Source organism: Dasypus novemcinctus, chromosome 30 (assembly GCF_030445035.2).
Source record: "Dasypus novemcinctus isolate mDasNov1 chromosome 30, mDasNov1.1.hap2, whole genome shotgun sequence".
Lineage (NCBI taxonomy): Eukaryota > Metazoa > Chordata > Mammalia > Cingulata > Dasypodidae > Dasypus > Dasypus novemcinctus.
In genome coordinates this window covers 29,889,484-30,023,302 of record NC_080702.1, presented here as the reverse complement: position 1 = coordinate 30,023,302, position 133,819 = coordinate 29,889,484, and the positions used below count along the sequence as shown (strand labels likewise).

At 61.1% G+C, this 133,819-nt stretch overlaps 8 protein-coding genes and 2 long non-coding RNA genes across 19 annotated transcripts in view; 6 read left to right on the top strand and 4 right to left on the bottom strand.

The window, feature by feature from the left end:
* The window catches only part of NDUFB7 (NADH:ubiquinone oxidoreductase subunit B7), a 3,934-nt gene extending 699 nt beyond the window's left edge, over nt 1-3,235 (top strand). Inside the window, exons 2-3 of the mRNA XM_058290530.2 lie at nt 2,579-2,747; nt 3,049-3,235. Of these exons, the coding sequence (XP_058146513.1) occupies nt 2,579-2,747; nt 3,049-3,181 (302 nt within the window). The 3' untranslated portion in view covers nt 3,182-3,235. The remainder of the gene's footprint in view (nt 1-2,578; nt 2,748-3,048) is intronic.
* A 67-nt stretch (nt 3,236-3,302) lies between these two features.
* TECR (trans-2,3-enoyl-CoA reductase) lies at nt 3,303-19,490 on the bottom strand. Of its 2 annotated transcripts, XM_058290529.2 has the most exons (13): nt 19,341-19,490; nt 5,893-5,943; nt 5,296-5,347; nt 4,963-5,007; nt 4,781-4,884; nt 4,594-4,709; nt 4,419-4,524; nt 4,205-4,277; nt 4,076-4,119; nt 3,933-3,990; nt 3,773-3,861; nt 3,598-3,643; nt 3,303-3,531 (listed from the first exon to the last, which is right to left on the bottom strand). In XM_058290529.2, the coding sequence occupies exons 1-13, from the start codon at nt 19,353-19,355 to the stop codon at nt 3,404-3,406; spliced, it is 927 nt and encodes a 308-aa protein (XP_058146512.1). In that variant the 5' UTR covers nt 19,356-19,490; the 3' UTR covers nt 3,303-3,403. The 2 variants fall into 2 exon arrangements, with proteins under 2 accessions (XP_058146512.1, XP_058146511.1); XM_058290528.2 differs by having other exon boundaries at nt 3,303-3,643.
* LOC131276922 (uncharacterized) lies at nt 7,667-20,165 on the top strand. Its single transcript, XR_009184144.2, has 4 exons — nt 7,667-7,741; nt 12,166-12,280; nt 17,564-17,700; nt 18,686-20,165. It is a non-coding gene; the product is annotated as an uncharacterized lncRNA (long non-coding RNA).
* Nucleotides 20,166-26,500: 6,335 nt separating this feature from the next.
* DNAJB1 (DnaJ heat shock protein family (Hsp40) member B1) lies at nt 26,501-29,683 on the top strand. Of its 2 annotated transcripts, XR_009184084.2 has the most exons (5): nt 26,501-26,772; nt 27,489-28,069; nt 28,314-28,529; nt 29,015-29,139; nt 29,401-29,683. XR_009184084.2 is itself a non-coding variant. In XM_058290159.2 (4 exons), exons 1-4 carry the CDS (start codon nt 26,562-26,564, stop codon nt 29,042-29,044), a joined length of 1,038 nt encoding a protein of 345 aa, XP_058146142.1. In that variant the 5' UTR covers nt 26,501-26,561; the 3' UTR covers nt 29,045-29,683. The 2 variants fall into 2 exon arrangements, 1 of the variants encoding a protein (XP_058146142.1); XM_058290159.2 differs by having other exon boundaries at nt 29,015-29,683.
* A 3,388-nt stretch (nt 29,684-33,071) lies between these two features.
* LOC131276719 (uncharacterized) lies at nt 33,072-35,911 on the bottom strand. The gene is made up of 2 exons (XR_011647795.1): nt 35,780-35,911; nt 33,072-33,806 (listed from the first exon to the last, which is right to left on the bottom strand). It is a non-coding gene; the product is annotated as an uncharacterized lncRNA (long non-coding RNA).
* GIPC1 (GIPC PDZ domain containing family member 1) lies at nt 34,855-49,276 on the top strand. Of its 2 annotated transcripts, none has more exons than XM_058290560.2 (9): nt 34,855-34,938; nt 36,927-36,982; nt 38,569-38,654; nt 41,764-42,083; nt 47,031-47,216; nt 47,296-47,476; nt 48,081-48,193; nt 48,353-48,434; nt 48,520-49,276. In XM_058290560.2, exons 4-9 carry the CDS (start codon nt 41,796-41,798, stop codon nt 48,669-48,671), a joined length of 1,002 nt encoding a protein of 333 aa, XP_058146543.1. In that variant the 5' UTR covers nt 34,855-34,938; nt 36,927-36,982; nt 38,569-38,654; nt 41,764-41,795; the 3' UTR covers nt 48,672-49,276. The 2 variants fall into 2 exon arrangements, with proteins under 2 accessions (XP_058146543.1, XP_071068866.1); XM_071212765.1 differs by lacking the exon at nt 34,855-34,938 and adding an exon at nt 35,915-36,123.
* Nucleotides 49,277-51,820: 2,544 nt separating this feature from the next.
* PTGER1 (prostaglandin E receptor 1) lies at nt 51,821-54,816 on the top strand. The gene is made up of 2 exons (XM_004453382.3): nt 51,821-53,330; nt 53,872-54,816. Exons 1-2 carry the CDS (start codon nt 52,389-52,391, stop codon nt 54,136-54,138), a joined length of 1,209 nt encoding a protein of 402 aa, XP_004453439.2. The 5' UTR covers nt 51,821-52,388; the 3' UTR covers nt 54,139-54,816.
* Nucleotides 54,751-99,114, bottom strand: PKN1 (protein kinase N1). Of its 3 annotated transcripts, XM_071212764.1 has the most exons (23): nt 98,753-99,114; nt 88,845-89,140; nt 80,942-81,242; nt 78,494-78,645; nt 75,384-75,519; nt 71,179-71,324; nt 69,674-69,887; nt 68,869-69,054; nt 66,726-66,835; nt 66,490-66,633; nt 62,518-62,593; nt 62,279-62,423; nt 62,081-62,183; nt 59,316-59,398; nt 59,151-59,226; nt 58,973-59,064; nt 57,724-57,900; nt 57,556-57,618; nt 57,381-57,457; nt 56,637-56,779; nt 56,279-56,386; nt 56,108-56,188; nt 54,751-55,035 (listed from the first exon to the last, which is right to left on the bottom strand). In XM_071212764.1, exons 4-23 carry the CDS (start codon nt 78,524-78,526, stop codon nt 54,832-54,834), a joined length of 2,397 nt encoding a protein of 798 aa, XP_071068865.1. In that variant the 5' UTR covers nt 78,527-78,645; nt 80,942-81,242; nt 88,845-89,140; nt 98,753-99,114; the 3' UTR covers nt 54,751-54,831. The 3 variants fall into 3 exon arrangements, with proteins under 3 accessions (XP_071068865.1, XP_058146278.1, XP_058146277.1); XM_058290295.2 differs by lacking the exons at nt 88,845-89,140; nt 98,753-99,114 and adding an exon at nt 87,266-87,399; XM_058290294.2 differs by lacking the exons at nt 88,845-89,140; nt 98,753-99,114 and adding an exon at nt 81,822-81,869.
* DDX39A (DExD-box helicase 39A) lies at nt 98,831-105,946 on the top strand. 5 transcript variants are annotated; one of them, XM_058290297.1, is made up of 11 exons: nt 98,831-98,917; nt 102,523-102,735; nt 102,843-102,970; nt 103,722-103,814; nt 104,014-104,197; nt 104,637-104,755; nt 104,927-105,058; nt 105,124-105,233; nt 105,308-105,452; nt 105,534-105,681; nt 105,796-105,946. In XM_058290297.1, exons 2-11 carry the CDS (start codon nt 102,531-102,533, stop codon nt 105,810-105,812), a joined length of 1,281 nt encoding a protein of 426 aa, XP_058146280.1. In that variant the 5' UTR covers nt 98,831-98,917; nt 102,523-102,530; the 3' UTR covers nt 105,813-105,946. The 5 variants fall into 5 exon arrangements, with proteins under 5 accessions (XP_058146280.1, XP_058146282.1, XP_058146281.1 ...); XM_058290299.1 differs by having other exon boundaries at nt 98,841-98,917; nt 102,527-102,735; XM_058290298.1 differs by having other exon boundaries at nt 98,845-98,956; nt 102,527-102,735.
* An 84-nt stretch (nt 105,947-106,030) lies between these two features.
* ADGRE5 (adhesion G protein-coupled receptor E5) lies at nt 106,031-122,625 on the bottom strand. Its single transcript, XM_058290315.2, has 20 exons — nt 122,277-122,625; nt 118,221-118,271; nt 117,940-118,062; nt 117,306-117,461; nt 114,543-114,674; nt 113,888-114,034; nt 113,351-113,497; nt 113,201-113,244; nt 113,022-113,099; nt 111,477-111,654; nt 111,295-111,402; nt 110,721-110,944; nt 108,939-109,118; nt 108,212-108,403; nt 107,387-107,613; nt 107,239-107,305; nt 107,063-107,154; nt 106,802-106,970; nt 106,617-106,715; nt 106,031-106,531 (listed from the first exon to the last, which is right to left on the bottom strand). The coding sequence occupies exons 1-20, from the start codon at nt 122,623-122,625 to the stop codon at nt 106,502-106,504; spliced, it is 2,793 nt and encodes a 930-aa protein (XP_058146298.1). The 3' UTR covers nt 106,031-106,501.
* Nucleotides 122,626-133,819: the final 11,194 nt, after the last annotated feature.

The following is a 133,819-nucleotide window of genomic DNA, read 5'->3' as shown; positions in this document are numbered from 1 at the left end:
GGCCGTGGAGCCAGCCGGGTCTTGGAGGCAGCAGCTGGCCTGCCAGGGGGAGCTGCGGGGAGGGCTTTGTGGAGTTGACCAGGCAGAGAGGGGCCTCGGGGACAGAGCCGGGGCAGGGGAGGGCCGTGAGTCAGGTGGTGGGGGCTGCTGGGCGGAGGGTGAGCCGGAGACTGGGAGACCTCTCAGTGGAGGGCAGAGAGGTTAGCGCATTGGAGAGCGCACGGGGAGGCGATGGAAGCACCCCTCTTGTGTCCTCCGGCCTCACCAGGTCCTCCCGTCCACCCACGTTCCACGGGCCCCTCCACCCTGTTCCGAAAACACCTGCGACCCCCTGCCCCTGTCTCTTACGGGGCCAAACCGTGAGCCTGGTTCAGCCCCGCTCTCTCCTCCTTGGCACCTGCGCCCGTGCAGCTGGGAGTTGCTGACTGGTCTGGGGCTGCTCCCTCGGTGGGCCCTGCGTGCCTCCCCGCCTTCCATGTCTCGTTGCTGGGTCCTTCCCTGCCCCTCCCTGAACCTCCGTCCGTCGCTCAGGCTTCAGCACCTCCTGCCCGCCCCCTCAGCCCCTGCCTGCCCTTTTATTGAGAAGATAGAAGCAGCCAAAAAAGAGCTCTCCTGGGCACCTGCCTTCTCAGGTGTTAATGGGTGCACTGTCATTCCTACCACTTTTTTTTTTTTACCTGAAGAAACCGAAAAGGTATGATATTTTATTGTGTTATTACACCATAGCATTAGGAGTATTTTATGTTTTTTACACTTTTTTTAAATTAAAGTTAATAGATCACAAAGGACGTTACATTAAAAAACATGAGGTTCCCATATAACCCACTCCCCACCCCCATCATTTTTGTAAATTGTATTTTTTTAAGATAACATACATCACAGAAAATGTTACATTAAAAAACATAAGAGGTCCCCATATACCCCCCCCCCCCCACTCCTCCCACATCAACAACCTCCCCCATCATTGTGGCACACTCATCACACTCGGAGAACACGTTTTGGAGCACTGCTGCACCACATGGATAATAGTTTACATTGTAGTTTACACTCTTCCCCCAGTCCATTCAGTGGGTTATGGCAGGGTATATAAAGTCCAGCATCTGTCCCTTCAATATCATTTAGAACAACTCCAAGTCCCAAAAATGCCCCCACATCACATCTCTTCTTCCCTCTCCCTGCCCTCAGCAGCTACCATGGCCACTTTCTCCTCATCAGTGCTACAGTTTCTTCCATTACTAATCACAACAGTTCCATAGTAGAATATCAGTAAGTCCACTCCAATCCATACTCTCTTCTTCCATCCTGTGGACCCTGGGGTGGTGATGTCCTCTCCACCTCTAGATCAAGAGGGGGCTTATATCCCACGTGGATGCTGGATGCCCTTCTTCTGTTTGCACTTGTAGGCACTCTTGGTTCCCTGGTGTGGTGTTCCTACCACTTTAAAATCCCCTCCTGTGCCACCTCCCCCCCCCCCCCAGCGACTGCCCCATGCCTCAACAGGCACAGCCACACACCAACAGGCCTTCCGTCCAGCCACTGCCCAGGCTCAGCATCCCTCAGCCTGGCTCTCAGTCCTCACTTCTTGGCCGCCACCTCCTGGAGGCCCGCTCACCTGTGCCAGAACCCCACTTCCTGCTTCTCCACTCACTCCCACTCCCCGAGGTTCTCTGCTAGTCCCCGTGCTCCTGAGGGACCATCTCCAGCCCAGCCTCCACCAGGGCAGGCCGCTCATCTCTCCTCTTCCCTGCTGTGCCCCAGCGTTGGCATGGAAACCGGACAGGGTGGCAGGTACACTGGTGCTCAGAGAGGGGTGTGGGGTCCAAGAGATGGGGTTCAAGGCCTTGGAGGAGAAAGGTCAGCGTGATTTGGGGGAGAGCCCCAGGAAGCCAGTGCTAACCGTTGGGGAGAAAAGCAGGGCAGCTGAGGGATGGGAGGAAACCCTGGGAGGCACTGCGGGAAGAGGTATGCAGCAGGAAGGAAATGGGGGGCCCTGGTGAGAGCCGTGTCAGGTCGTGGAGGGGTGGGGTGAGATGAGGACCTGGAGACGCTAGAGTCGCTGGAAACGCACTGGGACGCAGAAGGAAGAGAGGGGCGAGGCGGCCGGGGCAGGCTGTAGCAGAGACAGGGAGGCGTTTTGATGCTGGTGGGAAGGAGCTAGAACCAGGAGCCGATGGGAGAGGCCCTGAGGACGCAGGAGGCCGGAGAAGGGGCGCAGGCTGGGGCGCGGGTCCCCGGGTTGTGGACTGTGCCCCCCGCGCCGCGTCAGGACCTCGGGCTCGGCCTCGAGGCATCCTCTGGATGAGCTCAGTGAAGGCGCGGGGCACCCGGAGCCAGGGCTGCGAGCCCGTTCTGTGCGTGAGGAGGCTGGGGGGCCGGGGCACTGGAGGCGAGGGCGTCAGGAGCTGGTGAAGCCACCCGGGGTGGTGGGGAGGGCCCCACTCCCTGCCCGGGCCTCCGCCCAGCTTTGCCCACCCTCCAGATACTCCAGCCATCGGGGGGTGGCGGGAATTCGCTGCGGGCTGCGCCGGCGTGCGGGTGGGGGCGGCCCGCGCTGACCACGCCCGCCCGCGCCCCGCAGTGATGGTGGCCACGCAGCAGGAGATGGTGGACGCGCAGCTGATGCTGAACCAGCGCGACTACTGCGCGCATCACCTCATCCAGCTGCTCAAGTGCAAGCGCGACCACTTCCCCAACTTCCTGGCCTGCAAGCACCAGGAGCACGAGTGGCACCACTGCGAGCACCTCGAGTGAGTGCCACCCCACCCCCCCGGCTCCCGCACCCGCCGCCCTCCCTCGCCCCAGCCCTCCCTCGCCCCCAGCCCTCCCTCGCCCCCAGCCCTCCCTCGCCCCCAGCCCTCGGTAGACGTGGCTCCAGAGGCCAGAGAGTGCCCAGGCCCCACTGCGGTCCGCAAGAGGAATTCCACAGACGGGCTTGGGGGGTGGGAGAGGAATGGGGGCGTTGACGGCCCGCCCACCCTGCCGGTGTCCAGTGGCCCCCCCAGGGCCGTGGCACCCCCGCTCAGGCCACCCCTCTCGCCCTGCCCCCAGCTACGTGCAGCGCATGAAGGAGTTTGAGCGGGAGCGGCGCCTGCTGCAGCGGAAGAAACGGCGGGAACAGAAGGAGGCCGAGCTGGCCAGAGGCCAGGGGCACGACGAAGTGGCCCCGGAGGTGGCCCTGTGAGGCCCTGCCCACCTCGCGGGGGGCCCATCCGGGAAATAAAGCCTCCGGACCCTGCCCCAAGTCTGCGTCTGTGCCGCGACCCCCACCCCCCCCAAGGCAGCACTCGGAGCCTGGGCCCGGCTGGGTGGGGCAAGCAGGTTTTATTGCAGGAGCTGGGAAAGCGGGGCCCCCACTCCCCCCCAGGACAACGTGGACCCGCGGGCCGGGCCGGGCGCGGGCGGCTCAGAGCAGGAAGGGCACGATGGGCGAGCGCAGCGGCGGGTAGTCGCGGAACTCCTTCAGGTAGCTGCGGTGCTTGCCTTTGGCCCAGATGGTCATCTGGGTGAAGCCCACCAGGGAGAAGAGGGCCACTGAGGACGGCACGGGTGTCAGGAGGGGGGCCGGCCAGCGGGCCAGGCGGGGGGACAGCCACTCACCTGGGAGGCACTGCGTCATGATGGCGAAACCGATCCAGGAGCCCACCTGCGGGGCGGGGGCAGGGCTGGGCGCGGGACAGCCAGCCACGTCCCCCAACCGGCAGACGAGGGGCCGCAGGTGTCCGGCCCGCCCCCCGGGAGCCAGGGCCCGGCAGGGGCGCAGGGCAGCCCTCACCTCGTAGGTATAGTTGGGGCAGGACACGAGCAGGAAGAGCCAGGTGAAGGGGTTCTTGGTGGGGTACGGGATCTTCCTGGTCTTGGACCCTGAGGGGGGGGGGGGGTGAGGAACCCTGGGCCGCCCCGCCTCCCCCCCACCCAGCCGGGCAGGCACTCACCCGCCGGCCGCAGGTTCCGCAGGGCCATGTGGATGGAGAAGTTGCCGAGCTGGCAGATCTGCGGGGGACAGGTCAGGCGGGAGCCCCCTCACCCCCCTCACCCCCCTCACCCCCGGCCCGTCAGCCCGCCCTGCGCCTCTTACCACGAAGATGGCCAGCGCCAGCTTAACCTGCTGCGCTCCGTAGGCTGCGGAGGAAGCAAGAGGCCCCTGAGGGGGGGCCGGCGGGGCCGCGGGAGGCGCGGGCACGCGAGGTGGGGGAGTGCCACTCACAGGGAGGCGTGTACAGCGGGTGGTTGATGTAATAGGCCATCCACGCGGCGAAGCCCCAGTAGTAGGTGCAGTTCTAGAGGAGCGAGGAGGCGGGCGGTGGGGGGAGGCGGGCGGTGGGGGGCCGCGGGGGGGCCGCGGGGGTAGATGGGGCGGTGGGGGGGCCGCGGGGGGCCGCGGGGGTAGATGGGGCGGCGGGGGCCCGCGGGGGGCTCACCTTGAAGATGTTGCGCAGCGGCATGGTGCCGTGGGAGAAGCGGTGCACGAAGAGCGTCTCCAGCAGGCGCTTGACGTAGTGGAATGAGTGGCAGATGCAGGCGAGGCTGCGGGGACCGGGGTTCAGCTCGGCCCCGCCCCCGCCCCGCCGCCTCCCCCCCCAGCCCCGCACTCACTGCACCACCGAGTGCCGGCTGCACGTGAAGTCGTATTTGTGGCCGTAGATGAAGGGCACGCGGAAGTAGAAGAGCAGATAGATGAAGAGGGGCCCCGCGTACTCGGTCAGGAAGACCTGGGGGGGGGCGCGAGGTGAGCCCCGCCCCCCGCGGGCCGGGGCGGGGGCGGGGCGGGGGCGGGGCTCACCGTCACCCAGCTGATCTGGGCGCCCAGGTCCCGGAAGTAGAGGGTGGCGGTGGTGCCCACGGGCAGCTTCTGCAGGACATCCTCGTCCTTCAGGGACTTGCCCTCTGCAGAGGCGGGCGGGGGCTCAGCGCGGCCCAGGGCCCCTCGGCCCCCCTCCCCGGGCCCAGGCGCCGCCTACTCACTGGGGTCCAGGCGGAGGGACTGCCGGGCGGGGTACCACTGCGGGTCTGCGGGAGAGCACGGCCGTCACGCCCCGTCCCCGCCCGCGCGTCCTGGCGCGCAGGGACCCTGCCGCCTCCGCCTCCCCGAGCGCGCGGCCCCAGGCGGGCACCGGAGCAGGGCGGAGGCGCGAGCCCGCCCTTCCCCGCGCCCGGCCAGGGTGCTCCCGCGGCGGCCACGCGGGGGCGCACCCGCCCGGGCGCTGCCGGCTCCCGCGCCCTAGGGGCCTCCGGGGGCTCCCACCGCCAGGCCCGGCCCCGGGGGCGTGGGGCGGCGCGGCGGCGCCCTGGACTCACGGGACTTGGTGAAAAGATTCTTGATCTCAGCGATGGTGGCGTGGGGCTCCACCTGGGGGGGCGGGGCACAGGCCGCGGGACGTCAGCTGGGGCGAGGGGACCCGGGCTGCTGCTCATAGGAGAGGCTGGGGAAGGGTGGGGTCCAGGGCGGCTCCACTGGTCAGAGCCTGGGCAGGGGCGCCGCTGGACCGCCCTCCCGGCAAGGGCAGCGTGAGCAGGCTGAGCGGAGCTTGCCCCCGGCCTCTCCTCCACCCCCCCACCCCACCCCAGAAGGCCTCAGGCCCACCCAGACCCAGGGCAGTCCCCGCCTGGCCTGGCCTCAGCAGGGGCAGGGTTCCCACCCCGCACCCCTCCCGGGCCCCAAGGCCCGAAAAGGCCCACCGAGGAGGCTGCCGGCCCCCTCCCCCCGCCAGGACGCAGGTGCCTACCACTCCTGGGGGCACCTCCCCCCAGCGCCCGCCCGGCACCCACCCACCCACCGAGGAGCAAAGGAGGCGCAGCGTCAGGGCCCCGGGGAGTCCCTCGGGGTCCCCTCCGGGGCAGAGCCGCTGGAAGGGGTCCGCCGCCCTGCCCTGCCCGGCCGTGGCCTGGCCCTACCTTGTCCAGGAAGCACAGCTTCTCGCGGGTCTTGGCGTCCAGAATCTCCACCTCAAAGAAGAGAACGGCCTTTTTGGGTTTCTTGGCTGCCTTTGGGGGCGCGGGCCCGGGGAGGCTGTTGAGGCCCACGATCAGGCCCGGGCTGGCCTCTCGGGCCACCAAGTTCATGTCCATGGCGCCTGCGCCGGCCACCGCGCTGCTCTGCGCCCCCGCGCCCCGCAGCCAGCCCGCCGGCCCCCACCGGACGCCCCACTCGGGCGGCTGCAGGCCGCGGCCCAGGGCCTGATCAAATTCTGCCGCGGCGCTGGAAAGCTGCCCACGCCGGCCCTGGCACGGCCGCTTCCCTGCCAGGCGTAACCCGAGTGCCACCGCCGCCGGCTAAATATAAAACCAGCCCCGACTGCCCCCTCCCCACGGCCCACCACACGCCCCTCTGCGGGGTCCCCGGGGAGCCCCCTGGGGCCGGGTCAGCAAAAGCCCAGAGGGCAGGGCGGTGCCCGGGGCCAAGCATGGGGGTGCTGCCCTGCCCCCACTGCCGGCGGGGGCTGGGAGGGGAAGGGGAGGTGGGAGGCCAGTGGGCAGCCCCTGTGGGCGCAGGGCTGGGGACGTCCCTGGGCTTGGGGACATCCCAGCGTCTTGAGAATCCGCGAGAGAACTCCTCGGTTCCCCCTGCTGAGCTGTGAGGGATGCCCTGGATTACTGTCCCTGTGCGCTGCTGTTCCCAGGGAGGTGACAGATTCCGCAGTAATTGGTGTGGAGAGCCTCGCTCTCGGTGGTTTCAGACCAGCGCCCTCCCGCCACCCACTCCCCGGGACCACCCCGGCCTTGTCCAGCCCACCCTCTCCAGGTCCCCCAAAGCCCAGCACACAGCCAGGGCCCACCAGCACCCTCCGGCCACCGGCTCCCCGGGCCCACGGCGAGGCGGCAGCCCGAGAGGCAGATCAGGACGGTGGAGAAGGCAAGAGGGTGACCCAGCAGCACCCAGGGCGCGGGGCTCGGGCGGGGGCCCCCGAGGGCACACCCAGCCACACCTGGAGCCCCCAAGCCACCTCAAGGGGCTGCACTCACGCCCCCGACGCTGCGGGCACGCACACACACTTGCACATGTGTGTGCACACCAGCGTGGGGATGGCCATGGGGGGCTGAGCCCCCACCTGACCACAAAGGAGCTGGCAGCCCTGGCGGAAGGGCTGCGTCAGAGGCTGTGAGGGTCGCCCGTCCCCGGACCAGCTCGATGGCTGCCCCCGTCAGGGCGGGCGCAGGGGCCCTGGGTGTTCCTGGCAGGAAGGCCGCTCTGGCATGGGGGCCGTCTGCCCCTGTGACACGCCTGCCCGCACCGGAGGGGGGGGGCCTGGGTGCTGCCGCCAACGGGGACCACAGCTGGGCGGGTGCTGACGTCAGCTCTGGGCTCAGCCCCCCCCTCTCCCCCCCCTGCCTGGGGACAGGGCTCGACGAGGGGGCAGGGCGCGGCCAAGCTGGCAGCAGAGGGCCAGAAGGGAGGCGCGGCAGGCCCCGGGGGCCCGTGGGGGAGGCAGGGGCGCCGTGCAGGGTGCCGGCAGGCCGGGTGCTGCAGGTGTATTAATAGCCGCTGCCCGGCGGCCCGGCCCAGGACGGCAGAGCCACCGGGGGGCGAAGGCGGCCTCGAGTTCCTGTAGGATCACGCAGCAGCTTAAAATACCCGGGCCGCTCCCCGCCGGGCGGCTGCCGGGGGCAGGCCAAAGCCTACCCGGCCCTGCCCGGGCACCGGACCAGGCGCGGGAGGGAGGGCGGGCCGGCAGAGCGCCGCCGTCGAGGGCCAGGCCCAGGCAGGAGCCGGGGCTCGCCAGGGCAGCGGCGCAGCCGCCCACAGGTAAGCCCCCGGCAAGAGCCGCCCCCTGCCTGCCCCCAGTCCCCAACCCGTGGCCATCTTCTCCCGGAGAGCCCAGAGGTCCCGGGCGCCGGGACGTCTCCGCGTCTGCCCTTATTTCAAAACTAGCAGTTAAGAAGAAAAAAAACCCCCTCGAGACAGCGCATCTAACTTGGGGACCCCGTCCCTCGGCGTCCTGCCCCCGCTCATCCCTCCACACCCCCACCCCACGCCCCGGGAGCCCTGGCCGCCCACCCCAAATGCCTGCCTCGGTGCACCCAGGACGCGGGTGGGGACAGGGAGCTGCGGAGACGGGGCCAGGGGCCGCGGCAGCCCAGCGGTCCCCCACAAGCCCGCCCTGCAGAGAAGCGCTGGCCCCGGGGGGCCCGGGGTGGGCGAGAGCGCCCCCGGTGGGTGAGGGAGGCAGGCGGGGCGCTGGCGGGGGGGTGTGGCCCGCAGCCCCCGCGGACGACGGGCAGGCAGGCGCCGAGGAGGGGGTGGGCGCCCCGGCCGTGGGGAGGAATTCTCTCGCGGAGGCCCGAGATCCCGGGTCCCGCCAGGAGCAGCCCGTGGCAGCACGAGGTCGGCCCGGCCGGCGTGGGCTGCAGGGCCGCGCGGAGGGTGGCACCCGAGTCGCTCTGGAGCAGCCGGCCAGCGCCTCCCCCCACGCGTCTCATGATGCTGCTGGGGTCACCGGCGGGACGGGGCCAGCAGAGAGGGGCACCCACTGGCCCAGCATGGGTTCCAGGCAAAGCCACCTGACTACCCCCTCTGGCAGTTGCGGAGACGGAGTGGCAGGGCGGACACGCCACCTGAAGGGGCGCAGGCTGTCCCTCGCCTGGAAGGGCCCACCCCCAATGCCCCCTGCCCCACCCCCGGCCCTCGAGTCCTCTCCACGAGGCCCTTCCTGGCCACCTGGGTAAAGTAACCACCGCGCCCCACTCAGGGCAGGTCCTGGGTCGTCTGTTCTCTGCCCTTCCCCCAGCACGCGACTGAGCTCAGGGCGACCCCAGTGCCCCCTTCCCACCTCGGCCCTCGGCCCCTCCTTCACTGCCCCCTGCGAAGCCCACCCAGACCCCAGGGCAGAGGCAGCCACAGGGACCGTCCCCCGGGGCCTCCGCCTGCCGGGTCGGGTGACGTGGGCCGGGGGCCCCTGCAAAGCCTGCTAGCAGCTGGCACACCAAGGCAAAGGCTCAGTCCACCAGGGCCGGAGCTCCACGACGGGCAGCCGGGCCGCCCTCTTTCCCGGGCACCCTAACACAGCTGGGGGTCTACGCCTGCGGGTTCCCCAGCGAGGCAGGCCAGCTCAGGGCCGCGGGGGGCTGCCGTCAAAGCTACATTCACGCCCCAAGACCCTGAGGCCAAAAGGACTCACCTACCTCCCGGCAGTGCAGCCTTGGACAAATGGCACCCCCTCTCTGAGCCTGTGAAGGTCTCACCTCCAGGAGGCTGCCCCCATCCACCACTCCAAAGTCACTGTAAGATGGGTGCCGGAACTCCCCCTCTAGAACAAATCCCACAAAGGATGACAAAGGCCATCTGCAGGACCCCGAGGTCAGAAAGTTGGGGAAACCGTGACCGCCCTCTGCTGGCTGACCCGAGCGAAAGCCAGGACGAGAGCGCCCAGCTCTGCGCAGCCACGGCAGGCCCACCCAGGAGGCCCCGTCCTCTGAGGACGCGCCAGAGGCGGGGGTCCCTGGGGGGCGCCCTCCCCGGCTCTGCGCTGACTGGCACCCACGCATCCGCCCCGTCCTCCCCGCCCCTGGGTCTCAAGCCTGCCCCAGGTCGTGGGACGCTGCGGCGGGCAGGCCGGGCCCAGCCTTCGTGGGCCGTGCCCTCACTGGGTGCTGAGGAAGAGGAGAAGCCGTCTGCAGTGGAGCGTCAGGCAGGCCTCCCTGAGCAAGGACAACTAGGGGACAAGCCGGGCGTGCACCTGGGGAGAGAGCATTCCAGGCAGGGGCCGGCGGGGCAAGGCCCTGCGGCAGGCACGGGCCGGGGTGCGCAAGGGACCCAGGAGTGGAGCCGGGAGCGCGGGGGCAGCGCGTGCAGGGCCGGGGGTCTGCGGTGGGAGCCAGGCAGGGGTCTGGGCGGAGGAGGGATGGGCCGGGACGCAAGCGCTCGCCGGCGCCCTCTGGCGGCCGCGAGGGGAACAGACGGGGTGAGGGCGGGGCCAGGACGGCGGCGGCCCCGTCTGTGATGGGCTGGGCCATGGGGGCAGGACCCCGTGGAGGCGGAGGGTGGGGGGCAGCACCCCGTGGAGGTGGAGGGCGGGGGGCAGCACCCCATGGAGGCGGAGGGCAGGGGGGCAGGACCCCGTGGAGGCGGAGGGCGGGCGGCAGGGGCGGCGGGCGGCTTGGGCTTAAGGGCCAGGAGGTTCCCAGCCTGAGCCCGGGAAGGAGCAGCCGGAGTGCGGGCAGCGAAGCCCCCGAAGCCCGCCGAGCCAGGGGCCTGGGGAGGTGCCCCGGGCCTCAGTTTCCCCATCCCGTACTCCCAGCCGGCCGGAGGCTCCCGGGCCTCCCTGCTGCAGCGCCCACCCTCGAGGCCCCACGGCCTCCCCGCCGGGTCCCACCTGCCGGGCTCCGCACCTCCTGGAGAGCTCAGGCCTCAGGAAGGCCCGCCTGGGTTCCGGGTCACCCTCGCCACCGCCCCTCGAGCCACCGCAGCGCCCCAGAGGCCTCCCCTTCGCCCCACAGGGTTCGAGGAGGCAAGAAGGCCGAGGCCCACGGTGGGGGCAGGGGGCAGGCCAGTAACTCTGGAGCCCAAAGGGGCGCTCCCACAAGACGGGCCGCCCGCCCCCACCCCCACCCGGACCTCTGGGGTCTGCACCCTGAGCGTGCACACACCCGGCAGATCCCCACAGGGCAGCCCCCGAGGCCTGCCTGCGAGGGCAGTGGGGCCCCCTGCGGGCAGCAGCTCTGGGAGCCCCCGGGCACCTGGCGGGGGGTGCACACCCTGCTCAGCAACCCGGGGCCCCCAGGCGCGGCCGCGGGGGCGGGTGGCTGTCCCCAGCCCCGGGGCGCAGCTCCGGCCCGCCACGCATCGAGGCACTGGGGCCCGCACCCCCCTCTCGGCTCCCTTTCCAGAAATTCCGAGTCACGCTGCTCAGGCCAGTCTGGCTGAAGTGACCGTGGCCGGGCTCGGCTGCCAGGACGCACACCCAGGCTGCACCTGCTCGGCAGAAGCGCCTCCCGCGCCCGCCGCCGCGCCCGTGACCTCGCTTCTGCGCCGAGCCCGGGGGGCAGCTGCGACGGCTCCCCGAGGGGTCCCGCGGGAGCGGCGCGGCGCCCTGACCCGCTCGGGCTGCTGCCCCCACGGCCCCCCGCCTCTCCTGCCTCCCGGCCCGGCCCCCTGTGCCCCAGAGAGGCGCCGCGGGGGCCTGGTGCTCCCCGGCCGGTGGCCGGGCCTCCCTGGACCAGCTCTCCAGTCAGACCCCGGGCCTCGGGCAGGGGGCGGCCGCTTGCTGTGCCCCCACGGCCCCGCACGGGGCACAGAGGCCTGCCCCGCCTGGGCCGCCGGGATCCCAGCCCTCCCCCAGCGCGAACCTCAAGGGCTGGGACCCGACGGGCAGCCCAGCAAGCAGGCTCGGAAGCGGGGCCGGGGCAGCTGGAGCTGGCGTGACGCCGCCGCCGCCGCCACCGCAGGGAAGACGAGGGTGACGGCTCCAGGACTGGGCACTGGCCCGCCCGGCGGACGCGCCGGCCCCTCTAGGGCGGGGACGCGGGCCTCGGTTTTGAGAGGCGCCTCCAGGGCCGGTGCGGGGCACGCGGTGTGGCCGGTCTGTCCCCCGGGCAGGGATGCTCGGATGCTCCAGGGCTTTTCCCTGTGGTACCTGGACCCCGGTGGCCAGGCGGGCAGTTCCCGGGTGTACGGCAGCCGGCCCCACCGCGAGGGACGCCACCTGCCCGTCAGACGCCCCCGAGGCGCTTCTGAAACAGACCAAGGCCTGGGGCCCCCACCAATGAAGAGATTTCAAATGCCCCCCGAGGCTGTGAGGGAGGCACCTGCCCCTCGGGCTGCCCACCTTACAGAGGCCCCTGCCCTTGGGGTGGAGCCCCAAAACCTCATCACGCTGACTCGGCCGCCCCCACCCCACCCAGGCACCCCCCTGGCCCCGGCCCCCCTTTCTCCCTCCCCCTGCTGACAGTCGCCGGCCAAGGTTCTGAGCTGTGCATCTGCCTCCACCATCTGGCTCCTCGCTCTCGCTGGCCGCTGGTCTGGCGCCGTCACCCCAGTTTAGGGACGAGGAGGCGGAGACTGGGGGGGCACAGTGCACCGTCCAAGGGCAGAGCCGCAAGCACGGGGAGGGGGCAGGACCCCGCCTGCTGGCCGCTCCGACTGCCCCTGCGCTGGTGTGGCCTGGCCCCAGGCCCAGAGCCCCGCACCCCCCGCCGGCGGCCACACCTGCGTCTCTCTCCCATCTCGGGCAGGAAGCTGGACGAGACCCGTGAGCCCCCGGGACCCGCTGCACGGAGGAGGGCGAGGAGGCACCCACCAGGCTGCGCCCGCCCGCGCCCTTCACTTCCGGCCCAGTCGGGGCGGCAGGTCAGTCCCCTCCCGCGCCGCCGGCCTCCCACCCACACACACCACCGCAGGCCGGAGGCGTGGCCCCCCACAAAGCACCGCCTTCCGACGGCCGGGCCCCTTGTGCCGGGAAGGAAACTGAGGCTCGGCCGCTCACACAGAGACCGGCTGGGCACCTCCTCTGTGCCAGGCCATGCCGGGTTCTGGGGCTCCAGGCACAGCGGTGGAGACCCCTGCCGGCGGGGCAGAGAAATGATAAAACAGAAAGATAAAGTACATTAGAAGGGGACACGGTGCTGCGGAGAAGCAAGGGAGGGGCTTAAGCCGAGCCCTGAGGGGGTGAAGGACAGCTGTCAGGTACCTGTGGAAGACACCAGGCAAGGGAGCAGCCCGTGCAAAGGCCCTGAGGCAGCGGCAACCTCGGTGCGCCCGAGGGGGCCCATGTGCCTGGAGGGGAAAGTGGGGGAAGGCAAGGGCAGCAGGGAGGTGACCGGCGGGTTGTGCCTGATGGGCCGCGGGGAGGACGTGGGGTGGGTGGGAGCCATGGAGGGCTGTGGGCAGAGGGACGTGGGTTCTGAAAGGCTCCCTCCCAACTGTCAGGGAGTAAGCGGACTGTCAGGGAGTAAGCGTGGGAGCGGGGGGCCCAGGAAGAGGCGACACGGGAAATCCCGTCGCCATCGTGACAGCTTTAGAGCAGGGACAGGCAAACTGCAGCCTTGGGGCCATCTCTGGGTCCCCACCTATTTCTGCACGGCCCACCCACCAAGAACGGTTTACACACGTTTAACAACTAGGAAAAAATCTGAAGACTAGTATCTCACGGCATGAGAAGGACATGAACTTCAAACTTCGGTGCCCAGCGGAGAGGTTTTACTGGGGCTGACAGCCGAGTGCAGACGCTGCGCCCCCCGCAAGCCAAGGTGGTAACCGGCCGCTGGGCCCTGGCCCGAGGCTGGCGGTGGCAGGAAGGTGACAAGAAGTGGCTGATGCCAGGCGGGTCCCGAGGGCCGAGCTGCAGGACCTGCTGGCTCTGGCCGTGAGGGGCGAGAGGCGGGCGGCGTCGGATCCGGGGCCCGGGTGCCCGGGTGCCTGCGAGGCCGGCGCGGCGCCAGACTGGCTGGGAGGGCGCAGGTTTGGCAGGCGAGCTCCAGAACTCAGGGTCAGGTCCACCACGCTTGAAACACCCCAACAGCCTGAGAAACGGCTGCTCCACCCGAGAACGCTGGCGGCCCCGGCACTGTGTCCCCTCGTTTCAACCAGCTTCCTCTGCTCGGGGAGCCCCCTGCCCCGACGAGGCAGGCCCCCCCGGAAGCGGGCAAGGCTCCCCACGGGCCCCCCCGCAGCCTGGACTGGGGGCGCCCTGCTCACTAAAAAGGAGCAAAACAACCCAGAAGGGCCCGGAAGCGCCCAGAAGCGGCCCTGGAGAGGGTCCAGGGGAGTGTGAATGGCCAGCGGGCGCTGCGTGTGTAAGAGCCAGTTCCAGCGGGGACAGGCACCGGCCGCTGGGGCCACTGAGCGGGCTGGGAAATGCCCAGGCCCATCCCTAGGTCGCCGGATGGCTGGGGGGCCACTGCCCACTTGGTGACGGTGGGGAACAGCTCCACTGCACACGTGGGGGCGGGCACCCAGAACTGGAAGGAAACTGCCCTCTGAAAGCTCGTCTCGGAGGCACAACCGACAAAAAAGAGGCTCCTCTGTGGCTCTCCCGGAGGCCTCAGAGTCCTCCCGACTCCGCCTGTCCTCCCTCTCCACGCCCCCCGCAGCACGTAGGAATCCCCCGGCAGGCCTCGTCCCCGGGCCTCCAGGCCGCTGCGCACTCTGCTCCCCATGCCCTGAACACTGATCCCCTCCCTCTCGTCCTTCAAGCCTCAGCTTACATGGAAAGACCTGCAGGGCGGAGGCTGGGCTCTGGAATGTGGAGGGAAGAAGACTAAGTTGACACAAGTCAGCGGATGGACTAGGGGTGGGCTTGGAAAACAGGTACGAGGAGTCCTCCTGAGCCAGCAGAACCTGCCAGCAGCCTGTCTGGTGAGGGCGGCCCGTCTGGTGAGGGCAGGCAGGTGCAGCACAGCAGCTCCCTGTCTCTGCACCTGCCTCGGCAGGGTTCAAGGGCGAGGCCCGATCAGATAATGCGGGCAGCCTGAGGGGGCAGGCACCGGGGCTCCTGGGACCGGCGCGGGGGAGACGACGCTTTCACTGGGCAGACGGCGCCTTCAGCATGGAGGGGCCGTGCCACATGCTGGGAACGCGGCAGGAACGAGAAGGAAAGACGCCCTGTCCTCAGGAGTGCATGGACTGACCTTCAAGTGCCAGATGGACGCACGGCCACGGCCGCAACAGAGGCTGCGAGGACCCACGGAGCCAGGGTGCCCGGAGCAAGGGGAGAGGGCTGGGCAGCCCCTGGGGGTGGAGCTGGCTGCAAAAGGACGGGAAGGGAGCTGGGAAGGGCCTCGCAGCTGAGGGACCGGCAGGTGCTCGGGGCACGAGCGAGGGTGAGAGAAGCTGCGTGGCGGCCAGTTCTGCGGCCATGGAGCCAGGATGAGAAAAGCAGGGGACAGATGGTGCCAGGACGCTCCAAACCACGCGTCTGACCCCAGGCCGCGCCGCTCTAGTTGAGAAGACAGCCCGGAGGCTAAGGACCTTGCACGGGGCTCACGCCCAGAGGTGGCAGTTAGGGAACCCCAGCTCTGAGCCGAGGGCCGCGGGGCGGGTTTCAAAGTCGGCCCGCCCAGAGGGGTATGGCTGGGTGGCCCTGGGAAGGTCCTGCTCTGTGGGAGGACAGAGGCTGGCCCGAGGTGCCTCCTCGAGGGCTGGGGATCCTGGCTGAGGACAGCAGCAGGAGCTGGCGTGGCAGCACCCCAAGCCTGAGGCCTGCGCCCCGACACGCGGCCCGCGTCCAAGCTCACCGCTTCCCACCTCCCAGGGCCGGCGGTTCCAGTGGAGCTCTCGGTCGTTGGCCCGCCCGACCTCGGGCCCGGGAGACCCCCGCCAGCTGTCCACGCTGACCCACGGCACCCGCCCATGCGCCCGGCCCTGCAGGTGGCCGCGGGGATCCGGGCGGGACAGCTTGGCCCCCTGCCACCTCGGGGCAGTGTCAGCAGGGAGGTCCTCCACACGGGAGGACAGGCGGAACCAGGACCGGGGCCCAGCCCCGCTGCACTCCCGCGCTGTGCCTTCTCCCGGCTGCGTTTCCTGGGCTGGGAGGCGAGAGCAGGGCCCGGCCGGGGACCGCCCTCCTCGGCACTCTGCCTCGGGCGGGCGGGCTGGCGGAGGCGCGTCACACAGCCCCCGGTGGGCCAGCCCCTCAGCGCCCCTGCAAGAGGGTCACCAAGAGCAGCCACCTCCCGGGGCTCGGGGAGGACCGATCACCATCGAGGGCCCCTGAGGCTGCGGCTGTTACTCAGCAACAGAAAAGCAACCCAGGAAGAGGGGATCCCAACCAGCGACCGCCTGTCGGCAGGGGCCCAAGCCACCCCGAAAGCATTTTGGGAGACCCCGCAGGGAGATCGAGCAATCCCCACGGGGCACCCGACTTAACGTGCGGGAGTCAGAGAGACCTATGCGCCAAAATGGGGGCCCAGCGCCCAGAAAAACCCCAAAAGCCCCTCCCCTTCGACTCCAAAAGGTCAGAAGCATCCAGAAGAAAAAAGTACAGAAAACAGTGGCAAGTAGGAAGATCTGATCTCCTGCCTCCCCCTCTCCCCAGGCAGCAGCTCCTTTGAATTACCATGTGAGTCTCACACGTGCGTGTTTTTTACCTCTTATTATAATTTTAACCTTTTATCGCGTACGCAGCCATAACCGGTCCACAGGAGTCGCATGTGGCGCGTTGTTTACAATTTATAGAATCCTCTGCAGCTAGCTTTTTTCCCCTTGACATGTTGTGGAGCGTTTCATTACTGAAGAACTGGGCAGATCAAAGCAGTTTGTTTCACACAATGGAATCGGACACAGCGGTTTTGGAATGGATGAACCACGGCTCCCTGTAGCAATTCCCCATTTATGCACAGCCTTTGCCATATTTCTAGCAGGTTCATAGTGATCGTTAAAACTTTTCTTTGTTTTCACACTGAAATGAGCTCTGCTCCAAGGGGAGGCTACGCAAGGCTCTGAGAGGTGAAGCAACTTGCCCTGTGTCACACATCTGGGCAGTGGGAGAGCCCGGATCCAGCCCCAGGCCTGGGCCAAAGCCCACTCCCCCCTCACCATTACATCCTTTCTCCTGAGGTTTCACCTTCCTACCCAGTTCTCTGACTCCAAACAACTGCCTTCTGGCCAGAACTCTTCTCCCAGAACTTTCCCATGTGTATTCCCGTGGAGGAAGCTGAAGGCAGCCACTTGCTTCATGCAAGGATTCTGTGCAAGGTGGGCTCAAAAGGCCCGCTGGTCTTGCCTAAAGGCTGCCCAGGAATTAACAGGCTCATTTACAAGATGCAACGGCAGCTTTTCCATCTGCTATTGGGATCGGTACTTTGAGACTCAGCTGCAGAGTCTCAAAACACCACTTACAAAAAAAAAAAAAAAACCAGCTCGGCTGAGTATCTGTCAAGACAAGCAATCCTATGGGAGGTCCCGGCTTCAGTTCCCAGTGCCTCCTAAAAAAACAAAAACAAACAACGAGGAAAACAAATGAAAAAACCAACTCAGGGAAGCCAATGTGGCTCAGTGGTTGAGCACTGGCTTCCCACAGAGGAGGTCCTGGGTTCAATGCCCAGCCTCCAGGACCTGAAAAATAACAATTAAAAAAAAAAAAAAGATAAGCAGTTCTCCTATTGCCCTTGCTCTGACCCCCAAACAATTCCAAGACCTGCTCTGGCCTGGAAAGAAGGCAGCTCTGGCAGAAGCCGGAGGGGTGACCGAGCCACTTCGTCTCAAGCCACTGAAAGGTAGACTTTACCTCCCAGGTCAGAGAAGTCTGCCTGGCAGTGATATGAAACGGTTATCAAAAGAGCAATGTTTCATTCCCCCAGCTGGAACGCTGCCCTGACATCAGCCCTCGGCCGGGTATTAAGTCACCCCGCCTGCGCAGAGCAAGTCCTCGCACCTCTGTGACGCTGCTTCTCTCACTAGTAAACTGGACTTCCTAATCCAAAGTCTCCAAAAAAAGTCTCTGGAGAGGGGCTAACATCTCCGTGGGCTGGGAGGTTGCTTGGAGGTGGCAGGAAATGGATTTAGTCCCAAACAGAAATATCGTCTTGGATGTGGATAACTGAAACCTTCGCTAAATGCAGAGGAAAACCTCTCTGCTATTTTTGTTGATCGGCAACAAATGCCTTGAGTAAAATTAATCTGCTTGTTATACAGGCTCAGCTCCAAGGAATAAACTCCGAAACCATCACCTCGGTGAGCACTTGGCCAGATATTAGCAGAGAATGACAGCAAAGAAGAACACGGGAAGGAAAAAGAAAAAAGTATTCTCTTCTCCAAGGTCACTCTGAGCGGTGAGTTTGAGGCTCCCCCTTCCTTCTGGGAGGGAAAAAGCTTGAATGAAGTACAGCATGTTCTGAAATCCAAGCCACGGTCCCTGGGCTCTTCACCAGTTTCTGCGTGTCAAAGCGCCAACCCCAAGAGACCTCGGAGACCTTCTTTCTGTGACTCCTGACTGGCAAAGCCAAAGTGACTTTGTTTTGCAAAATTCCGCATGGCTCTTCTGTCCTGCATCTTTCAAACTCAACGTGGCTTTGTCTCTAGAGTTACATGATGGATTTGAGCAGGAAGTCTATATTAGAAGAAGCTTATTCTAGAATCACAAGGTTGAATGGGGCATGTGAGTCTATTTGATCCTAACTCCTTATTCTTTGTACCCTGTCAAAAAAATGACAGGATTTCTGGGTTCCAGGGTTCAAAGGAATCTGGGTAAATTACTAAAATAATAGTAATAAAAGTAAAGGGAGCAAGGAAAGAGAGTGATATTCAGCTTGTTAACCAAGAAGGGAGGAGGTGTAGCTCAGTGGGTGGAGAGCCTGCCTCGCACGTAGGAGGTCCCGGGTTCAATCCCCCCTTCCTCCTAAAATAATAATAACCATAGAACCAGGAAATCTCCCCACCTGCAAGTTTCCATTTGGGGGCAGACACAGCACAGAGGATTCTGAACATTTATGGTCCGAAGGTGCTCTCTCTGTTCTGTATTGACTAGCTGGGGGCCTCTGGGCAAGTAGCTGCCTCTGAGACTGTTCACCTAGAAAAACGATAACTTTCAAAAATAATGATACAAGTCTCTGACCTCCCAGAAACAAAACAAAAACCATCTCCCTACCACAACGATAAGCATTTTAAAAACTATCCTTATTAACCTTTTTTTAAGCAAACGATGACTTTTAAGATGCACTTGCGTTAACCTCCGTAATTTTTCTTTTTAATGACATAGTTACTTAAAAGTCGGCGACAACTAAATAACTAAAGTGTTCGTATTATATTGTCGACCAGGTCGATACGCTCACGAGAAGACTTCGTTTTAAGAGAAGAGACCGAAGCTAGGAGTCAGAAGACTCAGGCTTCCAAAGCGGCTGTCCCCTGGTGACAAGCAGGGGCTGGCTAAGCTGACCTCCGAGGTTGCCAGAAAGTAAGATCGGCTTTGCAGCTCGGCTGCAGCCAGCCCTGGAACTGCACCGCCTCGGCTTCTCAGGGACGTCCGGAGACGAGGGAAGGGGTCCAAAGGTCGTGCAGACTGCAAAGCCCCTTGCTAAGCCCGAGGCGGCGGCATGGTGCAAGGTTTGCGCAACCGTCGCCCTAGGATGAGGGACTGGGGACAGGAGTCCCGCGCCCTTCGCTCCTCCCCTGCCAGAACGTGCAACTCAGCACGCTGGGGGAGCTGCGCGGGTCGCCCGGGCCCAGCAGAGACCCCCCCCCCAAGCTACGAGCACCCCCAGAACAACCTGGGTTGCAGGATTAGCACGACCTCCCCCGCGCATGCGCACCGCGACTAACACGCGGCCCAGGGGCGCCCACTGCGCCTGCGCCCTCCGGCTTGGGCCCCCTTCGGGGCGCAGGGCCAGGGAAGGGAGTCCCGCGCCCCCGCGAAGAAGAAAAAGAGCAGGGGTATCCGGGGATGGCGCCCAGCACCCCGGTCCTCGTTCCTTACCTCATAGTGCTTCATGGCTCCCTCGCCCGGGGGCTGATGCGCCTGCTACCCTCCTGCGCGCGACACAGACAAGGCCGCCTCCCGCGCTCGCGACCACCGCGCGAGACTAACCGCGGCTCGGCGCCGGCCCCGCCTCTCCATGCCGCGCGCGCGCCCCGCCGGCCAATCATCGCGCGGAGAGCGCGCCACTGACCCCGCCCCTGTGGGCGGGTCTGAGAGAGGACAGGACGCTCGCGCCACGAGGAGAACCAATCAGCTCGCCAAGAGGCTGCCCAGTTGTCCCGCCCCTCGGCCCCGTCGCCGTGGAAACCAAGGGAAGCGAGGGTCAGGGAGAGTCGGGGGGCGGGAGCAAGAAGTTGAGTGACAGAGAGGGCGGCGTCCACCAGGCGGGCGGCGGGGCCGAGGTGGGCGGCCCCGGAGGACTGGGGAGCAGCCGGGGAGGGTTGGGGTCCCTGGAGGGCGAGGCCTCAAAGGCGGGGGTAACCCTTATCTGTCATGAATGGAGGGAGGGAAGGAAAGGCGAAATGGGGAAGGGGTGGTCAAGAGCCCCTCTGGAACGCCCCCAAACCTGCAAGAGACTCCGGCCCATTCTGGGGATATTTTGACCGCCCTTTTCCGTGCAGTCTCTGCCCCGCCATCCTCGGCCCACATTTGTCTCCCCCTATGCTGTCCCATGTGGTCACCGCTGGCCACTGCTGGCCACCACCGGCCCTTGAAATGTGACAGGTCCAAATTGGGATGTGCTGTAAATGCAAAGTCCACGCTGGCTTGCCCAGGTTTAGACGAGAAGAAAATCAAATGCCTCTTGAATAACTTTTTATTTTATTTTTTAAGATTGATTTATTTATTTTCTCTCCCCTTCCCCCCCGCCCCAGTTATCTGTTCTCTGTGTCTATCTCCTGCCTGTTCTTTGTCCGCTTCTGTTGTTGTCAGCGGCACGGGAATCTGTGTTTCTTTTTGTTGCGTCATCTTGTTGTGTCAGCTCTCCGTGCATGTGGCGCCATTCCTGGACAGGCCACACTTTCTTTCGCGCTGGGTGGCTCTCCTTATGGGGCGCACTCCTTGCACATGGGGCTCCCCTATGCGGGGGGCACCCCTGCGTTGCAGGGCACTCCTTGTGCACATCAGCACTGCATGTGGACCAGCTCCACACGGGTCAGGAGGCCCGGAGTTTGAACCGCGGACCTCCCATGTGGTAGACGGATGCCCTAACCACTGGGCCAAGTCCACTTCCCGACTTTTTATTTTGATCACATGTTGAAAGTATGTTTGGGATAAACTGAAAAGATACTGATTTCCCCTGTTGCTTTTTTTTTCCTTTCTTTTAGGGGGAACTGGGGGAATTGAACCCCGGACCTCGTACATGCAAAGCAGGTACTCAACCACTGGCCTACACCCACTCAGCTCTTTTTACTTTTTTTTTTAATGCACTGACTAGGACATTGAGAATCACAGATATGAATCATAAGTCGTGAGTCACGGTGAGGTAGAGCACGCTATCACTCACACATCCACGTCCAGATACACAAACAGGACAGGTTGAGGGCCAGGCACTGCCTGCCCCCTCCCTGGCCTTTTCTCATCTCTCCTTGCTCCTTGTTCCAGACCCTGCCCCGGAACCTGGTAACAAACCCCCTCTGTTTCTCATCAAATGTTGAACCCTTCTGGAAATTCCAAAGGTAGATCCCTGATTCACGGAGGAACAGGGCGGGGAGAGGGTGTGGGAGCGCCTGACACTGAGTCATTCCAGGTTCAGTTCTGGAAACTTCTTCCGAAGCCATAGCCTTTGGGAAAGCCCTGTCTCTGGAATGAAGGCAGTCAAAGGCCTGCGTGCGGTCTCCAGAATCACCCATCTAATTCACTGTGTCTACGGGAGCCAAACCGATGAACGTGTAAAGGAGTTTGCTAACCGCGCTTTCCAGAGCACAGACCTTTTCATGTTGGCAGTTTGGGGGGCCCTTGGCAACTCCGATGGGGACAGGTACGGTTATTCAGTCAGGGGCTGCCAAATTAGTATTCTACTAAGTTGAATTACTCGAGGTACCTAGTTGTGAGTGGCCGGGGACCCGGCCCTGCAGGTCTCACCCCAGCCTCGAGAGTGGAATTCCTCCACACTGTTTGTCATTGCAGACCGGCAGGGACCCCTCGCTGTCCCCACGTGGTTTTCAGAGAGCAGGCCGTTTGCAGAAATCCGATGCCGGCCACTCTGTCCAAGCCACCCGTGACCCTGTAGGGAGGCTCCAGTGGTCCCTGCGTGTGGGGACAGCTGCTTCCGCGTGCTCAACATCGCCAGCACAGAGACGGGTCCGTGGATACATTTGGTATTGGCACGCCCCTAAAAGTTGTCCCTAAAGGGGGGACCTGAGCCCGGGCAGTTTCGAAGGTTGAATCATTGGGACGTCCAAGAGCTCTTGGGTTTGTCTTGGTGTGTGTGTGTGTCCCCCCAAGCTCCTTTGTAGTCCCCAAGTGCTGATAAGGTAGGATTTTGATTTTCCTGAAAGGCGGTGTGGCTTGTGTTGGGGTGTGTGATCCAGCTAGTTCAGAGTTGTACGAAGAAGGCAAGAACGGACTAGCCGGGACTGGTTAGCAGCTTTGTGCTGTGTCAGGAACCTGGGAAAGAAGTTTCACAAGCTCCTTCCTGTCTTGCCTTTTTTTTTTTTTTAACTCCATAGGATATGTGTTGTCTTATTTTGTTTTAATATTTATTGTGGTAACACCTGTATGACACAAATGTTCCCATTTTAGCCATTTTTTCCAATTGAATTCAGTGGCCTTTATTCGGCTCTCAGCATTGTGCTATCTTCACCACTATCCATTACCTAAGCCTTTTCATCGCCCCAAACAGAAACTGCACCTATTAAGCAATAACTGTCCCATTTTCTCTCTCTCCCCACGGTCCCTGGTAACCTAATCTACTTCTGTCTCTACAGATTGCCTTATTCTAGATACTTCCTGTCAATGAAATCACATAATATTTGTCCTTTTGGCTTATTTCACTAAATCTTCAAGATTTAGCCTGTTGCCTCATGCATCAGAACTTCATTCTTTTTTACAGCCAAGGAGTAGCCCACTGTAGTATATACCACATTTAGCTTATCCATTCGTCCGTGATGGACACTCAGGTGGCTTCCACCTTTGGGCTATCGTGAATAATGTTTGTTTGTTTGGGGTTGTTTTGGTTTTATATATACAGGACAAATTTAAACGTCCAAACTCAAACATTTCCTTCAAATGATACATTTTTGGAAAGCAATGCTCCAGGAAAGGATTGAACCCGCAGTCTTTGCATGTCTCCCACACATACTGTGTTGTAAGTATCACGCACTAATCGATTGCACCACTGGAAGCTTTGGATTGCAATTGAGATAAAATTTAAATGGAGTAAAAGTTACCCTCTGCGGTGTATGCTCCTGAACCTATGCAGTCGCATACCTACCACCACCAGCAAAATATAGACGAACCTCTCCACCACCCCATAATATTTCTTGGTGTCCCTTTGTAGCCTACCCCAGCCCTGGCAGCCGATGACCTGCTTTCTGTCACTTTAGTCCTGCGTTTTCCAGAAAGGCCTATAAATGGAACCACACAGCAGGCAGCCTTTTGAGTCTGGCTTCTTTCACTTCACACTGGGCCTCTAAGGTTTTTCTGTATTGCATTGGGTAACCGTAGCTTTTTTACATTTCTTGCTTTTTTTCCGTTCCTTTTTATGGCCGAGTCCTCTTCCATCGTACCAATGATCCATTGGACCCACTGAAGGACATTTCGGTTATTTTCAGCTTTGGGTGATTACAAAGCCACAGTGAATGTTCATGGAAGGTGTCTGTGTGAACAAAGGTTTTTATTTCACTTGGGTGTTTCACAGGGTGGGATTAGCCGATGCATGGCCAACTTGCCCCTGCATGGCAGGGCACTCCTTGCATGCATCAGCACTGTGCATGGGCCAGCTCCACACGGGTCAGGAGGCCCTGGGTTTGAACCCTGGACCTCCCATGTGGTAGGTGGACACGCTATCCGTTGAGTCACGTCCGCTTCCCCCAACTTGCCTTTGAAAGTCTTTAGGATGAAAAGATGAACAGTTGAGGCATGCAGTAATGCAGTTTTCGTTTTTAATAATTAGAGCTTTATCGTTACCTGCATCACCTTCTGCACTTCAGCGTTTCACTCCCTGGGTGAACTTGGGCAGGTCCCGTGGCTGCTCAGGGCCTCAGTTTCCCCACCTGGAGAAGGGGGATAACACAGTTGTCCTACCTCAAAGGACTTTTCTGCGGAGCGACTGAGTTCACGCGCATCGAGGATTCAGAATAGGCCTGGCACACAACACAGCACTAGCTGTTAGTGAAATGTTCTTTATCTGACTTCTCTCAAGCCGTGCACCTAGCACTCAGAGAGGCACCACCTACCCTGATCCCCATTTTACAGAGGCGTGACCCGAAGCGCCCAGACATCAGGCAAGTTGTCCAAGAGCACGCAGGCAATAAATGATTATAAATAGGGGGTCAGGGATTTGCACAGAGGCAGAATGACTCCCAGCCGGCCTGCTTAGCTGCTCCGAGGCCAAAACCCAAGATCTGCTGAGGTTTCCACACAGGCCACTTTCCCAGGAACATTCTGAAATGCCCATTCAGTGTGCAGGTCTGCTTTTTTTTTCTTTCTCTAAAGAGTTAAAATCTCTGGAACCTGTACCGGGCTTAGTTCCCAGGTTTAAGGAAATACAGGGCCACTCCTTGCCAGATGTTTTCTCACCCTCCCATGTGTGGCAAGAACCGTTTGTAAAACCAGAGCCATGTTAATACCTTTGAAGGCCAAACATCTAAAAGGTGGTGCCACCACTGTTGTAAATTTACACTATAAAATCCTATAGTGTAAGTGCGAAGAAACCCACAGACGTCTGTTTTGTTTTCCCACGATGATGACGTGCCTGCTAGTATGCTATTAGCTATATCCCTAATTCTTTTTTTTAAGATTTTTATTTTTCATTTTTTTTAAAGATTTTTTTTATTTATTTCCCCTCCCCCCCCCAGTTGTCTGTTCTCTGTGTCCATTTGCTGTATGTTCTTCTGTGACTGCTTCTCTCCTTAGCAGCAGCACTGGGAATCTGTGTTTCTGTGTTTCTTTTTGTTGCGTCATCTTGCTGTGTCAGCTCTCCGTGTGTGTGGCGCCATTCCTGGGCAGGCTGCACTTTCTTCCACGCTGGGCGGCTCTCCTTATGGGGTGCACTCCTTGCACGTGGGGCTCCCCTACACGGGGACACCCCTGCATGGCACGGCACTCCATGCGCGCATCAGCACTGCACATGGGCAGCTCCACACGGGTCAAGGAGGCCCGGGGTTTGAACCGCGGACCTCCCATGTGGTAGGCGGACGCCCTAACCACTGGGCCAAGTCCGCTTCCCTATATCCCTAACTTTTAAAATTAATTCTCTCCCCCCCACAAAGCCCTTGCCGACACACTCTTTTGGGGGACAGTGAGTGGGCAGGAAGGTCCGGACAGCAAGGGAAGGCCACAGGTCTTCTTTCTTGGGGGACCCAGCCTGTGCCAGGATGGACATCTCAGGAAGATTTGCTGGGGCGCTGCCCGGGGAGGGGGGTGCTCAGCAGCTCACCCGGAACAAGATGACTCGCCCTTTCACGGCTTCCCTTGTGCCAAGCCTGTCCTAAGTACTTTACCAATATCGACTCTTGGAAACTTCAAAAAAAGCCCTAAACGGGGGCTGCAGCTGCTGTCCCCATTGTACAAATGGGGAAACCAAGGCCAGGAATGGTCAAGGAACCAGCCCAAGGTTCACGCAACCAGGAAGTGCTGGAACCAGAAATCAAACCTGGCAGCCCAGCTCCAGAGCCCTGACCTTCCCGGACCCCGTGCCCCCTGCCCCTTCTTCCCTCTGCCCGTCTAAGGCAGTCCCCCCTCTCTGCACCACCCTTCCCCAGCAAACCTGTGCATGATCACAGGGACCCCAAACTCAGAGCCTTGCACAGATGAGGAAGCAGAGGCTCTGAGGGCTGGTTCCCTCCTCCCCCAAATCATAAAGGTAAGTAATAGGAGAAGAAAAATAAGCAGGCTCAAAAAAAGCAACCAGGGACAGTTATTTTTTTTCCTCTATTTTTTTTTTAATATTACATTAAAAAAATTAAGAGGTCCCATAGACCCCCCCACCCCCCTCACCCCATTCCTCTCACATCAACAACCTCTTTCATCATCATGGGACATACACCGCACCTGGTGAATACATTTTGGAGCACTGCTGCACCACTTGGATAATGGTTTACATTGTAGTCTACACTCTCCCCCAGTCAACCCAGTGGGCCATGGCAGGACATACAATGTCCAGCGTCTGTCCCTGCAGTACCACCCAGGACAACTCCAGTCTTGGAAACACCTCCACATCACATCTCTTCTTCCCTCTCAGGGACAGTCAGAAAGCGTGCATGTTAACTTCATAAGCAGAGGTCACAGAGGTGAGGAGGAAAGCCAGGGCGAGATCATTTCAGATTTCAGTGGCAGATGCTCTTGAGAAATTGGGACACGTGGAAGGCATGAAGAGAGGAGCTGGGAGACCTCTCCGGAGAGGTGAGCTCAGCACCTGGGAATAAGCACTGCCACCCGCCCCCTCACCATACTGGTGAAGACAGGGACAGGCCTGGCATGCACGACTGCATCTTCCCCATTCCCGGAAAAAGCGGACGCGTGGGTACTTTCACATCCATGTCGCAGAAATGAGCCTGGAACAGGGAGAGGCAAAGTCGCTGGGCGGGCCCGAACTCCGGACGCGCGGCGTGGAGGCGGGGCCTCTCAGGGGGAGGGGCCGCCACGAGCCCCGCCCCTTCCCGGAAGACGAACTGGGTCGTGGGGCGGGAGTGCGTCAGTTCCTCGCTGACCCAGGGGAGGGGCAGGCCCCGATTGGCTCCCCACGGCCGAGGTGGGCGGGGCCCCCGCCGGCTCGCGGGGGAGCGCGCCGCGACGAGGCGTGGCCGCGGCCCGAGCGGGAGGGGGCGTGGCCGCGCGCGGGCGGCCGTTGCCGGCGCGGCCCCGCCCCGGACGTCGCGCGTCGCGGGGCGGGCGGCGGCGATTGGCCGGCGCGGCGCGGGGGGCGGGGCGGAAGGTTCTGGAGGGGGCCGGCGGGCTCTGGAAGCTTCCGCCGGACGGGTATATAGGGTCCGGGACGGGGCGGCGGCGGAGCCGGGGCGCGGCGAGGACGGGGCGGCGGGCCGCAGGCGGGGGGCCATGGGCAAGGACTACTACCAGACGCTGGGCCTGGCCCGCGGCGCGTCGGACGAGGAGATCAAGCGGGCCTACCGCCGCCAGGCGCTGCGCTACCACCCGGACAAGAACAAGGAGCCCGGCGCCGAGGAGAAGTTCAAGGAGATCGCCGAGGCCTACGACGTGCTCAGCGACCCGCGCAAGCGCGACATCTTCGACCGCTACGGGGAGGAAGGTGCGTGCGCGCGCCGCTTGACAGGCGGAGGCGGGGGGAGAAACCGAGGCCCGGGGGACGGCCCCGGCGGCCGCGGCTGGGCGGGAGGCGGCTCTGGGCGCGTCGTGCGGGGAGCGGGGGCGGCGGCGGCGGGAGGTCCCCCTGCCCGGCGCTGGCCGGGCTGGCAGGCGGGGAGCGGGGGCGACCGCAGGAGGCCTCGCTGTGGTCCAGCTGCCCGTCTGTGACTCAGCCTGGCTCCCGGACCCAAGACACGCGCGGCCTTTATGTAAGATGGTGGCGGAGCCAGGGCGCGCCGGGGACAACTTGAAAAGCTCCGTGTCTTTTGTACCTTCCCTCCCCGCCCCTCCCACGCCCTCCAGCAGCCCCGAGGGTGCCAAGAGCACGCAGTTAGGGAAGGCAGACCTGCTGCCCCCACCCCCGGCCTTTGCTCTCTGGTCTCTCGGTGGGTTCTTGCAGGGTTGCCAGGGACGGTGGGCCAGCCGGGAGGTGGCAGGGCCCGAGCGGCACCGGGCGATGCCCGCCCGAGGCCTGGTGCCGGTCGCCACTGTCACGCCACCCAGAAAGGCCTGGAAGGTTTGCTGCTGTTGCTGCAAAAGCTTGGGGGTCTCTCCCTGGACCTTCCTGGCCCGCCCACCGCACTGTTCCTCCCCGAGGGTTCACAAGCTCTTTCTGTCTTGCTGGCCAGCTGCCTGACAACTTCCGGTTTTGCCTTTCAGGCCTGAAGGGCAGTGGTCCCAGTGGCGGGAGCAGCGGCGGTGCTAATGGCACCTCCTTCAGCTACACATTCCACGGGGACCCCCACGCCATGTTTGCGGAGTTCTTCGGGGGTCGCAATCCCTTCGATAACTTCTTCGGGCAGCGGAACGGCGAAGAAGGCATGGACACCGACGACCCGTTCTCTGGCTTTCCCCTGGGCATGGGGGCCTTCACCAACATGAACTTCAGCCGCTCCCGGCCCTCCCAGGAGCCCACCCGGAAGAAGCAGGACCCGCCCGTCACCCACGATCTCCGGGTCTCCCTCGAAGAGATCTACAGCGGCTGCACCAAGAAGATGAAAATCTCCCACAAGCGCCTGAACCCCGACGGAAAGAGCATTCGCAACGAAGACAAGATCTTGACCATCGAAGTGAAGAGAGGGTGGAAAGAAGGGACCAAAATCACCTTCCCCAAGGAGGGCGACCAGACCTCCAACAACATTCCAGCCGACATCGTCTTTGTTTTAAAGGACAAGCCCCACAATATCTTTAAGAGGGACGGTTCCGATGTCATTTACCCAGCCAGGATCAGCCTGCGGGAGGTAAGGCGCTAGGGGGGCCGGCACCCGTGGAGAGAGGGCCGCCCTTGGGAGCCCGCGGTGTTTGCTGCGGCAAATGCCCGTGAGCGCTTCGTGGGTACCAGGCGCTGGCTCTGCCAGGGCTTCTGTCCTGGTGGCCTGGGTCGCTTTTGGGGCAGGGGCTCGGCTTTCACACGAGGCAACGTCAGGGCAAGCGCGGTGCTTAGTGAACCACGTTCCACCTAATGCTGTCCTTTTGCTCCCCAAGGCTCTGTGTGGCTGCACGGTGACCGTCCCCACTTTGGACGGCAGGACCATACCCGTGGTCTTCAAAGACGTCATCCGGCCGGGCATGAGGCGCAAAGTCCCCGGAGAAGGCCTCCCCCTCCCCAAAACACCCGAGAAGCGCGGGGACCTCATTATCGAGTTCGAAGTGATCTTCCCCGAGAGGATCCCCCAGACGTCAAAAACCGTACTTGAGCAGGTTCTTCCAAAATAGGGCCCTGCGCTCCCTCCAAGGACTAACCAGGGACATTTCCAGAGCGCGAGGATTTCCAGACCTTTCCACCAGTGGTGGGCCCGTGAGCGGGTGAGGGCCCAGGGAGGGCTTCCGTACTGCTGACTGTTTTCCAGAGAATATATTACAATCTTTCAAAGTGGCGCACTAGACTTCAGTGGTTTTTTGAGCAATAGGGCGGCAGGCGGTGGGGAGCGCAGGTAAAGGTACCCACTGAGTCGTGCGTCCTTTCCAGGTGGGCCCCCCCCCCTTCAGTCTCCTCCCGCACAAGAGGCAGACTGTCAGCTGGACCTGGCCTTCTGTAGTCCCTTTGTTTCCAGCTGTTGGTGGGAGGGGCGTCTAACCCGCTTTCTTAGTTCCCAGACTCGGTACATTCCCCTCCCTCGGTTGTGTGATCAGTCTGTGTTTTATTCTGTATCTGTCTCCGACGTCTTGCTCTTCCCCCGGAGAAGCCTGCCTTCTTTTTTGCCATCTCAAATTGAGAACCTAGCCGATTTCTGCAGAACTGCCTGGCCGGCGCCCACCAGCAGTACCTCGTTCCCGCGGGACCACGACAGGGAGAGCCGGCCTCCAGCAAGTGAGTCGCACGGCAGCCGCTCCTGCCCGGGGCCGGGGGCTCTGGGAGGCCGAGCGGGCTATTCCCGGCCCACACCCTTTCCTGTCCCGGAAGGCAATCTTACAGCAAATCTGGCGCGGCAACAGAAGCCCTGGTCAACTTCTGTTCCCTTCTTAAACCAACGGACTCTGGACTCTTTTCAAAAGGATCTGTTCCTTTTGAATTTTGCACAGCCCTAGCTATAATCCCTTTTGATAAAAGGGTCTTTGCTTCTGATTACAGGAGCACTGCGGATCGCCTGTAAATATGTTTTTATAATTCCGTGTAAAGTTGGTGTGCACGCAAACAAAGCCAGTCCCCGACGGCTCCCGCTCTGTAAAGGGCCACGTTGGAATCCAGAAGAAATCTCGCGGGAAGGGCAGTTGGAAACGAGTGTCTGTTCCCTAGAGGCCAGTCTGGTGCTCAGCTCTTCCGACTCATTGTTATAAGTTGCCACTGCCTCTGAGACCAAAGTGCGACCTGTCAGTGCGCGGCACAACGGCATTAAAGACTGATGCTAACCTCGGGAGCGGTTCTGCGACTCTTGCTTGAGTGTTCTGTTGTCCTGGGCGGGGCTGGGTAGTGTTAAGGGCGGGAGAAAGACGGGAGAAAGACATCTGTGTAGGCTCGAGATATCTCCTCCCTGGGCCTGAGGTGGGGTAGAAAACAACCAGCCCGGAATCTAGATGCAAACATCCAAAGAGGCCGGAGTGCAGTTGGGTTCAGTATTGTTTTGTTTTTGTTTTTGTTTTTTTTCTTGGTCAAGGTTGGGACCCAAGTCAAGGGGCAGAGGATGGGCTCCTGTTCTCTCTTACAGGCATTCTGACTTCCTCTGGGGGTGGTCCAGGGACCCAAAAAGTATATGTCACTCACCCCCTGAGTGCTTGGCCGCCCCTTCTTGCTACAACAGGCTGGGCGTCGGGCAGGCGTGGCCAAGCCAGAGCTAGAATTCCAGCAGTTTGGCCTGCAGCTGCCTTTTCCTTGTAGGTTATTTTGAGGAACTGGTTTTATTATAAAGTGAGCAGCTACATAGAGTCAGTATTGCTAATTTGGCACAAGATATTTCAAAGTCAAAATCTAATTGGACTAGGAATTACTTTGCCTTCCCACTGAAGCAGTTGAATCCGGGGGCAGCACTGTCAAACAGGGCTTTTTTGCAATGGTAGGAATGGTCTTTATCTGTTCTTTCAAAACTTAAATTCTTAATAATTAAAAACTAAACATTGAGTTCCTCGCCAAAGTACCCAATCATGGCTGGTGGCAGCTATTGGGCAGCCCAAGTCTTAGAGGGATCTTTACCCAAGTTTGGTTTGTGATTTTTTTTTTTAAAAGAGAAATCAGTCTTATCAAGCCAGGAAACAGCATATGGGTGTGAAGGAGGGGACCCCTGAAATACCAGAGCCAAGCGGGACCTGATCAGAAAATATTGGGCAACCTTGGGCCCCAGGATCACGCTTTTAGCAGAACCAGCCCTGGCCTCAGTAGCACTGCTGCCCTACTAAGTGCCTTCCAATAGAGCCGGCCCCTGTGAATTTCCCATTGACGTTCCTCGGCCACAAAGCACGGAACCTGCAGGGACACGCGGTCCTGGGAACGCACCACACGGGAATAGCTGTCCTGGGTGCCTGTGAAGGGCTTAGGCAGATCAGTACTTTGAGCAACAAGTTCACGGTCAAAAAGAAAGGACCAGAGCGGAGAGAAAGACTGCTGCTGGGAAGCACCTTGATTTTTCTCCAGGGCCTCCACTGGGCAGGCGGAAGGCGCCTGGGGCTGAGGCAAGTGAACTTGTCCCTCCCGTGTCCTTCTTCGCTGTCTCTAAATGTATTTGTCTATTCCCAAGCCGCCCTCCAAGCTGGGCGGTTCCGCGCTGCTCAGCGTGTCAGCACACGTGGCGCTTCCTCGTTCTTTAAGGACCCACCTGCAAGACGATTTTCCGTACCTCAGCGATTCATTTTTACCTGAGCCACATGCCGGTGCCAAACTCAAAAGGTGCACGCATCGTTTGGGCGGGGAAAAGTCAACTCCCCTCGCTCCCTCCCTCGGGCCGGCTGTGTTTAAGTAAAAACTGTGCCTCCTCCGAGACGGAGCGCCTGAGCTTACATAAGCGGAAGCATAACACATATATTTTCAGTTTTTCAGATTTTGGATGCACAGTCAGCCCGAAACTGAAAACGTGCTCGGGCGGGGCTGCTGAAACCAGCTGGCTGTCAGGTGCCCCGAACCCCTGCAGGCCTGGGGCACCCAGGAAACACCACCCTGGAGTTTTCTGGGGCTGCTGAAGCCTGTCACCACCAGCTTGGGGGGCTTAGCACAGAAATGGGTTCTCTCACAGTTTAGGGGGTGAGAGCCCCAAATCGAGGTGCCGGCAGGATGGGTCTTTGCTGGAGGTTCTGAGGGAGACAGTGGTAGGAGGTGGGGGCCCGCGGGGGCCTCAGGAAGGCAATTTGTTCCAGGCTTCTCTCCCGGCATCCTTTGCACCCCCAGCTCTGCCTCTGTCTTCACGTGGCCCTGCCCTTGCGTGTCTCTGTGTCTTCCAGTTTAGGGCCGGCCCCAATCCAGGATCAAGATCCCCGGCTTAATTGCACTGTAAGTTTCCCGGTAGACATTTCTTTTGTGGGGGGCAAGGGGGCGCAACCATTCAACACACTGCCCTGGGCTAGGAGGGCAGGGAGGAGGAGGGGGACCTGGCAGGTCCCGGGGATGAGGGGCAAGCATCACCCCCGTGGCCTGCAGTGGCCCCGGGCGGGTCTGGGGACAAGCCAGGCGTCTGGGGCAGGCTGGGGTGTTCCAGGCCGAGGAGAAGCTGGTGCAAAGTTGCTGAGTCTCCGCAAACTTGCTTTCGCCCGGAAGTCTGAGCTGGGCCCTTGGGGTGGCTAGTCTCAATGGCAGCCCCTGCCCTTGGGAAGATCCTAACCGAGGGCAGAAGGAAAGCCTCGGCCCTCGGGGGCGGGTTTGGGGGGGGAGGGGGAGGGTTAGGGACTCAAGTGCTCACGGGCGCCCTCTGGCCGCCGTGGAGGGAACAGCCGGGGGGGGGGGCAGGACAGAGGCTACTGTGCTGGTCCAGATGGGAGAGGATGGGATTCAACCTGGAAGAGGCAGGAAACGATTGAAGATGCGTTTTAGAGATAGACCTGATCAGATCGACAGACAAGCTGAGAGTGCAAGGAAGCCAAGTGTTAAATTGTCTCCCCTAAAAGGATCGTCTCAAGCCCTCAGTCCACCCCCCCCCAGCCCCCTAACTGTGCATGTGGCAACCTTTGGGAACAGGGTCATTGCAGGTGGAAGTAGTTAAAAAGGAGGGCAGATCAGGTTAGGGCAGGGCCTTGGTCCAACGCGAAGGGGAGAAACCACACGGAAACAGAGAATTCGGCCACGTGAGGCCAGCACGAGTGACACGCCAACAAGCCAGGGGACACCGAGGATGGCCGACAAACCAGGAGCTGGACTTGGCCGGCAGGATTCTCCCCTACGGGTTCTGGAAAGAGCACGTCCCTGCTGACATTTCGATTTCAGACCTTGGTCTCCAGAAGGGCGAGAGAATATATCGCGGTAGTTTTAAGCCCCTCTCCCCCTTTGTTGCTGCAACCCCAGGAAACCGGGAGTCACGGCTAAGTCCAAGTTCGCGGCCTGGGGCCACTGAAGGATGGAGCTGCCATCTCCGAGCTGGGAAAAGCAGGGTAGGGGGCAGGTTTGGGGCATGGATGGGGGACCTCAGTTCTAGGACATGTGCAGTCTGGGGCAGCCTGAGACACCCTGGGGGCACAAATCAAGTTAGAAACAGGCCTCCGAGGCCGCGGGGAGAACGCCAGCACACGCCGGGGCTGCGTCCCTGAGTCCTTTATCATGGCTACCACCCACCCGCCTCCAGAAAGCAGCGTGGCCAGCGCTGCCCGAGAGAAGCAGGCGAGCTGCATGAGTACATTTAAACTTTAAATTAAAATCGCAGCAACAAATAAACGACATCAAATTTCCCGTTTTAGCCAAGTGGGACTGGTTACATTTACACCATCGCCCCCACCCATCACCGAAACTTTTCCATCACCCTCGAAGAGAAGGTCCTTGTCTCACACCCCAGTCCAAACACGCGTCTCCATCTGTAAAATCCCCTGGGGGGGGGGCTGCTAACTCATTCCTGCCTCCCCATCTCCCCAAGAGCAGGTGTGCAGGGGCAGCTCAGCTGCCAGCCTCGAGCAGGGCAGTGGACACATTCCCACAGGGGACGCTGGCCCGGCCGAGGCAGCCAGTCACTCAGGCAGGGTGGCAGAGGTCAGCCGAGCAGGAAGCCAGAGACAATAGCTGTGCCTGCTGCCTGGGCAGTCGCCGTGATTGCCAGCTGGGTGGGGCCGGCGGTGCAGCCCAGGGCCAGCTCTCCGCTGTCCCTTTCCGGGTCTGCAGGCCCTGGCCGGGCTGGGTCACGCAGCAGCTCAGCCCGCAGTTTGCACAGACTCAGTTGGCCGGAGCAGGAGTGCAGCAGCGAGAGGCCTGCCTCAAAGAACTACAATTCCCAGAAAGCACCATGTACTCCTGGTCCAGCTCCTGCTGCCGGAGGAGGCAGCTGTGAACCAGAACAGGAACTCTTCAGCTGGCCTGGGAACACAGCGTCCCTGCTTACCAGGTGCCTGTCTTGAGTGTGCCTTCGGTTCTTGGACCTGCCAGAGAAATCCCGGTTACAAACCTAATCTGGAGGCGGTGAGATGATCTCCTTGCAGATATGCTAAGATGCTGCTTGGCGCAGCCTCCGGGCACAAAAGAGACTCAGCCTCTGCCCTCAGGGATCCCACAGCCAGATGGAGGAGGGAGGCCCCCCCCAGAGGTCAGCTCCCTGCGGTTGCAGCGCCTTGGGATGGCTGGATCCTCGCACAAAATAGATGCTCAATAAATATTCGCGCAGCGAGCGCAAAGGAAAGCGCCATCCGGTTCTTGCCGCCGCCCCGTGGCAGCCCTCCACGCTGCTGTCCCCGCTCCCACAGTCAGCCTACCCCGGGGATGTGCCTGCAGAGGCAGGGCAGCGCCTGGCAGGGAGCAGGCGCATATGAAATATTTGACGAGTGAATGAATGAATGCCCTTGTCCATTGTGAAGGTCTTGGACGAGAAGACAGTCGGGACCCCTCCCCCCCTTCCCCCCATTCATTCGGGCCCCCCACCCGCCGGCCGGGAATGAATGCGTCTTTTGATCCACCCCGAGGACGGCCGGGCTGGGGCCGGGACAGGCCGGGCGGGTGACCGGTTTGGGGGCTGCCCTGGATCCCCTCCCAGGTCTTCTGCTGGGTTCGCGCCTCCGGACGTCGGGAGTTCGCATCTTCCCTTCCCCCGCAAAGCAGAAATCCACCCTGGGTCACCTGGCTCCCACGGCCCTAGTCCCCCTCCCCCTTACCCTCCCAGCGCCCCAGACGACGCTGGGCGAGCAGCACGTGGTTCACGGCCGCAGCTCCCCATTGGCCGCACGCCGCCTCGCTCCCGCGATTGGCCGGGGCCCAGCCGCGGCTCCCCCCTCGGCCGCGCTGCGGTGGTTCAGCCCGCCGCGGCCCAGACGGGGCGGAACGGTCCACCGCGCCTCACCGCGGGGGGGTGGGGAGATCGGGAAGAGCCTCTGGAATGTCTCGGTCGGGCGCCCCGAGCGCCGGGCGGCGCGGATTGGCGGCGAGCGCCGGGCGGGAGGCGCTGATTGGCCGCGGGCGGGCGCCGGCCCCGCCCCTCCCGGCGGCAGCTGCGGGGTCGGGCCCGGCCCGGAGTTTGCGGGCGGCCGAGCGGGGCGCGCGCGGGGCGGCGGCGGCGCGCAGGTGAGTGCTTCCCCGCGGCGGGGCGCGGGCCCCCGGGAACCAAGGCGCGGGGGGCGCGGGGGAGCCGGCCGATCGGGCGGCCCCCGGGGTGGGGCCGGGCCCGTGGACGCGGGGATGCCCGCACCCGCCTCCCGCAGGGGGGCGCAAAAGCCTCTCGGCTGCCGGGCAGGGGGCTCCAGCCGCGCCCACTGCCCCCCGGGACACTTCCCATCCCGACGGGGATGAGCGTGGGATCGGTATTAAAGCCCCCCTACCCTTGTATCCTCCCCGGAGCTGGCCGCGTCCGAGCCGGGGCTCCCCTGGGAGGTCCGGGGGTCCCCATGATGGTCTCAAAAAAGCCAGACCGGCTGGAATGTCAGTGCTTCCGTGTCAGGAAATTCGTCCAACCATCCCTGACCCCCGAACACCTCGTGGGAGCGGGTGTTAACTTCTTTCGGAGGTGAGGTGGAAGCCCCAGAGAGGTGGAGTGAGTGGTCCAAGGTCACACAGCTCCAAGAGGCTCAAGTGGGACTCGAACCCGAAGTCTCTGAATCTGGGCTATGCGTAAAATATGAAGGAGCGACCTAATAGAGAGGAAGCGCCCGGGTACAGGCTCTCAGGGGAGGCGGACTCCTGAACCGAAGCCTGAATTGGAGTCCAGGCCACCAGACTCCAGGCCCGGTGGCTCCGTGGATCAGGTGTACGCCACCCGTTTCTCCCCTTTAACATCAGCAGGGCCACACCTGCTGAGCTTTGCCTCCACCTCCCCCCCCACCCCGAGGTCACCAGACACCAGCTGCTCAAACAGGAAGCTGCCCCCCTGTTCTTTCTGCTTGGAGCTGGAAAGACAAGGCTAAGATACCTCCTGGGTCGTGGGAAGAGCGTGGCATCGTGGGGGGGCCGGAGGTGTAATGGGCAGGGGGCCAGGACGCCGGGGTCCTCAGCCGGTTGACGTGCTCCCTGGAAACACCCTGGAGCCGGTTTTTCAAGACTGAATCAGGGTTTCTCCAGCCCTTGCCAAAGCTCTACCCTGCTGGAAGGCGGAGTCTGGGCGTGGCACCCCTCCCAGCCTTGTGTGAGCTCCCAGGAACCCCCTTCCTTCTCCCCGCGGGGGCCCCCCATGCTTCTGTGTGGCTCTGGGGTTGCTGCTACATTTCCGGTCCTTCGCAGTAACCAGAGGGGATTCCAGCTCCCAGCTCTGTTCAGGTTTGAGGGGAGACTGGGGAGGCCAGCTTAGCAGATCTACAGCCCGCATGTTGTGGGGGGCTTCTCTGAGGATAGGGGTTCTCAGAGCAGGGAAAACCAGATATTCTTTCCTTTCATTCATTTATTGAACAGAGAATGCAACCAACACGAAGCAGATACAAAAATCCCTGCTCTCGGGGAGCTGGTGGGAAGCAGGCAACACAGACGTTAACCAGTTTAAAATAAAGAAGACACCTTCAGATCGCGAGAAGAGCTATGCATAAAATATAAAGGGGTGACATTCTAGAGAGGGCGCGGGGAGAGAGGCTCTCAGGGGAGCTGACTCTGGAGCCCCAGCCAGAATGACCGAAAAAATGGAGCCAGTCTAGCAGAGACCGAGCAGAAGGCACAACCCTGTGGCTGGCCCGAGCGTGGACAGGCGTGGCTGGGGCAGGAGATGCGGCTGGAGCAGCGATTCTGGGTCCCAGTAAGGAATTTGGAGTAAGGTGGAGAACGGCTGGAAGGTTTGAGGCAAGGGAGTGGTGTGATCTGGTTTATGTTTTAAAATAGAGACACAGAGTTAAATAACAGTCCTAGCCTGGAAGACAAGCGTTCAACCAGGGGAACATATAATTAAAGTGCCAGGGCCGGAGTCTCCAGACCACAGGAGTGGTTCCAGAGGCTGGGGCAAGCCAGGGAGGCTGCTCGGTGGAGGCGGCGTGGAGGTCGGCCTTGCCAGACCTGGAGAAATGGGCTGTTCCTGGTCAGGGCAGGGCGGGGGAGGGAAAAACAATAATAATGATAGAATTTTGCCCATTTTTCAGATGCGGAGATTGAGGCCCTGTAAAGTGAAGTGACTTGCCCACAGCCACACAGCCTGGTAAGTGGCAGAGATGGGATTCGAACCCCGGCTACTTCCCCTCTGGGCCTGGAAGACAAATTCATTAAGCACCCGCCTGCCTCACCACCGTGATTCCCAGGTCACAAGGGAGGGCACAGAAGCCAGCCTGAACCGGAGCAGTGGTGTGGGAGGTAGGAGAAAGTACTCAGAGTGGTTAAGACACCCGCTTGAGGTCACACAGCTAGGGAGAAATGAAACCGGGCTCCAGACCCATTTTCTTAGCATCTTGTCTCCTGCAGGATAACGTGGGGTGGAGGGAGGGTTAAGGGAGAGATGAGGATTTTCTTTTTAGCATTATTGAGTGTGAGGAGATACCTTGAGAGAGCAGAACTGATTTATTCATTCGGAATTTATTTCTTGTCAAATATTCAGCGAGTGCTTATGTGGGCCAGATCCTGTGATGGGTGCTAGGACTAGAGAGATGAGAGAAGTGATAAAAGACTAGTATCTACCATATATAAAGAGTTCTCACAAATCAATAATAATAATAACAATGAAAACAGACTATACGATGAAAAACCAGGCAAAATCAGGGTAGCTGGGTTTCTTCCACAGTATCTCAAGGTTCTGGGAGTGAGTCTCCTAACAAAAAGCCAGAGGCTGCATAATCTTTTGTGCTCTAGCCTTGGAAGTCATATAGCATTGCTTCTGTCATATTCCATTGATCAGAGCAGTCCAAGCCCATGTGGATTCACAGGGAGGAGACACAGAACTCACCTTTCAAGGGGAACACTGTCTCGATATTTTCAGCTCTGTTTAAAACACGAAACTGATTGCAGCAAAGAATGCACAACTATGTGATTATACCAAATACCATTGATTGTATACACTTTGGATCAATTGTAGGCTTTATTAATATGTATCAATAAAATTGATTTGGTCAAAACAAAACAAACACAATAAAAAGGGTGAAAAAAACAGGACAGTCACAACAGGGTAAATAAACCCAAATGGCTAATACGTATGTAAAAAGACACTTAGCATCATTGATTTCAGAAGGTGGAGAAGTTCTCCCTACCTTCAAGGGGCTCCCTGGCTAGAAGGAGCACCTACTATGCGCCCAGCACCGTGCTGGGAAGTGAGGAGGAGCAGCACAGGGGCGGAGCTTGTTGTGCTTTTGCAGGGGGAACAAGACGTTCTTGGGTCCAGGGACCGTTCCCTGTGCCACTTTGTCTTCCCAGAGCAGGGCACAGGCACTCGTGGGCTAGTATTGGGATCTTTCATTCATTAGCTCATTCATCAGATATTTATTGAGCACCTACTATGTGTTGGCACAGTTCCATGCCATTGGGATCTGGGAATGAATATGACAAATAATGGGACAGGCATGTGGTGCTCAGTGGGAGCTGCACGTGCAAAGGCCCTGAGGCAGAATTGTGCCTGGGGTGTTGAACAACGAGCAGGCAGGCATGGCTGGAATGAAGCGAGAGGGAGGAGGTGACGGGGCAGGTTGTGCAGGGCCTTGTGGGCTGTGGGGAGGACACGGGCTTTTCCTCTGGGTAAGGGGGATCTCCTTGGGAAGGGTCAGAGCAGAGGATGGATGTGACATGACTGATGTTTTACAGATCACTCTGGCAGCGGTGTTGACAAGAGCCGGTGCGGGGCAAGGACGGAAGCTGGTGGCTGGGAGGAGGTGACGGCATTCGACTTGGTGAGTGATAAGGCGGCTGGGCCAGGGTGATGCCAGAGGAGGAGAGAGAAGACACGTACGCAGCCTGAGGGCGGGTGCTGCCAGCTGGGCTCCACGGAGTCCAGGAGGGCTCCCTGGAAGAGGCAGCCCAAAGGCCGTCACCTGATACGATCTGATGCTCACCGTGACCCGTGTGCAGGCCCAGGGAGCCTGAGCTGCTGAGGGGACAGATGTGTGGTTATGAGCTTGGCCTTGGGAGTGGCACCGACCTGGAGGGCGTGACCAGGCCAGAGGACTTGGGACATGTGACCTAAAAATACAACCAGAAACACTTCCCCGCCATCTAAAGCGCCCCACACAACCTGTCCCATCCCTTCCTTGCCCTCGCGTCTTCTTCCTCTCCCCTCTTGCTCACTCCCTCCAGCTGCTCCTCACCTCACCGTTCCAGGAGCCGGAGGGAATGTGGGAGCACCTGTGTATTAGCCAAAGGGGGGCTGATGCAAAATACCAGAAATCTGCTCGGCGTTATAAAGGGTATTTATTTGGGGTAGGAGCTTACAGATACCAGGCCATAAGGCATAAGTCACTTCCCTCACCAAAGTCTGTTTCCACGTGTTGGAGCAGGATGGCTGCCGACGGCTGCGAGGGTTCAGGCTTCCTGGGTTCCTCCCTTCCCGGGGCTTGCTTCTCTCTGGGCTCAGCGTCCCTCTCTTCCCGGGGCTGGCTTCTCTTCCTCTGCGAACTTAATTCCTTGGCCTGCAGCTTAAGTCTTCAGCATCAAACTCCAACATCGAAAACCCTCACCTCTGTCCCTTGCCGTGCCTTTTATCTGTGAGCCTCACCCACCAAGGGGCGGGGACTCAACGCCCTCATCATAACTCAATCACGCCCAGGTCCAGATCAGAGTACAAGCATAATCTAATATTTCCTTTTGGAATCCATCAATTATATCAGACTGCTACAGCCTGAGTCAGGTCCCGTCCCCCCCCCCCTCTCCCCAGAACACTCCATGGCTCCCATCTCACTCAGAGCAAAAGCCAAAAGTCCTCCCCGCCGTCTCCTCCTTCCACTTGCCCTCGGGGTCACGGCTTCAGCCAGCCTGGCCTCTTGGCTTGTTCCTCAAACATACCGAGGATGTTCCCACCTCAGGGCTATTGTACCAGCTGTGCCCTGTGCCAGGAACGTATTTGTGCCACGTGTTTGCACAGGTGCTTCCTCCTCTCGTTTGGGCTTTGAGTCTAGTGTCACTTGCTCAGATCCTCAGAGAGGCCCTCCCTGACCTGCCTGACAAGATACAGAGCACCTATTTTGTCTTCTTTTCTTCAGAACACTATTTTTTTGGGGGGTAGGGGTGCTACCAGGGCCAGAGATTAAACCCAGGACCTTGTATGTGGGAAGCCGGCGCCCAACCACTGAGCCACATTGGCTTCCCTGGGTTGGTTTTCTCATTTCTTTGTTTTGTTTTTAGGAGGCACCGGGAATCGAACCTGGGGCCTCCCAATGTGGGAAGCAGGCGCTCAACTGTTTGAGCCACATCCACTCCCCTCTTATAAATTATGTGTTATATTCGACACTTACACCTTTGCTGCTTCACTCTGCATCTTCATTTCTGGTCTGTACGCTTCTGGGGAGCGTGGCCGGAGCCCCAGACAGCCTCTACAGGCCTCTTCTGTGTCTGCTTATACCCTCGGTGGTACTGGGAAACTGCGTCTCTTTTTTGTTGCATCATTTTGCTGCGTCAACTCTCTGTGTGTGCAGTGCCATTCCTGGGTAGGCTGCACTTTTTTTCACCTGGGGCAGCTCCTTGCAGGGTGCACTCCTTGCGCGTGGGGCTCCCCTATGCGGGGGAGACCCCTGCATGGCAGGGCACTCCTTGCGTGCATCAGCACTGCGCGTGGGCCAGCTCCACACGGGTCAGGAGGCCCCGGGGTTTGAACCCTGGACCTCCCATGTGGTAGGCGGACGTCCTATCCATTGAGCCAAATCCGCTTCATTGCAGCTTTCCCAACATCTAAAATGGTGTCTGGAATGTAGTAAGTGCTCAGTAAATGTTTGTCTGGTAGGAGGGAGGGAAAAAGAGAGAAAGAAATGGCAGAGGAAAAAAGAGGAAAGAGAATATATCAGTCAACACAGGTTTTGCTGCAGTAAAAAAAAAAAAAATCTGCAAAATCTTAGCGGCTGACTGCAAGAAAGATTTGTCCCTTGTCCCTGCTACATGTCCATTGTGACATGCCCATCAGTGGGGGAGCCCATTCACCATAGCCACTCGGGGGCCCAGCCACCACACCAAACACAGCTGGTCGCCCTGCTAGAGAAAAATAACTCTCAAGTCCTTCGCCGCAGCAATTAATTGTTGCAGTCCCAAAGCAGCACGTGTAATTTCCTCTCCCGAGTCATTAGCCAGAACCAGTCACATGCCTACCCAAGCCCAAAGAGGGCTGCAAGTATCATCCACCCAGAATCCTTAGGAAATACTGGGGACAAAGCACAAATGCCTGCAACAGATAGAAAGATGAAGAGAAACTTAACCTCTCTGAGCCTCCATTTCCTTAGCTGTTCAGTGGGTGTAATCATAGCCTAATACAGCCCCACAGGATGTGGTGGGGTGAGGGTTAACTAAGGTAAGGGAGCAGGTAACGTGGCCTCGTCCTAAATACCTGCTGCTGTTATGGTTTTATTATTATTTTAGTTATTTCTCCCCCCTCCATTGTCTGTTCTCTGTGTCCATTCGCTGTGTGTTCTTCTGTGTCTGCTTGGATTCTCATTAGGTGGCCCCGGGAACCGATCCTGGGACCTTCTGGAATGGGAAAGAGGCGATCGTTCTCTTGCGCCACCACAGCTCCCTGGGCTGCTGCGTCTCTTATTGTCTCTCCTCTGTGTCTCTTTGTTGCGTCATCTTGCTGCGTCAACTCTCTGCATTGGCTGTCACTTCTGCGCAGGGCGGCACTCCACGTGGGCCAACTCGCCTTCACCAGGAGGCCCTGAATAGCGACCCCTGGACCTCCTATATGGTAGACTGGAGCCCAGTGGCTTGAGCCACATCCGCTCCCCTGTTTGGGGTTTGCGAACCCAGGCCAGTTTGCTCACTAAATACTTTCCTGCGCCCTGAACCCTCCTTCCCGCCCCACAGATCCCCCGGAGCACCCCTGCCGCTTGCCGCTCATGCCGCTGGGACTAGGGCGGCGGAAAAAGGCACCGCCCCTGGTGGAAAATGAGGAGGCCGAGGCGGGCCGTGGCGGGCTGGGCGTGGGGGAGCCGGGGCCCCTGGGGGGGGGCGGGGTAGGGGCGCCCCACGTGGGCCTGCCCCCCCCGCCCCCGGCCCTGCGGCCCCGCCTCGTGTTCCACACCCAGCTGGCCCACGGTAGCCCCACGGGCCGCATCGAGGGCTTCACCAACGTCAAGGAGCTGTACGGCAAGATCGCCGAGGCCTTCCGCCTGCCGCCGGCCGAGGTACGCCCGGGGAGCAGGTGCTGGAGGCCTGAGCCCCAGGGGACTGTGGGGGGTGGGGGACCAGGCCCGGATGCTGAGTGCCCATCAGGCACCGGAACCCCAGTGGACTGTGGGAGGTGGATGATCAAGACATCGGGTGTTGGAGACCTGAATCCCAAGGGATTATGGGGGAGTGGATAACTAGGACCAGATGCCGAGTTCCCATCAGGCACTGGGAGGCCTGGACCCCAAAGGACTTGAGGCAGGATTGATGACAGGACTGGTGCTGAGACCCCATCAGGCATTGAGTGACCTGGACCCCAGTGAATTGTGGGAGTTGTAGCCACAGCTGGATACTGAATTCCCATCGCACATTGGGCGGCTTTGACCCCAGTGGATTGTGGGAGGTTGATGACAGAACTGGATACTGAGACCTCATCAGGCTTTGGGAGACCTGGACCCCAGTGGATTGTGGGAGTTGTAGCCACAGCTGGATACTGAATTCCCATCGCACATTGGGCGGCTTTGACCCCAGTGGATTGTGGGGGGTTAATGACAGAACTGGATACTGAGATCCCATCAGGCATTGGGAGACCTGGACCCCAGTGGATTGTGGGTGGTGTAGCCACAGCTGGTTACTGAATTCCCACCAGGCATTGGAGGCTTTGACCCCAGTGGGCTGTAGGAGGTGGATGACCAGGACTAATGCTGAGCTCCCATCAGGCACCGGAACCCCAGTGGATTTTGGGAGGTGGATGATCAAGACCAGATGCTGAGTTCCCATCTGGTGTTGGAGACCTGAATTCCAAGGGATTATGGGGGAGTGGATAACTAGGACCAGATACCAAGTTCCCATCAGGCACTGGGAGGCCTGGACCCCAAAGGACTGGGGGCGGGATTGATGACAGGCCTGGGTGCTGAGGTCCTGTCAGGCATTGAGTGACCTGGACCCCAGTGGATTGTGGGAGTTGTAGCCACAGCTGGATACTGAATTTCCACCACACACTGGATGGCTTTGACCCCAGTGGATTGTGGGGGGTTGATGAGCAGGACTGGATGCTGAGTTCCCATCAGACACTGGGAGGCTTTGACCCCAGTGGATTGTGGGGGCTGGGTGACCAGGCCTGGATGCTGAGTTCCCATCAGGCTTTGGGAGACCTGGACCCCAGTGGATTTTGGGAGTTGTAGCCGCAGCTGGATACTGAATTCCTACCACACATTGGGAGGCTTTGACCCCAGTGGATAGTGGGGGGTTGATGAGCAGGACTGGATGCTGAGTTCCCATCAGGCATTGGGAGGCTTTGACCCAGTGGATTGTGGGGGGTTGATGAGCAGGCCTGGGTGCTGAGTTCCCATCAGACACTGGAACCCCAGTGGATTGTGGAAGGTGGATGATCAAGACCAGATGCTGAATTCCCAGTGGGTGTTAGAGACCTGATTCCAATGAATTACGGGGGAGTGGATTACCAGGACCAGATACTGAGTTCCGATCAGGCACTGGGAGGCTTGGACCACAAAGGACTTGGGTGGGGGTTGATGACAGGACTGGATGCTGAGATCCTGTCAGGCATTGCGTGACCTGGACCCCAGTGGATTGTGGGAGTTGTAGCCACAGGTGGATGCTGAGTTCCCACCAGGCATTGGGAGGCTTTGACCCCAGTGGATTGTGGGGGGTTGATGAGCAGGCCTGGATGCTGAGTTCCCGTCAGGCACTGGAACCCCAGTGGATTGTGGAAGGTGGATGATCAAGACCAGATGCTGAATTCCCAGTGGGTGTTAGAGACCTGAATCTCAATGAATTATGGGGGAGTGGATAACTAGGACCAGATGCCGAGTTCCTATCAGGCACTGGGAGGCCTGGACCCCAAAGGATTTGGGGGGGTTAATGACAGGACTGGATGCTGAGATCCCATCAGGCTTTGGGAGGCCTGGACCCCAAAGGACTGTGGGGAGTTGATAACAGATCTAGGTGCTGAGACCCCATCAGGCATTGGGAGACCTGGACCCCAGTGGATTGTGGGAATTGTAGCCATAGCTGGATGCTGAGTTCCCACCAGGCATTGGAGGCCTGGACTCTAAATGACTGTGGGGAGTTGATGACAGGACTGGATACTGAGATCCCATCAGGCATTGGGTAACCTGGACCCCAGTGGATTGTGGGAGTTGTAAACACAGCTGGTTACTGAATTCCCACCAGGCATTGGAGGCTTTGACCCCAGTGGGCTGTAGGAGGTGGATGACCAGGACTAATGCTGCGCTCCCATCAGGCACCGGAACCCCAGTGGATTGTGGGAGGTGGATGATCAAGACCAGATGCTGAGTTCCCATCTGGTGTTGGAGACCTGAATTCCAAGGGATTATGGGGGAGTGGATAACTAGGACCAGATACCAAGTTCCCATCAGGCACTGGGAGGCCTGGACCCCAAAGGACTGGGGGCGGGATTGATGACAGGCCTGGGTGCTGAGGTCCTGTCAGGCATTGAGTGACCTGGACCCCAGTGGATTGTGGGAGTTGTAGCCACAGCTGGATACTGAATTTCCACCACACACTGGATGGCTTTGACCCCAGTGGATTGTGGGGGGTTGATGAGCAGGACTGGATGCTGAGTTCCCATCAGACACTGGGAGGCTTTGACCCCAGTGGATTGTGGGGGCTGGGTGACCAGGCCTGGATGCTGAGTTCCCATCAGGCTTTGGGAGACCTGGACCCCAGTGGATTTTGGGAGTTGTAGCCGCAGCTGGATACTGAATTCCTACCACACATTGGGAGGCTTTGACCCCAGTGGATAGTGGGGGGTTGATGAGCAGGACTGGATGCTGAGTTCCCATCAGGCATTGGGAGGCTTTGACCCAGTGGATTGTGGGGGGTTGATGAGCAGGCCTGGGTGCTGAGTTCCCATCAGACACTGGAACCCCAGTGGATTGTGGAAGGTGGATGATCAAGACCAGATGCTGAATTCCCAGTGGGTGTTAGAGACCTGATTCCAATGAATTACGGGGGAGTGGATTACCAGGACCAGATACTGAGTTCCGATCAGGCACTGGGAGGCTTAGACCACAAAGGACTTGGGTGGGGGTTGATGACAGGACTGGATGCTGAGATCCTGTCAGGCATTGCGTGACCTGGACCCCAGTGGATTGTGGGAGTTGTAGCCACAGGTGGATGCTGAGTTCCCACCAGGCATTGGGAGGCTTTGACCCCAGTGGATTGTGGGGGGTTGATGAGCAGGCCTGGATGCTGAGTTCCCATCAGGCACTGGAACCCCAATGGATTGTGAAAGGTGGATGATCAAGACCAGATGCTGAATTCCCAGTGGGTGTTAGAGACCTGATTCCAATGAATTACGGGGGAGTGGATTACCAGGACCAGATACTGAGTTCCGATCAGGCACTGGGAGGCTTGGACCACAAAGGACTTGGGTGGGGGTTGATGACAGGACTGGATGCTGAGATCCTGTCAGGCATTGAGTGACCTGGACCCCAGTGGATTGTGGGAGTTGTAGCCACAGGTGGATGCTGAGTTCCCACCAGGCATTGGGAGGCTTTGACCCCAAAGGACTGGGGGCAGGATTGATGACAGGACTGGATGCTGAGATCCTGTCAGGCACTGAGTGACCTGGATCCCAGTGGACTGTGGGAGGTGTGTGACCAGGCCTGGACACTGAGTTCCCATCAGGCACTGGATCCCCAGTGGATTGTGGAAGGTGGATGATCAAGACCAGATGCTGAATTCCCGGTGGGTATTAGAGACCTGAATCCCAGTGAATTATGGGGGAGTGGATTACCAGGTCCAGATACCCAGTTCCCATCAGTTCTGGGAGGCCTGGACCCCAAAGGACTGTGGGGAGTTGATAGGACTGGGTGCTGAGACCCCATCAGGCACTGGGAGACCTGGACCCCAGTGGATTGTGGGAATTGTAGCCATAGCTGGATGCTGAGTTCCCACCAGGCATTGGAGGCCTGGACCCTAAATGACTGTGGGGAGTTGATGACAGGACTGGATACTGAGATCCCATCAGGCATTGGGTAACCTGGACCCCAGTGGATTGTGGGAGTTGTAGCCACAGCTGGTTACTGAATTCCCACCAGGCTTTGGAGGCTTTGACCCCAGTGCACTGTAGGAGGTGGATGACCAGGACTAATGCTGCGCTCCCATCAGGCACCGGAACCCCAGTGGATTTTGGGAGGTAGATGATCAAGACCAGATGCTGAATTCCCATTGGTTGTGGAGACCTGAATCCCAAGGGATTATGGGGGAGTAGATAACTCAGACCGGATACCAAGTTCCCATCAGGCACCGGGAGGCCTGGCCTCCAGAGGACTGGGGGCGGGATTGATGACAGGACTGGGTGCTGAGATCCCATCAGGCACTGGGAGACCTGGACTCCAGTGGATTGTGGGAGATGGATGACCAGGCCTGGATGCTGAGGTCCCATCAGGCTTTGGGAGACCTGGACCCCAGTGGCTTGTGGGAGTTGTAGCCCCAGCTGGATACTGAATTCCCACCAGGCATTGGGAGGCTTGGGCCCTAGTGGATTGTGGGGGGGTTTATGAACAGGCCTGGATGCTGAGTTCCCATCAGGCACTGCAGGCCTGGGCTCCGGCCGGCTGTGGGGTGGGGGTCAGCGGCAAGATGCACCAGTCCATAGTACACTGGGAGACCTGCCCCCACTGGCTATGGGAGCTGGAGGGAGGGAGAGCAAGGAAGGAGGGAGTGGGCTTGAGCAGAAAGGAGAAGCAGGAGCCTCGGGAGGGGGTGGTGGGATCTTGCACCCCACCATCATGCCACTAGCATTTATTGAGCACCCACTGTGTACCACTGGAAACAGCAGCGGATTTTTGCTGGGACTCAAATCCCAGGCCTGGCAGAGCTGACATCCCGGTGGGGACCCTGCCCTGCCTCAAGGCAGGAGGTGGCGCCCACTGGCCTTTCGCTGAGCATGTGTCCCCCCCACCCCACCCCCGCAGGTAATGTTCTGCACCCTGAACACCCACAAAGTGGACATGGACAAGCTGCTGGGGGGGCAGATCGGCCTGGAGGACTTCATCTTCGCGCACGTCAAGGGCCAGCGCAAGGAGGTGGAGGTGTTCAAGGCGGAGGAGGCGCTGGGGCTCACCATCACGGACAACGGGGCCGGCTACGCCTTCATCAAGGTGCCTGGGGGGCGCAGAGGGGGGGGGGGTGTGCACCCCGGGGTCCCGGGGCCCTTGACCGTGCCCCTCGGCCCCGCAGCGCATCAAGGAGGGCAGCGTGATCGACCACATCCAGCTCATCAGCGTGGGCGACATGATCGAGGCCATCAACGGGCAGAGCCTGCTGGGCTGCCGGCACTACGAGGTGGCCCGGCTGCTCAAGGAGCTGCCCCGCGGCCGCGCCTTCACGCTGAAGCTCACCGAGCCCCGCAAGGCCTTCGGTGAGGGGGGGGGGGGCTGCAGTGGCCGGCGCCCGCCAGCGGGGGGCGCCCGAGCCCCGCCGGCGTGGCCGGGGAGGGGGGCGCTGGCTGGAGGCGGGAGGAGCGGGAACGCAGGCGCTGCGGGAGGGGGGAGAGGCTGGGGAGCTGGCCAGGAGGAAGCTGCCCCCCCCCCCCCACCGCCGCCCCCCGGCTCCCAGAAACCATTAGCCCAGCCAAGCGCCCCCAACCCGGCCGGGCCCAGAGGATCCAGGCTTGGCTGCCCCGTGCCAGCCCCCCACTTTGCAGTCTAGCCTCGCTGCCTCTCCGGAATGGGCCCCGAGGCCACGGCGGTGGGGGGCGGAGGAGGCTTCAGCACTTCCCCCTCCCCCTGGCAGGTCGGGCCCTTGGAGACGTTGGGAGAGCAGCTGAGTTCCCAGGCCCCCCTCCAGCTTCTCTCCTTCGCAGACCCTACCCCGTCTGTGCCAAGCCCAGGAACCCTGGCCTCCTGGGCTCACCTTGACCGCCCCCACACCCCCCACCCTGGGGACACTGGGAGTCTACGGGAGCTTGGAGAGGGGAGGCCAGGGGGTCTTCCCCCGTGCTCAGTGCCCCCCCCATCCCCCAGATATGATCGGCCAGCGTTCCGCGGGGGGCCGCCCTGGCTCCGGACCCCAGCTGGGCACCGGCCGAGGGACCCTGCGCCTCCGGTCCCGGGGCCCTGCCACCGTGGAGGATCTGGTGAGTGTGCTGGCCGGCCCCATAGCTCTAGGACGCGGGGCAAGGGGACCTCAGTTTCCCCATCTGTGAAACAGCCAAGTTGGGGCCAGGGTTTGGGAAGGATGAACCCAATCACCGTTACAGTCATGTTCTCATGCTGTCGCCCTCCCTCCCCCCCAGCCCTCGGCCTTTGAAGAGAAGGCCATAGAGAAGGTGGATGACCTGCTGGAGAGTTACATGGGCATCAGGGACACAGAGCTGGGTGAGTGGGGTGGCATCTCCGCCAGTCCCCCCACCCCGCCCCTCTGGCCATCAATGCCTCCCCCTCTGCTCTCCCCCCCCCCCAGCGGCCACCATGGTGGAGTTGGGGAAAGACAAAAGGAACCCCGACGAGCTGGCAGAGGCCCTGGACGAAGGCCTCGGCGACTTCGCCTTCCCCGACGAGTTCGTCTTTGACGTCTGGGGGGCCATCGGAGACGCCAAGGTCGGCCGCTACTAGAGCCCGTGAAGACCTGGGGTGGGGGCCCCCGGGGACCCCAGCCTCCTGGCGGGGCAGCCCCCCGGGGAGCCATGTGGAGCCGTGGGGGGCCGGGCCCCGCCCCACTCCAGTCGGTACCGCCCCCTCCTGGTGTCCCAGCCTGGCTGGGATTCCCCCCCCCCCCCCCCCCCCGGGCCCTGCCCTCCCCCTCAAAAGCACCCCGGCTCCCCCACCTACCTCAGCCGGGTCAGGCACGGGGAGGAACCAGCCAAAGTGGGCGGCCACCCCCCGCCCCCACCACTTTCCACATCAGCTGCCAAACGGTCTCCCTGGGGCCCTCGGGTTCCGTTTGGGGGTCGCGACCTCCCCAATTTCCTGAGGCAGGGAATGCAGGAAGGGGGGCATCTGCCCTTGGCAAATGCAGTAACCCCCTCCCCACCGCCGGAGCCCCCGGAGTCTGTTACCTCCACATTGGAAACGAATCTGCTGTGAACCTCCCCCCCCCACCAACCTCCCCTGCCTCTCCCTCGGTCCCCCCCCCGGGGGGGGGGGCGGCAGGGCCGCGGGCGGTGGGCTTTTGTATTTGAACTTGCAGTCTTGAACATAAAGGATCTATCTGCTCTGGGCCTCGGTGTGGTTTCGGGGTGGAGGAAGGGGGGGTGGGCCGGGCTGGGAAAGAATGCAGCAGCTGAGATCCATCCTCTCCCGGCTCCAAATTGAATTAGGCGCCTGCCCCCTCCCACAGTTCCCCCCCAGGAGGCTCCGCCTGGCCCGGGGCCAGCAGGCTTCCAGGCAAGGCAGGGGGGAGGTGGCTTCTCGGCCTGCTGACGGTTCAAATCCCGCTCTCCCTCCAGCCAGGCGACCGGACGCCCTGAGCCCGATGGGAACTGCGGTCCCAAAGCTGTGACCACCCAGGACCGTGGGGGGTGAGGGGCACTAGGGCAAGGAGGCCCGGCTTGGAAAAAGGAAGACCCCGTGGCCCCCGCGGTGGCACCTCGGGCCCGCGCCGGTCAGTGCAGACCGGAAGGAGCCCCTCCCCCTGTGCTGCTGCCCCCGCCCCCACCGCCTTGCCAGTTGACTGTGGCACTGGACGTAAACCCAGCTTGGCTCGCCTGTTCGGACAGCCCACCTCCTCCCCCAGCATTGAGGGGGGGGCATCATCGAATGAAAAGAGGGACTTGGGGGGGATACCCCGGGCCAGCATTGAGGGGGGAGTCATTGAATGAAAAGAGGGACTTGGGGGGGGTACCCGGGACCAGATCTGGAGAAGGGCAAAGACTGAAGGAGATACAGGACTGTGGGGGCGGGCAAGCCCAGAGGCTGTTCCCCGCTTCCAAACGGGGCAGTGGGCTGTCACCAGGATAGGGGTGCAGGGGGGATCCCTCTGTGTTCGGGGGGGACGGTGTCTGGGTACCCCTGGGCATCCCCGGACCCGAGTGCTTTCTCCTGCCATGGTGCGGGTATGCGGGCGGCTGAGAGTCCAGGAGTGTCCCCGTGTCTGGGGGACGGGCTGCGACGGGGTGTCCCAGGGCAGTCAGGGGCAGCGCCGGCAGCGTCTCGGGGTGCCTGGGGGCTGAGGAGGGTGGCTGCTCTGGGGAGCGGGCCAGGCCTCCGCGGGGTCTGGGGCGCCTGGTGTGTGCCTGAGGGGCTGTTTTTAGCGGTTAAGGGGTGCAACTGTGGGCATCTTGGGGCGCTAGGTGAGACTTGCCCAGTCATTTCACGCATTTCAGGGAAGCGGGGCTGTTGAGCGTCATCTCCCGTGCTACAGGGAGACCCTCCGGAAGCATCGGGGGCCAGGACGGTGGCGTCACCCCAGGGATGTGGCAGCCACTGCACAGGGGGGCCAGGTGTGACCGTGGCCAAGTCTCAGACTCCCACGGGGCATACGTGTGTCTCGGGACGTGAGACCCTCCCCCTGGGGTCGGCGAGGAGGCCACGCCGTGCCACTAGGGGTGGCACAGGTGTTGGCAAGGCGCTGGGGGAAGAGCCCAGGGTGGCCAGGCCGCCCTCCCCCCCCCCCCTCCCGCCGGGTATGACTCCTCCTGCGGCCCTGGCCTGGGCTTAAGCCCCTGTATAAATAGTGGGCGGATCCCCCGGCCAGGCCCGGCCTGACCCCAGCAGGTCCCCCCAACCCCCCCAGGCACTGCCCACCCACCTCAACCTCCACGCCCGCTCCAGCCGGGCAAGGGGCGCTGCCGTCCATGTGCAGGGTGAGCCCCCCAAGGCCGCGGGTCCGAGGGAGGGTGGGGGCAGCAGCACCCCTGCCGCCGCCCCCGACAGCCCCGGGGCGCCGCTCACATTTTCCAGTGTTTAGATTTTATCCGCTTTATTAATGAGGCAGGCGAGAAGCCTGCGCCGGGGAGGGGGGGAAGGGGGCTGCTCCCGCCCCACTGTGGGTGTGGGGGGGAAGGGGGTCAGGGGAGGTGCCCAGGGGCCAACTCCCTGCAACGGGGGAGGGGAGCCGGGGTCCCCCAGTGGCCCCCACCCATTGCCAGGAATGGGAAGACTTGGGGGGCTCCTGCCACCCCCGTTGCCCGAGGGGCGGGTTGGAGTGGCCCCTGGAGGCTGGCGGGGGCGGGCGGGAGGAGCCGGGGAGCCGCCCCTGGAGGAGGGCGGGGGAGCGGCCTGCCGGAGAGCCAGGGCGCAGCGGGCGGCAGGGCCGGGCGGCAGGCGATGGGGACCCAGGGAGCCAGGCAGCGCCCGGTAAGCAGGCCGGGGTGGGGCGAGGGGCTCCAGCAGGGGGCTGGCCGCAAGGACGGGCCGTTGCTGTCCTGCCAGAGCCTGGGTTCCCCGGGCTCTCCACCCTGCCTGCCGCTCTAGGTCCCTCCTCCCTTCCCACCTGCCCAGCGGGCGGCTCTCCCCTCTCAGCCCCCGCACCAGGGAACGGGCCCTGCACAGCCGGGGATCTCCGGGAAGGGTGGGAGTGGGGCGTGCGGGGCCAGGGCTCCCGGGGGGGCAGCAGTGGTCAGGGGCCGGGCCCGGCTGGGGGAGCGCTCAGAGGGGGCCGTGGGGGCTGCACGGGGCAGTGGGGGACAGGCTGGGGGTCGTGGGGGGCGGGCTGGGGTCCTGGACGACAGGATGGAGAGCCGTGGGGGACAAAGACGGGGTCGTGGGGACAGAAGGGGGGGGTGGTGGGGGACAAATATGACTCTGGGGGACAGGGATGGGGCCGCCGGGGACAGGGCAGGGGCGTGGGGGGCACAGAGGGGGTCGTGGAAGGGCAGGACGGGGTAGTGAGAACAGAGATGGGGTTGTGGGCACAGCGCTAGGGACAGACGGGATTGTGAAGACAGGACAGGGTCAGGGGGGACAGGGATGGGGTCATGAGAGCAGGGGGTGTCGGGGAGGATAGGACAGGGCGTCGGGGACAAAGACGGGGCCGTGGTTTCAGACAGGGACTGCGGGATTCGGCAGGTGCCATGGGGACAGACAGAAGGCTGTGGGGATAGACAAGGGACCTGGGGTAGAGGAACAGAGCCACCTGCCCCTGGTGGCAGAGGTGGGGGCCAGGGACTACCGTAGGGCCCTGGAATGAGGAATGGGTATGAGATGGGCTCAACAGCCCGAGGCTTGCCTGGGGGGTGGGGAGCGAGCCCTGGAGGAAGAGATGGGTGGTGAGACGCAGAGGAGGGGGGGCGGGCAGGACGCCGATCCTCCAGGGGCGCGAGCCCGGCCTCGTGCGCCCCGGCCAGCCTCACCGCGCCCTCCTCTCCCCTGCCAGCCTCCCGGGCACCTGCCATGAGCCCCCGCGGGCTCCTCGACCTGGGCCTGGCCGGCGAGGCGACCACGTGCGCGGCGCCCGGGGCCGCCAACGCGTCGGCGGGGCCCCCGTCGAGCGGCCAGGGCGCGTCGCCGGCGCTGCCCATCTTCTCCATGACCCTGGGCGCCGCGTCCAACGTGCTGGCGCTGGCGCTGCTGGCGCAGGCCGCGGGCCGCCTGCGGCGCCGCCGCTCGGCCGCCACCTTCCTGCTCTTCGCCGCCAGCCTCCTGGCCACCGACCTGGCGGGCCACGTGATCCCGGGCGCGCTGGTGCTGCGCCTGTACGCGGCGGGCCGCGCCCCGGCCGGCGGCGCCTGCCACTTCCTGGGCGGCTGCATGGTCTTCTTCGGGCTGTGCCCGCTGCTGCTGGGCTGCGGGATGGCCGTGGAGCGCTGCGTGGGGGTCACGCGGCCGCTGCTGCACGCCGCGCGCGTCTCGGCGGCCCGCGCGCGCCTGGCGCTGGCCGCGCTGGCCGCCGTGGCCTTGGCCGTGGCGCTGCTGCCGCTGGCGCGCGTGGGCCGCTACGAGCGGCAGTACCCGGGCACCTGGTGCTTCATCGACCTGGGCCCGGCGGGCGGCTGGCGCCAGGCGCTGCTCGCCGGCCTCTTCGCCGGCCTCGGCCTGGCCGCGCTGCTCGCCGCGCTCGTGTGCAACACGCTGAGCGGCCTGGCCCTGCTGCGCGCCCGCTGGCGCCGCCGCGGCCGCCGCCCGCCGCCCGCCGGCCCGGGCAGCCAGCGGGGCCGCCGCCGCTGGGGCGCGCGCTCCGCCTCCGCCTCGTCCGCCTCGTCCCTGGCCTCGGCCGCCGCCCCCGGCGCCTCCCCGGGCGGCTCGGCGCGCGGGGCCCGCTCGCACGACGTGGAGATGGTGGGCCAGCTCGTGGGCATCTCGGCCGTGTCGTGTGTCTGCTGGAGTCCGCTGCTGGTGAGGGGCGGGACGGGCGAGCGGCCCCAGACCCCCCGCACCCTCGACGTGCACCGCGCGCCCTCCTCTTTGCTGGGACCCCTGCACGCGCCACGGCTCAGCACCCTCCTGCAGGGGAGCCCCCACCCCTTCGCCTTCGCCCTCTGGCGTCCCATCCCCCCTCGCCACCTCCTCCCTGGGGTCCTCGGAGCGCACCCCGGCTGACCCTCCAGCCACTTCCTCCAGACACGGCCCACCTTCCTTCTTGCCCAGATGACTGGGATCGTTCCCACCACTCCAGCTGCCCCACCTCACCCCCGGACTCAGCTCAGCCCCACTCCCACGCTCCTCCGCTCCTCTCCATAGCAGCTGCCCACGGAGACCCTCTTACCTCTCTCTGCCGTTCTCACTCTCCCCTCACTGCGCACCCCTCCAGCCACGCGCTCTCCCCTCCCGGTTTGCTGCACTTTCACAACTGGCTTCTCCCAACAACAGCCCCCCCCCGCCATCCTTTCCCACAGCCCTCCCTCCCGGCCTGGCCCTCACACCTGTCTCTCCGCAGGTGTTGGTGGTGCTGGCTATCGGGGGCTGGGGCTCCAGTTCGCTGCAGCGGCCCCTCTTTCTGGCCGTGCGCCTCGCCTCCTGGAACCAGATCCTGGACCCCTGGGTGTACATCCTGCTGCGCCAGGCCGTGCTGCGCCAGCTGCTGCGTTTCCTGGCCCTGAGGGCCGGCGCCAAGGGCGGCCCCGCTGGGCTGGGCCTGACGCGGAGCGCCTGGGAGGCCAGCTCGTTGCGCAGCTCCCGGCACAGTGGCCTCGGCCACTTCTAGGCGTCGTCCAGGGGCCAAGCCGGACGCCCCGGACCGCGGCGCGGAGCCTTTGGGGTACAAAGCCATTTTGCGGACGTGCGCCCCGTCGGGGCTGCCGCGCCCGGTGTGGCCTCGCGGGGGCGGCAGAGAGGCCCCGGCCGGGCCGGGTGCAGTTCCGGAGCCGACCACGTGGGGGCGCGGAGCCCGAGCCGCAAGAGCATGCGCGCACCGCCGCCCTGGGGCTGGGGACTCCTCGCGGTGCAGAGCTGCGGGGTGGGGGGGGGAGCGCGGGACCGTCCCCCGCCACCGTTGTTCTCATCACTGCCCTGAGCTCCCCCAACACCGCCCGGCGCACTACCCCCGGGTCGCGGGATGGCACAGCCTCGAACCCTCGAAGTCCCCTGCACGTCTCCAAGCCCCCTCCCTCCGCGGCCCGCCCCTGCCCTCCACCTTGGCGCCCCGCCCTCGGCCCTGTTCGTTTGCTGCCCCCTTCGAAGTCCAGGCGCCTCCCCCTCGCTCCTTACGCCCCCACCCACCCGTCGGACCCGTCCCCCCTCCCCCCAAGTCCCCCCATGTCCCCCCATCTCCACGCACTGCTCCCCCCCCATGACTGCGCACAAGAAGAGACGAGGATGCGTGGACGGGGCCAACCCCAGAGGCCTTTTATAAAAACTACTAAGAGCTGGAGGGGGGGGAAGGGGGGCGGGGGGGGGGCTACCAGCCCCGGGCCACGAAGTCGAAGTCCCGGAAGGCCGCCTGCTCCGCGGCCGTGAGGGGCCGCGCGTCCCGCGGGGGGCTCAGCGTGGGCGCCTCGCCCGTGAACTCCTCGTCGAAGTTGCTGATGTCGGTGCGGCCCGACAGCGTGGGCACGAAGGGCGGCGGCAGGCGCCGGGCCAGCAGGGCGTCCCAGCCCAGGGTCTGCGGGGAGAGCGCGGGGGCCCCGTGCGGGGGTGGGGGTCTGTGGGCGTCGGCTTCACGCCCCGACAGGCACCGAGACGAGGAGAAGGGCGGGGGGCGCGCCCAGGGCACGTCACGGCGAGGGGTAGGGGGTCCCCGAGGGTGGGGGGGGGGATCCTGAGCTCATGCACTGGGCAGTGCTCCCGCCAGGCCAGCCTGGAGGTGTGGGTGTGGGAGGGAAGTGTGGGGGGGTAATGGCCCTTGGAGGGGGTGACCAGGTCTGTGGGGGGAGTAATGGCCCTTGGAGGGGGGGACCAGGTCTGGGGGGGTAATGGCCCTTGGAGGGGGGTGACTGGGTCTGGGGGGGGTTATGGCCCTTGGGGGTGACTGGGTCTGGGGGGGTGGATAATGGCCCTTGGAGGTGACCAGGTCTGGGGGGGGTAATGACCCTTGGAGGGGGGGACCAGGTCTGGGGGGGGTAATGGCCCTTGGAGGGGGGGACCAGGTCTGGGGGGGATAATGGCCCTTGGAGGGGGGGACGAGGTCTGGGGGGTTATGGCCCTTGGAGGTGACAGGTCTGGGGGGGTTATGGCCCTTGGAGGTGACAGGTCTGGGGGGTTATGGCTCTTGGAGGTGACAGGTCTGGGGGGGTTATGGCCCTTGGAGGGGGGGACCAGGTCTGGGGGGGTTATTGCCCTTGGAGGTGACAGGTCTGGGGGGGTTATGGCCCTTGGGGGTGACCAGGTCTGGGGGGGTAATGGCCCTTGGGGGGGACCAGGTCTGGGGGGGTTATGGCCCTTGGGGATGACAGGTCTGGGGGGTTATGGCCCTTGGAGGTGACAGGTCTGGGGGGGTTATGGCCCTTGGAGGTGACAGGTCTGGGGGGGTTATGGCCCTTGGGGGTGACAGGTCTGGGGGGGGTTATGGCCTTTGGGGGATGACAGGTCTGGGGGGTTATGGCCCTTGGAGGTGACAGGTCTGGGGGGTTATGGCCCTTGGAGGTGACAGGTCTGGGGGGTTATGGCCCTTGGAGGTGACAGGTCTGGGGGGGTTATGGCCTTTGGGGGTGACCAGGGCCCTGGGAGAGCCTCACCCTGAAGAAGGGCTGCTTTTTCACGTCCTCCGCGTCCCTCTCGGCGGACCCCAACCTCCGCTCGGGATTGCGCCGCAGCAGCTGGGGGAGGGAGCAGCGTCACGCCCGTCCCCTTCCCGGCCCCCCTTCCCCCGCCTCAGGCCCCCCCCCAGCTGGCCCCGGGCTCCTCACCCGGCGCATGATGCCGATGGCTTCGGCCGACAGGAAGCGGGGGTACCGCACCTCGTCGTTGACGATGCTGTCGAAGACCTCCTCCTCGTCGTCCCCCGGGAACGGGGACTGGGGACAGGGGGCGGGGTGAGGCAGGCCCCCTCCTCGGGTCCTGCTAGGCCCAGCCCCCCACTCAGCCCGGGCCCCCGGGGCACTCTGAGTGGGCGCCGGGTCCCATGGAAGGGCAGGTACCCCCATTCTAGACGGCCGGGCGGAGTCCGGCGAGCAGGGGCGCCGCCCGCGGTGCAGGCTGGTGTCCCCCCTTACCCGCCCGGGGGTCGTGCGGGGGTGGAGGGGTGGGGGCCGGCCGGGGCCTCACCTCCCCCACCAGCATCTCGTAGAGCAGCACGCCCAGCCCCCACCAGTCCACGGCACGCGTGTACGACGTGTCCGTCAGCACCTCGGGCGCCAGGAACTCGGGGGTCCCGCAGAACGTGCTGGTCCGGTCCCCGTAGCCCATCCCTGGGGACGGCAGGGCCGGGGAGGACACGGGGGAGGGGCTCGCCTCTAGCCCGGGGCTCCAGGCGCCCAGGGGGGGAGGGGTCCCTCCCAGCCCTGGCTAATCCCCCAGCCCCTGTGGGGCCCCACAGTCTGGCGCCACCCCCACCCCCCAATCCTGCCACCCCAGGAAGCGGACTTGGCCCAGTGGTTAGGGCGTCCGTCTACCACATGGGAGGTCCGCGGTTCAAACCCCGGGCCTCCTTGACCCGTGTGGAGCTGGCCCATGCGCAGTGCTGATGTGCACAAGGAGTGCCCTGCCCCGCAGGGGTGTCCCCCGCGTAGGGGAGCCCCACGCGCAAGGAGTGCGCCCCGTAAGGAGAGCCGCCCAGCACGAAAGAAAGTGCAGCCTGCCCAGGAATGGTGCCGCCCACATGGAGAGCTGACACAACAAGATGACGCAACGAGAAGAAACACAGATTCCCCATACCTCTGACAACAACAGAAGCGGACAAAGAAGACGCAGCAAATAGACACAGAGAACAGACAATCGGGGTGGGAGGGGGAAGGGGAGAGAAATAAATAAATAAATCTTAAAAAAAAAAAAATCCTGCCACCCCCTCACCCTCCTTGCAGAGGCCGAAGTCTGCGATCTTGACGTAGCCCTCAGTGTCCAGGAGTAAATTGTCCAATTTCAGGTCCCTGTGGGAGGGGGTGGGGGGGGGGGGAACGGAGGTCTGGGCCCTGGGCGAAGCCAGAGGGTGTCCCGCGAGGACCTGCCCACGCGCGTGCGCACGCACCTGTAGACAATCTTGTGTTCGTGCAGAAACTGCAGGCCCAGCACCACGCAAGCCGAATAGAAGCTGCGGAGAGAGGCCGGGGTGAGGGCTCCGGGGTCCCCCCCCCCAGCTCCCTCCCCCAGGCCCTCTGGGTCCAGGAAGGGGCGCGCGGGCGGCGGCGGGGCTCACACTGCGCGCGGCTCCGAGAAGACGTCGCTGTGGATGTGCAGCATGAGGTCGCCGCCGGCCGAGTACTCCATGACGAAGCACACGTGCTCCGGCGTCTGGAAACAGCCGAACAGGTTGACCAGGAAGGGGTGGCCGGCGCTGGTCACCGCCGCCAGGATCCGCTTCTCGCACATGAGGCTGGAGGCGGCAGGGGGGCGGGGGGCGGGGGTCACGGCGGCCCCGGGGCGCTGACCCCCAGGAGCAACGGCTGCTTGTCCAGCCTCGCCCTGGCTGTCTCTGTCAGTCTCCGCCGCCTCCTCTGGGGAAGGGGCACCCAGAATCCACCCCTCCTCCTGCTAACAGCCCCCCCCCCAACTTCCCTTTGGGGAACCGCCGAGAGTGGCCTGGAAGTCCAGACCCAGCGGGGCGCCTCTAGCCGAGGACTGGCTGCGGCATGGGCCAGCCAAGCCAACAGGGCTCCATCCCAGGACTTGTGCTGGAATTGTTCAGGAAGAAGGGCGAAAAGGGATGGGCCTAAAGCTGCTGGGGTGAGGGGGGCAGGCCCCACGAGGGGACTGCAAGCAAAGCCGACACAGCGGGAAAGAGGGACACCTCTGCCTGAGCGCCTGGGTACATCCGTGCCTGAAGGCGGCCTGCCCCTGGGCCTCTGCAGTCCAGACCAATAAACTCCTCTATTTGTTTAAGCCCGTCTGAGCTGGGTTCCTGATTCATAAAAGGATGCCGGGAGGCCTGGGTATAATCGCAGTGCCTCTCCCCAGTGCTGACGGGGCCCGTTCTTTAGGGGTGGCCTGACATTTGCGCGACCGGACAGTCTTTCAAAGAAAGCGTAGTTAACCCCCTTTTTTACAGATCGGGAAGCTGAAGCTCAGAGGTAAAGTGACTTCCCAGGATCTCCAAGCAATGTTGTTGGCATTGGTGGGATTTGAACCCGGGGCCCCTGACTCCAAAGCACAGATAGCCCAGGCCCTGCTGTTTCCTTGGGCAAATTGCTCAGCGCCTCTGTGCTATCCGCGGGATAGAGGAGAACGGCAGTATTTAGCTTACGGGGCACGGGGAATATACAAGTTACGGAAAATAGCGTACATAGTGGGTGCTTTATAAGAGCTGTCGTAATTTTTAATACTAGCTGGAGGCGTAGAGGTGACTGGTGTTGAGTCACTCCCGTGGCATCTCCAAGGAGGGGGCTAGCCTGCTTGAAATGCCCAGAAGAGAAGACCGAGGTCCCAGAGGGCCTGAGCGGGGCCCCTACCTCTCCACCTCGTCGCGGGCCACGATGTCCCCTTTCTTCAAAGCCTTGATGGCGAACAGCTCCCCGCTGGGCCGGAATTCGGAGAGCAGCACCTGCAGCCGCGGCGGGCAGAGGGGTGTCTCAGCGGCCAGCCAGGGAGCCCCGGGGGCTCCCCCCCACCCCCGATGCCCCACCTCACCTTCCCAAAGTGACCCCGGCCCAGCACCGCCAGGAACTTGAAGTCCTCGAGGGTCAGCGGTGACTGCCTCAGAGGGCTGTGGAGAGAGGACCCTGGTGGGGACGGGGGGGCGGGGAGGGCAGCAGGCGGGGGGCTGGGGGTGCGGGCTGGGGGAGGGGGCGGCACCTGCACAGGGCGGGGCCTGGGGTCTCTGGGGCCTCTGAAGACGGCTCGGGCGCGCCGGCAGCGGTTTCCCGGGTTGGGGAGCTCTGCAGAAAGGAAAGGCGGTCGGGGGGCAGGGAGGGGGAGGGGGTCCCCGAGCCGCAGGGACCTCCCGAGGCCCGGCCCGGACTGCCCTGGCACCTGGCCTCCCCACCTCTCCCCCTGCTCCCCCCACCCACTGCCTTCCAGCTGCACTGTTCCCCTCGTTGTCCCTTGAACGCCAGGCCCGGCTCCGCCCCAGGGCCTTTGCACAGGCCATTCCGCCTGGAACTCTTGCCCAGACACCTGCCAGCTGCCTCCCGCACCTCCCCAGTCGGTCAGCGGACTTATTCCACAACACAATGCCCGGCACGCCCCCAGCCCCGTCCCCGCCTCACCTTCCCCCACTTTCTAAGTATTCCCACGTTCTAGAAATAATTGATCGTCCAAAAACCCCTTATTTCATTCATCGACACGACGCAATGTAAAACTGCTTGATTCTTTATACCACGTGCGTGTACAGTTTTGAAAAGAATTCACGTGACCTCTTGGTTTCTCTCTGTCCCGAGGGGTACTAGAGCCACGGTTCTACAATTCAATTTGTGCAAACTGGTGTACGGCGGGACACGTCACCCGCCTGCCCCAATTGCCCTCCCCGGCGCCGCTGGAGATTTCACACCTCCCCTTCTAGCTACGTTCTGTAGTCACGCAAGCAACAACGCCCGGAGAGGCTCCATTTCTTCCACCCGTGGTTGACGATACTCTAACCTTGTGATTCCCACTTCGCAGCTCGTCTTGGAAATCTCTCTACCCTAGCACGTGGGGACCTGCCTTGTTTTTTTTTGTTTTTTAAGATTTATTTTTTATTTATTTCTCTCCCCTTCCCCCCACCCCCACTGTCTGCTCTCTGTGTCCATTCGCTGCATGTTCTTTTGTGACCGCTTCTATCCTTATCAGCGGCACCGGGAATCTGTGTTTCTTTTTGTTGCATCATCTTGCTGTGTCAGCTCTCTGTGTGTGGCACAATTCTTGGGCAGGCTGCACTTTCTTTTGCGCTGGGAGGCTCTCCTTATGGGGTGCACTCCTTGCGCGTGGGGCTCCCCTACGCGGGGGACACCCCTGCGTGGCAGGGCACTCCTTGCGTGCATCAGCACTGTGCATGGGCCAGCTCCACACGGGTCAGGAGGCCTGGGGTTTGAACCCTGGACCTCCCATGTGGTAGGCGGACGCCCTAACCACTGGGCCAAGTCCACTTCCCCCTGCCTCATTTTTAACAGCAATGCACACTTCCGTCTTGTAATTTACTTAGCACTAGCCCCTCCTGCAATCGCTTCCACTCTTCAGGCCATGCCACACCGCTGCAGCAAACGTCCAGAACGCGCATCTACGTGCGCAAATGTCCAGGAGAGGAACTGCTGGGTCAACCCTGACCTGACCTATCTTGAGCGAATGCTTCAATCCACAGGCCTCCCACACAGCGCCCATTTGCCCACATCTTCCCCAGCATTAGGTTTTATGAGCGTTTTGGTTTTTGGCCCACCTCACGGGCATTTCGTTGCATTTAATCCCAGGAGGCACATATTACTATCATTTCTGTTTTTTGTTTTAATGAGGCATAAAATCCAGGCAGTGAGGTGTGCAAGGGGGCAAGCTCACATCTATGTCTACCTCTGTGACCCTCGTGTGCTTGCTTTTGGGTGGCCTGGGGGCTAAGAATGGGTTTTCCACTTTTAAATGTTTGGGGAAAAAAAACCCCAAGGGAAAAGACATTGCCTGGCAGGTGAAAAGGACAGGAAAGCTGAACTTCAGGTGTCCAGCAGTGAGGTTCTGCTGGAACCCAGCCAAGCCCCTGTGGCCTGCGGCTGCTTTGGGGACACACTGTGACATGAACCGACTGGCTGGCAAAGTCGAAAATAATGACACCCCGGTCCTTTCCAGACAAAGTTTGCTGATGTGACCTAGAGAACGACGGAGACCATTTCTGGCCCCCTGGTGCCTCCCAGAGGTAATCACTCCTTGGCCTTCATCATTGACGTGAGTTTTAAACCTGCTCGTTGGGAAGCGGATGTGGCTCAATGGATAGAGCATCTGCCTACCACATGGGAGGTCCAGGGTTCAAACCCCAGGCCTCCTTGACCCGTGTGGAGCTGGCCCATGCACAGTGCTGATGCGCGCAAGGAGTGCCCTGCCACGCAGGGGTGTCCCCCGCGTAGGGGAGCCCCATGCGCAAGGAGTGCGCCCCGTAAGGAGAGCCGCCCAGCGTGAAAAAAGTGCAGCCTGCCCAGGAATGGCGCCGCACACACGGAGAGCTGACACAACGAGATGATGCAACAAAAAGAAACACAGATTCCCGGTGCCACTGGATAATGCAAGTGGACACAGAAGAGCACACAGCAAATGGTCGCAGAGAGCAGACAATGGCGGGGGTAAGGAAGGGGAGAGATAAATAAAAAATAAATCTTAAAACAAATAAATAAGTCTGCCCGGTTGTTCGGGCGAGACCCTCATGCGCAGTGCTGCTGGACGCTGGTCACGCAGCCAGGGGGTGGCAGGGCAGGAACCGGAGCCCCGGCAGCCTGGCTCCTGAGCTCCCGTTTCTAGCCAGGGCCGAGGGCTGGGGCGTTGGGCCCAGGTTCCACCAGAGCCGTGCTGTGTGACCCCGAGGCAGTGGCGGGTGGTCTCTGGGCCTTGGGTCAGGAAGGAGACGCGACGCTGAGCAGGACGCAGGGGAGGAGGAGGGGGCCGCTCACCAGGCTCGAGGGGCTGGACGGGGGGAGCGCGGGGCTCTTCGGGGGCGAGCCGTCGGAGTCGGCGCCCAGGTGCAGCTTCTCCACCGAGATGTCGCCGCCACCGCTGCGGGAAGGGAAGAGGGCGCGCGCCTGAGACGCGGGGCCCCGGCCAGCGGCAGGGGGCGGCCGGGGACCCCGGGAAGGCCCCCCCCCCCTTACCCCGCGGGCCGGGTCTCGGGGCCCGGGGACGCCCCGGGGCTGAAGGCGCTGGCGGCGGCGGCGGCGGCGGGGAGGAGCCTTCGGAGCAGTCGCACCCACGTGGCCACGTCGATGTTCATCTGCCGGGCGCGCTGGAACGCCTTCCCTGGGGGGGCGGGGGGCCGGGGGCGGGCGTCACCCTCCGGGGACCCCTGGCCCCGCGCTCCCCCCCACCCCCCGTCCTGGCCCGGCGCCCTCACCCTGCTGCTTGGAGAAGATCTTCTTCTGCCGCCGGAGTCGGGGGATCCTTTCAATGACGGGGTTCCGGAAGGTGACCTGGGGAGGGAAGGGCGAGTGAGGACCCCTCGCCGGCCCCCCGGGCGGCTCGGCGTCGTGTTGGGGGTTCAGGTGACCCTAGAGCGCCGGGGGGACATTAGGAAGGAGTCAGCAAACCCATGCGTGGCTCGGTGGGCGCCCTCCTGGAAAGGCAAGAGGCAAGCGACCGGGCCCCTCCTCTAGGGGGCGGGGAGGGGGTCTGGTGTGGCCAGGTTTAGGTCCAAATCCAGCAAAATCTCTAGGTAAGGACCCCGACTCGCAGCGGCTGGGAACGGGTGGGAGATGCAGATTCTCGGGCCCCGCCTCTACCCAGCGAACCAGGCCAGCCCCTGGCTGGCGCAAGCCTCGCAGGGGAGGCTGGTGGCACCCACATCTGGAAGCCACCCATCTAGTCGAACCCTCCCAGCTTGGAGCAGTTGGAGGTTACTGATGAATTCCAAAAAGAAATATTGGGTTAGGTTTGTGGACTGGTCTTTTCCTCTGGGCACATGAGAGTAGATTGGAGTCAGAGGTTTACACAAGGAAACCTTGTGTGTGTGTCCACAGGGCGTGGAGTATCCGCCCCTTGGTGGGTGGACACCGTGGATAAAAGACATGGCAAAGGACAGAGTTGGGGGTTTTTGATGTTGGAGTTTTGATGCTGGAGTTGGATGCTGAAGCCTTAAGCTGGAGCCCCAGGAAGAGAGGAAGGCTGAACCCAGAGAGAAGCAAGCCCTGGGAAGAGAGGAACCCTGAACCTAGAAAGAAGTAAGACCCTAGAAGGGAAGAACCCAGGAAGCCTGAACCCTTGCAGCCGTCGGCAGCCATCTTGCTCCAAATAGACTTTGGGGAGGGAAGTAACTCATGCTTTATGGCCTCATATCTGTAAGCTCCTACCCCAAATAAACACCCTTTATAAAAACCAACCCATTTCTGGTGTTTTGCATCAGCACCCCTTTGGCTGACTAATACACAACTCAAAAGCACCTTCTAGAAGAGATGAGAGGTACAGAACTGCAGGGTCTGAGGCGGTCGCCACTGGCCACATGTGGCGACTTAAAATTTTTTTTTGACGTAGTGGGAGAGGGACGGGGTCATGGAGAGCCACCTCCCCTGGTGGTAAGGTGGGGCCGTGGGGTCCCGTGGGGGCCCTGGAACGAGAAACAGGACTGTGGGTATGAGATGGGGCTTCAAGTGGGAAGCTGGTGCTCAACCACTGAGCCATTCTGGCTCCCGAGTTAGTTTTGTTGTTGTTTTCATTTTCATTTTGCTTGTTGTTTTGTTTTTAGAAGGCACCGGGAACCGAACCTGGGGCCCCCCGTGTGGGAGGCAGGCGCTCAACTGCTCGAGCCACACCCACTCGGGGCGACTTAAATTTACGTAACATGAGGGCAAGTTGAAGCTTCAGGGCCCCAGTCCTTGCCACAGCCAAGAGGCTTGCGGCGACCACAGCAGCCGACGCGGACAGGGAACCTTTCCCCCTCTACAGCAGAACTCAAGCGCTGTAGGCTCACCCAACATGAAAGGGCAGAACGTTCTATCGGATGGCGCTTTTGTAGAGGCAGGAGAATAAAACAGAAGGCTGGAAGGAAACCTTGCAGGTGGGTGATCAGGACTGCGTCAGAATTTGCCCCCCGGGGCCACTCTCTGCCACCACTGCTCGGTTTGGGAAAGTCTTCCTCGTGTTAGCCCGAGCTCACCGCCCCGTCATCTGAGGCTGGCCCTTGTCTCTGCTCCTTTCTTTTCAGGGCCTCCGAGGATCAGATCATGTAAGAACTTCTGCATGGAGGCAGGGACGTGGGAAGGTACGTACACGCAAAGCGGGGCACGTGTGTACACGAGGGGCAGATTTAAAGAGCCGCGAAGGAGGATTTTGGCTAAAAGAGAGGGCCGGTCCGAGTGGAACCACCGTGCAGGAACAGGGAGTGCGTCTGCCTTGAGAAAGACGCGAGGGCCCTCCAACGAGGCCCGCCAATGCAGGGAAGCCAATTTTCAGCCAAAGTGGCTGAGACCAGGAAGTAGAGTGGGTTGTGGGGTGGGTCTCATCTGGTTTAAACTCGGTTCCAGCCTGACAAAATAGGGGAAAAGCAACCATTTTGGGCCTTCTGACACTGCTTCTGTGAATCCTGCTGTGAATATTCTGTTTTCACAGTTGCTAATTAAAGAATAAAATTGTAAATAAGTTAAAAAAAAAATAGTTTAAAGATTTTTCCAAAGTATTAGTATCTGTAAAGAAGGTCTGATCATAAAGTAGTTATTACCCTTCAGTGTATAATCATAAACTTAGGTAAAATAAAATCCAATTAGAAAAAAAAATTTTTTGAAAATAACTCAAGGTGCTTTTTAAAAATTCTAATTGCAAAGGTGGCTAGTTTCAACACAGAACTAGCTTATTTGGGTATTAAGCGAGCAGCTCAAAATCATCACCTATGGGTAACAAACTTAGAAATCTTTTCATGTATTGGTGTTAAATTATCAATACCAAAACTAAAATCACTTATTTATGTTCTATTTGTAATACATGTTTGACATGTTTGATAAAACTGAGTTCACTTTCATTTTAAATAATAAAAGCAAGATTTTGCATTCCAGTAGGGGAAAAAAAAAAGAGAGAGGGCCAGTGAGTTTCCTCCTCTGTGGCCTCGGTTTCCTTCTTTGTCCCGGGTTGCCCGGGCTGCTGTGAGAATTGGCGAGGGGATGGCTGTAAGACATTTCGGACTGGCCCTGTCTGGTGCTACGAGGGGGCGGCGAGGAAGGGGGCGGCGAGGAAAGGTGCTTAGAGCGAGGCCCGCGATCGGGGGGACCGTGGCAATGCCTGGAGGCACTTTCCGTTCTCGCGGCTGTGGGGACAGTGTGGGGGGCGCCTGGAAGGTGAAAGTCAAGGTCGCTGCTGGACACATGCGGTGCGCATGGCAGGCCCCCCGGGGAACTCTCCAGCCCTGGAGGCCCAGTGTGGGGTGCAAACCCCGAGGGAGAGCTGCACCCCGACGCCGCAGGGGGAGGCCCTCTCCGCTAAGCTGCGGCTCGCTCGGGCGGGACACCCGGCTCAGCTTGGTTTGCCTTTTCCAGTTGCGGGCGACTGTGTGATTTTTAAAAACCGTGCAGCAGCGCTCCACAACGCCCTCAATGCAACAAACGAACCACAGGAATGAAAGAGGACGGCGACATGGGAGCGGGGGGTGGTGTGGGGAGAGGGGGAGATGGGACCCTCTCGTATGTTTGACTGTAACATTTTGTGTGATCTATGTGTCTTTTAAAAAAAAGATAATAGATGAAAAAAAAAGATGAAAAAAAAAAATCACCCTGCCTCGGAACAAAAGGAATCGCAGCTTAACTGTGCCATGGATACAGCTGATGAGCAGCACTTTTCTAGCAAGGTTTAGAGGCACACCAAAAAGCCTCGTCCAAATTAAAAAAAAAGCCTCGTCCAGGAAACCGGGGATGAGGGAGGCAGGAACCCCACTCTCGGGATGGCTGGGGCGGTATCTCTGGCCACCAGCAGCCCTGGGGCTCCACGTTCTTTTTGGGGAGGGGCTAGCCATGGGGCTCCACGTTCTTTCTGGGGAGGGGCTAGCCCGGGGTTCCACGTTCTTTTTGGGGACGGGCTGTACCTCTGGCCACCAGCAGCTCTGGGGTTCCACGTTCTTTTTGGGGTGGGGCTGTACGTTGGCCACCAGGCAGCCCTGGGGTTCCACGTTCTTTTGGGGGAGGGGCTAGCCCTGGGGTTCCACGTTCTTTTGGGGGAGGGACTAGCCCTGGGGCTCCACGTTCTTTTTGGGGTGGGGCTGTAGATGGGCCACCAGGCAGCCCTGGGGTTCCATGTTCTTTTGGGGGAGGGGCTAGCCCCGGGGTTCCACGTTCTTTTGGAGGAGGGGCTAGCCCTGGGGCTCCACGTTCTTTTCGGGGAGGGGCTGTACCTCGGCCAGCAGGCAGCCCTGGGGCTCCATGTCCAGCTGTACTTCGTGTCTCTCATTGTCCAGGAAATCCTCCAGCTTCAGGAATTTGAGGGCGCACAGGCCCCGCTGGTCCCGCCAGAACACGGCCAGCTCCAGTTCCCGCGCCTCGAGGAAGAGGGTCATCACTTGGGGTGCCCGAGACCCGGCACCCCCATCCCCGCTGCCGCCAGGCCCTGCCGTGTCCCCGCGCAGCTCACCCGCTCCAGCTCCAGCGTGAAGCTCTGGTCCCAGGCACTGGGGCCGCACGGCTTCCAGGGCGTCTGCCCCACCACCGCGTTATCCAGCTTGAGCACGGTGCTGACCTCGCCTGGAGCGGGGGCCGGGGGGGGACGGTCAGAAAATGCTGCGCTCTCCTCTAGTGCCTACAGAAGTCCTCCCCTGGCCCAGCCCCTCCACGGTGACGTTCAGCTGTGCCCAATCCCACTCCCACTGATTGTGGTGTGTGGTGTGAGGTAGGGATTCCTCTTCATTCTACCTGGCAACCCCAGCAATGCACTCATAAGAATGTACTCTAGAAAAACGTGTACAGGTGCATGTCAAAAGACACACGCAGAATGCTTATATGCAGCATCCTATTGAAAGCACCCCGTTGTTATTAACTAATTTATTAATTGTGACGTAGTCTTATCAGGTTGGACTATGAAATTGCTGATGATCATCTGGCTTTGACCTAAAGAAATGGCAATTTGGGAGGGTTCAATCTAATACAGTAGACTATTAAGCCGTAATAAAAATGAATGAACTATGCAGAACAGGCAAATTCACAGAGCCAGAAAGCGGATGAGAGGTTACCAGCTGTCAGGCGGAAGGGGAACAGGGAGTTATTGCTTAACGGGTGATGGAAAAGGTTTTGAAATAGATAGTAGCGATGGTTACACAACATTAATGCCACTGAAGAACAATTAAGTGAGCAAAGTTTATGTTATATATATTTTACCATACTACTTTTTTTTAAGGAGGTACCAGAAATCGAACCCGGGACCTGACACATGGGAAGCAGGTACTCAACCACTTGAGCGACATCTGCTTCCCCGCACTAACTTTTTAAAAAAAGATTGATTTACTTCTCCCCACACCCTCGTTGTTGGCATTTGCTATGTCTGTCTGTTGCACACTGATCTTTTTAGGAGGCACCAGGAACCAGACCCAGGATCTCTCATGTGGGAGGGGGACACTTAACTGCTTGAGCCAGCTCCACTCCCTGCTCTGTTGTGTCTCTCATTATGTTTTCCTCATGTCTCTTGTTGCATCACCCTGTTGTCCGCTCACTGTCTTGCTCATCTTCTCTAGGAGGCACAGGGAACCGAACCTGGGACCTCCCATGTGGTAGGCAGGAGCTCAATCGCTTAAGCCACATCCACTTCCCCACACTAATTTTTTAGATGAACAAATTATAGCCTAAGACAACAACATGAACGAGTCTCCCAAATAATGTTGAATTGAAGAAGCTAGTATCATGAAATTTCTTTGATATGATTTCATTTATATAAAGCTCAAACATACCAGGGAAAATTGAACTCTCTTGTTTGGAGATGGATATGGGGTTCCTAAAATTATACAGACAAGCAAGGAAATGATAATCCTTAGTCAGAAGAATGGCTACCTGAGGACAAAGAGAGGGCTGGGATTGGGCAGGGGGCTGGAATGGGGCAGGGGGCTTCCAGGGAGCTGCCAGTGTCCTAGATTTTTATCTGGGTGGTAGGAAAGCAGGTATCTGCTATACTGTCGTTTTTTGTTTCATGCTTTTTTTGTCATAGGTACACATTTATTTTTTTTAATTTTTCTTCTTTTAAAATTTTATTTTGTTTTGTTTTACATATTTGTTCTTGAAAGTGTTACCGGGAAGTGGATTTGGCTCAACTGATAGAGTATCCGCCTACCATATGGAAGGTCCAGGGTTCAAATCCAGGGCCTCCTGGCCTGTGTGGTGAGTTGGCCCACGTGCGGTGCTGATGCGCACAAGGAGTGCCGTGCCACACAGGGGTGTCCCCTGCGTAGGGGAGCCCCGTGTGCAAGGAGTGCACCCTTTAAGGAGAGCTGCCCCACGTGAAAAAAGCACAGCCCGCCCAGGATTGGCGCCGCACACATGGAGAGCTGACACAACAAGATGACGCAACAAAAAGAAACACAGATTCCCGGTGCCACTGACAAGAATGCAAGTGGACACAGAAGAACACACAGCGAATGGACACAGAGACCAGACAACGGGGAGCGGGGGAAGGGGAAGGGAAAAGAAAGAAAGGAAAAATCTTAAAAAAATAAAATAAAAAGTGTTACAACGTGATGCACCCCGAGACCCCCAGCCCCCTCACCCCTCGAGGACCCGCGATGCCCACTCACCGGCGCTTTCGCTTTCCGCTTTGAGACTGCTCCGGCCGCTGAGGCTGCCGCTTCGGCTGTAGAGCCCCCGGGCTGGGCGGCTCAGGAAGGGGGCGCGGCTGTCGGGGACCCCCGCCGAAGGTGAGGGGTTCCAGGGGATGGTCTCTGGGAGGTCCCTGCAGCCCACCACACGCACTTCCAGGGTCCCTGCACGAGAGGCAGGCTCAGCAGCAGCGGGGAGGACGCAGGTGGAGTGGGGGCGCCCGGAGGTGACCAGCGTGCAAGGCAGTCACTGGGGAGGGCCAGCCGGGGGAGGCCTGGGATCTGAGGCCGGGACGGCTGTGCCCAGGCGTGGGGAAAACGGGACAAGAGATCTGGGAGATCTGGGAAAGGCCGGGGAAGGGGAGGGATCCGGACGCTGTGTTTGAGGTTCCGGGCAGAAGCTGGGGCTCCAGGCAAGGGGGAGCAGCAAAGGGCTGGGAGCACCCAGGGTGGGATTCGACAGCCTGGTCTGGGGGGTCTGAGGATGGGGCTGGGGGCTTGGGGTCTCAGAGGTTCAGGGTTCGGCAGGTCTGGCTGGAGTTCGCGGGGTGGGTTTGGGCTGGGGGACTGGGGTGACCGAGAGCTGGCGTGGGGTGGGGCGTGGGCAGGAGGTCCCGGGTGCACGGGGCTGTGCAGCCTGAAGAAATGGGTCCAGCACTAGCGAGGTGCTGTAGGAGGGGCATGGGGGGGAGTGGGTGGGGGGAAACCACAGCTGGGGAGAGTGGAGGTCTGGGGCCGGGGATCGGGGCCTCCAGGACCGGGGGTCCCGGGGCTACGGGCTCACCTGTGAGCGGCGCGGGCTTGCACAGGGTGCTGTAATGCGTGGCGGGGAAGGGCCCGGCCAGAAGGGCGCTGAAGGCGGGGGAGGAGGCGGCGGCCAGCTCCTCGCGCAGCAGCCGCCCCTTGGGGTGGTCGGCGGGCAGCTCCCCGAGCCTGCGCTCCAGGGACTCCCGCAGCAGCCCCAGCTTCTGGTTGGACTCGGTCAGCTTCTCCTGGGCCTGGGGCGGGAGTGGGAGGGGTGGGGTTGGGGTGGGGGCAGCCTGGGGGCGGGGCCTGGGGAGGGGCACTGGACGGCCCGCCCCCCAACAGGCTCAGGCCCCGCCCCAGTTCCACCCTGGGCTCCTCCCTGGAGGCCTGGGCTCCACACACCTTGGTCCCACTTTGGGGCTTCCCCCAAACCTCGCCCCTCGCCGAGGGGCTGCCCCACCTTCTTGGGGGTCCTGCTTCACCTAGGAACTCCTCTGTCAAGGCTCCACCCCTCACCGAGTCCTCGCCCGGCTCTATTGCTTGCTGGGGTCTTGCCAGAGGCACACAGACCCGCCTCACCAAGGCCCCGCCTCCCAAGGCCCCGCCCCGGCAAGGCCCCGCCCCCTCGAGGCTCCTCCCCCTCGAGGCCCTGTCCGTGAGGCCCCGCCCACAACGGCTCCTTTCCCTCGGGGCCCCACCCCTAATGAGGCTCCTCCTCCTCAAGGTCCTGTCCCAGTGAGGCCTCGCCCACAGCAGCTCCTCCCCTTGAGAGGCTCCTCCCCCTCGAGGCCCTGTCCCAGTGAGGCCCCGCCCACAATGGCCCCTCCTCCTTGGGGCCCCACCCCTAAGGAGGCTCCTCCCCCTCAAGGCCCTGTCCCAGTGAGGTCCCGCCCACAGCAGCTCCTCCCCTCGAGGCCCCGCCCCTACAAGCTTCCCCTAGATGCCCTGCCCTTAGTGAGGTTCCTCCTTCAAGGCCCTGTCCCAGGGAGGCTCCGCCCACAGCAGCTCCTCCCCTCGAGGCCCCGCCCCTAATGAGGCTCCTTCCCTCAAGACCTTGTCCAGTGAGGCCCTGCCCCTACAAGGGTCCCCTAGATACCCCGCCCCCACTGAGGCCCCACCCCACAGGAGTCCCCTAGATGACCCACCCCTGGCAAGGCTCCTCCCCTCTCACCCACTGCCTCTCCTCCCAGCCCCGCCCCCGAGGCCCCGCCCCCACAGGGTTCCCCTAGATGCCTTGCCCCTGGCAAGGCTCCTCCCCTCTCACCCCACTGGGGCTCCTCCCAGCCCCGCCCCCGGTGAGGCCCCGCTCCCACAAGGTTCCCCTAGATGCCCCGCCCCTAACAAGGCTCCTCCCCTCTCGCCCCGCTGCGGCTCCTCCCGGCCCCGCCCCCGCCGAGGCCCCGCCCCCGCCGAGGCCCCGCCCCCACAAGGTTCCCCTAGACGTCCCGCCCCTAACAAGGCTCCTCCCCTCTCGCCCCGCTGCGGCTCCTCCCGGCCCCGCCCCCGCCGAGGCCCCGCCCCCGCCGAGGCCCCGCCCCTCACCTCGCTGACGGCCCTGCGGTCGGGGGCCTTGGCAGCGCTGAGCAGGCGCAGCACGTTCTTGGCGCCCTCGGCCACGGCGTGCTCCACGCGGAAGTGGTGCCGCAGCTCCTCGATGCGCAGCTCCACAGCCCCCAGGTCTGGGGCCCCTGCGGGCACCCGGGGCAGTGAGGCGCCTGGGTCCAACCCCCACCAGCCAGGACCCAGACCCGGCCGTGGGCAGCCCGCCCAGCACTGGGGGCACCTCGCGCCTCCGGGGGAGGGGCGCAGTGACACAGTGACGCTGCCATCGCCCACCATCAGGGTCCCACCCCCCACCGGCGGTGTCACAGGGACAGGCTCGGGCACATCATGGCGCCGCACGGAGGTCCCCACTCACAGGCACACGCTGGCTTCTTGGGTGTTGCCCCAAACCAGGCACACTGTCGCCCACATATGCGGGGGCGCAGCCACACTGTCACACGGCGCTCACATGCTTCACCCAGGACGGTCCCCGTGCGGCAGTCACACTGCCACCCAGAAGCAGAGATGCCCGTGGGCGGGTGGGCAGCCTCAGGGGCGCAGCCACACACAGGTGCCGCCAGCAGAGGGGTGCTGGCACACACAGTGTCACTCGGCCACCCGGAGGGACACCGGGGCATGAGCATCTTAACACCCACAGACACACAGCAAAATGAGCACCCTGTCACCCACAGCGACAAGGCGACTTGAGCACCGTCACCCACAGGAACAAGGTGACAGGAGCACCCTGTCACCCACAGGGACACAGCACCTGAGCACCGTCACTAGATGGGACACAGTGCCTGAGTACCCTGTCACCCACGGGGACACAGTGACACAAGCACCCTGTCACCCACAGGGACATGGCGACTTGAGCACTCTGTCACCTGCAGGAACAAGGTGACAGGAGCACCCTGTCACCCACAGGGACACAGTACCTGAGCACCCTGTCACCCATGGGGACACAGCGACACGAACACCCTGCCACCCACAAAAACACGGTGACACGAGCACTGTCACCCACAGGGACAAGATGACATGAGTACTCTGCCACCCATGGAGACAAGGTGACACAGGTACCCTGTCACCCACAGGGACACAGCGACATGGGCACCCTGTCACCCACAGGGACAAGGTGACACGAGTACCCTGTCACCCACAAGGACAAGGTGACACGAGCACCGTCACCCACAGGGACAAGGCGACCTGAGCACTCTGTCACCTACAGGAAAAGGTTACAGGAGCACCCTCTCACCCACAGGGACACAGCACCTGAGCACCCTGTCACTAGATGGGACACAGCACCTGAGCACCCTGTCACCCACGGGGACACAGTGACACAGGCACCCTGTCACCCACAGGGACAAGGCGACACGGGCACCCTGTCACCCACAGGGACACGGCGACACGGGCACCCTGTCACCCACAGGGACAAGGTGACATGAGCACCCTGTCACCCACAGGGACAAGGTGACATGAGCACCCTGTCACCCACAGGGACACAGCACCTGAGCACCCTGTCACCCATGGGGAAAGAGCAACACAGGCACCCTGCCACCCACAGGGACAAGGTGACACGGGCACCCTGTCACCCACAGGGACACGGGGACACAAGCACCCTGTCACCCACAGGGACAATGTGACATGAGCACCCTGTCACTCGATGGGACGCAGCACCTGAGTACCATGTCACCCACGGGGACACAGTGACACGAGTACCTTGTCACCCACAGGGACAAGGTGACATGGGCACCCTGTCACCCACAGGGACACGGGGACGCAAGCACCCTGTCACCCACAGGGACAATGTGACATGAGCACCCTGTCACTCGATGGGACGCAGCACCTGAGTACCATGTCACCCACGGGGACACAGTGACACGAGTACCTTGTCACCCACAGGGACAAGGCGACACGGGCACCCTGTCACCCACAGGGACACGGCAACATGAGCACCGTGTCACCCACGGAGACAAGGTGACACGAGCACCCTATCAGTTGATGGGACACAGCACCTGAGCACCCTGTCACCCACAGGGACACAGCAACACAGGCACCTTGTCGCCCACGGGTAAGCAGCGACATGAACACCCTGTCCCTCACCAGTAGCTAGTGACAGAGCAGCACCTTATCACCCACAGGCACAGCAAGCCCCGCTCTCTGCCGCCAGCGCAGGGCGCTCTCTGGCGTCCGTCTCCCTGGATATGTCATCCCACCGACATATCCCTGCCGCCCCCAGGCACAAGGTCACATCACAGAGGCAAAAGGTCCCCGTCACAAGGAGGAAACGCCCTTACGCCCAGGCGCAGGGTCAGGAAAAGGGGCTCAGTCCCCCTGTCTCCAAACCCTACCTGGGGAGAATCCCAAGGGACACCTGCTCTGCCACAGGGGCAGGCAACGAGCTGCCCCTCCGCGGCCACAGAGGCTCAGTGTCCCCCGCAGCTCAGCGTCCCAATGCCACGGGACGAAGTCACAAGGACACGGCCGGAGGCCGACGCCAGACTCGGCCGGTCACCGGCCGGCAGAGGGATGGGCACGAGGACAGGCCACCGCCACGGCATGAGGTCGTCGTCACACTGCCCCACGGCCGTGAGGTCCTCCACGACCCAGACGGACGCCTGGTCCCTGGTCAGCCTCGCCCACAGGTGCGTGGCTCTCACCTGGACGCGCACGTGCACAGAGGCCCACGAGCTCCGGTGTTCCAGCCGCGCCATAGCCCCCGGCCCTGCGACGGCCACACCATCGCCATGGTTATGACATCACCCGGAGGCCGGGGGACACGATCGGACTGTCCCACGCAAAGCCTGGGGCGCCCACGGATATTGGCAGCACATGGACACCCCCGAGACGTACCTACGTTGCCATCGTAGCTAGAGTCCCACGCGCGTACAAACCGTCACGCGCCGTGACACTGGCACAGGCGTCGTCCCCCATCCACGAGACGCTCTCGCATCTTGGAGTGCCCAGTTTTGGGAGATGCCCTCCCACGGTCAAACGCGCACGTGCATCACCGGCTGCACTGGGCACCCCCAAAAATGACAGGCTCGAGTTCTCACTCCCGCGGACGGGACTTTCTTTGGAAATTGGATCTTTGATGAAATTGGTGATTTGTTAGGACAAGACTGAACGTGGGCCTCATCCAAGACAACTGGTGTCCTTACAAGAAGGGGAGAACCTGACAGAGACCGACGGGCGGTGACGGCCACACGGTGGCGGAGGCAGAGAAGAGAGCAATGCCAACGAGCGCGACTGGAAGTGGCAAGAAGAGATCTTTCCTTCCGGGGGTTCCAGTGAGCACCTTGATTTGGGACGTGCCTCCAGAACTGGGAGGCGACAGACTTCTGTCGTAAGGCACCGGTGCGCGGTCTTTTGTCCCAGGAAGTTAGGACAATGCATGCACCTGCCGTGGACACCGACTCATGCTCTCGGGGCCACCAAGAAGACAAGGCAACCACCTACTCCTGGGTCAGCAAAAGCTTTTTCCCTAAAGGGCCAGACGAAAAATATGTTTGGCTTTGTAGGCCGCAGGGGATCTGTCGCAGCGACTCAACTTGATCCTTGTAGCCTGAAAGCCAGCGGGGTGATGAATGGGCATGGCTGCGTGCCAAGAAAACTTTATTACAGGGAAGGCGGCCTCGGCCCAGTGGTTAGGGCGTCCGCCTACCACATGGGAGGTCCACAGTTCAAACCCCGGGCCTCCTTGACCCGTGTGGAGCTGGCCCGTGCGCAGTGCTGATCCGCGCAAGGAGTGCCCTGCCAGGCAGGGGTGTCCCTGAGTAGGGGAGCCCCACATGGAAGGAGTGTGCCCCACAAGGAGAGCTGCCCAGTGCAAAAGAAAGTGAAGCCCGCCCAGGAATGGCGCCGCACACACGGAGAGCTGACACAAGATGACGCAACAAAAAGAAACACAGATTCCCGTGCCGCTGACAACAACAGAAGCAGACAAAGAAGAAGATGCAGCAAATAGACACAGAGAACAGACAACCGGGGTGGGGGGGAGGGGAGAGAAATAAATAAATAATAAATCTTTACCGAAAAAACAAACTTTAGCTGCAGGTGGGATTCAGCCCGCCAGCCACTGCCCACCCAGACTGGCCAGTTGAGTCTGACCCCAGCGTGGGACAAAATGGGCAGCGGGGGCCCAGAGGGGGCCAGGAATGGACGCAGGGCGGGACGCAGGGTGGGCTGGCCCAGGGTGCGGGGCTCACCTGGGGTGTCGTCGGGGGGCGCCTGGCTCTCCAGCTGGCCGGCCTGCAGGGCCCGGCGGAGCTGCATCCGGATGATGTTGATTTTTGTCTTACTGTCCTGCAGCATCTGCTGGGCCGTCAGCAGCAGCTTCCGGTCCTGGGGGCAGAGGCGGGCGTGAGGGGACGGCCGGGGCCCACCGGCCCTGCGTGCCCGCTACGCCGGGTGGAGCGTCCGCCTGTGCCCGGGGGCACGGAGAGCGCGCCCGGGGCTCAGCTGGCGCTCTGCGCCTACTGCCGCGTGATCCCGGGAAGCCTCTCTGGGCCGGTGGTTTCCACGGCCGCGGAGTGCAGGGTGTGGCCGTGCTGACCCCCGCCGGGGGGATCTGTGAGGGTCCGGTCTGTCGGCAGCCGTGTGGTTGTGTGTGAGAAGGTCTCGTCTGCGGGGTGGAGGGCCAGGGGTCTGTGGGAGGCTCCTGGGGTGTCTGGGAGCAGGTGCAGCCCGGGACCCCGTGTGTGCGCAAATGCTGGGAACCAACTGGGGATCTCTCCGTCCGCTCTGGACGGTGTTTGCCCCTGGATGAGCCCCTGCAAAACATGTATGTCTTGTCCGTGCATGTTCAACCGGGGGCCACGTCACCCCCAGAGGGGGGCATGTGTGAAACACTTTTGCTCTTTTTGTGTATAAAGCACAAATACATAACTTATTTGAGGGATTAAAGTTTAATGGGGGAAGCGGATGTGGCTCAACTGATAGAGCATCCGTCTACCAAATGGAGGGTCCAGGATTCAAACCCCGGGCCTCCTGACCCGTGTGGAGCTGGCCCATGCGCAGTGCTGATGCGCGCAAGGAGTGCCCTGCCACGCAGGGGTGTCCCCCGCGTAGGGGAGCCCCACGCTCAAGGAGTGCGCCCCTTAAGGAGAGCCACTCAGCGCAAGAGACAGGGCAGCCTGCCCAGGAATGGCCCCGCACACACGGAGAGCTGACACAACAAGATGACGCAACAGAAAGAAACACAGATTCCTGTGCCACGGAGGCAGACAAAAAAGCAGCAGCAAATAGACACAGAGAACAGACGACCGGGGTGCAGGGGAGGGAAGAGAAATAAATAAATAAATAAAATCTTAAAAAAAAAAAAAAGGGATGATGTTTTGATACATGTGACAATAGGGACGAATCCTGAAAACGTGATGCTCAGAGAAAAGAAGCCAAGCACGAAGGGCCACATACTATGTGACTCCATTTATGAGAAATGTCCAGCACAGGCAAATCCACAGAGGCAGACAGCCGGAGATGGTCGCCAGGGGTGGGGGGAGTGGGGGGTGGCATGGCATGGGTTCCTTTTGGGGTGATGAGAATGTTCTGGGCCTACGTAGAGGGTGAGAAAGTGCTTTAGCGCCCCTGAAGCGTGCGCTTTCATGTGGTCACAATCGTCAGTTTTATGATCTGTGTCTTCTACCACAAAAGGCATTTTTTGTGGGGCATAGTTATGAGGGAAAAGGGTCAAACTGGCTTCTGGGGCTGGGGAGGAGATGGTGAAAGAAAGATTGGGAAAGACCTCGTTTGTATTTCTTCAGCCACCCTGGGCGTCGGGCCCTTGGGCGCTGCCTGCTGGCCGGCTGGCTCTGAATGGCCGTGCTCAGGCCGGGGCCCAAAGCCCACACGCCCGCCGTGGGCTGGACCAGCTGGCCCCCAGGAGCGGGCCGCCAGGAAGCCCCGGCCCCGCGCGCGGCTCGGCTCTCAGAGTCGCGCTCAGGGAGCTTCCCTGGGGGCTGTAACGGACCCAGGGCAGCACGCAGGCAAATCCGCCCAGGCAGGCGGGCGCGCTGCTTGGTTCTAGCCGCGCGAAGTTCAGAACCAGGCGAGAGCACGCCCCAGCGGCGGGCATCCAGAGCGGGCGCGGGGGCTGACTATCATCTGCGCCGTATCTTCCTGCCGTTGCCCATGTCGCCGCGCTTCCCGTTTGCCCCGTTAGCCACCTGCCCCCCGGGTCTATCTCCAGGTCACCCTGTCAGCCCCTCGACCCCCAGGCTGGAGGCACCCAGCCTCCCTCGGGGGCAGCTGCACGTGGCCGTATGCATGAGCACATGTGGGGGTGCGCGCGCGTGTGGGGTGTGTGTGCACGTGTGCGTGTGCATGCAGGGTGTGTGTACGCAAGTGTGTGGTCGCATGCGTGAGCACGTGTGTGTGGGGGTGTGCGCGTGTGGGATGTGTGTGCATGCTGTGCATGCAAGTGTGTGGCCGTGTGCATGAGCGCATGTGTGTGGGTGTGCACGTATGTGGGGAGCGTGTGCGCGTGCAGGCTGTGCACGCAAAGTGTGTGGAGTGTGTGTAGAGCAGTGGATGTGCACACGTGGGCATGTGTGCATGTGCGTGAGCATGCAGTGTGTGCCCTGGGTGGTGGTGCATATAGGGTGTGTGCATGTGTGCATACAGGGTGCGCGCACGCAAGTGTGTGGCAGTGCGTGTAGAGCGTGTGGATGTGCACACGTGGGGCAAGTGTGCATGTGCGTGAGCATGCAGTGTGTGCACGTGTATGGCGGTGCAGGTAGGGCGTGTGAATATGTGGTTGTGCACACAAGAGCGTGGCGGTGCGTGTAGGGCATGTGGATGTGCACATGTGGGGCGTGTGTGCATGTGTGCATGTGTACATAGAGGGTGTGTGCACACAAGAGCGTGGCGGTGTGTTACGGTGTGTGGATATGTGTGGATGTGCACATGCGGGGTGTGTGTGCATGTGTGCATACAGGGTGTGTGCACACAAATGTGTGGGGGTGTGTGGGGCGTGTGTGCATGTGTGCATACAGGGTGTGTGCATACAAGTGTGTGGTGGTGCGTGTAGGGCGTGTGGATGTGTGGTTGTGCATGCATGTGGGGCGTGTGTGCATATAGGGTGTGTGCATACAAGTGCATGGCGGTGCGTGTAGGGCGTGTGGATGTGCATGCATGTGTGCATAAGAGGGTGTGTGCATACAAGTGCATGGCGATGTGTGTAGAGCATGTGGATGTGTGGATGTGCACGCGTGGGGCGTGTGTGCACGCACGTGCCCAGCGCGTGCGCGTGGCGGTGCGTGCGGGGTGAGGGCGCGGCAGAGCGTGTGAGCTGCGGGGCGCACGGGCGCGCGGCACCCACCTTGACGCTGCCGTTGCTGTAGGTCTGGATCATGTTCTCGGCCCCCTGCTTCACCTTCAGCTCGATGGCCAGCTGCTTCTCCAGGCCGGCCACGCGGCTCAGGCTGGTGGCCGAGCAGGCCGTGCCGCCCGCTCCCGGTGACAGGGGCGCATCTGGAGGGCGGAACGAGCACGTCACCCTGGGGCCTGGGCCCGGAAGCTTCCGCCCAAACCCCCCCACCCACGACCCAGCAAGTCTCCGGGCATGTGTGGGAGCCCCTGGCTGCTTGGGTGGGCCTGCGTGCACGGGTCAGTGCAGGGGTGAGGTCGCCCGTGAATCACAGGCCCCAGTGGGTGTCTAGTGCTCGGGCGACCATGAGCTGTCAGGGTGCAGGGCGATCGTGAGACCCCAGCTGTCGAGGCGGCCCCACGTGCCCAGTGATGCCAATACAACTACAAGTCGGGACTTCTGGGTGCCGGCATGTCTGTGCCGGAATCCCGGGCACAGCCGAGCGTGCGTGCCTCCCGGTGCTGGCGGCACCGGGGGTCTCTGGAGACTGGTGTGGCTGGGGCGGGGGCTCCAGGTGCAGGGGCGACCGCAGGAGATCGGGGGGTGCTGGCTGCCCCCCTCCTCTGTGCCTCTGAGCACTGGCAGGCCCGCAGCGGGCTCCGGGACTCGGCCAGCCCTTGTGTTGGGAGGGGCCGGTGTGGGTGACGCCGCGCCTTTGGGGGCTGTCTGGCTGTCGGGCAGGGCTCCGGCTGTGGGTGAGATCGTGAGGCGGTTGGGGCTGGGGAGCTGTGTCACTGGGGTTAGCGTGACCACGGGTGAGTCTTTGTTGGTGGGACTGTGAGAGGATCTTTTGGTGTTTTCTGGGTGCAGGTGTGATTGTGTGGGTCTCTTTGGAGGACAGAGCTGGTGTTGCACGCCTGAGTGTGGGTGTGACTGTGTGTCTGAGGGATATGGAGCTGATGTTGCACATCTGGGTGTGGGTGAAACCGCGTGTCTCTCAGGGACAGGGAGCTGATGTTGCACATCTGGGTGTGGGTGTGACCACATGTGCCTCTGAGGGACACAGCTGGTGTTGCACGCCTGCGTGCTGGTGTGACTGCGTGTGTCTCTCAGGGGGACGCAGAGCAGGTGCTGCACATCTGGGTGTGGGTGTGACTGTGTGTCTCTCTGGGGGACATGGAGCCAGTGTTGCATGCCTCGGTGTGGGTGTGACCGTGTCTCTCTCGGGGACATGGAGCTGGTGTTGCACCCCTGGGTGTGGGTATGACCGTGTGTGTCTCTCTGAGGGACATGGAGCCGTTGTTGCACATCTGAGTGTGGGTGTGACCATGAGTACCTCTCTTAGGAACACAGAGCTGGTGTTGCATATCTGGGTGCTGATGTGACTGCGTTTGTCTCTCTCAGGGACGTAGAGCTGGTGCTGCACGCCTGCGTGCGGTGTAACTGCGTGTGTCTCTTAGGGGGACATAGAGATGGCATTGCACGTCTGGTGCTGGTGTGACTGTGTGTCTCTCTGGGGGACACAGAGCGGGCACTCCACATCTGGGTACCAGTGTGACCGTGTGTCTCTCCGGGGCACGCGGGGCTGGCACTGAACTTCTGGGTGTGGGTGTGACTGTGTGTGTCTCTCTTGGGGACGTAGAGCTGGCGCTGCACATCTGCGTGCTGGTGTGACTGTGTGAGTCTCTCTGGGGGACACAGAGCGGGCACTGCATGTCTGGGTGTGCAAGTGACCGTGTGTCTTTCTGAGGGACGTGGAGCTAGCGATGCACATCTGGGTGCGGGTGTGACTGCGTGTGTCTCTCTGAGGGACGTGGAGTGGGCGCTGCATGGGTGCTGGTGTGACCGTGTGCCTCTCCAGGGGACACAGAGCGGGCACTGCAGGTCTGGGTGCTGGTGTGACTGTGTGTGTCTCCCCGGGGGACACAGAGCCGGCGTTGCACATCTGGGTGCTGGTGTGACCGTGAGTCTCTCCGGGGGACGTGGGGCCGGCGCTGCGCGCCTGGGTGCCGCCGTGACCGTGTGTCTCTCCGGGGGACGTGGGGCCGGCGCTGCACGCCTGGGTGCCGCCGTGACCGTGTGTCTCTCCGGGGGACGTGGGGCCGGCGCTGCACGCCTGGGTGCCGCCGTGACCGTGTGTCTCTCCGGGGGACGTGGGGCCGGCGCTGCACGCCTGGGTGCCGCCGTGACCGTGTGTCTCTCCGGGGGACGTGGGGCCGGCGCTGCACGCCTGGGTGCCGCCGTGACCGTGTGTCTCTCCGGGGGACGTGGGGCCGGCGCTGCACGCCTGGGTGCCGCCGTGACCGTGTGTCTCTCCGGGGGACGTGGGGCCGGCGCTGCGCGCCTGGGTGCCGCTGTGACCGTGTGTCTCTCCGGGGGACGTGGGGCCGGCGCTGCGCGCCTGGGTGCGGGCCTGGCTGTGAGGGAGCCGCGCCCCCACCCCCGGGGCCCGCAGCTCACCCGGGGCGGCCGCAGGGTCCGGCAGCACGACGTGCGCGTGCAGCTCCTGCAGCTGCTGGTGCAGCAGCTCGAGGCGGCGCGCGGAGCCGCGCAGCAGCACCTCCACGGGCCCGAGGCTGCGGCCCAGGTCGGTGGTGGCGCGCCGCAGGTTCTCGGCGCCCTCCTTCAGCTTCAGCTCCTTGCGGATCTCCCGCCGCAGCCGCTCCCGCTCCAGCTCCAGCTGCTGCTGCACCCCGGGCGCCGCCAGGTCCGCGCCCGCCAGGCCCAGCTGCTCCAGCAGGGACCCGCTGTGCGGCTCGCTCTGCGGGGGACGGGGCAGGGTCAGGGGGGCCGGGAGGACCCCGGAACCGGGAGGCCAGGGCAGGGCCCCGTCTTCCCGGGCTAGGGGCCCTGTTTCCCTTCATCGGGCAGCGGGACTCGGGGAGAGGCCCCAGCACCCGGCATTGACGCCCCAAAGCAGCAAGTGCCAAGGGCAGTCCCATCTCCCCACAGCTGTCCCCCACAACTAGGAGGTCCCGAGAGCAGGCCCCGCGTCCCCGCAGCTGTCCCCCCCAACTAGGAGGTCCCGAGAGCAGGCCCCGTCTTCCCGCAGTTGTCTCCCCAAACCAGGAAGTGCGAGAACCGGCCCCTCTCCCCCACACGCCCCACCCGTCTTCTACAACCAGGACCCTAAAGAGCAAAGCCGCCTCCCTCCTCCAGGTCCAGGCCTGGCGCCCCAAAGGGCCCCCCGTATTTCCTTCCTCCGAGACGCCGCTGAGCCCGCAGCCCCGTCCCGTCCCCTGTGCAGCTCGGTGCTGCGGCAGCAGGCACGCCCCCCCCACCCCGGCCTGTCCTTCTTGGGGCCTCCTGCGCCAGCCCCCCCGGGGACCCCGGCCCCCACCTCCTGGTCGGAAGGGGGCTCGGCCTCCGCCATCCTAGGTGCAAGGTGAGGACCCCGCCCTCTTCCTGAGCCTCGGCCCGCCACTTCCTCTTTCCTGCGCGCTCCCAGCAGGCCCCGCGGCGTGCGGCTCGCTCAGGGCATCTGGGGACCTGCCTCCTGACCCCTCCTCCAGGGCCCGGCCCGCTTCCCCCAGGCACCCCGGGGGACACGTGCGGGCACACGCCCACGCCGCTGGTGGGTGCGGGACGAATCGGCTTCCGTGAGCAGACACGGGCTCCCGGGACATGGGTGGGCGCACGAACATGGGCTCACACGTGTGTGCAGTCTCATCTCTAAGGGCGTGTGCACAGAACACTGACCCATGGTTGTGTGCATGGAACACACGTGTGCAGTCTCATCTCTAAGGGCGTGTGCACAGAACACTGACCCATGGTTGTGCATGGAGCACACGTGTGTGCAGTCTCATCTCTAAGGGCGTGTGCACAGAACACTGACCCATGGTTGTGCATGGAGCACACGTGTGTGCAGTCTCATCTCTAAGGGCGTGTGCACAGAACACTGACCCATGGTTGTGCATGGAGCACACGTGTGTGCAGTCTCATCTCTAAGGGCGTGTGCACAGAACACTGACCCATGGTTGTGCATGGAGCACACGTGTGTGCAGTCTCATCTCTAAGGGCGTGTGCACGGAACACTGACCCATGGTTGTGCATGGAGCACACGTGTGTGCAGTCTCATCTCTAAGGGCGTGTGCACGGAACACTGACCCATGGTTGTGCATGGAGCACACGTGTGTGCAGTCTCATCTCTAAGGTCGTGTGCACGGAACACTGACCCATGGTTGTGCATGGAGCACACGTGTGTGCAGTCTCATCTCTAAGGTCGTGTGCACGGAACACTGACCCATGGTTGTGCATGGAGCACACGTGTGTGCAGCCTCATCTCTAAGGTCGTGTGCACGGAACACTGACCCATGGTTGTGCATGGAGCACACGTGTGCAGTCTCATCTCTAAGGGCGTGTGCACAGAACACTGACCCATGGTTGTGCATGGAGCACACGTGTGTGCAGCCTCATCTCTAAGGGCGTGTGCACGGAACACTGACCCATGGTTGTGCATGGAGCACACGTGTGTGCAGCCTCATCTCTAAGGGCGTGTGCACGGAACACTGACCCATGGTTGTGCATGGAGCACACGTGTGTGCAGCCTCATCTCTAAGGGCGTGTGCACGGAACACTGACCCATGGTTGTGCATGGAGCACACGTGTGTGCAGTCTCATCTCTAAGGGCGTGTGCACGGAACACTGACCCATGGTTGTGCATGGAGCACACGTGTGTGCAGTCTCATCTCTAAGGGCGTGTGCACGGAACACTGACCCATGGTTGTGCATGGAGCACACGTGTGTGCAGCCTCATCTCTAAGGTCGTGTGCACAGAACACTGACCCATGGTTGTGCATGGAGCACACGTGTGTGCAGCCTCATCTCTAAGGTCGTGTGCACAGAACACTGACCCATGGTTGTGCATGGAGCACACGTGTGTGCAGCCTCATCTCTAAGGGCGTGTGCACAGAACACTGACCCATGGTTGTGCATGGAGCACACGTGTGTGCAGTCTCATCTCTAAGGGTGTGTGCTCGGAACACACACATGTGTGCAATCTCATCTCTAAGAGTGTATGCACAGAACACACGTGTGTGCAGTCTCATCTCTAAGGGTGTGTGCACAGAACACACGTGTGTGCAGTCTCATCTCTAAGGGCATGTGCATGGAACACCGGCCCATGGTTGTGTGCACAGAACACACTCACACGTGTGTACAATCTCATCTCTAAGGGTGTGTGCATGGAACACTGACCTATTGTGGACACAGAACACACACGTGTGTGCAGTCTCATCTCTAAGGGCGTGTGCACAGAACACTGACGCATGGTTGTGTGCACAGAACACACTCACACGTGTGTGCAGTCTCATCTCTAAGGGTGTGTGCATGAAACACTGACCTATGGTTGTATGCACAGAACACACATGTGTGCAGTCTCATATCTAAGAGTGTGCACACAGAACACACTCACACGTGTACAATCTTATATCTAAAGGTATGTGTGCACACACGTGTGCAGTCTCATCTCTCAGGGTGTGTGCATGAAACACTGACCTATGGTTGAGTGCACAGAACACACGTGTGCAATCTCATATCTAAGGGTGTGTGCACGGAACACAGGCTCACACTTGTGCACAGCCTCACCCCCACAGCTGTGTGCACAGAACACAGGCCCATGTGCTTGCACACCCACCTCCACGGGTGTGTGCAGGGAACAGACTCGTGCCTATGGACGCGCTCTCCCACCTATGGATATTCACACGGAACAAAGATTTCACGTGTGTGTGCACTCCATGCCCACCCCCAGGTGTACTTGCACACACGTGCCCAAGAGCACGCCTGTGGGCCCATCAAACCTGTAAAATACACGCTCCCGTGGGCACCCGTGGCTGCCCACGCTCCCACAGGCCTGCAGCCCTGCTGACACCCGTGTGTGTCCCCACGGCCAGATGCGCCTGCCGGCCCCGTGTCACCGACTTCCCCTTTGGGGACAACACGGCAAGCGCTGCAGGGGTGAGGCCCTCTTCCTGCGGCTCAGGCCGCCCCAACTTCCTGTTACTCCCAGGCCAGCCAGCCCAGACTGCCGACCACAGCTCAGAGGCCGGCGGGGCCGCCCTGAGGCCGACACGGCGAGGGGACGGCGCTGGGGGGGGCTGGGGCGAGGGTTCCCCAAAACGAGCAGCCTGCAAACCGCTGGCCGAGCACATGCTAATGGTCAAGTCTGCTCATTCCTGATAACGGTTCCTGGACGCTTCTCCCAGGCCGACCAACACCATCCCCCAAGGCGGGTGCTGTGATCACCCCACTTTCCAGAGGAGGAAACTGAGGCCCGGGGGGGTGGGGTGGGCATTCACATAACTTGCTCCGGGGTCCCACAGCCAGCCGGAGGCAGTGTCCCATGGACATCACCTCCGCTGGCCGTGCTCCCGCCTGCTGCACCCGGCACCCATTTCACAGACGAGGAAAGCCATCGTCCTCAGCTTTTCCACAGCCTGGAGGGTGCTGACCCCCGGGAGGGCTGACCGCGGGCCGAGAGGTCCCCCCCACTCCTCCTGCCCGCTCACTCTAACCCTCAGCAGGCGGGGAAACTGAGGCTCAGAGAGGTTAAAGCAGCACTTCGCCATGCGGCCGGGGCATTCGGCAACGTCTAAAAGCCAGTTTGGGTGACCACGGCTGGGAGGTGGGGAAGTAGAGGCTCAGACTCCCACAGCGCCCGGGAAGGGCGCTGCTCCCCGATACAGAGTGACCCGGCTCCAGAGGCCAGAGGTCAACCCTGGATTCATTAGTGGGGGGAAGACTGGGTTTAGCCCCCCCCCCCCGTTCCCACCACACACCAAAATAAGTTCCCGGAGGGTTAGGCGGCCTAAACGGGGCCGAAGCCCCCGCTTCTGGGATTCTCCCTGGCCACTGGGTTTGTGCGTTTAAACGCGAGCCGCGGCAGCACACGGCTGCAGGAAGTCAGGTAATTATGGGATGCAGAGTCTCCCGGGGGTCCACGAGAGCCACCTGACCTGGAGGCTCTAAATCAGGGTGATGATTCGTGCGGCCAGAGGCAGTTGGGGTCGTGGGGAGAGCCACTAGTATTTAGTGGTGGGGGGAGGGCAGGGCAGGCTGAATGGCCCCCGCCACAGAGCAGCCGCCCCGGGGGGCTGAGCTCCGGCCTGGTAACCGTCTCTCCCCACCAGGACCCCCGTTCTGAGCCCCGCTTTCCCCACGGCGGGGCCGAGGCTAGGAACGGCCGAGACGCAGGCAAGTGGCGGTGCTGGGGTTTCCGCCCAAGGCTCGCTGGATACTGCCCCCCTCCCAAGCAGCCTCCACCCACCGGGGCAGGCGGAGCAGGGGTGCAGCAAGCAGGGGCAGGGCCAGCTCATTCGGGGCACGTCCAGGCACCGGGCAGGGGCAGCCTGCTGCAGGGCAGGGAGGGCAGGGGGGCTGGGCGTTCCGGGCCTTCTCCCTTGGGGTGACTCACTCTGACCCGGGGGCAAGGGGTCACCTGAGGGCCAGCGACGCGGAACCCAGGAATCGGGGGCCCTGGCCGGCCGTGGGAGGCCCTAGACCCCCCACGTCCGGAGATTTCAATGCCTTGGGCGTTTCCGGATTGCGGACAGGACATCCGTTTGCCGGACGCAGAAGAGACAGGCACACGTCAGGACAGACAGAGGGACCGGGCGGCAGGCCCGAGCGGCCACAGGGAAAAGGACGGGGAGCAGGCAGGAGACCGGGAAGGGGAAGCAGGGCGCGGGTCCAGCCTCGTTCTGGGGGGGTCCCGGCCTCATCTGGGTCGCACGTGGCACACGCCGACCGCACGCATGCACCTGGCAGGTCCCTCGGCAGCCGGGGACCCCGGCCCGCCCCCCACCCCGAGGTCTGACCTTGTGTGCGCGGCAACACCAGACACGCCCAGCTCCTCGGCAGGCCATCAGCAGGGCTGGGGGTGGGGGGGTAGGGGGGTCACCGGGGAGACACAGAGGGGGACGGGGCAGGTGCAGAAGGAGACGAGAACGCGGTTACGGAGAGAACCCGGGGCCAGCGACCAGATGGCGAAGCGCGCACAGGGGCACGGATCTGGGGCGAAGGGATGGAAGGCAGGTGGGAGCTCTCCTGGTCCTGCTGGTCACCGGTGGGGAAGCTGAGGCCCCGGCACTGAGGCCCGCCAGGTGGCACGGGGGCCTCCCGGCAGCGCCCGGAGGGGGGCCCCCACCGGGATGGGGGGATGGCGCGCATGGGCGGCAGGTAGGTAGCATCCCCAGGCTGGAGACCCCACCGAGCCCACCCGGGATAAAGCATAAGGTCCCACCTGCAGCCCCCCCCCCGAGAGTGGGCGTGGGGGGGGAGGGTCCCCCGACCTAATGAGGTGACTCAGGGACAGCCCACCAACAGGTGCTGGCGTCGGGGCCCGGTGGTAAATGTCAGTCCGGAGGCGGTGCGGGGGAGGGGCGCAGGTGGAGGCACCTGCCGGGAGCCGGCTCCGAGGAGGGGGGCGGCCTGGGAAGCGGAGCGGGGGGGCGGGGGGAACGACGGGCCCCGGCAGCCACCCGCAGGCGCGCCGCCACCGCGCCCCCCTCGGGCTCTCGGGGCGGGGCCGGGCTCCGGGGGCGCTCCGGGCCTCCCCGCCCCCCGCCCCCCCGTGCGTACGTACCTCCACCTGTCGAGATGGGGGGGGGGGGCCCGGGCTGGCTCCGCGGTCCCGGCCCGGGCGGGCGCGGGAGGATCCCGCTCGCCGGGTCCCGGCCTGGGGTGGGGGTGGGGGTCCCGGCCGCGCGCGCGCGGGCGGGGGGATGGGGGGTGGTCCCCGGGCGGTCCCCCCTTCTCCCCCGCGGCGGCGGCCGCAGGTGCGCCTACCTGCACGGCGTCGCCGGCCATGTCCCCGCGCCGCCCGCCAGGGGTCCCCGCGCCGAGGGAGGGGCCGGCCGGGGAGCGCGCGCGTGCGCCCCGGGGGCGCGCCGGCGAGGGGGGCGCGCGGCCCGCTCCGGCCTGCTCGGCTCCGGCTGCGCCCGGCCCGGCCGCCGCGTCCGCGCGCCGCGCCCTCCGGCCGCCCCGGGCCGCTCACGTGACCGCGAGGTCGGCGCCCGGGGAGGGGGCGGGGCGAGGGGCGCGGCTCCCGGCGGCCCCCGGGGCGCTCCCCCCCCCCCCCCCCGCGGGCCGGGCCACCGCGTCCCCGCCCCCTGCCCGCGCCGCGGCCCCTGGCGGGAGCCCCCCCCTCCCCGAGCGCGCGCGCAAACCTTCCCCCCAGCCCGCGACCCCCGGGACCGAACCAGCCGCGTGCAGGCGAGGCGGAAGCCTTTGGGGGCTCCCGGGACCCCCCAAAATCAGCCCCAAACAACTCTTCCTCCCCCCCCTCCCCTCCTGAGCCCTGGATTGGCCGCCTCGGGCCGCTGGGGCCCCAGTTCAAGGGCAAGGGAACTTCCTCGGTGCCTGGAGACGGATGTGGGTTCGCATCCCGACGCCCCAAACCCCTCAGTGCGCCCCAAATGTGAAACCGGGGGGACTTACCCACCTCTCGGGGGTTGGCGAAATTAGCGGGGAGGGGGAAGCGCGGAGTGCTGGCCATTGTGCCAGGCAAACAGCAAGCGCCCAATAAATGGTAGCCGCCCAAGGTGACTGTGGTTAAAAGGGGTTCGAATCCCAGCTGGGCCTCGGCTGTCCCGCCGTGAAATGGGGCGCAGTCTCTTCGCGGGCTGCTGCATACAGGAGGCGCGCCATAAATGCGGGTCCGGGTCCAGCGCGGGAACTCTTCCACAGCAGGCGGCTTCGGCTGGCGGCGGCCTCCGCACCCTTCGGTCCCTTGGAAACCGGGTGACAGAGCCCAGCAGAGGTCCCCGGGGCCCCGGGCCGGGAGAGCTCCCTGGCGGCGGCGCCGGCTGCGCGGGCGACCTCCTGGGACCCGGCGAAGCGCGGAGGGCTGCGGGGACCTTGGTTACACCGCCCCCCGCGTGGTTTGCGTGGTCCCGGAGACCGGGGCGCCGTGTTTCCTCCCTCTTTTTTTCCTTTGGAAGATCCTCGGGGGATTTGAACCGAGCAAGCGAGGGCACGGCGAGGAGGGTGCCACCCTCCTCCCTCGCGCCCACCTGCCCATCGGCTCACGGGCACCACCGGCGCAGTGGCGTCCTCCCTGTCCTCCCCGCTCCCGCCCTGGCTCCTCGCAGTGTTCCCCTCAGGGCGCCCCTGGACACCGAGTCAGGGTGATCAGGTCCCTCTGCTCCCCAGAACTCTCCATGGCTCCCACCTTACTCCACGCAAAGGGACAGCACAAAGCCCAACACCTCTGCCCCGGTCACCTCCCCTGGTTTCTTTCTCCCACTCTGCCCCCGCAGTCACACCTGCCCGCTCCATTTTTCATCCATTGAATAAAAAACACCGCCAGCTAGTCCTTTGGCTCCCAATGGGGAGAGGAGGAAACAGGCCGAGAGAGGCCACTCACCTGGATGGTGGTGCTCGGCTGTGCCCTAGGACTTCCTCCAAGTCTCCAGCCGATCCATTTTACAGACGGGAAGGATGAGGCAGCGTGGAACTCCCCGCTGGCTCAAGGACGGGCTGCCAGGAACAGCCGTGGCTGGGCACGGGCCTCTCCCGCCTGCCAGGCTGCCGGCTGCCTCCCCAGACGGAGCTGGGGAAACCTGCCAGGTTCTCGCTCTAACCTCCCGCTGCTCATTTACTCGGTGAACACGTATCGATGTCCGCTGGCAGCTTTGGTGGCGCTGGGAATGGAGGCACGCTCTGGGTGTGAAACGGGGAGGTCAAGGATGAGTACATGACCTCAACAAAATAGGTAAAGTGTGCCCACTTCTTCTCTGGGGCCTCGGAAGCCTTAAATCTCGCCACCCTCCTCTGCTGGAAAACTCTCCCCTGGCTCTGCAGAGCTAGGGAACACTTCCCATCTCTCCTTGTCCTGTCCCTGCCCACCTGTCCGGCCTCTCCCTTTCTCACTTGCCTCACCCCATCCGGCCACAGTGGCCTGCCTTCTGTTCTTCAGACGTGCTCCTCTCCCAACCCCAGGGCCTTTGCGCTGGCTGTAGCCGCTGCCTCTTGCTTCTCGTCTCGGCCTGCTCTTCCTTGCTTCATTCCCACCTGTTCTTTGAGAAGGGTCCCCTGACCTGACTGCAGTCCCACTTGGAAGAGTCCCCATCCCATCCCTCCCACACTCTCCCTTCCAAACACAGCTGGATTTTTCTTTCTTGCAAGTTGTGATACATTTGACCCCCACCTTTCTTATCTGCTCCCTGAGGCTGGGTGTTATTAGCCAAAGGGGTGCTGATGCAAAATACCAGAAATGGGTTGGTTTTCATAAAGGGTATTTATTTGGGGTAGGAACTGACAGATACCAGGCCATAAAGCATAAGTTACTTCCCTCCCCAAAGTCTATTTGGAGCAACATGGCTGCAGATGTCTGCGAGGGTTCAGGCTTCCTGGGTTCCTCTGGGCTCAGCTCCTCTGTTTCTCCACAAGGCCAGCTGTAGACTATCAGGTGAAGGACTCTGTCTCTCTCCGTGGGGTTTCTGCTGTGTCTAAGGAGCTGTCTCTATTCCTCTGTGTTCTTCTCCTGGCTCAGGTCCTCTCTTCCAGGGTCTTGCTTCTCTCTGGGTTCAGGGTTCCTCTCTTCCCAGGGCTTGCTTCTTCCTGGGCTCAGGGTTCCTCTCTTCCTGGGGCTGGCTTCTCATTCCTCTGTTGTTGTAGAATTTGAGAGAGGTTCAATTATTTGCGTATAGAGAGGCCAGGACTCAGGAATGATTTTGAGAAGGAAAAATGGTTTATTGACGGCCAGCCAGACTCGGGAGCTTTCTGTTTCAATCCCGAGCCCCGAACAAGACTTTCGAGTTTCTTTTATACAGAGAGGAAAGGTTAAATGGTGCCTTTGTTTCAGTTCTCAATAGGCTTGAATTAGCATATATATCTTCCACTTCTTAGGTAAGCTTTTAGCATGGACTTCATATATTCTAGATAAGCTTTTAGCATATTTGGTTTGCATTTCCCCTGAATACTTAAAGTTTATAGCCCTTGCATTGTTAAACTGTTTCCTGGGACTGGAGTCGTTGCCATGGTCACCAAGGGCAGGACTGCAGCCTCTTACCATTTCACACCCACAAGTCAGACAGCTTAGGTTACCTCTGAAGAGACAAAGAGCCTCCCACCCAGAGCCCACATCACTGTGAGCTGACTTCCCAGGGCTCCAGCTTAAGACTTCAGCATCAAACTCCAACATCAGAAACCCCCAACTCTGTCCTTTGCCATGCCTTTTATCTGGGAGTCCCCATCCACCAAGGGGCGGGGACTCAATGCTCTAAAGACGTGGCCCAATCAAAGCCCTAATCATAACTCAATCACGCCCAGGTACAGACCAGATTACAAACATAATCCAATATCTTTTGAAATTCATAACCGCATCAAACTGCAACACTAGGGATACTGTCTGTTTTGTTCGTTGTTGGGTCCTCAGTTCCTAGAGCAGGGCCTGGCACATAGTAGGTACTCAGTAAGTAAGTGAGGAATGAATGGATGGACAAGCAGACTGGGCGTCTCCCAGGGTGTCAATGAGTGGGGGCTGAAGGGGGGAGCAGGGTCCGGTTGCTCCTGATGTGGGGTGGGGAGTCCTGCAGCTCCGTAGAGTTCAGTCTTGCTACCAGCGGTGGGGGCCACTGATGGCGCTGCGTGAGGACTCTGTTGCTCAAAAGAAGGCTCTTTGGAAGCGGATCTGGCTCAAGCGATTGGGCTCCTGTCTACCATATAGGAAGTCCAGGGTTCAGTGCCCAGGGCCTCCTGGTAAAAAGGCAAGCTGGCCTGCGTGGAGAGCTGGTGCAGCAAGATGACGCAACAAAAAGAGACACAGAGGAGAGACAATGAGACACGCGGCAGACCAGGGAGCTGCGGTGGCGCAGGAGATTGGGCGCCTCTCTCCCAATCCGGAAGGTCCCGGGATTGGTTCCCTGTGCCACCTAAAGAGAAGACAAGCAGACACAGAAGAACACACAGCGAGTGGCCATAGAGAACAGACAATGGGGGTAGCATAAATAAATAAATCTTTAAAAAAGAAAAAAGAGGGCTCTTTGGAAACCAAATGACCACTAGTAGGTGCCAGAGAAAGAAAAGGGGGATAAAAGGGAAGTGGGGAGTTACTGCTTAATGGGTGCAGGTGAAAAAGTCTGGGTGATGGGTTTTGGTGATGGTGGCAGGACATACTGAGTATAGAAACAGCAGTGAATTGTACATCGGAAAGTGACTAAAGTGGAAACAGCATTGTATACACATTCCTACAATAACAAGTAAGGAAAGAAAAAAGAAAGGAAGGAAAGAAGAAAGAAATGAGGGCAGGTTTATCTGAAGCCAGAAGAATGAAATGTATCAACAAGGCTATCTCAAAAAACGGATGTTGGGCGTCAGGGCTACAGAGCAAGTAGAAACAGTTTAGGTATTTTATAAGCAAGCAGTAACAGGAAACACAATTTAATATCAACTACTTAGAAACAGAAAGTGAAACTATGTGTCTAGTTTATAAAAAAAACGTGTGTGTGGACTAAGTGTGCCTGCATACAGCCAAATCGGATGCCACCACACACACGCAGTGAGACCTTGGACAAGTCACTTCATCTCTCTGTGCCTCAGTTTCTTCATTTGTAAAAGGGGATGATAATAGTGGCACCTACCTGGTAGAGCTGTTGGGAGGCTTAAATTATTGGAAAACACAGAGCAGGAGTGCAATAATCATTATCTTTTAAAAATAAATCTGTACTATTTTTTCCCTTATTTTTTGCTCTGCCCTGCTGTTTTTTGCTGTCTGTGTCCATTCGCTGTGTCATCTTCTGTGTCTGTTTCTCTTTTTGTCTTCTCTTCTCGTCTTTCTCCTGTAGGATTCACCGGGATTCGATCCTGGGGACTTCTGATGTGGAGAGAGGTTCCCTGACAATTGCACCACCTCAGTTCCTGGTTTCTGTTGCGCCTTGCCTTGACTCTCCCCTTCATCTCTCCTTTGTTGCGTCATCATCTTGCTGTATGACTCACTTGTGCAGGCACTCAGCTTGCCTGTGTGGGCCTGCTTTTTTCATTTACCAGGAGGCCTCAGGGACTGAACCCAGGTCCTTCCATATGGTAGGCGGAAGCCCAATCACTTGAGTCACCTCCCCTTCCCTCTTCATTTTATTTTTTTAAAGATTTATTTATTTCTCTCCCCTCCCCCCTCCCCCCACTTGTCTGCTCTCTGTGTCCACTCGATGTGTGTTCTTCTGTGACCGCTTGTATCCTTATCAGCGACACGGGAATCTGTGTTTCTTTTGTTGCGTCATCTTGCTGTGTCAGCTCTCTGTGTGTGCAGCACCATTCCTGGGCAGGCTGCACTTTCTTTCACGCTGGGTGGCTCTCCTTACGGGGTGCACTCCTTGTGCGTGGGGCTCCCCTACGCGGGGGACACCCCTGCGTGGCAGGGCACTCCTTGCACACATCAGCACTGCGCATGGGCCAGCTCCACACGGGTCAAGGAGGCCCGGGGTTTGAACCGCGGACCTCCCATGTGGTAAACGGACGCCCTAACCACTGGGCCAAGTTCGCTTCCCGTCTTTTTTTTTTTTAATATTTATTTTATTTATTTCTCTTCTCCCCCAGTTGTCTGCTCTCTGTGTCCATATGCTGTGTGTTCTTCTGTGTTCACTTCCACCCTTGGTGGGACCGGGAAACTGCGTCTCTTTTTGCTGTGTCAGCTCTCTGTGTGGGCGGCACCATTCCTGGGCGGGCTGCGCTTTCTTTCGCGCTGGGCGGCTCTCCTTAGGGGGCGCACTCCTTGCGCGTGGGGCTCCCCCACACGGGGACACCCCTGCGTGGCACGGCACTCCTGCTCATGGGCCAGCTCCACACAGGTCAGGAGGCCGTGAGGATGGAACCCTGGACGCTCCATATGGTAGGTGGGTGCTCTATCAGTTGAGTCACATCCACTTCCCCCCTCTTTATTTTTAAAGACGCTTTAGATTGCGTCCCTGTGTCATTGAAAATGTAGGGGATTCCCATATACCCTCCTCTCCCACACTTTCGCCCATTAACAACATCTTTCGTTAACGCGGTACATTTGTTACAATTGATGAACACGTATTGAGGCACTACTGCTAACTATGGTCTCCGGTTTACATTAGAGTTTACACTTTGCACCGCACAGTTTTATAGGTTTTGACAAAATGTATAATTGCCTGTATCTGTCACAGCAATGTCATGGAGGGTAATTCCAATGTCCCCAAAATGCCCCATGTTCCAATTATTCTTCTCCCTCCCTCCCCTCAGAATCCCCACTGCCTTTTTATCAATGTTGCAAGGCCTTTCATTACTAGAAAAATAAGAAGTCTACTTTGGCCCACAGTTTCATTCCCCTGTTATGTTTGCTCATTCCCCAGTCTTGAGGATTTGGGGGTGGCGAGGCCGACTCTGCTTCCAACGGAAAGGGGGCTTAGGTCCCACGGGCAGATGGATGGAACTGTTTTACTTGCAGTCGTAGATACTCTCTGGTTTTTGGAATGGGCGCTGTTCATCATCATCCTTTTGTTAGCTGTCCTGGGCAAGCCAGATGGCCTGGAAGCTCAGTGTCATTTTATTTGGGATGTCGCCGGGGGGTGTGGGGGAAATCAAGATGGGGAGGTGAACAAGGATCATTTCCACTTTAATTGCAATGTTTTACTTCTTTTATCGTTAGTTATCTCAATAGAGGAACAACTTGCACACTGTAAAGTCACAGATTTTCCAGAGCACGGCTCAGTAAATTTTTATATATGCATATATCTGTACTAGTCAAGGTTCTCCAGGGAAACAGAACCCACAGGATGCTATATATATATTGTCAATATTACGAGGGATTTATTATAGGAATTGGCTGACAGCATCCTGGGGGCTGGCAAATCCAAATTCTGAAGGACAGGCCACAAGTTGGGAAGTCTGATGAAGGTTTCTGTGAATTGGCCAGGAGAAGCTGGCTAGCTGAAGTAGAGACAGAAATTCTCCCTTCCAGCTGCTGAAATCATCACTTCTCCCTTTAAAAGGTCTTCCACTGACGAGGCAATCTCTCATTGCCAGCGGCAATCTCCTTTGTTGATTGTAGATGCAATTAGCCGTAGATGCAATCAACTGAACTGATTTATTGAAATCCACAGACTATCCTCCCAGTAACAGTCAAAGCCAATGCTGCTTTGAGCAGACAACTGGACGCCACAGCCCAGTGGTGATGAATTTAACCGCCACCATATCCCTGCAACCACCACCAGTCCAGCTCGCCCTGCATTTCCACTCACGCCTGCTCCCGGCCACCTCTTCCTAGGGGTTGCATCGCCACAGATTCACCCTGCCTGTTCTTGCGCTTCATGCTTTGTGGAATTATCCAGTAGGTCCTCGTTGGTGTCTGTCTTCTTTCTCTCCACCTAAGGTTTTGATTCCTATTGGGATGGAATTCACATACCCTAAAACTCAGCGTTTGGGAGTGTACAGCTCCGTGGTTTTTAGCGCAGTCACAAGGAACAGAATGTTTCCGAGAATTATCCATAATGTGGCGTGCAGTGCGAGTTGGCTCCTTTTCATTTCTGAAGAAAGCACAGTTTCTTTACCCATTCACTCGTTGATGGACACGTGGGTCGGTGCCAGTTGGGGCCATTATGAAGAAAGAGCGCTCCCTGCTCTTCTTCTGGACACAACCTATTTCCTTAACTGTTGGATCTGTACCTGGGAGAACCGCTAAGCCATGATGCAGGTGCCTGCTTAACCCTGGCATCGGGGGGCGGTGGGCAGTGTCTGCAGACGTTTCTGGTTGCCAAGACTGAGCGGGTGCTACTGGCACCTGGCGAGTGCGGAGCAAGGGGCTGTCCCAAACCCTGCAGTGCCCCAGGACAGCCCCCAAATGCCAGGAGCGCCGAGGCTGGGAACCCCCAATTCAGCTTGTTAGAAACCGCCAGCCCAGGTTCCAAAGTGGCTTCTCCCTCCCCGCCGGCAGCGGATGAGAGTTCTGGCTGCTCCCCAGCCTCTCCAGCTCTTGGCACTGTGTCAGTCTCATCCTTTGGAGCTATTTGGGTGGGTGGTTCTGGGGGCTTTTAGGGCTGGAAATAATTCTCAGGTGAGTCAGGTCACGATGACAAACTACTAGGCTCTGTTAATCACGGGTGATGGATTTCCTTTAGGGAGCTCTGCTCTCTTCTCTGTTTCAGATTAGACGTGCCCCCCGGCTACAGGGACGGTGGACAGGCTGGGTGGTTTTGGTTTTCCCCAGACCTCCCGAATGAATTCCACTGGTCTTTGCTGCTTCCTCCAGACCCGCGGCTCAGATGACCTCAGGACTGAGTTCACTTCCCAGCCGCTTTCCTGGCACACCCCCACTCTTCCCCAGAACTGTTTTTTTCCCTGCTTCCCTGTTACTTGGCTTTGGCCTTGGGCACCGCCTTCACAACACTCCCACCCGGCCTAAGGGAGGGAGAGAAGGGCTGGGCGTGAATTCCTGACAGCTGTGTGACCCAGAGCCTGGGAGTTCCCCTCTCCGGGCCTCAGGGCATTTACCTGGGAAGGTATCCACTAATCTTCCCAGCTGGTGTGGGGATTAAAGGTGTTGATATGTTTAGACTACTGGAATAAGCCTGGGCTCCAGAACTGGATCTAGGGTGAGGTGAGTGACGAATTTACTGCAGGTGCAAAATTTAAAGGGGCTCCAAAATAACTCAAGACTCAACTAAAGGGAAGCAGACTTGGCCCAGTGGTTAGGGTGTCCGCCTACCACATGGGAGGTCCGTGGTTCAAACCCCGGGCCTCCTTGACCCGTGTGGAGCTGGCCCATGTGCAATGCTGATGCACACAAGGAGTGCCCTGCCACGCAGGGGTGTCCCCCGCGTAGGGGAGCCCCACACATACAAGGAGTGCGCCCCGTAAGGAGAGCCGCCCAGCGCAAAAGAAAGTGCAGCCTGCCCAGGAATGGCGCCGCACACACGGAGAGCTGACACAGCAAGATGATGCAACAAAAAGAGACACAGATTCCCGTGTCGCTGACAACAGAAGTGGACAAAGAGGAAGACACAGCAAATGGGCACAAAGAAGAGACAACTGGAGGGGGGGAGGAGAAAAAAAAAGACTCAACTAAATATGCATTTTTAAAAAAAATCTCGAAATGAATGAGAAAATTTTCAAATCAAGATGGGATCAGTGTTCCTGATTGTATTTGTCAGTCAAAGGGGTGCTGATGCAAAATACCAGAAATCTGCTGGGCCTTATAAAGGGTATTTATTTAGGGTAGGAGCTTACAGACACCAGGCCATAAAGCATAAGTTACTTCCCTCACCAAAGTCTACTTGGGGCAAGATGGCTGCTGACGTCTGCGAGGGTTCAGGCTTCCTGGGTTCCTATGTTCCTGGGGCTTGCTTCTCTCTGGGTTCAAGGTTCCTTCCTTCCTGGGGCTGGCTTCTCTTTCCTCTGTGAGCTGACTTCCTAGGTCTTCAGTATCAAACTCTAACATCAGAAATCCCCACATCTTGTATCTGTGAGTCTCCACCCACCAAGTGGGGATTGGATGGGGACTGCACCCCCCAATGATAACTCAATCACGCCCAGGTAAAGGTCAGATTACAAACGTAATCCAATATGTCTTTTTGGAATTCATCAATTATATGAAACTGCTACACTGATTTTTATTTTTGCTTTAGGCATCGATGTGGCTTGGCTCTACAAAGCCGTGCTACTGATCCAGGCTTTCTTTAAAATGTTGATATTGGGAAGCGGATGTGGCTCAACTGATAGGGCGTCCGCCTACCATATAGGAGGTCCAGGATTCAAACCCAGGGCTAGCCCATGAGGTGAGCTGGCCCATGCGTAGTGCTGATGTGCGCAAGGAGTGCCGTGCCATGCAGGGGTGTCCCCCGCGTGGGGGGAGCCCCATGTGCAAGGAGTGCGCCCCTCAAAGAGAGCTGCCCCACGTGAAAAAAGCGCAGCCCGCCAGGAGTGATGCCACAAACACAGAGAGCTAACAGAGCAAGATGGCGCAACAAAAAAAGACACAGATTTCCGGTGCTGTGGAGAATGTAGGCAGATGCAGAACACACAGCAAATGGACACAGGGCAGACAACCGAGGGGGGGATATATAATAAAAAATATATATATAAAATAAATCTTTTTAAAAAACAAATGAATGTTGATATTTTTGTTCATAGTAGTTTTGGGTTGTTGCTGTTTTTTTTTTTGCATTAACTCTGATTTTAAAAGATTGCCTCGGAGTGCCGTGCCACACAGGGGTGACCCTCACGTGAGAGTGGTCCCACACATAAGGAGAGCCGCCCTGCGTGAAAAACGCGCAGCCTGCCCAGGAGTGGCGCCGCGCACACAGAGGGTTGATGCAGCAAGACGGTGCAATAAAAAGAGGCACAGATCCCAGTGCTGCTGACAAGAATGCAAGCAGACACAGAAGAACACACAGCGAATGGACACAGAGAGCAGACAACCAGGGTGGGGGGGAGGGGAGAGAAATAAATTAAAAAAAAAAAAAGCACTACCCATACATCCAGCAACAGGAGGATCTCAAAAGCATTATGTTGAGTGAAAGAAGCCAGGCACAAAAGACAATTTACTGTTATGATTCTACGCATATGAAACTCAAGAACAGACAAAAACCTATCTGTGGTGATAAGTACTGGAACAGTGGTTGCCTGGAAAGGGCTGAGGGTGAGGCTGTCTTGAGATGGGCGTTAAGAGAACATTCTGGGGTGATGGAAATGTTCTCTGTTCAACTGGGTGGTTGTCACTCGAGTGACAATGGCCAACATTCATTCATCTGTACTTTTTTTACTCTAAGTTGCACCTTAGTAAAGTGCTGGGGGAAATGAATACCAGGAAAAAGTAAAATGAATCAAAATTCCTATGACCTAAACAGCTGGGTATGTGGCCGCGACCCGCCATAGCCCCTAGCAGTGTCCCTCCGGTCCTGGATCTCAGGGAATAGGAGCTGCGGCTCACCATTTCTCAAACCCCCATGCCCTGCGGAGCCCCTTCCCCACTGCGGGGCAAACTGCCCATCCTGTCCACGCTGGGGTCATTTCAAACCCCACCCCTCCTCAGAGCCCTTTCATAGCGTCCGCAGTGGAGGACCAGGAGGCCGCGGACTGATGTCCACTTCGAGAACGCGCAGCTCCGGAGTCTGTACCGAGGCCCTGTTTTCCAAGAGTACCCGGAACAGGAACAGCGCGCCGGCTTGGTTTGCCAGTAGTAAACATGGCGGCACCAACTGCGAGCGAGTTTCCGGGCACGTGACGACGCGCGCCCAGCGCCCGCCCCCCGCAGCCCACTCGGGCTCGCCCACCTGCAGATGGACCAATGAAGCGGCGGCATGGGCCCCGCCCTCTTACCGCTCTCCACCAATCGTCTCCCGGAGGCCTCCGAGGCGGCCCAATCGCCGCCGCCGCCGCCCTTTAAATGAAAAGGCAGCGGTCCAGTGAGAGGGCCGCAATCGGCCGCGGGAGACGGGAAGCCCGGGAGTTGTCGTCTGGGCGCGCGGTTGAGAAGCTGAGTCGGTAGGTTCTTGCTGCGCGCAGAGGCGAACGGAGAGTCGGGTGAGCGGCGGGGCCGGGGCGCGGGGCCGTGGTGCGGTGACGCCGGCCGTGTGGCCGGTCGAGTGGGGGCGAGGGCGGACGCCGGGGGTTAAGGGGAGGAGGGGGCGCAAGGCCCGGGGAGGGGGGTAGGGCGGGGGGGTGACCGGGGCGCGCGCCGCGAGCGGCCGTTGGGGGCGCATGCGTGAGGGGGCGGAGCGGCCGTTGGGCGCGGGGGCGCATGCGTGGGGGGGCGGGCCGGCCGTTGGCGCGCGGGGCCGCTTCCGGGGGCGGCTGTCAGGGCCGCCCCCCCGGCCGGGGGCGCGGGCTCGTCTGCGGGCGTCAGGCCTTAGGAGCAGGGGCGGCGGCGGGAGAGGCCGAAGCCTCGAGACGGGGCGAGGGACTCCTGCCTCCCACGACCTGCGGCGTTTGGGGGGGACTCGGGGTTCCGGGCCCTTAGGGCACGAGAGTCCATTTGGGAAACAGAAGTCCCGGTGCAGGGAACAGAGGCGCCCGAGGGGCACTCAGTGGCGTGTCCTTCTGGGGTGTCGCCGCCCCCTCGCCGGCTTTCAAGTTCATCCACTCGGGGGACCTCAGCCAGCGCGGTCACCCCCTCTGGGAGGGACAGCGCCCCGCCGCCACCTCCTCTGTCCTGATCCTAGTTGATCTTGAGCTCGAGATCCCTGTGTCACCCCCTCCCTGCCCCGTGCAAAGTCTCCTCCCCACCCAAACCAAAATAAACAACTTCCGCTTGACCTCCCTATTTCTTATAAATCCGCCCTTGTCCTCTTGGTCACCAGGGTTTGAAACCCACAGTAGGTGATCCTGGCCCCTGTGTGTCCTTGGTTTCTCCGGGGGATGGTCCGGCTCTGTGGGTGGTTCCACCCTCCCCTTCTCCCTGTCGCCACCCTGGCTAATCCCCTTTTTGTTTCCTGACCGGTTTTCCCTCTCGGTCTCACCCCCCTGCTCCACCCTCGTCTTTGCATTAAATCACTCTTGGCAGATTCGGGTTGAGTGACTCAACCCCAAAACCTGCTGAGTGGTTCCTTATCTGTCGGTTAGCCCTGCAAGTGAAAATACGGGGCCCGATGGGCTCCTCCACCTTTGTCTCCTACCTGTACATTGGCCACGCTGCCCTACTCCCCCTTCCCCTAGAGGGTCTGATGCTTTTTGGACTCACCTGTCTTGGCTCTTGTTCTTCTCCCTGCCACCTGAGAAAGGACCCCTTCCAGCCCTGATGCTGCCTCTTTCAAAAGTCAGAGGAGGACACGTTTATTCTAGCTCTGAACGCTGCCTGGAGGCTTTGCTTCTGGTTCCCTTCTCTCAGTCCTTTAGTGAGCACCTGGGTAGGGTAGGCGTTGCGTGCCAGGCACCGTTTTAGGTGCTGGGGATGAAACAGTCAATAAAAAAGCTAGTCGGGTAGGAACGATGACAAATGTGTAACATGTCAGGCTGGTGTGACTGGAGGGGGAGGCTCTTTTCAGTTGGAAGAGTTGGGAAAGGCCCTTTGGAAGCAACCTAATTTAAGGGGAGGCTTGAATTAATCAGGAACGCTGTGTACAACTGAGGTGGAGAGACAGTTCCCAGCAGCACAAACGACGTGCAAAGGCCCACAGGTGTATCTGAGGTACAACAACAGGAGTCTGGAAAAAACCCACTTGTTATTTTTATTTTCTTTGACTCTTAGCTGAAATCTAGCATGTCTTTCACTCGTGAATAAACGCAGTATATAAGTTACAGTACTGTCCGTTTCACCTGAGTGGCAGAGAGGTCCATGGGACAAAAAAGGCTAAGAACCCCCTGTGCTACAGCAAAGGCCAACGAAGTGAGGGGCGTGGGGGAGATGAGGTCTGAGGGGTGGGGGGGTGGGGTCAGTAACAGCTTTAAAGACCGGAAGAGTTTCAAGACTGAATGGTTTGATAGACTAGAGACTGTTACGAGCATGCCGGGAGCCAGTGGAGGGAGATGAAGGGAGGAGTGCGGGCACCCAACTCAGCCTTTCAGAGGTTCCCTCTGGCTGCTGTGGGGAGAGTTGCTTGACGGGGGTGAGGGTGGCAGCAGGAAGGCGGATGTGGAGGCTCCTGGCCTAAACCAGGCAAGAGTGGTAGCGTCCAAATGTCCATCGCTGGCGGGTGGGCGGACTCTGGACCACCCAGAGAACGGAGTATTATTTGCCTGTGAAAAGGAGTTGACGTTCTGATTCCTGCTCCAGCGTGGGTGAACTTTGAAGACGGTGATGCTGTAAAGAACCCGGTCACAAGAGCCCACCTGTTGTCTGGTTCCATTTCTGTGACGCGTCTAGAATAAACGCCTCCGTAGAGACAGAAAGGAGACGAGTGGTTGTCGGGGGCTGGAAGGGGGCGGGTGGAGTGATGGCTGAAGGGGACAGGAATCCTTTCTAAGGTGATGGAAACGCGCTAGAAGTGACTGGCGGTGGCTGCACACCTCTGACGCGGAAGTTTTAAATGGGGGAGTTGTATGGCGTGTGAGTGGTACTTCAATAAAGCTGTTCTGAATACTTTAAAAGAGAGCACGGTGGTGGCGGCTGGGGCAGGTGTGACGGGGCGAGAAGTGGCTGGGTCCACCCGGCAGGACTTGCTGACGGACTGGCCTTGGATGGGGAGAGAGAGAGAGAGGAGACCCTTGAGGGGCTGGCGTTGCCTTTTATGGGGTGGGGGAGGCAGGCTTGCAGGAAGAAACAGGGAGTTTTGTTAAGGGCATTTTGAGCGCAACTCCCAAGAGGAGAGCCGGAGGAGGCAGCAGGTCATCGAGCCTGGAGTTCAGGGGAGACGATCTCTGGGAGGCGTTGCACAGGGGTGCTTGAGGCCTGGGGTGGGATCCGGACAGAGGCAGTGCAAGGAGTGGCAGGGGCCTTGGGGAGAAGGTCCCCCGTCCATGCCTTACCCCCCCCCCACCAGCCCAGGAGCTGGGGGGGGGGTTTGCAGAGGGGGGGCTCCGCTCATCTTTGGGCCCCTGCTAGCAGTGCTTGCCCCCAGAGGATGCTCTGCGCACAGGTGATCAGAGGAGGGAGGCAAGAGGGCCCTGTGAACTCCCTCTGCCCGCCGCGCTGGGTGGGCCCGGGCCCTTCCGTGACCGCGCGGAATTGTCTCCTGTGCAGACCACAGATAGGAGGCGCTGGGCCCAGACGCGGCTCCCTCCCGCCTTGCTCTCCCAGCACTGCGGCCCGCCAGGTCCCCGGGTCCCGTGGGCCCAGCGCGAGGGCTGGGGCGGTGCGTTAGAGCCAGGACGGCAGTGCTCTTGCGCAGCCGTGGGAGCCGTGTTCCCGGTGGCAAGTCTGAGAAGCAAGCTGGGGGCGGGGGCAGGTCAGCGGGCCAGGAGGAGGGCAGGGGGACGGGGGCTTCATGCTTCCGGCAGGGGGAGGCTGCTGGGGGTTGTGGCTGGGGGCCAGGGAGAGGTGGGGCAGCGCGGGCGACGGAGGCGGTGGGTGAAGGGGAGGCGTGGCACAGGGGCTTGAGGGGGCGCGGCGGCCCCTCTTGGGCAGCGCTCTCGGCCCTGTGCTGGCGGTCCCGGCTCCTCCCCCGCCGGGGGTTCCGACACCTTGGTCACTCTCCCTGCCCTTCTCTCCGCAGGAAGCGCCATGGCCGAGCAGGATGTGGAAAATGAGCTTTTGGATTACGAGGAAGACGAGGAGCCCCAGGCTCCAGAGAGCACTCCCGCGCCCCCCAAGAAGGACGTCAAGGGCTCCTACGTGTCCATCCACAGCTCCGGCTTCCGGGACTTCCTGCTGAAGCCGGAGCTCCTGAGGGCCATCGTGGACTGCGGCTTTGAGCACCCGTCGGAGGGTACGCCCTGCCCGGGGAGGCCCCCTGCCCTGCCCCTGGGCAGCAGGCCCCGGGCAGGGTGGCCCCGGCGCTCGCGCCCCCGGCGCTCACGCCCGCTCTCTCCCCAGTCCAGCATGAGTGCATCCCGCAGGCCATCCTGGGCATGGACGTCCTGTGCCAGGCCAAGTCCGGGATGGGCAAGACGGCGGTGTTCGTGCTGGCCACCCTGCAGCAGCTCGAGCCCGTCAACGGACAGGTGCGTGCCTGCGCTGTGTGCCGCGGGTCCCGAGATCCGGCGGAAAAGCCAGAGGCTGGAGACCCCCACCGCACCACTGCTGCTCCACGCAGCCTTCTGGGTGCCCCGTGCTTCCAAAGGCGGGAGGGAGCCGAGCAGGCCCGGGACGGCCGTTACCCACCGTGGCTGTCGCCCGGGTCCAAGGCATCGTGCCCTGCGGCTCGGGGACAGCGTAGATGAACCCCAGCGTCTGACCCTCGCGGTGACCCCGGGCCACGCACCCTGTGGCTGCAGGTTGCTCCCCGTGCCCTTGTTCCGCAGGCCTTAGCGCAGGGGCGCTTAACCGGGGGTCCTCAGGCCGCCAGGGCCCGCGGGAAGATTCCAGGGGGTCTCTAAGCTTGAATTGATAAAACCCCACTCCTTTATTTCCTGGCCTCTAGCTGAAGCCTAGCATTTCCTTCACTTAGGAACCCGTGCAATAAGTACATTACAGCAGCATTCATTCCACCAGGCTGCCAGGGGGGCTGTGGAACACAAGGGTGCAGAGCCCCTGGCCTGGGGGAGGCTGTGCAGAGGCCACACGGTGCTCGGCATCGCCGGGCCCTTCTCCACCCTGGCCCTGCCGCAGGTGCCGGCCTGGGGGGTGGGTGTCCGCAGCTCCAGGCGGGCGCCAGGGCGAGGGCAGGCGGAGGCAGTGGGCGGGACGCGGTGTGGGGCGGCGCCCGTGCCGGGCGCCAGCAGGACGCTGCTAGGGCCTGCCCTCCCGCCCCAGGTGACGGTCCTGGTCATGTGCCACACGCGCGAGCTGGCCTTCCAGATCAGCAAGGAGTACGAGCGCTTCTCCAAGTACATGCCCAGCGTCAAGGTGAGCCGGCATGGCCTTGGCCCTGGCCTGGCCCAGCGCCTGGTGCTCCTCAAGAGGCTGAGGAATTACGAACCGCCCCGGGACCCAGGCCCTGCCCAGCCTGGGCCGCTCCTCTTCTCCCGGGGGCCGCCTCTGCCCTGGGGGGTCGGGGGACCACGGGCGCCGCGGGGCCCTGCCAGCAGCCTCGCCTGCCCCGCAGGTGTCCGTGTTCTTCGGGGGCCTGTCCATCAAGAAGGACGAGGAGGTGCTGAGGAAGAGCTGCCCCCACGTGGTGGTGGGGACGCCGGGCCGCATCCTGGCGCTCGTGCGCGGCCGCAGCCTCAGCCTGAGGAGCGTCAAGCACTTCGTGCTGGACGAGTGCGACAAGATGCTGGAGCAGCTGGGTGAGCGCCCCGTGGGCCCCGACAGGGCTGGCGCCCCGGGCGGGGTCGAGGTGGATCCCGGAAGGTGTGGGGACAGAGGCCGTGCTGGCGGAGCGAGCCCCCGCCCCCAGGAGAGCCAGGGCCGGGGGGAGGTGCTCGCGCCCGGGAGGCAGCTGCAGCTCTCACCCCAGCGGCCGTCTCTGCCTCAGGCTCCCCTCCCCGAAGCGTGGCCCGAGGCGCACTGGCCCGGCTGCTCGGCGCTGGCAGCGTAAGTGGACAGCAGCTCCGCCCGCTGCGCCCGCCCCGAGTCCAGCCCCCCGGCACCTGGGGGCTCGCCCCTCTGGCCTTGGGGACGTGCACGCGCCCGGCCTGGGGCCGCGGGCCGGGGGAGGGGCGGGCCAGCCCCGTGCCCACTCGCCCCCGCCGGCCCCATGCCCACTCGCCCCCGCCTGCCCGGCAGACATGCGGCGGGACGTGCAGGAGATCTTCCGCCTGACCCCCCACGAGAAGCAGTGCATGATGTTCAGTGCCACCCTGAGCAAGGAGATCCGGCCCGTGTGCAGGAAGTTCATGCAGGACGTGAGTAGCCGCGGCGCCCGGCGGCCGCGCCTGGCCTGCACTGGAGGTCGGGGAGAAGCGGTTCCTGCCGCAGGAGGCTCGTGGGCCCTGGGGTAGTCTCGCAGCCCTGGCGCCGCTGGCCGGAGGGGCCTGGGGCGGCGAGGGCCCGGGTGTGAGCCAGCTCCCCCGCAGCCCATGGAGGTGTTCGTGGACGACGAGACCAAGCTGACGCTGCACGGCCTGCAGCAGTACTACGTCAAGCTCAAGGACAGCGAGAAGAACCGCAAGCTCTTCGACCTGCTGGACGTGCTGGAGTTCAACCAGGTGAGCCGCGGCGCCAGCCGGGCCCGGGGCAGGGCAGGCCGGGGCTGACCCGCGCCTCCCCGCAGGTGCTGGTCTTCGTGAGGTCGGTGCAGCGCTGCGTGGCTCTGGCCCAGCTCCTGGTGGAGCAGAACTTCCCAGCCATCGCCATCCACCGGGGCATGGCGCAGGAGGAGCGGTGAGTGCTCGGCCTGGTGGCAGGGCCCGGGGTGCCCGGGGGCCCGGGGCTCACGGCTCTGTTCCCCCCCCCAGCCTGTCACGCTACCAGCAGTTCAAGGACTTCCAGCGCCGGATCCTGGTGGCCACCAACCTGTTTGGCCGCGGGATGGACATCGAGCGCGTCAACATCGTCTTCAACTACGACATGCCCGAGGACTCGGACACCTACCTCCACCGGGTACGCCGCCGCGGCGGGCCCCGCGGGGCGCCTCGGGGAGCGGGCGCGGGCTGGCCTCACCCCGCGCCCCCCTGCTGGCAGGTGGCCCGCGCAGGCCGCTTCGGCACCAAGGGCCTGGCCGTCACCTTTGTGTCCGACGAGAACGACGCCAGAATCCTCAACGACGTGCAGGACCGGTTTGAAGTGAACGTGGCGGAGCTGCCGGAGGAGATCGACATCTCCACATACAGTAAGCGGCCGGGCCGGTGCCGGCGGGGGCGCCCCTCTCCCTCCCTCGCCCGCCTTCCCTCACCCGCCTTCCCTCGCCCGCCTTCCCTCGCCCGCCTTCCCGTGTGTCTTGCAGTTGAGCAGAGCCGGTAACCAAGCGCCTGGCGGGCCCCGAGTGCCCCTGCCTGCCCACAGGCCGCTTCCCGTGCTTTGGGAGCCACGGCGGGTCTCCCTTTGTACTCTGTTAAAGCTGCAGATTTGTGTAAGAATAAATTTTTATTACGAAAGCCTGGCTCCCGTCCGCTCTGTTCGCGGCTGTCAGCCCACATCTCAGCACCGTGGGCCTGGCCAGTGCATGACGCTGTCGCCAGTTGGTATCAGCACGATGTTTAATTTTTATATCAACATTGAAAAGTTTAGACAAAAAAAAATATATTATTACAAAACATCCATAACCTTCAAAACAGCGAAGAGTCCCCTGCGGACAGGGGTGTCTGTACCGTGACACTCAGGTGGTAGGACTGGGGGGCTCCGCCCCGCCCCGCCCCTGACATCAGTCTTAGCTTTGGGGGGAAGTGGCACCCCAGCACCCAGGCCCTCGGCCTGTCCCGGGGCCTGCACCTGCCCGCACCCCAGATGAGACGGGCAACTCAACTTGCCGCCTCGGCCGGGCGGGCTGGGGCTGGGCGCCGGACCCCAGCGGTCACCCCCTCTCCCCGGCGAGCGCGGGGCCGAGGCCGGAGGCAGCGGGGAGCAGAGCGGTGGGAGAGGAGGGGCAGTCTTCAGCCCGTGCAAAAGCTGCTGAGGCGCCAGGGGCCGCGAGGCTCAGGCTGGCGCCGCCGTCACATGCCCGATTCCGACGGCCGGAGGGCCTGGGTGTGCGGGGAAGAAGGACGCCGTGAGCCCCGAGCCCCGGCCCCCCCGCGGCCCGCAGCCCCTCCCCGGGGCGTCCCTCACCCGCGTCTGCTGCTGGCTGGAGCCCGAGGTGGAGGAGGCGAACTCCGAGTACTTGCTGCCGGCCACCAGGCAGGCCCACTTGCGGTACTCCTCCCTCACCTGCGGGCGAGGAGGGCCGTGAGGGCCGTGAGGGGTGGCCCGGGCCGGGGGGCACCCCGAGCCCACCCGCCGCCGCCCGCGCCCACCTTCTTGTTGAGCAGGCAGTGCAGCAGGAAGAGGAAGAGGCCCTGCAGGCAGTTGAGGGCGGTGAAGGTGTAGGACAGCACACGGTTGTGCGGGTCGAAGAGGAAGAGGCCGAAGACCCAGGTGCAGCCCAGCACGCAGAGCTGCGCCACCGCCGTGACCGTCAGCACCCTGCGGGCGGCGGGAAGGCGGGAAGGCAGGGCCGGGCTGCAGGGACGGCGCCTCTGGGCGGCCCCCCGCCCAGCAGCTGCCCCTGGCCTTACCTCGCCTTCTTCAGCTTCTTCATGTCCGGGTTGATCTCGGAGAACTTCTGAGTCAGCCGCCAGACGGTCGTCACGAAGATGACAGCGTTGCCCTGGGTGGGACGCGGCGGGTGAGGGGGTGCCCCGGGAGCGCCCCAGGGCAGAGTGAGGGAGTGCGGGGAGGCGCGGGCACTTACCAGCAGGATGACAGTCACGGGGCCCAGGAAGCTCCAGAGGAAGCCGTGCTCGGGATCCAGCCAGCAGCTGGGGAGGGGGGTGCGTCAGGGCCGCGGGGACCCCCGGCCCGCCCCCCCACCGCCGCGCTCCCGGCCCGCCCGCACTCACTAGATGTCGCGGCCGTAGCCCCGGGGGCGGACGGCCGCCGACACGGCCACGATGAGGCCGGGCACGCCGTAGCCGATCAGGTAGAGCCAGGGCAGCCCCAGGCCCTGGCCCCGGAACACGCGCACCACCAGGAAGTAGAGCTCCAGGCCCTCGAGGCTCATCCAGCAGAAGGCGGCCAGGAAGCAGTAGTGCAGCAGCCCGGCCACCAGGCGGCAGCGCAGCCCCACCTGCGGGCGGGCGGGCGGGGCCGCGTCAGCGCAGCCCCACCTGCGGGCGGGCGGGCGGGCGGGCGGGCGGAGCCGCGTCAGCGCGGGGCGGGGTTAGCGGGCGGGTGGGCGGGGCAGGTGGGCCGGCCCGTGCGGCCAGAACTCCTGGGCGGGGCGGGGCCCCGCAAAAGCAGCCCCTCGGTGGGCGGGGCCGTGTGTACGTCAGAGGGGTGGGACACAGGCCGCCTGCGCCGCCAGAACTCAGGGTGGGCGGGGCCACGTCAGCGCGGAGGGGCGAGCGGGCCGAGGCGGCCCTCGATGGGCGGGGCCGTAGCTACGCCACTGAGGGGCGGGGCAAGGCCCGCAAGAACTGAGCGGGCGGGACGGGCTTCGAGGGCGGGGCTGTGGTTACGTCATCGAGGGGCGGGGCAAGGCCCGCCAGAACTGAGTGGGCGGGGCCCGAGCCCGTCCTCGGGGGGGGCTGTGGTTACGTCATCGAGGGGCGGGGCGAGGGCGGGCAGAAACTCTCGGGGTGGGCGGGGCTGGCACGGGGGCGGGGCGGGGCCTGCCTGCGCGCTGCGCACCTGCGCGCTGCGCACCTGGCCGCCCTGGTTCTCACCTGGCCGCCCTGGTTCTCGATGCCGGCCAGGAAGACGGCGGAGCCCACGAAGAGGCAGATGCAGAGGTGCAGGTGCACGGTGGTGCGCGAGCCCTGGATGGGCCTCACCAGCAGGAAGGTGAGGATGCACAGCAGCAGGCAGACGAGCGACAGCCCCAGCCCCACCTTGGTGATCAGGGCCAGCTGCGGGTCCTGCGGGCGAGAGGGGCGCGCGGGGCTCGGGCTGCGGCACCGGGCGCACCCGCCATCCCCACCTTCCCGGTCCTCGCCCCTCGTTTGCCTTCAGCATCTACAGACGCCTGCTCTGTCGCGCTCATCCTAAGAAAAAGCCTCCCGGGGGCACAGCAGGGATCCCCTCTTCTCTCCCCGCTCCTGCCCCCCACCCTCCACCCACTGGGACTCCTCTGGCCAAGGCCCCCAGGAAGCCTCACCTGCCCGCGCCCTGTTTCCAGCGCTCGGACCCAGCCCACCCCTGCCCTCATCTCCCGTGTGGCCACGCCTATCACCTCGCCTTTAGCCTGGACCCCACCGGCCTCCCCTGCCGCCGAGGCTGGCTTTCCCGTGACGCCATTGCCTGTGGCCACCAAGAAAGTGGTGCTAAGCCTCGAATATTCTTGGACTACGGGTGAGGGGGCGCTGAACGGAGCAGGCCCTGGCAAGGCCAAGCTGCACGCTTGGTAGCTGGCTGTCACCCCCCAAGCCTCCCTGGCCACCTGCGGGCGCTCACCTGCACGTCGTAGTGGGCCATGAGCACGGCGAAGCTGCTCAGGTGGTCGCACTGGCAGACCGAGTAGCCGTCCTGGCCGCCCAGCCTTCGGCAGCCCGTGGTGGCCCACTGCCCGCCATTGTCACCGCTCCCCTTCCAGAAGGCACAGAGCAGCTCCTGCCGTGGCCCCGGCTTCTCTGTCTGTGGGCAGAGGGGGCTGCTCAGGGAGGCCGGCCTGGGCCCCTTCTCAGGTCCAGGGCTCGGGGAGGGCTCCTTTCTCATCTGGCAAGTTCTACTGGGTGCCAGACCTGGGGACGCGGCAGTGAGCAGGGGAGACAAACCCCTGCCCTCGGGAGATAGTGGGGGAGACAGACTCTAAATAACGAGGTTGATTAATAAGTGAACCGGGGAGTATCTCAGAAGGTGACGAGAGCCATTAAATCAAAATATGATGATGGAGGAGGTTGTTGTTATGGGTGGAGGAGTGGGGTGAGGGGGGTGGGGGGTATATGGGGACCTCATATTTTTTTTAATGTAACATTAAAAAAATAAATACTGAAAAAAAAAAAAGAGCCCAACCCAAATGTCCACGGATAGATGAAGGGACCAACGCATGTGGTCCATCCATCCACAGGACTTTTTCGTTCGGTAAAAATAAGGAATGGAATTCTGTGCCACATGCTACAACGTGAAAAGAACGTCGGAAACGTTATGCTAAGAAGAGAAGGCAAAAGTCACGTATATTGTATGCTCCCACCTACATGGAGTATCTAAAATAAGCACGTTCATGGAGACAAAGGGGATTAGAGGTTCCAGGGGTGGTGCGGGGAAAGAGGGGGTACCGCTTAACGGGGACGGAGTTGCTGTTTTGGGTGAGGAGAGAGCACGGTAATGAATGCTGCTGACGGTAAGGCAATCCTGTGAACGTAACAAATGCCACCACATTGTACAGTATGGCAAATTGTACGCATGAAAAACAGCGCCTGAATATGGAGAAACACGGGAAAACTACGATTGGTGTGACCTACAGGCTGTGGTTAATAGCAGTACTGTAATATTCTCGCATCGATGTCAAGCTGTACTGTGTTGATAACGGAGGTGTATGGGAAAGTGTGCCAAATGCACGCTATGGCCCGTGATTGGTGGCAGTAGTCTGATGATATTGTCTCATAATCCGTAACAAATGTTCCACCAGAGCGTGGAGTTGTATGGGAAATCTACACATCTGTAGGACTGTTTTGCGAGTTGACAGTATCTGTAACAAAAATATATGAAAAAAAAATAGTAGGAGTTGGGGGAAAAATACACCAAATGTAAGATAAGGAATGTAGCTGGTAGTAATATTTGGTAGTAACAAATGTTTCACACCAATGCAGAGTTGGTGCAGGGGTATGAGACCCCGGTGTGATGTTACGTATGTTTATTTTGTAAGTTCACAGTCTTTACTCGACACTTATTGTTTATGTGTGTTCATGTATGAATGATCTACTTCAATAAAAAAATAAAACATTAAAAAACAGCATCTGGGGAAATGGGGGGAGGGACTGCAGGTTGTGCTTAAATAGGTCAGGGAAGGCCTGGGTTAGAAGGTGACATCTGAGCAAAGACTGGAAAGAGACAGGCATAAGCCTCCAGGGGGAAGGGTGTGCCAGGCTGAGGGAACAGAATGTGCGAAGGCCCTGGGGTGGGTCTGAGGAAGGAGCCAGGTGGCCAGGGGCAGAGTGCATGGAAGGGGGAAATGAAGGCTGCAGAGGGGCTGACCCCCCCCGCCCCCACCCCGCAACCTCCCCTCCCAGGACTCACTCTGTGGGAGAAGGAGAAGTTGACCGGGGAGCTGAGATTCTGCGTGTCGTCGTTGCTCAGGAAGACGGAGCTGACGGCCGAGAGGAGCCGGAGCCGGGCACTGTTCACGGGGCTCTGGTAGACCTCTGCCAACTCGGCTTTCTGCGCGGGACCCAGTTCCAAGGAGGCGTTGGCCAGCAGTTTCTCCATTTTCTTACAGGAGAGGAAGCCCACCACCGTGGGACCTGGGGACAGACAAAGAGGTGCCGCTGCCTCCTCCGCCCTCGCCCTGCAGCTAGAGCTCGCACCTGAAAGCTCCCTGCGCCCCGTGCAGGGGGGGTGTGCCGCGTGCCACAACCCGAATTGAGGGCACCGGAGCCCCTGCCTTCGGGAGTGGGCGGGGCCCCGCTGGAGGAGCCCTCAGGTGCTCAGGTGAGATCTCCTCCTCTTTACCACGTCCCCCCATGAAGCCTGCGGCCCCCCCAAATGAATCAGCGCCCAGGTGGAACATATCCGGAACCCCACCCTGGCATTAGCCCCCCTGGGAAGCCTTCCCTCTCGCCCGGGGCCCCCCTACCTGACCCCCCGCCCTTACCTGACTCCTTGCCTCTGGCTGCCACGTCCCAGTTGAGCTGCATCCGCGCGTGGCTTTGGCCCACGGTGACGTCCCCAGCCGCCTTCTCCTGGACCATCAGGGACAGCTCTGAGGGAAGCGGGGCATGAACGGGGGTGCTGGGGGCGGGGCGGGGGCGGGGGCAGGACCAGAGCGGGCCTCACCTGTGTTCCCGGGGCTCAGGTAGGTCAGGGGGCCTTCGGACAAGGTCTCCGCCATGGTCCTCAGGATTTCCTCCAGGCCCGAGAGCAGCTGGGTGGCCAGGCGGTACCGATCGGACACGTTCAGGGCCTCCAGGTCCCCGGCGACGTCCAGCAGCTCATCCACGAAGTTGACTAGATTCTGGGCGACGAAGGGGTGACAAGGGGGCTGAACCACTGGGCTGAAGGGGCTGCCTGAAAGGACCCTAATCTCATCGGCCACTGGGGGGCAGACCTGAGACCCACCGGGTTGCCTGAGAGACAAGGGACTCCTAGAGGTACTGCAGTAGCCAGAAAACAAATACCCGCCTGGGGCGTGTGCCTGGGCCTGCACATATATACGCAAGGGCAGTGCTGAATGTTTGTGTGCCATGTGCCAGGCACCGTTCTAAGTCTGCACTGTCCCCTATGGGAACCAAAAGCCACTTGTGGCTACCAAGGTTTGCAAGAGGCTGATCCCAGCTAACACACACGGCGCGTAAAGCACACGTCAGATTTCAAAGACGGTATGAAAAAAAAAGCACGTGAGCCATCTTCATTTAAAAAAAAATAATTCCATGTTGGAAATGGCGGTGTTTTGGGTAAATATTTTGATTAAGATATTACAATTAATTTCACCTGCTTATGTTTACTTTTTAAAAAACGTGGCAACTGAACATTTAAACGGGGGAGCTGGCCCATGCGCAGTGCTGATGCGCACAAGGAGTGCCCTGCCACGCAGGGGTGTCCCCCGCGTAGGGGAGCCCCACGCGCAAGGAGTGCGCCCCATAAGGAGAGCCGCCCAGTGCAAAAGAAAGTGCAGCTTGCCCAAGAGTGGTGCCACACACACAGAGAACTGACATAACAAGATGATGCAACCAAAAAAAAAACACAGATTCCCATGCCACTGACAACAACAGAAGCGAACAAAGAAGACACAGCAAATAGACACAGAGAAGAGACACTCGGGGTGGGGGTGGGGGAAGAGAAATAAATAAATAAATAAATCTTTTTAAAAAATAAAATAAAATTATGTAAACAGTTCATTTCCTGGCAGAGAGCACTGGACTAAAACACATGCTCATTCTTCTATATATAAGGCTAACTGGTGAAAGGTCCACTTCTCTGAGCTTTACTTCTTTTTAGTTCATTTAATCCTTTCACTGACTCTGTGGAGTAGGCACCATTTTCATGCCTGGGTTGCCAATGAAGAAAAAGGCTCAGAGAGGGGATGTCCTTTGCCTGAGGTCACACAGCAGGAAGTGGCAGAGCCGGGATCCCAACCCTTGCGGGCAGCTCCAGAGGCTGCGACTCACTCCGCAGCGGAGTCGTTGTACGAGTCACATGTGTGTGCGCGTGTCGGGGTGTATCCGTTCCTCTGCGTTTGTGTAAATGTGTCCGTGTGTGTATATTCTGCATACAGACACGCGTGTCTGACCACAGGCCCTGGCTCGGGCTAAGGGCTGCCTCCACCCACATTCCCCAGCCACCCCTGCACGGTCCAGGGGTCCCCCCAGGCCCCGCTCTTACCTGGATGGTGCTCTGGGCTGTGGCTGGCTTGAACTCTCTGCACAGGTCCTGGATTTTGCCAAAGAAGCGGGAGAGCGCCTGGGGAGAGAAGGGAGATGACAGGAGGGGTCAGAGACCCCAAGGACAAAGGGGAGGGCATGGCGTGCCGTGCCAACGGTTCACCTGCTGGGGCCACTCACCTGGCTGCTGCTTCCGGGGGGCGGGGCCCAGGGGGGGATGGACACTGCAGGGACAGGAAGGCGCTTCATTAGGTGGGAAGGGGGGAGTGCGCGTGTGTCTGTGTGTCTATGTGGCCGGGGCGGGGTCGGGGGTCAGGTGAGCCCACGCACCTGTACAGACGGTGGTATTCTGGTTATTCAGGTACCCCGGTTTGGGCACCCAGCCTCGGCGGCAGCGGCACACGTAGGCACCAACAGTGTTGACGCAGTAGGTGGACTCGTGGCACCGATGCTTCCCGGCGCTGCACTCGTCCTCATCTGCGGACACAGAGGAGAGGGTCAGGCCCCGTCCAGCCAGTTCAGGCCCCCTCCTCTGCGCGCCCCGCGCCCCTTCTTCCTGGCTGGGGGAGACGCCCCGTGGTGATCCGCATCCCAGAGAGTGGACACGGCGGGGATTGTGGGAAGTCACAGGTGAGCCCCTGCAGATGCTCAGGTGTGAAAGTACTGAAACCCCTTCCTCCGGCTGGAAATAGGCTGCTGCGGGGGTCCCCAGGCTGCCCCCGGCCCTCAGCCCCTTCCCTGCACCCCAGATCTTTGCACATCCAGCCTGGCTCGGCGGGGGCCTCCAGCTGCGGCTTGGGTGGAGCGGGTGCCCTCACACGTGGGATCGGGCTATTGATTAGGGCGGGTGGGCTCTGAGCTCTGCACCTTCGCACACGGTGGTGTTTGGGCCATTGGGGGACCCCGGCGCTGGCTTCCAGCCGGGTCGGCAGCGGCACTGGTAGCCCCCCACTTTGTTAAGGCAGTGGGTGGAGCTGTGGCACGGGTTTCGCCCCGAGGTGCATTCGTTCACGTCTGGGGACAAAGTCAGAGGTCAGAGGCCCTGCCCCCGCCTGGCTCAGGCCTCCCCAGCTCACCTCACCACTTCCCACTTCTCACTGCCCTGCCCTGGATGGAACTGTTGTGAGAGCAGCCACCTGGTGACCTTCCACTTTTTCTCAAAGCAACATACAGTGGCCTCCCGGGAGGACGGGAAAGGCAGGGACCATCGTCTCTGGTTTACAGGAGGTGAAACAGTCCAGGAGGGAAACTGAGTCACAGGAGCTGTACTTCCTACCCACGAATTCTCACTGGCTTCTTCCCTAGCCCTGCTCGAGGCTCCCCTGCTCAGAACCGGAAGTGGCTCCTTCTACTCTGGGGGGCGAGGCCGGGGTGGGTGGTCTCAGAGGCAGGAGCTCTGCCAGGGAGCCGAGTTCCAGAAGGGCCTGCGCCTCCCGGCCCCGTGCAGGGCCCTTCCTGGGAGGCGAGTCCTCGTCCCTCCTCCTCGGGCGGCGCGCCCTGTCCGGCCTCCAGGGGCCTCTACCTGTGCACAGGCTCGGGTCCCCCGGGTCTCGCCGAAAGCCAGGCAGGCACTGGCAGGTATAGCTTCCCTGGGTGTTGATGCAGAGGCTTCGCCCCCTGCAGATTCTGGGGTCCTGTCGACATTCGTCCAGGTCTGCAAGGGGAAGGAGAGGAGGGATGGACACCTGCTGGCTGCGGGCAGCTTGTCCTGGCGTGGAAGGTTCCAGAAGGCCCTTCTCCTCCCCGGTGAGCGGGCGCTGTGCCCAGTCCACACGCGGGCGTCCTCCGGGCGAGCGAAGCTCCGCTGTCCCCAGATGTCCTCCCCGTCGGCCAGCTCGGAGCCAGGGCGGGGACGGCACGGCCGCCTGTGACAGCTGCGGAGGCGGCGCTTGGGCCACGGCGGGCTTTCGGGAAACGGGGCAGGACGCCCCGATCTCAGTTCTTGAGGGGGGTGACTCTCCGGCTGGAGGCGGCCTCTGGCCCGACGTCCCCCCAGAGCGGCTGCTCGCTGGCCCGAGTACTGCTTGGGCTGTCCTTGCAATCGGGGCAGGGCTGGCCTTGCGTGTCCCTTGTGATTTTCAAACGGGGTCCCGGGTCCTTCTGGTCTGGGGGAAGCTTCTGGGCGTGGCCGAGCACAGGAAGGTCCAGCCGAGGCACACGTGGGCACGAGGTGCCCCCAGTTGTCACTGACGCTGGCCAAGAGGCCGCGGAGCGCCGCCTGCGTTGACAAATAATTCCACTGCCACGCCTTTGTTTTTGACACAAATAAGAGGCCAGATGGGCAAGTGGACGTGCCAAACTTCTGTGCACCGGAAGCCGGAGAAGAGCGGGCACGCGGGGACCCCGAAGGGCCCTTCTGGGCCAGGGAGAACGTCGGAGGCGAGGAGCAGGGACAGAGGCCCCGTGTCCGTCAGGTCCCATGGGCCGTGTCCTCAGGTGTGGCCCGGGCCAGAGTGGGGCGAGGCCGTGGCATGGGGAGTCCTCAGGCTCGGGCTGGACTGAGCCCCTCACTGAGCAGGCGCAGGCCCTGCTCCCCCCAGCACTGCTCTCTCCCCTCCACACATCTCGAGGTCCTCCGGGCAGCCCTCCAACCTCTCCACGGCTCGGCTCTCTCTGCCCTGGTCTGTTTCTAAAAATGGCAACATGCCTCCTCTGTCGCCACCCTCTTCCCCGTGCCAGGAGCTGACGGGAGCCTCCCCGGGACACGGCGGGGGACCCATGATCACTGTGGGCAGTCGCCCAGGTTGTTCACTGCACAAGGGTATCCGGCCCAGGGGGCTGGAAACCAGCCGTGTCCCTGCTCCCCAGAGCTGTGTCCACCGGGGAGCAGTGTCCACGGCTCCCCAGAGCTGGGCGTGTGGGCCCGTGACGGTCAGCAGCGCCACAGACGGGGCCCCCACCGGGCTCCACACGGGTCCCCAGCGCACAGCCCCCCTGCCCTGCCCCTCTCCCGCTCACCAGGCAGGCTGGGCCGCCCACTGCCCGCACGTGGGGCCAGGAGGGAAGGGCTGGGCCAGGCCGCCGCTCCTCGCTGCAGCAGGGCAGGCCTGCTTGAGCCGGTCACGTCCTCACCCCACTCTCTGGACTTTCCTCTAACCCCCTCTCTCCAGGTGAGCCGTGGCTCCCAGGTGCCCTCTGCCAGCTCCCCTCTGCAGATGCCTGAAGCCCCCTCCCCGCCCCAGCGGGCTCCCCTGGACACGGGGCAAAGGCCGGTGACGACTGGAAGGGCTGACGGTCCTGGGCCTGGCCAGGGCAAGGGGTGGGGCCGGCCGGGCGGGGATGGGTGCCGGCAGGGCGGGGATGGGTGCCGGCAGATGCTCCCTGAGGGCCCGCCCTGGTGAGTGTGCAGCCAGCAGTTAATAATTAAAATTTAAAAAACCAGCAGCCCGGGAGCAGATGTGCTCCAGTGGTTGAGCACCTGCTTCCCACGTGGGAGGTCCTGGGTTCAAATCCCAGTGCCTCCTAAAAAAAACCAAGCACAAACAACAAGCAAACGAATAAACGAACTCAGGGTGGGGCTGATGGGGCTCAGGGGTTGAGCACCAGCCTCCCACACACAGGGTTCACTCCCTGGCCTTCCCATGTGGGAGGTCCTGGGTTCAGATCCCAGTGCCTCCTAAAAAAAAAACAAACGCAAACAACAAGCAAACGAATAAACGAACTCAGGGTGGGGCTGATGGGGCTCAGGGGTTGAGCACCAGCCTCCCACACGCAGGGTTCACTCCCTGGCCCCCAGTACCTCAAAACAACCAACCAAGCAACCAAAACGAAATAATAAAAACAGCCATCGCTGAGAGAGCACCTCTGATGAGCCCGGAGCTGCTAGTGCCTCCGTAATCTCATCTACCTTCCTGGCAATTCTATGAGTCCAGCACCAGGGCTGTCCCCTCCCTTTACAGTTGGGCAAACTGAGGCAAAGCGAGGAGAAGTAACTTGCCCAAGGTCTCACCGTTCACAAAATGCAAAGCTGCTTTGGTTTTTACCGGGAAAAGAGAGGGACTCCTGCGCTCTCTTGTTTGAGAAGACAAAACTGCAATATTCTCACCGCTTCAATGTTGACGGTGATGCTCATATAAGCGCCCCGGCCAGTGGCCCACTGGTACGCGCATCCGGGTCCCACCCTCCGTGATGGGGGCGGGGACAGGTGCATGGCACACCTGTGTCACTTACGCCCAGCACTGCAGGTGTCAGCAGGGCCCTGCCCCCCACTGGACTCCACAGGAACGGCTCTGGGGACCCCAAAACCGGATGGAGAGGAATCGGCGGGCTGTTGGGTGTTTCTTACCTTGACATCTGTTCTCACTCTCATTCCTGAATGTTTTTCCCCCCGAAGGGAGCACGTAGCCCGCGCTGCACTCGCACTCGTAGCTTCCCTCCAAGTTCCTGCACTGGGCCAGCTTCCCACAGGACACCGTCATGGGCGGCGCACACTCGTTGATGTCTGGAAAACAACAGGGGCAGAGTTCCCTCAGGGCAGAGAGCCCCTAACCCCCCGCCCCTCCGTCTTTCAGAAAGATTAATTCATCAGTGATGAATGGACTCATTGGCGTCTTCTGGAAAGAATGAGACTCTGAGGCCGCACAGCTGCGGCTGGAGCCAGCCGTTCCTGAAGGCCACTCAGCTCCCCCGGGTCTGCTGGCTGGCACCCCCGATTCAGACACGGTGGGCAAGGGCCAAGGTGTGTGTGGGGGGGGACGGGAAGCTTCGCGTCCTCTTCTCCACTTACTGGGAGGGTAAACTGAGGCGCAGAGCCCAGATTCCCAGCTCCCGTCTCTCCGGGAAGCCATGCTTAATCACTTCTCCTCTCTCCACCTTCCTGTCTCTTGCTTTCTCTTTTCTGTGACCAGGACGCCCCGGATGACCCTCCCAGGTGCCACCCACATTCTCCGCTGTGCCCTCCCTGCCCCGGGCGTCTGTACCTTCGCAGGGCTCGTCAAAGCTGCTGCTGATCTCCCCCGACAGGGAAGTGAATCCCGGATGGCAGCGGCAGGCGGTGGCGCTGACGCACGTGGAGTGCTGGGAGCACCACGGCGCGCAGGGCGCTGGGGGCGGAGAGCCGGGGGTCAGGAGGCGAGGGCTGGGCAGGGGCTGGGCGGTGGGGAAAGGGGGTCCGCCCTGGCCTCCCCCTGCCTCTCTGTGCAGGTGCAGGGCCCCTGCCCTGGGCTCTGGCTGCGGACAGACGTGCTCCCAGCGGACTCACCTGTCGGTTTCTGGCATCCCCCTTCCGACAGAATCAGCAAGAGGCCGAGCGCTGGAGGAAGAAAGGAGGGGAGTCACAAACCAGGAGAGAGTAGAGGGCGCCCAGGGGCCCCCCCCGCAGCCCCAGCTGGGCAGCTTTCAGGATTGGGGGGGGCTGGGGGAGGGGGGTCTTGGCTCCAGCTGCCTGCTCTCCCACCCTGTGGGCAGGGGGGCGGTGGCCAGAACACAGACGGGAGCCAGGGGCTCGCCATGCCGTGCCTCGGTTTCCCCATTCACCGAGTGTGGGGGCGATGAGGGTATAATATCTCCTGTGCATCAATTCAAAACAATCTAATTCTGTATCCAAGTGTGCCTAGTCTCTAGAAATCCAAATAAGTCATATAAGCCCTACAAGCTTTAAAAGTTCAAAAAGGATGTAAGACGGAATGTGTATTCAAAGTTGCGTCCAGACGGAAGGCCGGGGAGATTTTAATTCAAGCTCACTTGAAATGTGTGGATATGCTTATTCAAGCTCGCCGGAAATGTGGGGGGGACTTTAATTCAAAACATACCTGGTACTCAGATAAACACTTTACTAACGAGGAAAGAAGTTTTCTTTCATAAAAGCACCATTTAACTCCCCACCCTTCTATCTTTTCTGTATAAAAGGGAACCCAAAATTCGGGGCTTGGTTTTTATTAGGAAAGGAGTCGCCTGGAGATCAAAATAAATAACTTCCTTCTCTGAGTTCTCGTGTCCCAGCCTTTGATACCGCGGACACCCGACTTCTCTGCTACGATGGGACCCACTTTCTGAAGCATCAGGGGGATTACCCTCGTGGGTGCTGCCCCGTGCGCTTCCGTGGTTACTGCACCCTACCGTTTCTGGATGAAAAAAGGAAGGAGCGGGCGGGGGTGTTCTCTCAGCTCCCCCACCCCACGGCCCCTCAAAGCTCTACCGGGCTCCAGCACCCCCCACCACGCTCGCCACACCCAGAGCACACTGACCCTCCTGCTGGCGCCAGGGTCCCGAGGCCAGGGTCCCACCTCAGGACCGCAAAGGGCCGTGTCCTGCCACACCCGTTCACTCCTCTCCCCTGTTCCTGAGCTAAGGGGGACCCCATTCCAAGGGCAAGTCCTTGGGGAGTCCCCCTCAAGCCACCTGGGGCTTCGGAGGTGGGGGACCCCTTATCATTCCCAGAGAGAGAGATAATGAGAGAAAGAGTGTGGGTGAGGGAGGAAACAGGGCTATAGAGGGAGGGAGAGAGAAGAGATAAGAGACAAAGGAAGATAAGGAAAGAGCCCTGGGAAAGAGATGGAATTAGAGATAGAGGGGGGCGGTGAAGTCAGACTACAGACGAAGCTAAACCTCCTCTTAATCTAAGGGGGAGTGGACATCACCATCCAGCGTCCACAGGATGGAGGAACAGAGTACGGATTAGAGTGGACTTGCTGATATTCTACTATGGAACTATTACGACAAGTAATGGAAGAAACTGTATCATTGATGTGGAGAAAGTGGCCATGGTAGCTGCTGAGAGCAGGGAGAGGGAAGAAGAGATGTGATGTGGGGGTATTTTTGGGACTTTGAGTTGTCCTAAATGATATTGCAGGGACAGATGCTGGACTTTATATATCCTGCCATAACCCACTGAATGGACCGGGGGAGAGTGTAAACTACAATGTAAACTATATAAGCAGTGCTCCAAAATGTATTCACCAAATGCAGTGAATGTGCCACGATGGTGAAAGAGGCTGTTGATGTGGGAGAAGTGGGGTGTGTGCGGGTATATGGGGACCTCATGTTTTTTGAATGCAACATTTAAAAAAACATAAAGGAAAAAAAAAAGGTCACTGAAAGAGGGAGACCGAGAAGACCCAGCATCAGAATGAAACAGAGAGAGAGAATCCGAAAGAGTGGGGGAGGGATGGGACCCGAGAGGGGGAGGGGAGAGGGACCTTGGGGCGCCAGCGGGGCTGGAGAGCCGGAGGCCGCGTGTACCCCATAATCCAGGGGGAGACCCTCAGGGAGGCTGTGGGCGGGAGGGCCGGGGGGGCCGGGAGGGAGTGGGGCAGGCATGAGTCACTTCCTGGGCCCAGGGGAGGGACTGACTCACTGCCCAAGTGCCCCCATTTGCCCCCTGGAGGGGGGGCTCCCAGGGGAGTGGCCGGCTGTGGGTGCTGCTTGAGGGGGTGGGGGCGGGGCACAAACCACTGGAGACTCCTGACCACGGAGCCCCCTAGTCCAAACTCGGGCCCCCTCTGGCTGTGGAGGGCAGGGACCCCCTCCCCCGGCAGGGGTAAACAGAGGCCTGGAACACCCCAGCACCGCCCCCCTCGCCTCGAGACTCCTCTTTTCCTCCCTTCCAGCCTCTGGGCTAAGCCAGCTCCCACCCTCCCTCGGCTAGCACCCACTTCCTCTTTGCAGGACACACCCCAAAATGGCCTTCCTGGCCTGGGCGAACTCCTGCTGTCCCCCAAAGCCCCAGGTGGCTCCTCGAATGCTCAGGGCCACCCCTCAGAGGCAGGGGCCGTGGTACGGAAGGGGAAACTGAGGCACGGAGAAGGCTCAGGAAGAATCCAGCAGATCAGAGGGATCTGGGGGCAGGGGGGACAGGGAAGGGTCGAGGTCCCCAGCCCCCTGGGTAGGGGGTCCTTCTGCTCCCACCACCGAGGCTGCCTCAGCCGGGTCTCCTCCACCGGGCGGGGCTTGGAAGTCACCCCAGCAGGAGCCAGCAGGAAAGCTGCTGTTTCTTCTCCCAGATCCACCATGTGGTGTGCATTCCCAGCTGAGCTCCCAGCAGCAGCCAGCATTCCTCCCCCCCCCACCTCGAAGATTCCTGCCCAGAGCTCCCGGGGCAGCAGGAGGCCCTCACCCCCTTCTGGAACCTCTGCTCAACTCCCCCCACACACCCCAAGCCCAAACCCACCACTTCTTCCCCTGTAAGTACATCATCCTTAAAATACCATTCTTAGGTCTGTGCAACACACCGAAAGCCAGCTTTCGATATAATACAATGATAAAACCGTTGGCCCATCCTGGTAACAAATGGGCCACGCTCCTGCAAGACTTCCCCCCCCAAAAAAGGGGAAAACGGGGCCAGCGCGGTGGGGGTGGGATAGGCCAGCTGTGCATCCTTTCTCAAAACCTGCCACAGCTCTAAAACCTAAAGCAAAAAACCAGAAATACTGTTTACTTAATTCTGACCGCGAACCCACCAAAGAACGGTGTGGGCAACCCTTAAACCAGCTCTAAATTGGGGGGGGGGACTCCTCTTGCCCCGCTTGACAGATGAGGAAGGCGGGTCTGGGGGGGGGGGGGGGTAGGGGTGGTGGCGGGGAGCTGGCCCCCGGGGGGTGACGCACCCATGGGCGCCAGAATTCCCTTCCCCGTCCCGGGCGGCCCCCGCCTCCTGCAGGGCGACGGGGCTCTGCCTGCGCCCCGAATGTCATTTCTTCCCTTTCTTTGTTGCCTGGTTGCCGAGGCAACCAGCTGCCCCGATAACCGTTAGAGCCACCCTGGGCGCGGCGGGAAGGGAAGCCCGGAGGTGGGTGGGGGGGGGGAAGTGGCGACAAAAGTCCAAAGCTGGCAAAACCCCTTCCAACCCCCCGGGCTGGGCCCCCGGCGCGATATGGGAGATTTGGGGGCGCTCGTGCCACTGAGGCGGTTAGGGGCCCCCCCCGGCTCCCCACCCGCCACCCGCGTGCCCTACACTAAAAGCAGCCGCCTCCTGGATCCCAAACCTCACTTTTTGTCCCCTTGTCCCTTCCCCCGTGCCTCAGTTTTCCCCAATTAGGCGCCAAACCGGCCCCTTCCCGTAAGGAACCGGCGGAGCCCTGCAGGAGCGGGCGCGGGCGCCTAGGAGCCCCGCGGGGTCCCCGCCAGGACGCGGGGGTCCCCGGGCGCTGCCGGTCCCCGTCCCCGAGCGCACGCGGGCGCCCGAGCAGGTGGCTGGCTCCGCGCGCCCCGCGCTCCTCCGCCGCCGCCGCCGCGGGGCCCCCGGGGTGGGGGTCGTGCCCGGGCCTCCTCCGCGCCCCCTCCAGGGTGGGTGGGGGGGGGGGGGTCCCCGCGGTCTCACCTAGAAGCGCCGGAGCGCCGTGGGCCTCCCATGGTCGCGCCGCAGCCGGCGAGGTGGAGCGGCCAGGCCCGTCCCGTGTCGCCGCGCCCCGGCAGCTGGGCGCGCGCCCGGGGGGGCCGGTCTTTATGCAGGGGTGGCGGGGTGGGGGCAGCGCCCAGGGCCCGCCCCGGAACTGGCGGGGCAGCTGGAAGGAGGGAGGGAAGGGGACCCTGGAGCGCCGCGCGTGCGCGCCGCTCACACACACACGCACACACACACACGCGCACACACACTCACACTGAGACGCGCGCCCACTCGGCGGCTGGGGCGTGCAACCTGCTTTCACGCCTCCTGCCCGAGGCCCCGACATTTCTGCACCCGGCCCCGTGGATTACATGGTGGAAAAGTGGGGGCAGCAGGGACGGGCCCGCTTGGCGCTTCTCCTCCCGCAGGGTGGGCGCCCCCGGGGGATGGGTGGGGGGCGTCTAGGCTGGACAGGGGCCAAGTCCAAAGAGCTCCCGGTCCCCACGCGGGAAAGCCTCGGCACCCCCCTGAGTCACCGGGGCTGCTGTCTGAGCATCAAGGACCTGCCTGCCCCTGTTTGACAGATGAGGAAACTGAGGCTCGGAGAAGCAGCGTCCAAAGAGGAGCTGGGGTGGGAAAAGGCCCTTCAGGGACCCGAGGCAGCTGGATGACCCGCGGGGTCGGGCCCCCAAGTCCCTAGAGCTGTCCCCTCTGGGCTGTTTCCTTTGGTGGGAAAACTTTGTAAATCAGGGGCTCCTGGCGCGCTGGCTGTTAATCAACACAGAATCACATGACCGCAGAGTGGTTCCCTTTTAAAATAAATCCCATGACTGCTTTCTATCTCAAGGCATAGAGTAATAATATGAAGAATAAAAGACGCAGTGTAGCAGAGCTTCAAAATGTATTCATCCAATGCAATGAATGTGCCACACGGATGTTGATGTGGGAGGAGTATGTGGAGGGGTGGGGAGTGGGGCACATGGGAACCTCATATTTTTTAATGAAACACTTTGTGTGATCTACGCATCTTTGAAAAAAAACATCCCTCACCCAGGAAAAAAAAAAAAAAGAATGAAAGGTGATTATTTCTAAAGCGCTGCATCTATACCAGGTCCCATTCTCAGGTAACTGCAGTTTGATTCCCATTTTACAGACGAGTTAGCTCAAGGACAGATCGTTTGCTCTCATCATAAGTGGCCCACCCCTGTGACGAGTCCAAAGTCCAGGAGGAAATCGCTGCTGGGGACAGATAGGAATTTACCTCCCTGTGGACGGAGAGCCGGAAGTCAAATACCTGGTGTGATGTCCCGCCTACTCATATTTATTTTTATCTATGATGGGAGCCGCGGGGAGGATTTTCCCAGGAGGATGCTGATACAGACTCCCTTTTTTATTTTGTTTTATTTTTTTTTCCTTTTAGACTCCCCTTTTTTAAAAGAATGCACTCAAGATGCAAAAAGGAGGACTGGTAAGAACTCTATTAAGGAAAAGAGAGGTCAGGGGCCCTGGGGAAAGAAACCTCCAGAGACCAAAGTCAGAGAACATCTTGGGGGGGCTTGAGCCCCCTGCCCACCCACCCGGGCCCGGGATTAACCCCTTCCTGCCCGCGAGGGGTTGAACTGCCTTCCCCACTGGGAAAGAGATACTGGAGTTCTCTGCCCCACGGCCTCAGAAGGCAGCCTTATTTGGAAAACAGGGTCGTTGGCGACGGAATTCGCTCAGATGAGGTCATCGGCGAGTACGGTGGGCTCTCCTCCAGTGGGACTGGTGTCCTTAGAAGACGAGGGGATTCGGACAAGGGGACAGATAGAAGGCGGCCGTGGGCTGTCGGAGGAGGAGGAGGAGGATGGGGTGAGCCCTCTGCCAGCCAAGGGACATCCAGGGGGGCCGGGCACCGCCAGAAGAAGCGGGGTGCTGGGAAGGTGTCCCCCCACTCCGGGTTGCAGACGGGGCCGGGCCCCACCAGCGCCCCTCTGACGGGCTCCGCACTTGCAGAACTGGGAGGCAAGTCAATTATGCCCTTGGAAGGCACCTGGCGGGTGGCAAGTTGCTGGGGCAACCCTAACCCTGAACCTGATCCTAACCCAAACCCTGACCCTAACCCTAACTCTGACCCTGACCCTAAACTTGACCCTAACCCTAACCTTGACCCTAACCCTAACCCTAGCCCTAACCCTAACCCTAACCCTAGCCCTAACCCGAACCCTGACCCTAACCCTAACCTTGACCCTAACCCTAACCTTGACCCTAACCCTAACCCTAGCCCTAGCCCTAGCCCTAGCCCTAATCTTGACCCTAACCCTAACCCGGCCGGGGATGGCAGCGTGATCCTGCCGGGACCCCAGAGGAGGGGAATTTGGCTTCCCACCCACCCACCCCCCCGAAAGCTGGACACCTCCAGGCTCAGGGCGTCCCTCCTCCCAGAAGGCAGATCCGACGGCTCCTCCCTGACCTTCATCTGATTCTCTTGCTTCCTCTCCACCTCGGGCTGTGCCTCGGGCCCCCGGAGCAGGGCTAGCCTCCCTGAGACTCAGTTTCCCCATCTGCCGAACGCCTGGAAGAGCAGGGCGAGGACGGAACAGTGATGGCAGTGGAAAGAGTTCCGATTATTTGCCGCCGTTTTGGGGAGGAGAGGAGTGGGGACAGCCCTCTCCTCCCGCCCCGTCTCCTCGAATCCACCCACTTCTCACCCGTCCAGCCCCCATCATCTCCCACCGGGGTCTCCTGGTGTCCCGGCTCCCAGCCCCGTCTCCATGGCGTGTCCCCTGCACAGCAGCCCCAGTCAGGTCAAGTTCCTCCTTTCCCCAGAGCCCTCCCTGGCTCCCACCTCCCTCAGAGCAGGATCCAAACTGCTCTCCGGGGCCCCCCAGGCTCTGCACGACCTTTCCTACTCGGCTTCCCTGCCCTTCCCTCTTCCCCCCAACTCCCCTTTGTAGGGAGGCTCTGGTGTTCCTAGAGGCAAACACCAGGCACGGCCCCACCCCAGGGCCTTTGCACAGGCTATGCCCACTATCCGGAAACTCTCTCCCCGGTAATCCCAAGCTTGCCTTGGGATCACCTCCTTCAGATTTTTTGCTCATCCATCTCCGGACACCCCTCCGCTGTCTAAAATGTCACTTGAGACACCCTGGGGTCGCCACACACCCCCCACTTTATTTATCCCCTGTAGCACTTCTCTCCAGCCACCCACCATATAATTTAGCTGCCTACTTTGTTTACTCTCTGGCTCTGGTTAGAACAGCAGCCTCTGAGCGAGTCCGCCCCTAAGTTTCCCGGCTGTCCCTGGTAATTAAGCAAATTGGCTCCCTCTGTGCCCCCACTGGCCACCCAGTCCCCTTCCCACAACCCTGCCCCCCCCCAGATTCCCCAGCGGCCCCCCCAATGCCCTCTGGGTCTCCTGATCTGGCCCCAGAACAACACAATAAAATCCTATCATATATAGTATTACATACTCGTTGTAAATTTTGCCTCTCTATTTATTTATATATCTTACACTATTTATATTTTAGGTTTATGTATTATCATTTTGTACCTGCGACAACAGGGCTGTGTTCTGTTACACTTAGACGACGGCGCTCATAGAGCACCTACTGGGCGCCTGGTCTAAGCACTCCACAGCCACTGCACTCACCCTCCCAGTGCCCTAGCAGGCAGGTGCTATGACTTCCCCTCAAGAGAGGGGGAAACCGAGGCACGGAGTGGTGAAACAACTTGCTCGAGGCACCGAGCAGTCCCTGGCCTATGTCAGAGGGGCCGCGCAAACCCTGCTTCATCTCTTCCAGGGCAGAGTGGTCTCGGGCAGGTGATGGGGTCCTCTCTGAACCTCGGTTTCCCTAAGGATCCTAAACCCAGTTTGCACACTGTGAGGCCTTGACTCAGAGAGGCCACGGAGTCAACAACAGCGTCGGGCTGGGGATCTGCTGTCCACTCCCCATGTCCTGCCCCCCTGCCTCTGGGGCCACCGGCCCGTGCCCAGCAGCCACGCCAACCCGCGCTGGGGCAGGGGTCAGCCGGGGTCCTCGGGGGAGGGGCATAACAGGAAGTCCCCCGGCTGGGAGACAATGGCAGAGGAAGGGACCGACCCAGCCCCCGCGCGGATGAGCCCGGCTGCCGGCTCCGGGAGGGCGGCCTGGCAATTGTGAGCCCAGACAGCTGTCCCCATGCCAGGAAGCAGCAGGGAGCGAGGGAAAGCAGGGGTGGGGTGGGGGGGGGGCAGGCCATTGGTCCACCCTGACCCCGGACTCTAGGCAGGCCTGGCAATGGTCCTTTGTCTTCTCCTGCAGGAAGGACACCTGGGTTTCCCCTTCAGAGCCCACCCGCCGGCGCCCTCCGAGCCCCTCCGCCCCCACCCTTCCCAGCCTGGGGAGTCTGCAGAGCTGGGCCGTATTTATAGTTTTTTTTATAGCTCCCTGGCACTGCTGAGCAAGCCTCCTAAATATAGAAGCTGGGCTATGGGGGGTGGAGACACTGAACTTGGGCCTCCCTGATCTGGTCCCCCCAGGCCCCCGGACCACCCTGCCTCTCTCTGTCTCCTGGAGGTTGGAACTGGGGGCAGCGGGGGTCTGGAGGGTATACCCTCGGGTAGGGGGTGGTTACAGAGAAAGACGAGGCAAGGAAGGCCAAAGGCCACGGCTGGGGCAGCAGGAGGCCACGGAGGGGCCGGGTAGCCGCTCTCCGCGTTGGGGGGACGTGTGTTTGTGCCCAGTGTCCCAGCACCCCCGATGCCCTGAGGGCGGGGCTGTTACCCCAATGTTCTCGGCTTCTAGGAAACGAAGCGATTCAGGAAACGGAAGGGGCACCCTTGAACCCCCAAACAAACCTCAGCGCCTAGCAACCCCCACTTCCTTTTTCTCCTGCCAGCTGAGCTAACTGGTTGCCGCCTGGGGGACCGGTGACGTGGGCCTGGGGGGGGGGCGGGACTATTAATAGACCGTTTATAAGCAGCGCCCCGGGGGTCAAGCTGGGGGGGTGGCCCGAGCGGGGAGGGCGCCCCTCGGAGGACCTGCAGGTCCCCTCCCCAGCAGGGACCGAGACTTAGGGCAGTGAAGGGCAAATGGAGGGTGAGTTACGAGAAAAGAGCCCTGATGGTTCTTGAAGGCAAAGCGCTGATGCCACGCTCGGTCTCTAACGAAGACCCTAAGACAGGAGAGGAGGGCGGGAGTACTATGCAGCCGTGAAAAAGAACCCCGGGCGCGTGCAGCGGGGCAGCTGGGCGGCCCGTTCGTCTTGATTTTTTAAGATGGAGTCAAGGGCAGACGCTCCTAAGGCACAGCCCGCCCGCTGCACTGGGTGGTAAGCGCCTGAGCGAAAAAGAAAGCAAGTCCCCGAAGCCACAAACGAAAGCAACCTCGGAGGAAAGCTGATCTGAAGATAGCCCCGTGGGAGAGAGGGTTTCAGCTTTGGAGCCTATGTAATGAAATGTGAAAACAAACAAGACAGTGGGGCGATGGGAAGTGAGGAATACGGGAACCTCTTCTATCTATATCTATACTTTTTTTAGGAGGTATCGGAGATTGAACCCAGGACAGGCACTCAACCACTGAGCTACAGCTGCTCCCCGATATTTTTTAATGTAACGTTTTGTGTGATCTACGTATCTTTGAAAAAAAAAAAAGATTAAAAAAACAAAAAACAATGGGGTGGGGAGGGCGGAGGGCCAGGTCACAGCTTAGTTATTGACGGGTGTGGAGGGGCAGTTCCTAGTTGTAAAAACATGAATAGACTGAGGATTGCAACAAGATTTATGTTTGATTGATTCTAGGAACCGGAGGCTCTTGAAAAATTTTTTGATTAAAAAAAAATGTGTCTAATGACAAGCAGTTGGAGGAAGCAGAGGAAAGAGAGGGGGTGAAATGGCCGGAGCAGGGGCAGCATGGCTGATGCAGGAGGGGGGACAGTTTGGGCAGTAGGGGAGGGGGCTGGCGAGGGCTAACAGGAAACTCCGTGGGCCAAGTCAGGAACGTGCTGCACTCACTGGTGATATTTCCGCACTTTCTCGCCGCCGCAGGCCTCTTCCTCCTTCTGCAAGGGCTGCTGGAGGCAGCAGGTTGGGGGGCGATGAAGCCCCCGTGGTTTCCAGCCTCTGAGGGGGGCTGCAAGGGGGTCTCGGAATCCTGCCTTGGACTGTCAGGGGCAGGGCAGGGAAGGAAAGGGGGCTGAAGCTGGGTGCCCGAGTTTGCCTTCTCGCCGTGCCTCAGTTTCCTCATCTATGCCCCCCCCGGGACACGGCTTCCTGGGGTCCCGAGAGAGATGTCACATCTGTTCCTGGAAAGAAGCCGTGTGTTCCGGGAGCCAGGGGCTTGAATCGAAATAACCGTGGAGCGCTCCGCTTTTTGCACGCCTTTTTTCTAGAAGCTTCCAGCTATTCTAATGACATTTTAAAAAACTAAACCGTAACAACAACAAAAACGCCCGGTCTCCAGCGGCCCTCTGCCCCCCGCGGGCTCGGGGTCTCGCTTCGTCAGCCGAGTCCTGCTGGAAACAGATGCTGCTTCTCCACCTCCCACCCATGATTGTTCTCAGGGCTTGCTCTAAGGAAACCCGGGGACGGTTTGTTCAGCAATAAGGATTTGGAACGAAGGTCCTCAGACATCAACAACCGAACAGGCCATGGCCATGAACCCCAAGCCCCACGTCCTGGAAGGGAGAGGAGGGGCAGCGGCGCTGGCCATTTTGCGGCTCGGACATCAAGCATTCACTCAACAAACCCTGTGCGCGGCCAGGAACGAGCCATAGTCCCAACTCTGGCCTGCAGAGCTGACCTTCCAGGACGGGAGGCCACCTGAGCCCGGGGAGCCTGTCTGTTAAGGAGGAAAAGATGGACTATGGAAAACACAAAGCGGGGTAACCAAGGAAGAAGGGGTGCTGGGGGGCAGGGGTGGGGGCTAAGAAGGGCAGTCAGGGAGAGCCTCCCTGAGGAGGTGACATTTGAGCCAAGGCCGGAGGAGGCAGGGAAGGAGCCGGGAGGCGATTTGGGGTAAGAGCTGTGCAGGCAGTGAGAACGAGCAGGTGCAAAGGTCCTGAGGTTGGGGCTGGGGAGAGCAAGGAGTCCCGTGTGGCTGGAGGCCGGTGGGCAAAGAGGAGAGAAGGAGGAGGTGAGGCTGGAGAGAGACGGGGAGCCTGGAGGCCCGTGTAGCCCGGGAACGATTCCAAGGCTTTCCCTGCCTCCCCACGGCTTCCTCTTGGGCCGTTGCTTTCTGCTTGTGGGAAAGGCCCTTGTGTGTTGGCGACGGAAAAGCCTCCTGTCCACAGAAAGCCACTGAAGAGTAAAAAAAGAGAGCAAGGTGATTTAAAGAAAAAATCGGGGGTGGCCCCAAATGGGTGGAGGTGAAGGGGGGTTAAATGATATTGGCGAGCCGTGGATCAATTCTGTGAGAGCGCTCTGGACCTGGGTTCCGGGGACACGGGCGGGGGGGGATGCCGCAAAGTGTCCCCCCAGCGGGGCTGCCACCAGGGGAAAGGGGCTGGGGAGGGGGGAGAAGCCCCCCTGGGCCCACAGCTCGGCTTTCTCTGAGTGGGGGGAGGAAGGACATTTCCGGGAGCATTTCCTGCGGGGGCCCCCATCCCGGGGGCCCCAGGCGTCACCGGGTTTTCCGTGGCCTTCGGTGCCAAGTGGTGGAAATTCTGTGTCAGCGTCCCCGTGGGGGTGTCAGCACCCCGTCTGCCTCCAGAATCGAAGGCTCCTGAAATGCCACCCCAGGGGGTACGCCTTTGTACACAGGTGGTATCAACTAGGTAAGACCGAAGCCGAGCAAGGGGCAAGCGGACCCGGGGGTCTCCGTGGCGGGCGGCGCCCGACGAACCGTGCTTCTGCCCGGAGCCCGCCGGCACGGTTGAGGAGGTGGGCACCCATGGCCCGAGCGCCCTGTAAAAGAGGGTCTCTCAGATCCCGGCCGGAGGCTAAGACAGGGCCGGGAGTGGACCCCGCGCGTCAGCCAGTCCAGGCGGTGCCCAGCGGCGCCATCTCGGGACCTGGGGCGCCCGTGCCGGGGTGATGCCAGTTAGACCTGAAGCTTCTTATGTTTCCTTGGCGATGCTGAGCTGGCCCATGGGTTATGCGTCAATATTCCAGCTCCCCGTCCGTCCACGGCGTGGGGCTTGCTTGTTACTGCAGCGTCACGAAGCTTGCCCTGACTCGGCGGTGGTTGAGACGCTGTCACCAGCCCAGCTCGTGCCCTACTGCGCCGCTGGCCGCAGGCTGTGAACGCCACGGAGACGCCAGGGAGGCACAGGTCTCCTAAAACTCAAAGAGGGCCCCAAACTCAACAGTCGAGATAAATAATATATTTTAAAAAATGAAAATGTAAATGTTTTGTAAGTTCACAACCTCTGTAATAAAAATATATTTAAAAAATAATAGGGCAGGGAAGCGGATTTGGCTCAACGGATAGAGCGTCCGCCTACCACGTGAGAGGTCCAGGGTTCAGATCCTGGGCCTCCTTGACCCGTGTGGAGCTGGCCCATGCGCAGTGCTGATGCGCGCAAGGAGTGCCCTGCCACGCAGGGGTGTCCCCCGCGTGGGGGAGCCCCACGTGCAAGCAGTGCGCCCCGTAAGGAGAGCCGCCCAGCGTGAAAAAAGTACAGCCTGCCCAGGAGTGGCGCCGCACGCACGGAGAGCTGATGCAGCAAGGTGACGGAACAAAAAGAGACAGACTCTCGGTGCCACCCAGAAGTGACACAGAAGAACACACAGCGAATGGACACAGAGAGCAGACAACATCGGTGGGGGAAGGGAAGAGAAATTTTTAAAAAAATCTTAAAAAAAAAATAATAGGATGGGTTGGGGGAAAAAAATACACCAATGTAAGATTTGGACTATAGATAGTAGTTACATATATATATATAACTATATATCTATATTATTATTATTTTTTAAATCTTGCCTGTCTTTTTTTTTTTTTAGAGGTTTATTTTATTTATTTCTCCCCTCCCTCCGCCTGCCCAGTTGTCTGCTCTCTGTGTCCTTTTGCTGTGTGTTCTTCTGCATCTGTTTGCGTTATCAGGCAGCACCAGGAAACTGCGTCTCTTTTTGTTGCGTCATCTTGCTGCATCAGCTCTGTGTGTGTGCGGCGCCACTCCTGGGCAAGCTGTGCTTTTTTCACACGGGGCGGCTCTCCTTACGGGGTGCACTCCTTGCACGTGGGGCTCCCCTATGTGGGGGACACCCCTGCGTGGCAGGGCACTCCTTGTGTGCATCATCACTGCACATGGGCCAGCTCCACACAGGTCAGGAGGCCCGGGGTTTGAACCCTGGACCTCCCATGTGGTAGGCAGATGCCCTATCAGTTGAGTCACATCCACTTCCTAGTAGTACCTTGACGATGCTCTTGCATCGTCTGTAACAAATATTTCACAATGCAAGGCGTTGGTGAAGGGATGATATACGGGACCCCTGTGTGATGTTAAGCATGTTTATTTTGTAAGTTCACAATTTTTACAATACACTTATTGTTGTTGTTGTTTTAAGATTTATTTAATTTATTTATTCCCTCCCCCAACTTGCAGTCTGCTCTCTGTGTCTGTTCGCTGCGCATTCTTCCGTGTCTGCTTGTCTTCTCGTCTTCTCTTTAGGAGGTGCTAGGAACTGATCCCAGGACTTCCCGACGTGGAGAGAGGCGCCCAGTCACTTGAGTCACCTCAGCTCCCTGGTTTGTCATGTCTCTCCTTGTCTCTCCTCTGTGTCTCTCGTTGTTGCGTCATCTTGTTGTGTCAGCCCTCTATGCAGGCCAGCTCACCCTCACCAGGAGGGCCTGGGCATTGAACCCAGGACCTCCCATCTGGTAGACGGGTGCCCAATCGCTCAAGCCACATCCGCTTCCCTGCACTTATTGTTTATATGTGTTTGTGCATGAATGATATACTTCAATAAAAAATTTTTCAATGTGAAAAAAAAAAAAAAAGAAAATGTGAAAAGGAAAAGAGTTTGGCAGTTCCTCCCAAAGGCAAGCATAGAATTACCCTGCGACCCTCTAGTTCCGCTGGCTTGCTCACCGGTGGTCATTGCAGCATTCTCAAAAAATAGCCAAAAGGTGGAAGACATCCAAGTGTCCATCCAGAGAGGAAGAGCTAAAGGAAATGTGGTCTATCCGTGCAGTGGATTATTATTTAGCCATAAAAAGGACTGAGGTTCTGATTCGAGCTTCAACCTGGGTGAACCTGGAAAACACGATGCTCAGTGAAAGAAGCCAGACGCAAAAAGACACGTATTACACGATCCCGTTTATATGAAACATCCTGAATTGGTAAATTCGTAGAGAAAGACACAAATCGACGGGTGACAAGGGACTGGGGGGAGGAGGAAATGGCAAAGGACCGCTGAATGGGCGCGGGTGTTAATTTGGGGGTGATGTTTAATTCGGGGGGTTGAATTTGGGGGATTATATTTACAAACAACGTAAGGTTTGTAAGTAGCAGTGCTGTTATGCGGGATGGCAGGAGTTGAAAGGGAAAATCTCTGTATTAGTAAAGGAAAAGCTAAAAGGAAAGCTAAAAACTGTGTATAACTTGGGACTGTATAGTACAGGAAAACCTCGTGAAATAGGAATATGGGTAATTTGCATATAGAGAACTGTTTTTCTTTGAAACTGAACAAATGTATGTTTTTTTTTAAAAAAAAGATTTATTTATTATTTATTTATTTCTCCCCTTCCCCACCAGTTGTCTGCTCTCTGTGTCCATTCTCTGTATGTTCTTCTGTGTCCACTTGCATTCTTGTCAGCGGCACCGGGAATCTGTGTCTCTTTTGGTTGCCTCATCTTGCTGCATCAGCTCTCCGTGTGTGCAGCGCCATTCCTGGGCAAGCTGTGTTTTTTTCACATGGGGTGGCTCTCCTTATGGGGCAGGCTCCTTGCACATAGGGCTCCTCTATGTGGGGGACACCCCTGCGTGGCAGGGCACTCCCTGTGCGCATCAGCACTGCGCATGGGCCAGCTCCACACGGGTCAAGGAGGCCCGGGGTTTGAACCCTGGACCTCCCATGTCGTAGGCGGATGCTCTATCCATTGAGCCAAATCCGCTTCCCAACAAATGTATGTTAATGTTACAAGATGTTAAATACCAGACAAAAAAAAATTATGCTACATCAAAGAAACCAACACAAAGTATAACATATTGGACTATTCCATTTATAGAAAATGTAAATATAAATCAATTTATGAAGATAGATTAGTGGTTATGCAGGGCTGGGGAAGGATAGAGAGATTGAGAGGTGACTGCTAAGGGGTGTGGCTTTCCTTTTTGCAGGAATGAAATTGTTCTAAAATTTTTTTGTGGCGATGAACGCACAACATTTTGATGATGTTGAGAGCCATTGATTGCACGCTTCGGATAGACTGTATGGTGTACAAATATATCTCAAAAAAACTGCTGGGTGAGGGAAGCGGCTGTGGCTCAATCAGTTGGGCTCCCGTCTACCATATGGGAGGCCCTGGGTTCGAGTCCCGGGACCTCCTTGTGAAGGCGGGCTCACCCACACACTGTGGAAAGCTGCAGTCCCGGGCACCACAGAGAGCCAACTCAGCAAGGTGACACAACAAAAAGGG

Excerpts from the sequence above, each read along its gene's own strand:
- TECR (XM_058290528.2), bottom strand. Across the intron at positions 5,348-5,892 it reads AGCTGTGCTTCCTGGACAAG|GTGGAGCCCCACGCCACCAT; the intron begins GTAGGGCCAGGC and ends CCGCCCCCCCAG. Across the intron at positions 4,120-4,204 it reads CCCGCTGTACACGCCTCCCT|CCTACGGAGCGCAGCAGGTT; the intron begins GTGAGTGGCACT and ends CTTCCTCCGCAG.
- DNAJB1 (XM_058290159.2), top strand. The coding sequence starts at position 26,562 with ATGGGCAAGGACTACTACCAGACGCTGGGCCTGGCCCGCGGCGCGTCG. Across the intron at positions 26,773-27,488 it reads CGACCGCTACGGGGAGGAAG|GCCTGAAGGGCAGTGGTCCC; the intron begins GTGCGTGCGCGC and ends TTTGCCTTTCAG. Across the intron at positions 28,070-28,313 it reads CCAGGATCAGCCTGCGGGAG|GCTCTGTGTGGCTGCACGGT; the intron begins GTAAGGCGCTAG and ends TTGCTCCCCAAG.
- GIPC1 (XM_058290560.2), top strand. The coding sequence starts at position 41,796 with ATGCCGCTGGGACTAGGGCGGCGGAAAAAGGCACCGCCCCTGGTGGAA. Across the intron at positions 47,217-47,295 it reads CCGGCTACGCCTTCATCAAG|CGCATCAAGGAGGGCAGCGT; the intron begins GTGCCTGGGGGG and ends TCGGCCCCGCAG. Across the intron at positions 48,435-48,519 it reads CATCAGGGACACAGAGCTGG|CGGCCACCATGGTGGAGTTG; the intron begins GTGAGTGGGGTG and ends CCCCCCCCCCAG.
- PTGER1 (XM_004453382.3), top strand. The coding sequence starts at position 52,389 with ATGAGCCCCCGCGGGCTCCTCGACCTGGGCCTGGCCGGCGAGGCGACC. Across the intron at positions 53,331-53,871 it reads TCTGCTGGAGTCCGCTGCTG|GTGTTGGTGGTGCTGGCTAT; the intron begins GTGAGGGGCGGG and ends GTCTCTCCGCAG.
- PKN1 (XM_058290294.2), bottom strand. The coding sequence starts at position 81,854 with ATGGCGGAGGCCGAGCCCCCTTCCGACCAGGAG. Across the intron at positions 62,424-62,517 it reads GATCTTCTCCAAGCAGCAGG|GGAAGGCGTTCCAGCGCGCC; the intron begins GTGAGGGCGCCG and ends CCGCCCCCCCAG. Across the intron at positions 59,399-62,080 it reads CGTCCAGCCCCTCGAGCCTG|AGCTCCCCAACCCGGGAAAC; the intron begins GTGAGCGGCCCC and ends TCCTTTCTGCAG.
- DDX39A (XM_058290297.1), top strand. The coding sequence starts at position 102,531 with ATGGCCGAGCAGGATGTGGAAAATGAGCTTTTGGATTACGAGGAAGAC. Across the intron at positions 102,736-102,842 it reads CTTTGAGCACCCGTCGGAGG|TCCAGCATGAGTGCATCCCG; the intron begins GTACGCCCTGCC and ends CTCTCTCCCCAG. Across the intron at positions 105,453-105,533 it reads CGGACACCTACCTCCACCGG|GTGGCCCGCGCAGGCCGCTT; the intron begins GTACGCCGCCGC and ends CCCTGCTGGCAG.
- ADGRE5 (XM_058290315.2), bottom strand. The coding sequence starts at position 122,625 with ATGTCGGGGCCTCGGGCAGGAGGCGTGAAAGCAGGTTGCACGCCCCAG. Across the intron at positions 114,675-117,305 it reads GAGTGAGAACAGATGTCAAG|ACCTGGACGAATGTCGACAG; the intron begins GTAAGAAACACC and ends TTCCCCTTGCAG. Across the intron at positions 106,716-106,801 it reads ACTGCCTGCTCAACAAGAAG|GTGAGGGAGGAGTACCGCAA; the intron begins GTGGGCGCGGGC and ends CCTCGCCCGCAG.